Below are 144,179 nucleotides of genomic sequence, written 5' to 3'. Positions count from 1 at the left end.
CATAATGGATACAAGGCTATAGGAAAAAAAAAGAGAAAAGAAAAAAGTATAGAATCATATCACTCGAAACAATCAAAACATCCCAGAAATATTTGTCCATAAAACAGATCCAGCCATGACCTACTAAATTAAATCAAGTCAAAGTTATTAAGAAAATTATACATAAATTATAAAAATTCAGAAATGAAGTGAAAATTTAAGATGTAAACCTCATAAGTGTTTACCACTTTTACTACCACCTAAATACAATATGTTAATCCAATACAGAAAGTTAGATCAATGCTAGAAAATGAAGATTCACAGTTAACCGTCTCAGGTTCATTGCTAGTATTTCACACTTACGCTTTTAGCTCTCATTTGAATGTTTCACAGATGAATTCAAAGCTAAACGTACTTCCACTAAGCATAGTGTTAATTAGGTAGGTTTCCCAAGTCTATTTGTGATGTTTTAAGGTTTTAAAGCTTATATCCATTGTAAAGTCCATAGCTCAGGGTTGTGGAGAAAGGCTTCAGAGAAGACTATTTTGTTGTTGCTGCAATATTATTTAAGTAAACAACAACAAACCAACTACCTAAATATCACTAACTGCTAAGAATGAATGGTTAATATTTAAGATTCATGTCATATGTAAATGTGTTAAATGTTAACACTTACTTTTGAGCACAAGAAGATAAAGCACTATTGTGTTAACAAATTTAGATGTCAAGAATGTATACTCTGTGCAATGACCAAGCTGACATTTTTTCTTTCTAGGAGCCTACCTGCTATAGCAGTGCTGTGGTTATAGTGTGAGGCGCCTGGGCACTTTCCAGAAACATAATGTGGAGGTCATTTGCCTCATACTACTTTTTCTTTAAGTGCAGTACCAAGTTCATAATGATTTTGCTTATAAGTTAACAGACTCAAATTAGTTCATATATGGTTCAAACTTTTGGTCCTGTTGTTCTGCTTAGGCTTGTGTAACTTTAAATGAACTGAAGCTTGTGTCTACATACGGCAAGATGATATGCATTTAAAAAATACTGAAAAATACTACTATAAAAATTCAGGCTATTTTAAGGAGGGTGCTGTTTTCTAAGCTAATTTAATGAAATGGTTAACACACATACCAGAGGTTAGTCACTCTCTTAGGGCACAGGTACAGTAAATTACTTCAAATATCAGCTGACTAGATCAGTGAAGTCGTTTTCCCCTTTGCTATTCAAACTTCATTTTGTTTACTTTAAAGATAATATTTCAATTCATCAGTTGTAGAAGACAATTATACCACTGGGAAATTTTCTCTACACAGAACAAAAACAAAATTTGTCAATTAAGAAACCATTTCGGAATCGTTGGAAGGTAAGTTATTCTGTGGTAACTATGCTTTAACTGTCGTGCCGTCTGCCCAGAAATAATCCATTTCAACTTCTGGACATTTGGTTTAGAACACTCGTTTGATGAATAGTCAGTCAAACACTTGCATACACGCTCTTGCCAGAAGGTCAAATCTCTGCCATTTCTCTTGGACTGTTTCTGAAGACATTCTAGTCCTTCTGTTAATTCTGTGCACTTCTGCGCTTGGACCTCCAAAGCAATGGTGGACAATGCCAACACAGAAGGCTTTGCTTTAGAAAATATCCTGCAGTGGCATGCTTTAAGGTGAGCTTCTAGTCTTTCAAAATTCAGGCTATTTCTCCTTTCAAATGGCAAATTCTCTTGAATGAGTGAATAATAGAGCTGCAGAAATTGAAAGGCAGTAGTAGCTTTGACTTTCCAGCACACCTTCTCCAAGACAATTTTCTCCATTCTCATCAAGTCTGAAACCGTGAACCTGTACTGACTTACTTGGATCACGTCAGTTGCCAATGGGACATTCCTTTCCTCTTCTATTGACTTTACAGCCAAATAAAAGCAGGTCAGTCCAACACACCCAGGATGCTTGGGCTGCACCTTCATCTTACATAGGAATCTGTCCAATAAATTCACAGCTAGAGAAAATGTCTCCGTGTCAAAGCCAAAGAACTGAGTTAGACTAAGAAGATCCTTTCCTTCAAAGTCCCATAGTTTTGCAATCATCCTGAGGCCATTATCGTGTGCAGACTCAATTAGTCTCAAGCCAGACCTTTGGCTGACATCTAGACTCCTGTTCCAACAGGGTATTCAGTTGGTGTAGCAGTTTCTGAGAGTCAGTTGTCAGTACCTCTATCATCGTGACAGCGACTGACTGCAGCTCCCCCAGTGGTGACCTCCCCAGGCCTGACCCGGGGGCAGGCATGGGGAGGCCCGGGGAGGGGCAGCTGCCCGCTCACCACCCTCTTCAGGGTCAGTTCTATCTTAAAAAAAAATCACAAAAAAAGTACTGGTAGCATAGCTAAAGCAGTAAGCGCACCTGACTAGCAAGTGTAAGGCCCTGAGTTTTTTAAAAAAAAAAAAAGACGTTGAAGAAAAAGTCACATTAGAAATGACTAAACCAGAAGAAACACCAAGAGCATATAAATATAATACATAATACCTCAAGAACAGGAGGAAAAAAGATAACAACAAAAACTTAAGACAAGCAAAAGATCCAACAAAGAGATAATAGGATTCCTCAAACATTAAAACCAAACAAGGTAACAGAATGAATTCAAACTACCCAGCATAAGTGAGAATAATAAGAATGATGAGCTCAAAGATACATTCTTATGGAATAATAGCCAAACTATAAAGAAAAGATGTATTTGCCTATCTAGGTAAAGGAGAAAATAATTTGGAAGAAAAACTGTGGATTGTAATTAAATTTCCAACAGAAATGCTTTACATCAGAAGAAAAAGATGTTACTCAATAAGACATATGTGAGCCTAGGATATTACATCTAATAAACCTGACTTTCAAATACAAAGGACATATGCAAACTACTATGTTGAAGAAGAGGAACCTGGTCTCAAGGAATTTATTGTCTACCCAATCAGAGTGTGGGAAGTGCTGTGTCAAGATTTTTTTTTTTTTTTGGTGACCCTGGGGTTTGAATTCAGGGCCTCATGCTTGCTTAGGCAGGTATTCTTACCACTTTAGCCACTCTAGAAGCCCTTTTTTTATGATAGGGTTTTTCAAGATAGGGTCTCATGAACTATTTGCACAGGCTAGCTTCAAACTCCTATCCTCCTGATCTCTAGGATTACAGGTGAGCCACAGGTGCCTGGACCAAGATATTTTAAAGGAAGATGGAGTGGTAATAATTAATGATGGCTATGTCAGAGTGCATGGTAAGATTGTAGGGTTCACTGTTTATTTTTATCACTTCATCATGTCTAAGAGAAAAGCTATTCTGATCTAACACCATAGGTATATAGGAAAATATATGTTTCTGAAAATATGAGTCATTTTAAAAATTAATTGCACTATATTTTCACTGACTTATGCCTCTGCCCAACTCCAGAGCATGCCTTGTACTGATCTCCCTCGGCATGAGTCCTCAGAGAAGCTGTAAATTTGTTTACTTTTCTACTCCCTCTCAAATAATTAATGCTATTTAAACAGGCTCTTAAGAATCAGAATTTATAGCTTAAAAAATTTAAGATGTGTGCCATGTGTCTAAAATAATCACCTTTTTATTTATATGTCTTGTGAATACTGGTTTTAGATATAGCTAGGGTTTTTTTTTCCTTTCCTCATAAAAATAAAATAAAACTGAATTTGTTCTCTTAAGTCCTCAACAGATAGATCTAACCAAGATAAAAGAATACAACAAAAAACAAAAAGCCTTCATTACTACCAATTTCCACTTGCTGTCCTAAGTTGAGGGTTTACCTGGTAGCCTTCTAAATGTTTTTCTGTGTACATATAAGTACTTGTGAGAATATATGATACTTTAGGGGTCCCATATTGTATATATTATGCAGATGTGTGCACATAAAATGTATTTTTGGAAATGTGCATAAGTAAATAGTTCCATCTTATTCTCATAGACTGCATTATATCCATAAAGTGGTTATATAGTCACCAATGGAGGGCTATTTAGGTTGTACACTATTGTTCACCTTCTTAAACATTGTTTCTGGGATGTTCATACATGTATGTTGTGCATATCTCTGGAAAACTGGGTGCCTTGAAGTAGTCAAAGAAAACTTAAGTAGAACCCCACCACAGGCCTACAACAGAGGATGAAGCAAAGAGATGTTTGGAGAATCTGATCCTCCAAAACTAGGGAATCCTGTTTACCTGAAGAAGTCAGATGGCCCTGATGGTGGATGAGAAGGGTCCTGCAGTGGATAAGGAACACAGGCACAAGTGGCAGGTCATAGTATTGCTTTCAGGGGAACCAGCTCCCTCAGAAAGACTGACCACAAAGGTCAGACCTGAGAGAGAGACAAAAGCAACAATCAGAGAGACAATGCCTGCATCAAGGAACTGAAGGATGCAGGTTCCTTGCAGCGAGGCTCCCTAAGAACTGGCCAAATAGCCTGAGAGAAGAGCACTTGGGCAGCTGTTGTGCAAGGGCATACACCAGCTCTCCTGCGCTCTCTTCCTGAGAACCAGAACCCCTCAAAGACAGGAATGAAGAGATGAAGAATCCAGGAGGAATCATGAAAGAACAAACTATGCTTCCTTCCCTACTATGGGTATCCTTCCAAGCCTAAATCAGGACAGAGTTGGGAAAGAAAAAGAAATCCAATTGGGTAAGATATAGAGGTTGGTGCTTAGATAAGTCTGAAGTTTCTGACATCTGAAAATACCACTGTCTATAATTCTTGAATAGGATCAGAAAACTACAGAATCTTCCCAAAATAGTGGGGCAAAAAAGGGAGATCAGACAGAAAGGGCTCAAGAAAGAAAGACAAAAATAAATAATGAAATAAAGTTCCATCAAGCTGGCATCCTACCAAGAAAATAGTCACATGGTCACATCTAGATCCAACACAGAAAAGCTGTACCCTCTGGCTCCTGGGGGGAAGAGAATTAACACACCATGAGAAGAGACTCAGTCTATACCCAGTATGTGCTCTCTAGCCTTATTCCTTAACAACCATGAAGTAAGGACTTATATATTCTAAATCTTACAAAGGAGAAACCTGAGACTGTGAAAATTTATACAGGTTGCCCAGAGACATAGCAGATAATAACAATGGCCATAGCATTTGAGAATACCATGTTCAGATCTGTGCATTTCTCTCTTAATTCTGACAATAACCCTGGAAGGTAGGTTCCAGTGTTATTCCCAGCACAGGAAGTCAAACTCAGGTCTTTCCTGCCTCTTCCTACTTCCCCATTCTGGAGAGCCTAGTGCTCTGGGAAGCTAAGAAAACATAAATGCAAGAAATCTCCCCTCACCCTTCCATCTATCACTGGTGAGGAAAAGGCCTCCTTTCAGATTTAGTGCCCATTTTTCATGTCAGGAGCAGATAGTTACAACAAAATTACAGAATAGAGTAGATTTCACTCACTATCCTTTTCTAGCCCAAAACTATTTGATTCATACCAACAGTTACTGGGATGATTTAAAAATACTCATTTTCACTATTTAAAGCTGTCAGACACAATCTCTTGGTTTGCAGCATGATATAAAATTAACCACCAAGTACATTTCTACTGGCAAAAATAAAACATTAGAACCATAAAATATGGATGGTTCTATACTATAGTTAGCTTTATAGTTAGTTTCTTTCCTAAGTAGAGCACAATATTAGGATTAGGACATATTGCTCAGTGTCAGGCAGTCACAGAGAAATACATTTCCAGAATTCAATGGAAATGTTCTAGCTGGAGAAGAAAAGATAGTTGCAGTATTCATGTACACAAATTGTACAAGTAAGGAAGACAAGAAAGGAGACCAGAAGACAACCAGCCTACTTTTCTCAACATAGCATGGAATGTGATATTTGTAAATCTTAGTTATGATGGTACTGAAATCTACAAAGATACCTCTAGCCACCACCTCAGCCCTTTTTTCTATCTGCAAGGCAAGATTACCTACTGTTCTGTTTCAGTAAAGAAATGGAAATTTGTTTTCAACTTGGTAGGCTATGTAAAGAAAACCCTACATGGAGATTTCAGTTAAATTTTAGAAACCAATTTTATAATCAACTTTGTGTCCTCTCCACCTTTTGCTGAGTTTGTTTTCAGTAAAATGTACTACATAGTCAGTAATCCTTCATTCCCTGGCTGCATTAGGATTGTTTTCTGAGTTCATAGCCAATAAGACATATCATCAAACTTTTGCCACTATGGACCTGGGTTTCAAGGTGGACAATGAGGAAATTTAGGACTAGGAAATTGTTAGATTTCTTAACTTCTAACTTCTTAGAATTTCATCTTCTTATCCCTTTTAATCATTATTTTTTAAATCACTAAAGGGTGTAGGGGGTGTAGTTCAGTGATAGAACATTTGCCTAGTATGGGCGAGGCCCTTGGTTCAATCCCCAACACTGCCAAAAAATAAAAAAAGTAAATCACTAAAATAAGAAGATCCTGTATTCTGTCTATGGGTACAAAAAAAAGGAGGGAAGGAAGGAAAGACTTGCATCTGGGTCTTCAGCCAGGCTCATGTAAAGGGGAGACACCACTCCCTGCCATACACACAGGAAGTGAGTGGATCATCACCAAACCAGAAAAGATTCCATACTCAAAAGGAAAACATTCAAGGGAGAATGCCAGAGCCCTTTGGAATAGATCTGGGTCAGATTGAGGAGCATAGGAAGAAAGTCACATCACAGCAGTGACAAGTATACAATCCAAAGTTCTGCCCACTCTAGCTCGATTTCCCCTTTGGACATAGTATGGACAAATCTGTTTATAGGGAAAGCCCCAGGCCACACCAAGCATACATCAGACCAGCAGGGTCATGTTAAGCAAAAATGTTTTCAACTGACTGTGTGTCTTGAAAGAGTATGACCAGACAATTCTTCCTTAATCAGAGAATTAGGTGAAGAATATCCCAACACTTACTCTTTTCTTGTACTGTAGATCCGTTACACCAAACAAGAATAACAACAAAACACACAGCAGAAGTCATTCTCCAAAACTTGATATGTTGAAGTCTTAAAATCAAAAGAAAACAGGTACCAGAATTGAAAAATGGATAGAATTAAAAAATGACAACTGATAGTCATCACGTAGATGACTATCCTATAAAGTAGAAACGTGGGGTCAGGTGGGATCCAGGCAAAAGCAAAGTTATGTCCTCCATTCCCTTTGCTGGCATGTGCTGTGAAACTTCAGGTGGACAATTAAAGAAAGTGAAACTATTTTGGAGTAAGGGGAGTCTGTCATGGGGGCACAGGAAATCACAGCTGTCTTTAGTCTGAGGCTGACTAAAATTCGACTTTGTTTTCTTCTCTGGGTGAGGAATGATGGTAGGAGTTTCCAGCCCAGGAAAAGATCTTTAAAGTTAGACTTCACTTACTTCTTGGCATAGCAGCAACAGTCCTCAGCAACGACCCCAACAGGGAATTCCCAAACTCTAGAGGTTAGCCAGAGGCCTCATTTATAACTTAGAGTTGTGGTTTCATGCATGTACCTGCCTTCAAATCGCCATCTTGGTTCTGAATAAATTTTATTAGATAAACCACTCCCCATTCTTGGAAATGCCCTCCCATTTCTTTAAAAAGTCCACAATTACGTATTTATTCTTAGCATAATCATTAACCCTATCTATAAAAGTGTCCCAGACGTGGGGTTCAGGGCATATGACTGCCCACCCTCGGTATCTTTGGGAGTACTATCACTTTAAAATCACTTCTGCTTTAATAAAATCTAGCTTAAGTAAATCTGCTCTAATCAAAGACTCCAAAAAATAAAAACAAAAAAAAGTTTGACCTCACTTCCTTGATCTCAGGTGGGTAAGGGGCTCTTGGGGCCAGGTTTTAGTGAAATTTGTACCTTGTGTGACATCAGTCAACTTTGGGGAACACGTGGAAGTGTGTCTCGTGTCACAGTGACAAGAAGCTGAGGATTTACCAAAATGGAGGCCACTGCCATCCACCCAAAGGAGAGATGCTGTAATTTAACCTTAAAATGGAGTGCAGTCAGGGCTCCCTCATCTCCCAGTATTTTAATATGAAGTATCTGCCATGGTTAGAGAAAGCTCTCACTTTCCCTCTTGTTTTAAGGGCTGGCAGATGCCTTAAAGGTGTGTGTCTGATGGAGTTAGAAGGCTGTATACACAATCCTACAGCTATGGGACATCCTTTGCCCTTAAAACCACCTGCAGGTGCTTGGAGAACACAGCAGATACCTAGCTCTGAGTTCCTGCTTCTTGGTGTAACTATCATATATAAAGGAAGGATGGTTCTGGAAAGGGCTTCCTATTTCTGTGGGGGGGGGATGGGGGAGTACCACACTCCCAGCCAGGCAGACTTAGGTAAGAGGTAGTGTGACAAGCATTTGTCACTGTGTCTGGCACAGATTACATTGTTTTGTGTAGTTAATTGATTACTATGTTCCTGAGGCAGATGTTGGCCTCATTTTACAGGTAAGGGACACAAAACATGGAAAACTGAAGCTTCTTTTTTCAGAAAATGTCTCACCATATAGCCTGGAGTGGGCTCCAGAGATCCTATAGTCTCAGCCTTCAAGATGTTGGATTGCAGATCTCCACTACCACACCAGGCCTGAGAGTTGGAGATTTTTGGCCAAAGTCATACTGTCAGGAAGTCTGGACATAGCCTGTACCATTCTATAGTGCTTTCCAACAATCATAGTCATTATATACTGTGTTCCATTAATAGCTTATGTTATTCATTATTATATTATAATGATGAAGGCTTCTGTTCTCTGTTCTTTATAAGGAAGTTAAGAATCAGTGATTCAGCAGTTTACCAGTAGGGACTTCTGACTACTCTTCCTAAACTCATCCAGCCTGAAACTTGGTCTTGGTAGTTATGACATTCCTGTTAGTGCCAGACGTGGTGGCTTGTACTAGGGGCTCCAACTGCCAGGGAAGCTGAAGCAGGAGGATCGATCGAGCCCAGGAGTTTGAAGACAGCCTGGGCAACATGGTAAGACCCTGATGAAGAAGAAGGAAGAAGGAGGAGGAAGAGAAGGAAGAAGGAAGGAGGAAGAAGGAGAAAAAGGAAGAAAAAGGAGGAGGAAGAAGAAAGAGGAGGAGGAAAAGAAAAGGAAGAGGAGGAGAAAGGGGTAAAACGAAGGATTTGAGTACCTTGCTCGTAGTTGAATATTGATACGTGAAACATTACTTGACGCCTACAACAAAATGGCCACAGAAACCTAGATAAACACTGACAATTTTAAAAGTAATGACTGCTTCTTCCAAACCAATCTCAGAAGCAACAAGGAGTATAGCACTGCAGAGGGTAATTCTGCAGTCCATAAAAACAATTCTACTTTATGAAAATGAGTGATACAGAAACACACAAACATGCTCTATTTCTGAAGCCATAAATGGTTATGGTTCATGTGTTAGTATTTCTACTAACCTGGATTATTCCCTCTTTAATTTTAAGAAGCATGCTGTTAGCTAAATTTTGGTCTCTTTGTCACATTTTATATGTCACACTTGCATTTGGGTCAACATCAATGCCACAGTACTGAAATGCATGTGCTAATAATTATATTTTCCTTACTATGTATTTCTTCTCTGCTGTAGATTAATTCTTCTGATCTTTGTTATGAAAGCCAAGCAAATCAGATTTATGTTCATGGAATTATAACAAGAATTTTGGAAATGTTTATAATCAATCCCAGATGTTCTATTCACTTAGATTCATAAGACTGGAATAGAATTTCAAGAGATCATTTAGGGGATTTTAGAAATGGAATTTTATGTGATCTGATATCATTTCCTCATTTCCCAGAAGGACAGATTACCTGAGCAAACGAGTCATTTCTCTTAAGTCCTTAGGGTTCTCACTGATAAGATTGAATCACTTTTGTGTAAGACAGCACACTGTTTACAGATAAAGAAAATGTTGATATCCCCCTTGTGAGTGTATCAGAAAGCAAGTGACAGACCCTACAGAATACTTTAAACAATTCTGGTATCAAGAGAAATAGATAACACCAAAATTCCAGCCAATTAAAACATTTAAAAAATCTATGAAACATATAAAAAGAGTCATTATTGTTCCCTAAGTGTACTGGTGATCCAATACACAATATAGAATAAAATATGCTGAATGTCTTCTCTCTGCATGGTGCTTCTAATAAAGCATACTTCTTCTCAGTTACCATTCAATCAGGACATTATTATTTGTTCCCCCAAACACTACTTTCCTTGAGGAAACTGAGGAAGTATACAAACATTTGGTCCAGGCCCCTGCTGTTCAGATGTTCATATGTAAATTGCCCAAAAGAGTTGGTGGTTTATCTAATTCTTATACTCCTTCAGAAAAGGGACTCTGCAATCTCCTCATTATCCTAAAATGCTTCTTTCCTGTAAGTTTACTCTTTCTGATTACTATCGATTCCACTTTCATAAGAGGAGACCTTCTCATAGCAGCAGATACTTTGTTAGTTGGTAAAAAATTGACAATTAATACATGGTAAAGAGCAGAGAGAACTGTAGGAAATAAAGAGAAATGCTCTGGCTAGCACATGAATGCATAGTCTACAGCACTCATTCCCAAACTGCAGCCTCCATCAGAGTCACCTGGAGGGCATACTAAACAGACTGCTGCACCCCGCCCTAGAACTTTTAATTCAGTAAATCTGATGTAATGCCTGAAGGTTTGTACTTCTAAAAACTGATGCTCCAGGCCCAGGCACATCTTGCGAATCACTGGCCTATAGTATTTGATTTTGATAAAACTGTAGCCTCCAGAGTCAGAAAACATGCAATATAGAGATAGAAAACTCTTACATAAAATGCTTTTCATTTCTCCTAGAAACTTTTTTCTCTTACCATAATGATTGCATCATTTGTTTCTTTAATAGTAGAGCCAATTTCTCTCATCCAAGAGGACCACAATAGAGCCACAGAGCAATAACCATGGCAGGACCAAATTGTTGCTGTCCTAACTTTCAAGGTGGAATAAGCCTCAGAGCTTGAATACATCTCTTGGTGCAAAAAAAAAGACATATAGGGTATTCTGGCTCCTGGGGACAGTTTATTTAAAAATCAAATGATTAAAGCAATGATTCAGGTTCATTAGATTTACAAAGAGACACTTGTGGGAGAAAAGCACAGATGTCTTCTTTTCTATTACAAGTAGAGAAAAATCTTCTTCTTTGTCCCTTACTGATAGGGTGTCTAGCCACTCAGGTAGAACATTTGGCCTGGCTTTTATCAAGTCACCCCAGAGGTAAAGTCTGGGGCAAGGTGGTTGATGTGCTTAAGAAATCTCTCTCTGATCCAGAATACATTATGCATGCTTTCAGGATAAATTAATAAAAATTAATATTAAAAATTCAATAGCAGCCCAACCCTGTATCACCTTTACTGAAATAAGGATGTCTAGCCTCTCTGATAGGAGTAAGTACTACAACCAATTGATTCTGTAAAAAGAGTATTAGTAAATTTCATCCAAATGATTTTTATTAAGTAGGAAAAATAACTCTATATGTTATAGTCTATTGCCTTTTAGGCCATTAACCAGTTTCTCTTATTGAATTTCCTATAAATGCCCAGTTTCTCAAATGCCTTCCATCTTAGTGGTTCCTACATTAATTGAAGAGTTGAATGAAATCATTGACAGTGCCTATATTTGTATTGATTATGTTTTTAACTTTTTGAGAATAACATTTACTGGAGGGTCCAACAGAGTGTATAGTAGGGATATAGTAGGTGAGCCTCCACCTCTCTGTGCTGCTTTCGTGTCTCTACCACCTACTTATGTAATAGCTGCCTCTTTTCCTGATTGAAAAAGGGCTCAATTTACTTGAGACAGCACCATCATCCTCTCTCTCGAATCACAGTGCACTTTATCTTGCTAGAAATGGAGAAAATTAACACTTAAATCCACTTTTTGTCAAAACAATCCTCCTAGTAACTCTAGTAGCACAGTTCCAGACACCCTTGACATTCGCATAAAATTCCATTCAAACGACGTCTTCTGAAGTCTTGTAAAGCGGGTGGCTCTGAGTGCACCTCACTGTGTCTTAGAAGGACAGAGAGGATCATAAAAGCATATTTATGTTTTATCCAGACTCTATGAGTGTACTTACATAAAATACCCACTCATCTAGAGAATAAAGAACCTATGAAAGTCCACATGTGCAACTACGTGATGGCTAGAGAAAGAAGTAGTTATGAGCTGCTTAAATCTATATAATGAGCCTCAGGCTTTACCATTTCTCCTGCTTTTATGCAGAAAGCCACTTCCTTCTCTGTATAAGTAGCTGCAGTTAGTCACTTTTTGTCTCTCAACTTGCTCCTGTCCAGAGCACTTTTGCATCAGAAGCAAATTGAGGTCCCTCCATCCAGCTACATACCTGGTCCACAGTGTAACAGACCCTGGTTGGATGATTTTGCTAATTTGTTGTGTGTGAAGTTATCGACCTATGTTGAGGCTTACACAATCAGTAACCCTCAGAAACATATCTTTGAAACATAGAAGAGGTCTGATTCTATGTCTGTTAAGATTTCAGGAAACATCTCCCTGTCTCTAACCTCAAGGATAGTTCTGCATCCTTACAGCCACAATATGTTTGTGTGTTATATGTACCTCGTCCCCAACACCTCTTTTCTGAATGACTATGAGAACCTTAGACTCAAACCTGAGGCCCTCCTTTGGTCTTAGTTATTTAGTTTTTTTTTTAATTAATATTATCTCTTGCTCCCTCTTAGTATTCAAGTCTTTGTTTTGCATCCTTCTCTTTAGCATTATATTATTTGCTCTCTCTTACTTTCATTCTCTCTCTTCCCCCTCCCTCCTTCTGTCAACTTTAGAACTTTCTGGAAAAAGGAAGCTGGTAGAAGAAAGAAATTGTTAAATTTCTAATCCAGGATTTAGTGCACCAGACTTTGTTAACTTATGCCCTTATGACTCCACGTGCTACTTATCTATGATTCCCTCCTTCCTTTATTGCTCAGTATTTTCCCTTCTTTTATCATGAGCACTAATCCATGGTTTATCCAATATTCAGTGAATTTTCAAGAAATGCATTTCTTAATAGTAGGTAGACTTTACCATGTTATCAAGAAATTGCAAAGTATTGTTGAGGGAGATTGTTTGGGGGAAGTATTTTTTTAGTTATTGGGCAATAATTTATACATTCAAGTCTCTGCTCAGCAAAAGTAAATTTTATTATTGCAGAATATGTTTCTGATTGTGTTTTAAACTTTCACTGACCACCAGCACCATACAAAAAATCTTAACAGCATTAGACCTAATTACAGCCCAGTGGGCACGCTGCCTAAAATGGTCATTTTCTTGCTTCTGTCTAATATAATTCTGTTCATTTGGCCTATCCTGTCAATTTAGATTTTATTTGTCATCTCTTATTCTTCATTATTTTAAAAGACCCATATCTATTAGTAAAATATCCTAGTAATTGTATTCATGTGAAGAAAAGAAAAATCTAGTTTGTGGAAAATATCTGAATCCCAATTGCATCACAAATTCTGAGACTTATGTCGCCAATAATGCATCAATATGCTTTGAATAATAGTTCATCTTTGTAATGGTTTTAATATTGTGAATTCTGGATATCAAGTTTTCTGTTTTAATTCTTATTATTTCTGAGAATTCAGAAACTATTCTCTTCAGGCACAGACTTTGCTAAATGTATTTCAGCTTCCTTCCATTACTTGGAGCCATGGCCCGGCAGTGCCCGCCCTGTGCTGCTGCAGCTGGGCTCCAGCTTCCCCTGATCCATGTTTCCTTGTAGTTTTCCAAGAAAAACTGTGGTTCCCACACAGACAACCTAAGTGAAAGCATCATTAACATCAAACAAGGGAAAAGGTGGGGAAGCATCACGAGACAGTATGTAAACAGAAATCACACAGCTCAAACGGACAATTGTGTCAGCCTCAACACACTAGCACAGTAGAGCAAAATATGAAGTATAATTTCTCCCCTCTCCCGCAAATGGATGACATTCCAAATTCCTCCAAGTTCTAGGGCTAAATCAAAAATTCATCCTTATCATTGGCTAATTCTAAAATTCTCAGATAAGTGATAGTCATTTGGAAGAGACTCATCCCTTGAGAATACAAGTGACTAAAATGTTACCTGCCATCAATTAAGCCACTTAAAAGTATCAGAAGAAACTCATGGAAAACTTCTAGTTATACCTGGCATGTACAGCCCAAATGCATTTACCTAGTCTCTCTAGGCCTCATTAGATAACATAGAATGATTTACTTTTAGTTTCCTTTTTTATGAGTGTACATTAATTGTTCAAAATAATGGTTTGCAAAAACCCAAATTAGTAGAATTAGGAATGCAAAAGGGGAGATAACAACAAACACCATGGTAGTCCAGCAAATCATCAGAGACTACTTTGAGAAACTATATTCAGATAAATTTGAAAATCTTAAAGAAATGGACAGATTTCTAGACACATATGATCATCCAAAACTGAACCAAGAGGAAATTAATCATCTGAATAGACCTATAACACAAAATGAAATTGAGGCAGCAATCAAGAGTCTCCACAAAAAGAAAAGTCCAGGACCTGATGGATTCTCTGCTGAATTCTATCAGACCTTTAAAGAAGAACTGATACCAACCCTCCTTAAACTGTTCCATGAAATAGAAAGGGAAGGAAAACTGCCTAATATAGTATATGAAGCCAGTATTACACTTATCCCAAAACCAGGCAAAGACACCTCCAAAAAGGAGAACTATAGGCCAATATCCTTAATGAACATTGACGCAAAAATCCTCAACAAAATAATGGCAAACCGAATTCAACAACACATCAAAAAGATTATTCAGCACGACCAAGTAGGCTTCATCCCAGGGATGCAGGGGTGGTTTAACATATGAAAATCAATAAATGTAATAAACCATTAACAGAAGCAAAGACAAAAACCGCTTGGTCATCTCAATAGATGCAGAAAAAGACTTTGATAAGATCAAATATCATTTCATGATAAATGCTCTAAAAAAAACTAGGAATAGAAGGAAAGTACCTCAACATTATAAAAGCTATATATGACAAACCTATAGCCAGCATTATACTTAACAGAGAAAAACTGAAACCATTCCCTCTAAAATCAGGAACCAGACAAGGATGCCCACTATCTCCACTCCTATTCAACATAGCACTGGAACTAATAACCAGAGCAATTAGGCAAGAAGAAAGAATAAAAGGAATACAAATAGGTAAAGAAACTGTCAAAATATCCCTATTTGCAGATGACATGATCCTATATCTTAAAGACCCAAAACACTCTACTCAGAAGCTTCTAGACATCATCAATAGCTATAGCAAAGTAGCAGGATATAAAATCAACATAGAAAAATCATTAGCATTTCTACACACTAACAATGAGCAAACTGAAAAAGGATGTATGAAAACAATTCCATTTACAATAGCCTCAAAAAAAATCAAATACCTAGGTGTAAACCTAACAAAAGATGTGAAAGACCTCTACAAGGAAAACTATACACTTCTGAAGAAAGAGATTGAGGAAGACTATAGAAAGTGGAGAGATCTCCCATACTCATGGATTGGTAGAATCAACATAGTAAAAAATGTCGATACTCCCAAAAGTAATCTACATGTTTAATGCAATTCCCATCAAAATTCCAATGACATTCATTAAAGAGATCGAAAAATCTACCATGAAATTTATATGGAAACACAAGAGGCCACGAATAGCCAAGGCAATACTCAGTCAAAAGAACAATGCAGGAGGTATCACAACCTGACTTCAAACTATATTACAAAGCAATAACAATAAAAACAGCATGGTACTGGCACAAAAACAGACAAGAAGACCAGTGGAACAGAATAGAGGACCCAGATATGAAGCCACACAACTATAACCAACTTGTCTTTGACAAAGGAGCTAAAAATATATGATGGAGAAATAGCAGCCTCTTCAACAAAAACTGCTGGGGAAACTGGTTAGCAGTCTGCAAAAAACTGAAACCAGATCCATGTATTTCTCCCTATACCAATATTAACTCAAAATGGATCATGGATCTTAATATCAGACCACAAACTCTAAAGTTGATACAGGAAAGAGTAGGAAATACTCTGGAGTTAGTAGGTATAGGGAAGAACTTTCTCAACGAAACCCCAGCAGCACAGCAAATAAGAGATAGCATAGATAAATGGGACCTCATAAAGCTAAACAGCTTCTGTTCATCAAAAGAAATGGTCTCTAAACTGAAGAGAACACCCACAGAGTGGGAGAAAATATTTGCCAGCTACCCATCAGACAAAGAACTGATAACCAGAATATATAGGGAACTTAAAAAGCTAAATTCTCCCAAAATTAATGAACCAATAAAGAAATGGGCAAGTGAACTAAACAGAACTTTCTCAAAAGAAGAAATTCACATGGCCAAAAAACACATGAAAAAATGCTCACCATCTCTAGCAATAAAGGAAATGCAAATTAAAACCACACTAACATTCCACCTCACCCCTGTTAGAATAGCCATCATCAGCAACACCACCAACAGGTGTTGGCGAGGATGCGGGGAAAAAGGAACCCTTTTACACTGTTAGTGGGAATGTAGACTAGTACAACCACTCTGGAAAAAATTTGGAGGCTACTTAAAAAGCTAGACATTGATCTACCATTTGATCCAGCAATACCACTCTTGGGGATATACCCAAAAGACTGTGACACAGGTTACTCCAGAGGCACCTGCACACCCATGTTTATTGCACCACTATTCACAATAGCCAAGTTATGGAAACAGCCAAGATGCCCCACCACCGAAGAATGGATTAGAAAATGTGGTATCTATACACAATGGAATTTTATGCAGCCATGAAGAAGAACGAAATGTTATCATTCATTGGTAAATGGATGGAATTGGAGAACATCATTCTGAGTGAGGTTAGCCTGGCCCAAAAGACCAAAAATCGTATGTTCTCCCTCATATGTGGACATTAAATCAAGGGCAAACACAACAATGGGATTCGACTTTGAGCACATGATAAAAGCGAGAGCACACAAGGGAGGGGTGAGGATAGGTAAGACACCTAAAAAACTAGCTAGCATTTGTTGCCCTTAACGCAGAGAAACTAAAGCAGATACCTTAAAAGCAACTGAGGCCAATAGGAAATGGGGACCAGGAACTAGAGAAAAGGTTAGATCAAAAAGAATTAACCTAGAAGGTAACACACATGCACAGGAAATTAATGTGAGTCAACTCCCTGTATAGCTATCCTTATCTCAACCAGCAAAAACCCTTGTTCCTTCCTATTATTGCTTATACTCTCTCTACACAAAATTAGAAATAAGGGCAAAATAGTTTCTGCTGGGTATTGAGGGGGTTGGGGGGAGAGGGAGGGGGCGGAGTGGGTGGTAAGGGAGGGGGTAGGGGCAGGGGGGAGAAATGACCCAAGCCTTGTATGCACATATGAATAATAAAAAATATATATATTTATTAATTCATTTCAAAATAACAATAACAAACACAGTATATAACTTAATAAAATATTTTATGAAAAATAATTGTATTTCCATAACAGAAAAGATATAATGGAAGAGTGGTACTTTTTGTAATCTCTTTAATGTCTGTCTTAATAAAAGACAGCTGGATTCTCACATCTGCTTCTGTGTTCAACCCAGTGTGACATGTTGCTCTGGCTGAAGTTTATGGAGAAAATACATCCTCATAGCAGTTAATAGTTGCAAAAAGGAAAAGTATTTTAGTACCCTTTTCAGGTCATTGCAGACTGGAACTACACCATAAACTGAAAAGCAGTCATTTCTTAAAAATTAATTGCAATGCAGAATCTGACACCAGACCAATCAATGAGCTTTTATACTCTGTGACATTAAAGTCTGTTGCTCTGTCTCATACTTGGAATATATTCTTTAATCCATGCATGATGGTGTAACATCATCAATTTATCATTTGGAGAGACTTTGTTCAGAGTTATACAGATCTTCCAAGTGTTAACAAACTTCATTATATAATATCCAAAAAAATTAACTTGTTAATATTATCAGAAAATTCTGTGAGTATTGGGAAGCTATCAAGTTCCCATGGCCAATTCAAATTTTTCCAAACTACTGATTTTTGTTTAAAGCTTGAGTTACCTCAGTGGAAGTAAATATTATCAGTTGTTTTCCTTAAGTGACAGACTGTTCATTCATTTTCAAGAAAATTTCTTCCAAATACACAACTATAGTTTGTCTGTCAATCATGCTGAGACAGGCTAGAAGTAGGAAAAGTTTGGGGCTCATGTAGGTTGCCTTGGGGATGGCCCAGACCACCCTCACCTGGGCAGGAACCACCCACGCCCCTCCCCACTCACTGATTATTGAATGAGAATCAACTGGTCCACCCCTTCCCATAGGTTATCATAGATTTTAAAAGTGCCTAAAGGGCAAAAACACAGCTCTCTGGGTGGACGAACTCCACCTGGACCCCACCATGCTTCCCTTTGTATTTCCCTTTCCTAACTTTTAATAAACTCCCTTTACACTGACATGTCCTGCCATGAATTCTTTCTGGAGGGATATGAAGAATTTGGAATTCTTCTGATCACAGGCTGTACCAGTGCCATGAACAATGCTTTCACATAAAGATGGTTTCCATGAGAAAAAGTGATGACTCCAGTTCTCAACTCAAACAATCATACTTTTCCTTGAGATGGTCACTGTATGTCTGTATGCAAAGGAAATGCTATAAGCATCTTTCCCATTTTCTCACATAAAATATTAAAAGATGTGTACTTAATTCACAAGTTTTACAGCTTTATAAGTTCAGTCTCAAGGGAAACTAACTTCTTTTTTTAGAACAGTGCATGGTGATAAAGAATACTGGTATAGCTTAGGACATTTTCTTTATTCACATCAAAGGCCTCAGCAGTTTGACCCATCACTGTTTTGTACCATCAGTGCAAATGTTAATACAGTGAAAAGGACAAATAAAATCTTGAAATTAACATGAAAATCGTTTTGACTCATGAACTCCCTGTAAGGCTCTCGGAGGCCTCAGGAATCCTTGAACAGCACTTTGAGAAGCTCCATTCTGCTATGAAATGAACAATTTTGTCTTCATATTCTGTGAATCCAATATGCATTTAGTCCCTTACATAAAACATCAAGTGTCAGTTAGGAACACTTTCTGTGCTGGGGGTTCCCAAAATATCCTCAGGCTTGATGATTCACTAGCAGGACTCACAGGACTCAGAAAAACTCTCCATTATGTTTTATTACAATGAAAGGATACAAGTTACAATCAGCAAAGAGAAAAGAAACACGGAGCAAAGTCCAACAGAAATTAGACACAAGCTTCAGTGTCCCCTCCCAGTGCAGTCACATAGGGATGCCCTCAATTTCTTCAACCATGATAAGTGACACAATCAAAATGTTGCCAACCAAGAAAGCACCCCTGATAGGTAAGGTTCAGGGATCTTCCTGGAGAGTCAGTTATGCAGGCAAGTAGCACATACAAGAGGAACCTCAGCTACATAGACAGCATCCCCCTTCTCCAAAACAAAAACACATGGTTGGCTTAATCTGGTCAAACTGGTATAGTGTGACTCGAGGACTCACACATACCAAATTAATCTTATCAGGAAGAATAGCCCAAAAGCTCAGTTTATGATCTTCAAAATGTGCAGGTTTGGGGACCCAGACCTGCTGAGTTAATCCTTTCTTGCTCAACCTTCCTCCAACATCAAATAAAACCATAAAAAACAGGAAGCTGAAAAAAGAAAGATACAGAAAGCAACAGTTGAAACAGCTTCAAATAAAGTATAATCAATACCTTCATTAAGAAAAGATTACATTAGTAAAATAATAGTTCAGGTTATGCAATGGTCAGAAGACAAAAAAATCTGGGTGTGGTGGCCACACCAATAATCCCAGCACCCAGGAAGCTGAGCAGGAGGATTCCAAGCTCAAGGCCATCTGGACTACATAGAGAGAACCTGCCTCAAAAGTAGAAGCAGGCTGGGTGCCAGTGGCTCATGTCTGTAATCCTGGCTACTCAGGAGGCAGAGATCAGGGGGATCAGGGTTCAAAGCCAGCCTGGGCAAATAGTTTGCAAGACCCTATCTCAAAAAAACCCATCAAAAAAGGACTGATGGAGTGGCTGAAGGCATATGCCATGAGTTCAAGCCCAAGTTGCAAAAAATAAATAAATAATATATAGAAATTATCAAATAGTTGAGGGTTAAAACTGAAAAATTACCAAGAAAATAAAATAAAAAACAAAGGAAACAAAATATGAAAAGAAAGGTTTTAAAAGATCTCTCTAGAGAGCTGGTGGAGCAGCTCAAAGATAAGTGTCTACAGTTTGAAAGGGACAACCAAGGGACAAGAACAATAATGGAATCTGTATCAATACAAATACAAAATTTCAGAATGCCTCAGATAATAAGAGCTCCCAAAGAGAAAGAGAAAACGTCTGTCAATACAAAAGAATAGGAGATTCCAAGATGGTGGCTAGAGGGAGGAAGCAGAAAGTGAGCCTCCTATAGTGAAATCTTGGAGAGACGCTGCAGACACACTTTGCAGGCATAATCACTGAGAAAAGGCATAACTTTGACCCCTCCACACCTCCAGCCAAAGCAGAGAATCTCCACTTCACATTAAACAGAGAAACAAGGAGGACCCCGGGCTGCCAGTCACTGGCGCCAAGACAGCTTGGAAAGACCAGGTGAGCTTTGTGGTACTGTGGTACTCCCACAGAGAAGCCTGGGCCAGAGCAGCATAGCCCCCTGGACAGACTGACCTCCACCCGGGGAAAAAAGAGAAACTGAGTAATAAGCAATAAGAACAAATAAGACACGCAGGAAAGAGGGTGGGGCACCCTGAGCGCTGAAGACTGGGGGAAAGGAATCCTTCCCAGGACTGTAAATAAACAAGCCGGGCGGGCCGGAGAGCCTCTGGCTGGAGCGGGGGCAGGGCATGCGCCCAGCAACCAGGAGCAGGGAAGCTTGTGAGAGTGGCAGAGGGAGGAAAACTTCACAGGAGAGGAGGGAAGACCCACTTCCCACGTGAACTGCAAACAAACATGGTGGCTGTCAGGAGCAGCAGCACCGCCCAGTAATCAGGAGCAGGAAAGCTTATGAAAGTGGCAATGGGAGGTAAACACCACAGGAGAGTGGGGAAGACCCACCTCCCACATGAATGGTAAATAAACATGCAGGCCTGACAACGCGGGTGCAGTGTCACCTTTCCCAGTGCTTGGAAAGGGGAAAGACTGTAGCAGAGGCTCCTGCACAGGAGAACTCTGAACAAACAAAGCCTGCAGGGCCAGTTGAGTGCTAAGCTCACCCCAGAGATCTGCATAAATAACACCTCCAGCAACAGCAGGCTGACAGCAGTGGGCAGGCAAGCCACAGCTGCAGATACCATTCTCAGAACTGTCTCCAAACTCTTTTTTTCTTTTTCTCACTACCTTTGATGAGAGAACAACCGAATTACACCTGCAAGTGGAAAAACTGACTGAAACTGTATTGCATTTGAACTTGGGACACTAGGTGGGTTTTTTTTGTGTGTGTGTGTGTGTATTGTTTTGTTCTACTTATGCATCCCCTTTGATGAGACAACTACAGAACAACATCTGAGGCACCATCTCCAGGAATGGAGACTGAGATGGACACCCAAATTATTAAGATGGAAACTTCACTGCATTAGAACTTGGAGGGTTTTTTGGTTTTTTTTTTAATTTTCTATTTTCCATTTTATTTTAATTCATTTTTAATATATAGATATTTCTTTCATTTACTTACTTTTTTATTTTTATTCCTAACTTAATTTTTTTTTTATTTTTGATTTTCAATCCTATCTCTGTCCCTCTAATGTCTGTTCAGCTTACTGTCAATTAGTACACTAACGCTCCCTGTTTATACCTTTGAAACTTTCTTGTCTGAAACCTTATTCTGCTTTCTCCCTCTTATCTGTGTAGTTGTTTTCCCCTTTTCTTTAACTTCTTGCTTTCCATCTCAGCTCACCCTTCCATTCTAAATATTACCATTGCTATTATTACAAGCTAGAAAATCCTTAATTGCACACAGTACAGGGACAGTAACAACACCAAAGACAATGACGGGAAGACAGAAAAAACATGGAAACCAGTTTCCCCACAGCAAAAAATTAGTACAGGAACCAGAAGGGAATGAAGAAAACAGATACTCAGATCCAGACTCCAAAAAAATGAAGATAAACTATGCCAAAAGACCCAATGAAGCCCACAAGAATAATTTAAAAGAAGACATACTACAGGTACTCAATGAGAATTTTATAGAGATGATACTGGATAGGGTCAACCAAAATGCACAGGAGACACTCAAGAAATTCCAAAGAACAAAAATAGAGAATTTGAAAAAGCAAAAGAAGAAATAAAGGAAACCATAGAAGCACTGTATAAACACCAAAGTGAAAGAGAGAACACGATGAATAAACACATAAATGAACTCAGGACAAAAATAGACAACATTAAAGAGGAAACCAGCTAGGATATGGAAAACCTCAGAAAAAAGAACAAAACAGAACTGCAAAACAAAATGGAAGGCCAATCCAGCAGAACAGAACAAACAGAAGACAGAATCTCAGAACTTGAACATGAAATGGTAATTAAGGAAAAAATGAAGAACTATGAATTAAACAACACAAGACCTGTGAAAAGAAAATGCAAGCACTCACTGACTCCATCAAAAGACCAAACTTGAGAATCATGGGCATCGAAGAAGGAAGAGGTGCAAGTGAAGGGAATGCATAATATATTCAACAAAATAATAACGGAAAATTTCCCAAATCTAGAGACAGATATTCCCATACAGATGCAAGAGGCCTCCAGGACACCAAACAGACCAGATCAAAACAGAACTACCCCACGACATATCATCATTAAAACAACAAGTTCAGAAACTAAGGAAAGAATATTGAAGGCTGTAAGAGAGAAAAAACAAGTAACATACAAAGGTAAACCCATCAAAATCACAGCAGAATTCTCAACAGAAACATTAAAAGCAAGAAGAGCGTGGGGTGAGATCTTCTGGGCACTGAATGAAAATAACTTCAACCCCAGGATACTCTACCCAGCAAAACTATCATTCAAAATAGATGGAGCAATAAAAGTCTTCCATGATAAGCAGAAACTAAAACAATATGTGACCACAAAGCCACCACAACAAAAGATTCTGCAAGGGATTCTGCACACAGAAAGTGAAACCCAACTTAACCATGAAAAGGCAGGCAGCACCAAACCACAGGAAAAGAAAAAGCAAGACAGTAGAGAGTAACCTCAACTTAGGTACACACAATCAAACCTTCAAACAACTAAGACAACTAAATGACAGGAATCACCACATACCTATCAGTACTAACGCTTAATGTTAACGGACTTAGTTCACCCATCAAAAGGCACCGCTTGACGAAATAGATTAAAAAGGAATATCCAACAATTTGTTGCTTACAGGAGACCCATCTCACTGACAGAAATAAGCATAGGCTTAGGATGAAAGGCTGGAAGAAGATTTACCAAGCCAATGGCCCCCAAAAACAGGCAGGAGTAGCAATACTTATCTCTGACAAAGTAGACTTCAAACCTACATTGATCAAATGAGATAAAGAAGGACATTCCATACTAATAAAAGGGGAAATAGACCAAAAGGAAATAATAATCATTAACTGTATGCACCCAATGTCAATGCACCCAACTTCATCAAACATACCCTGAAATGTAAAAGCATATATAAACGCCAACACAGTGGTTGTGGGAGACTTTAACACCCCATTATCATCAATATATAGGTCATCCAAACAAAAAATCAATAAAGAAATCCAAGATCTAAAATATGCAATAGATCAAATGGACCTAGTTGATGTCTACAGAACATTTCATCCAACCTCTACACAATATACATTCTTCTCAGCAGCCCATGGAACCTTCTCCAAAATAGATCATATCCTAGGGCACAAAGCAAGTCTCAGAAAATATAAGAAAATAGAAATTATACCGTGCAAACTATCTGATCACAATGCAATAAAACTAGAACTCAACAACAAAAGTAGAGACAAAAAACATGCAAACAGCTGGAAACTAAATGACTCATTACTTAATGAAGAATGGATCATCAATGAAATAAAAGAGGAAATTAAAAAGTTCCTGGAAGTCAATGAAAATGAAAACACAACCTACCAGAATCTATGGGACACAGCAAAGGCAGTCCTGAGAGGAAAGTTTATAGCCATGAGTGCATATATCAAAAAGACTGAAAGATCCCAAATCAATGACCTAATGATACATCTCAAACTCCTAGAAAAACAAGAACAAGCAAATCCCAAAACAAATAGAAGGAGAGAAATAATAAAAATAAGAGCTGAAATCAATGAAATAGAAACCAAAAAAACCATACAAAGAATTAATGAAACAAAAAGTTGGTTCTTTGAAAAAATAAACCAGATCGATAGACCCCTGGCAAACCTGACTAAAATGAGGAGAGAAAAAACCCAAATTAGTAGAATCAGGAATGCAAAAGGGGAGATAACAACAAACACCATGGTAGTCCAGCAAATCATCAGAGACTACTTTGAGAACCTATATTCAAATAAATTTGAAAATCTTAAAGAAATGGACAGATTTCTAGATACATATGATCATCCAAAACTGAACCAAGAGGAAATTAATCATCTGAATAGACCTATAACACAAAATGAAATTGAAGCAGCAACCAAGAGTCTCCCCAAAAAGAAAAGTCCAGGACCTGATGGATTCTCTGCTAAATTCTATCAGACATTTAAAGAACTGATACCAACCCTCCTTAAACTGTTCCATGAAATAGAAAGGGAAGGAAAACTGCCAAACACATTTTATAAAGCCAGTATTACACTTATCCCAAAACCAGGCAAAGACACCTCCAAAAAGGAGAACTATAGGCCAATCTCCTTAATGAACATGACACAAAAATCCTCAACAAAATAGTGGCAAACCGAATTTAAGAACACATCAAAAAGATTATTCAGCATGACCAAGTAGGCTTCATCCCAGGAATGCAGGGGTGGTTCAACATACAAAAATCAATAAACGTAATAAACCACATTAACAGAAGCAAAGACAAAAACCACTTGATCATCTCAATAGATGCAGAAAAAGACTTTGATAAGATCCAACACCATTTCATGGTAAAAGCTCTAAGAAAACTAGGAATAGAAGGAAAGTTCCTCAACATTATAAAAGCTATGTATGACAAACCTACAGCCAACATTATACTTAATGGAGAAAAACTGAAACCACTCTCTCTAAAATCAGGAACCAGACAAGGATGCCCACTATCTCCACTCCTATTCAACATAGTACTGGAACTAATAGCCAGAGCAATTAGGCAAGAAGGAGGAATAAAAGGAATACAAATAGGTAAAGAAACTGTCAAAATATCCCTATTTGCAGATGACATGATCCTATATCTTAAAGCCCCAAAACACTCTACTCAGAATCTTCTAGACATCACCAATAGCTATAGCAAGGTAGCAGGATATAAAATCAACATAGAAAAATCATTAGCATTTCTATACACTAACAATGAGCAAACTGAAAAAGAATGTATGAAAACAATTCCATTTACAATAGCCTCAAAAAAAAATCAAATACCTAGGTGTAAACCTAACAAAAGATGTGAAAGACCTCTACAAGGAAAACTATACACTTCTGAAGAAAGAGATTGAGGAAGACTATAGAAAGTGGAGAGATCTCCCATGCTCATGGATTGGTAGAATCAACATAGTAAAAATGTCGATACTCCCTAAGTAATCTACATGTTTAATGCAATTCCCATCAAAATTCCAATGACATTCATTAAAGAGATCGAAAAATCTACCATGAAATTTATATGGAAACACAAGAGGCCACGAATAGCCAAGGCAATACTCAGTCAAAAGAACAATGCAGGAGGTATCACAATACCTGACTTCAAACTATATTACAAAGCAATAACAATAAAAACAGCATGGTACTGGCACAAAAACAGACATGAAGACCAGTGGAACAGTATAGAGGACCCAGATGTGAAGCCACATAACTATAACCAACTTGTCTTTGACAAAGGAGCTAAAAATATATGATGGAGAAATAGCAGCCTCTTCAACAAAAACTGCTGGGGAAACTGGTTAGCAGTCTGCAAAAAACTGAAACTAGATCCATGTATATCACCCTATACCAAGATTAACTCAAAATGGATCAAGGATCTTAATATCAGACCACAAACTCTAAAGTTGATACAGGAAAGAGTAGGAAATACTCTGGAGTTAGTAGGTATAGTTAAGAACTTTCTCAACGAAACCCCAGCAGCACAGCAACTAAGAGATAGCATAGATAAATGGGACCCCATAAAGCTAAACAGCTTCTGTTCATCAAAAGAAATGGTCTCTAAACTGAAGAGAACACCCACAGAGTGGGAGAAAATATTTGCCAACTATACATCAGACAAAGGACTGATAACCAGAATATATAGGGAACTTAAAAAACTAAAGTCTCCCAAAACTAATGAACCAATAAAGAAATGGGCAAGTGAACTAAACAGAACTTTCTCAAAAGAAGAAATTCAAATGGCCAAAAAACACATGAAAAAATGCTCACCATCTCTAGCAATAAAGGAAATGCAAATTAAAACCACACTAAGATTCCACCTCACCCCTGTTAGAATAGCCATCATCAGCAACACCACCACCAACAGGTGTTGGCGAGGATGCAAGCAAAAAGGATCCCTCTTACACTGTTGGTGGGAATGTAAACTAGTACAACAACTCTGAAAAAAAAAATTGGAGGCTACTTAAAAAGCTAGACATTGATCTACCATTTGATCCAGCAATACCACTCTTGGGGATATACCCAAAAGACTGTGACACAGGTTACTCCAGAGGCACCTGCACACCCATGTTTATTGCACCACTATTCACAATAGCCAAGTTATGGAAACAGCCAAGATGCCCCACCACCCAAGAATGGATTAAGAAAATGTGGTATCTATACACAACGGAATTTTATGCAGCCATGAAGAAGAACATAATTTTATCATTCCCTGGTAAATGGATGGAATTGGAGAACATCATTCTGAGTGAGGTTAGCCTGGCCCAAAAGACCAAAAATCGTATGTTCTCCCTCATATGTGGACATTAGATCAAGGGCAAACACAACAATGGGATTGGATTTTGAGCACCTGATAAAAGCGAGAGCACACAAGGGAGGGGTGAGAATAGGTAAGACACCTAAAAAATTAGCTAGCATTTGTTGCCCTTAACGCAGAGAAACTTAAGCAGATACCTTAAAAGCAACTGAGGCCAATAGGAAATGGGGACCAGGAACTATAGAAAAGGTTAGATCAAAAAGAATTAACCTAGAAGGTAACACACACGCACAGGAAATTAATGTGAGTCAACTCCCTGTATAGCTATCCTTATCTCAACTAGCAAAAACCCTTGTTCCTTCCTATTATGGCTTATACTCTCTGTACAACAAAGTTAGAAATAAGGGCAAAATAGTTTCTGCTGGGTATTGAGGGGGGGGAGCGGGAGGGGGTGGAGTGGGTGGTAAGGGAGGGGGTGGGGGCAGGGGGGAGAAATGACCCAAGCCTTGTATGCACATATGAATAATTTAAAAAAAAATAGAAAGTATTAGAAAACAAAATTAAAAAAAAAAAATTAACACTTTGCCCAAGTTCACATGATCAGTAACTGGTGGAGATAGGATATCAACACATGTAGACCCCAGTCCCTTGTCCTTGCTCTTACACTGCCCTGCCTACTGACAGCCGATGTGGAAAAGAACTAGTGATAGAATTATAGCAGTAGCAAATATATGCCAATCCAAAACTCAATTTGCAGGTAGTTCCCAAGACTCTATTTGGATACCTGTATTATTTTATGCTGAATATCCACCTTTCCTTTCAATCAGCCCCAGCTAGAACAACTGGCCAAATGGCTTGAAAACAGTAAGAACTTAATAAATACTAATTGGATGAGTTAACAATCTCAACAATGCACCTGTCTAAAATATCTTACAAGCGAAAATGTTTTCATAGTTAATAGAGCTAATATATCAGCTTGATTTATAGTCAACAATTCATTCCTTGTGATAAAAATCTTATCATAAAATAGATCTCATATACATAATTGCTCCAAATTGGTAACAGTATGAACTTTAAGCATAAGGATTGTGGGACAAAATAGTGTTACCTTCTTAATTGATAGAAAAGTGTCTATGTTAATGTCTGTTTTATTTTGTTTTGTGTTGTGTTGTTTTGTTTTGCTTTCAGACATGGTCTTACTATGTAGGTCAGACTGGCTTCAAACCAGTGGCCCTCCTCCCTCAGCCTCCCCAATGCTCCAGTGCTGTAATTACAGGTGTCACCACTATGCCAATTGAAAAATACCATCTCTTTTCAAGTTGTAAGTTGAAAACAAATTGTCTTGATTAGTAACTATATTTTGTAGAGTAAAACCTTTATTTATATTCATAATATATTATGAATAAGGAAGTAGACTTAGAGCATTTAAAATTATTTTTCAGCAGAAATAGTTCTGAGATTTGTATTTCAAATACTATATGTGCTCCAAATATGTAAAGCCACTTGTATTTATTCTATAAAGGCAAAAAGGTCAATTTCTAATTTCATGGAACATTAGTGTGTACTTTCAGGGTATTGATTTTGCCTCTGACAGAGTTATTTCATTCTCTTCAAAAATTACGGCTTGGAGGTTATCAGAAATATAGCAGAATATTACATGTGCACAATGACAATTTATTACTGAACTTTCTCAATTTCATTCCCTCATATTTCTCCTTTCTTTTTATGTAGACTGCTAGACATGGCATAGTACAAAGAAGTAATGATTAGAAATTTTAATTAGAAGAATTTTCAGAATCTTTATTCTGGTCATTGCTATAGTTCAAGCATTATTTAGAAACATAAACATAACTGAAATTTTTCAACTATCTTCATGAGCCTATACTTTGTGAGATTTTCATGAAAGTGTTCAAGTTAGACTTACATATTATAAAATTCTCTAAAAGTTTACCACAATTAGCAAGTATTGGTGTTCCTAAGTTGTTTTTATTGCCCCAGTTCAATGAAATACTAAAGATGGAAATTAACTTAATTTCAGAGGTGACAGTATCCTAGCACAAACATGTTGCATAGCATTTTTTTTAGAACAGGCAAAGTAGAATAATAAGCAGGAAAGGGGGAAAGTCAATTATTCTTGATCTTCTTAATCTAGCAAAAGCAAAAGTTCAGAGACACTAAAGACTTCAGATGAAGTCATTCATACACAAACACTTGTCAAAGTATAGCACAAAGGAAACCAAAGCTATTGTTGATATAAAAATATTGAGCATATTTTTCTCCTTGAATTGCTCAACATCAGAAAGATAGAACACACACAGATCCTTAGAATTTTGGAAATGAACAGGCTCTATTTTAGTCCTTCTAAAAAAGGTGATGTGGGCAATACAACTACTCGACGTCAGAAGTAAGTTACTATAATTTCATTCTGTTCTTGACATACTCGTTTTGATAATATTGCTTTGATATGGCTTGTACTAAATACACATATTTTCTTCATTGAACACCTAAGTCACCTCCTTGCTGATTTGAGGATTTTTATAAAAATGCAACAATATATCACTGAAGGGTTTTTAATAAGAAAATGGCATGAGCCAACTCATGTTTGAAAAGTCCTTGGCCCTGAGTAGAGAACGACACAGGAAGAAGCCAGTGCAGATAGCCAAAGATGCAAATTAATGAAATGATACAGCTAGGAGTAGAGTGAGGCTCTATAAGTGGAGAATTCACCAATGAATGACATATGTGAAGGTATAGACTTAGTGAACAAATTCACCCAACCAATATTACTTTTTCTTAACTGCCCTCCCTTCTTTTTAAGAGTTTTTAGTGGGTTACATTGTGCTATTTCATACATATACACATTTGTCACCTTCTCCTTTCCCCCTTTTCCTACCTACTGTTTCCCACCAAATAGTCCCATTTTATAGTTTCATCATATGTTTTAGATCCAGATTCTGTGTATAAGTAAATACATGTGATAGTTGGCAGTTTTCTAAAAGTCTTTTAAGTCAAATTTTAATAGCTTTGCTTATGAATATAACATAATTATACAATATCATATAAGTTTATTAAAAGTAAAATAAAAATCTGACACAGCTCAGTAAAAGCTCTACAGCATATAAGAAAGTAAGTGGTCTCCCCTTGTAAACAAAGCTAAAGAAAAAAAACAGGTGCAAGTAAAAACTCACTCTGTCATTAATTAGTATTTGTGTTTGAATTAGATCTAAGTTATTAAAATATTAAAGTTTAAATGTTACCTGAGGACTTCATGAAGATTCTAGTCTCATGAAAATGTGTTCATTGCTAATATATTGCCTGTGGATCAACTGAAAATCAAATTCCTAATGCTGCCTAAAATGAAACCAAAGGCTATCCTAGAATAGGAATTCAGGTTGATGGTATTATGAGTGATATTCATTTTTTTGTGGTTCTGGGGTTTGAGCTCAGGATCCTGTGCTGGTTAGGCAAGCACTGTATCACAATGCTGTTTGCTTTTTTCACTGTGCCCCCAGCCCTTTTTTATTTTAGTTACTTTTCAGATAGGGTCTCATGCTTTGTGCCTAAATCATCATCTTCCTATCTGCTAGGAAGCTGCAATTGCAGGTATGCACTACCACACCTGGACCTTGATATTCATTTTTTAATTTATTCATTACATTTTTTTAATTCTATGCTATCAATATGCAAAATTTTTAGCTCAATATTATCATATTTAGCCTATAAAATAAACATACATCCCAATTTCAAAAACTCTTATTACAAAACTACAGTAATCAAAATACTGTGGTACTGTATTGTACTGGTACAAGGACAGACAAATAGGTCAATGAAGTAGAACTCAGAGTCCAGAATAAACCCTTAAATTTATGGTCAATTGGTTTTCAACAATAATGCCAATGTCATACTCATAAGGGAAAGAGTAGTTTTCAACAATTAGCACTGGAGCAGCTGAATATCAATGTGAAAAATAATGAAGTTGAACCCATATTAGACACCAAACATAAAAATTGACTTACAACGTATCAAAGACCAAAATGTAAGAGTTAAAAACTGCCGAGTACCAGCAACTCACACCTATAATCCTAGCTACTCAGGATGCAGAAATCAAAAGGATTATAATTCACAGCCAGCCCAGACAAATAGTTCACAAGACCCTATCTTGAAAAAACCCATCATAAAAAAAGGGCTCGTGGAGTGGATCAAGGTGTGAACCCTCAGTTCAAACCACAGTACCATAAAAAAAAAGAAAAACTATAATGATGTAAAAAGAAAATCTAGGTATAAATTTTGGGGACTTTAAATTATGCAATATTTTCTTAGCTGCAACACTAAAAGCACAAGAAACAAAAGAAAGATAATAAATTACAATTTATTAAAATTAAAAATATTTTGTGCTTCTGAGGACATCATCAAAGAAGTGAAGAGATAAGCCATCAAAAGGAGAAAATATTTGCAAATCATAAACTAATAAGGGACTTGTAGCCAGAAAATACAAAAAAATCCTTCTTCTTACTCAATAATAAAAAGACAAATAATCAAACTTTTCAAAGTTGAAGGGTTTGAATGGACATTTCTCAAAGAAGATATATGAATGACCAATAAGAATATGAAAAGATACTCAATGTTGAACTACACCTTTACACACATTAGGGCCTTATTACCTTATAACCCCCACACCTCACACCTCTCTCCCTTGCCCCACTCCCCCTCACCACCCCTTCTTCTTGCACCATCTTTTTAATTACCTAAGTATTTATGTCTATCCAAACAACTGTTGTCTCCCCAATACTCACTGTTGATAGATAATATCGCAAAGGAGTTTCTTATATACCATGCAAATAACTAGTTTTGCATTGAATCTGTGAATTCCTTATTGCTAAGTTATACCTCCAGATCAAGGAACAGAAATATTACAACAACCTACCTAATAACTAAGCTAGTCAAAGCATAGAAATTAAGTCAAGGGAGAGATAACAGGTGATTAAAACCCCCAACTAACTAATCAATAACACGTAAGCAAAGAACAAAAATAGAAACAGGGAGAAAAAGAAGGCAGGGTAATATGATTCCTCAAAAAGACTAACAATAACATAATAGAGGATTTGGTGGAAAGTGAAGGGGATGAATCCCCAGTTGCTGACCTCAGAAGAAGGATGATAAGAATGTTCAATGAGCTTAAATAGAACATGCAAAGACAACTCAATGGATAGCAAGAGAACACAGGTAAAAAAAAAAACTCAAGAAGACACAGAAACAATAAGTGAACTCAGAGAGGATTTCAACAAACTCCAAAAAGAAACTAAGAAGACTATAAAAAGGAGTGAGAGAGATGTAATAAAGAAGACAACACAAGATATGAAAGAGGAATTTAACAAAGACATGGAAAGTCTCAGAAAAAAGACTTAAAGAGAAATCCTGGAAATAAAAACTCCCTTAAAACAAATTAAAAAATCCAGTTGAAAGCCACTCCAGCAGACTGAAACAAGTGGAAGTCAGAATTTCAGGGCCCAAAGACAAAATAGACATTAAAAAAAAAAACAGAAGAATTCTCAAACAAAAGACTCAAGAGCTGTGAAAGGAATATGCAATAATTCTGCAACTCCATCAAAAGACCAACTTGCAAATCATAGCCATCGAAGAAGGAGAAGAGATGCAAGCCAAAGGTATATGTAATATATTCAACAAAATAATATTTGAAAATTTCCCAAGTCTCAAGAAAGAGATGCCCATTCAAGTATAGGAAGCCTCCAGGACACCCAACAGACATGACCAAAATAGAACCTCTCCACAGCATAATACGGTTAAAACAATTAGCACAGAGAGCAAGGAAAGAATATTGAAGATTATAAGAGAGAAAAATAAAATAACATATAAAGGTAAACCCATCAAAATAGTAGCAAATTTCTCAATAGAAACCTTAAAACCAAGAGGATATGGAGTGAGGTATTTCAAGCACCTAAAGAGAACAATTTCAGTCCTAGGACACTCTACCCAGCAAAGCTATCATTCAAAATTGAAGGAGGAATAAAAATCTTCCATGACAAACAGAAACTAAAACAATTTATGACCACTAAACAACCACCACAGAACATTCTGAAAGGAATCCTACACACACAGAAGATGAAAACAAACATAGCCATAAAAGGATGGGAATTATATAAATTCCAAGAGAAGAGCAGACAAGTCATCAGAGAGTAGCATAGAAATAGTTGCACACACACAAACCTTACATAACAAAAATAACTAAATGGCAGGAACCACCACATTCTGAATGTTAATGGCCTCAACATACCCATCAAAAGACATCAATTGTTAAACTGGGTTAAAAAGGAAGACCTGACAATATGTTATTTACTAGAAACCCACCTTACAGACAATATTACCTTAGGGTAGAACACTTACTAAGCTAATGGTCCCTGAAAACAGGCAGGAGTAGCAATACTTATATCAGATAAAGCAGACTTCAAACCTAAATTAGTCAGAAAAGACAAAGAAGGTCACTTCATACTAATAAAAGGAGGAATATATCAAGAGGAAATCAATTGTTAACTTATATGCACCAATGTCAGTGCACCCAACTTTATTAAAAATACACTACCAGACTTAAAAACACAAATAGACTCCAACACAATGGTGGTGGGAGACTTCAATACTCCTCTGTCACCTATAGATAGGTCATCCAGACATTCTATTCTGCAACAGCACAGTATACATTTTTCTCAGCATCCCATGGAACTTTCTCCAAAATAAACCACACTTTAGGTCACAAGGCAAGTCTTAATAAAAAAAAAATAAAATTAAAATAATCCCCTGCCTACTGTCTTACCACAATGCAATAAAACTAGAACTCAATGACAAAAGAAATATCAGAAAACACTCAAACAATGGAGGTTGAACAACATGCTGCTCCACGATTGTCAAAGAAATGAGAGGAAATCAATAACTCCCTGGAATTTAATGAGAATGAAAGCAAAACCTATCAAAACTTATGGGATATAGCAAAGGCAGTCCTAAGGGAAAAGTTTATAGCCATGAGTGCTTAAATATACAGAATATCTCAAATAAATGACCCAATGCTGCATCTAAAACTCCTAAAAAAAACAAGAACAAGCTAAACCCAAAACTAGCAAAAGGAGAGAAATAATAAAAAGTAAAGACCAAAATCAATGAAATAGAGACCAAAAAAAAACATACAAAGAATCAATAAAACAAAAAGCTGTTTCTTTGAAAAGATAAGATCAACAAATTCCTGGCAAAACTGACTAAAATGGGAAGGAAAAAGACCCAAGTTAATAAAATTAGAAATGGAAAGGGGGAGATAAAACAAACACCAAGGAAATCCAGGGAATCATCAGGATCTATTTTGAAAAACTATATTCAAATAAATTGGAAATCTAGAAAAAATGGACAAATTTCTAGATACATATGACCATCCAAAATTGAACTAAGGATATTAATCACCTAAACAGATCTGTAACACATAATGAAATTGAATCAATAGTCTCCCCAAAAAGAAAAGTTCAGGACCTGATGGATTTGCCACTGAATTCTACCAGACCTTTTGAGAAGAACTAATACCAACATTCCTCAAACTTTTCCACAAAATAGAAAGGGAAGGAACATTGCCAAACTCATTCTATGAAGCCAATATTACAGTCATCCCAAAACCGGACAAGGATACAACAAAAAAAAGTGAATTACAGGCCAATTTCTTTAAAGAACATGATGCAAAAATCCTCAATAAAATATTAGCAAACCAAATTCAACAACATATCAAAAAAATCAAACACCATGATCATCCCAGGAATTGAGAGATGGTTCAAAATACTCAAATCAAATCATTAAATGTAATACAGCACATTCACAGAAGCAAAGACAAAAAATATATGATCATCCCAATAGATCCAGAAAAGCTTTCGATATGATTCAACATCTTTTCATGATAAAAGTTCTGGTGAAAGTAGAAATGGGAGGGATGTATCTCAACATAATAAAGACTATATATGACAAGCCTGTAGCCAACATCATACTAAATAGGGAAAAACTGAAACCATTTCCTCTAATCAGGAAAAAGACAAAAGTGCCCACACTCCCCACTCTTATTCAAAATAGTCTTGGAAATCCTAGCCAGAGCAGTAAGACAGGAAGAAGAAATAAAAGGAATACAAATTAGAAAGAAAGAAGTCAAACTATTCCTATTTGCAGACTACATGATCTTATACCTAAAAGACCTGAAAAATTCCTCCAAAAGACTCTTAGACACCATAAACAATTTTAGCAAAGTAGCAAGATACAAAATCAATTTACAAAAATCAGTAGCCTTTCTATACACCACCAATGAACAAGTTGAAAAAGAATATGGGAAAATACTTACATTTACAATTGCCACAAAAATAAATAAATAAATAAACTTAATGAAGGATGTAAAAGACCTCTACAAGGAAAACTATAAACCATTGAAGAAAGAAATTGAAGAAGACTACAGAAGATGGAAAGATTTCCTATGCTTATTGGTTGGTAGAATCAATATTGTGAAAATGGCTATACTACCAAAAGCAATCCATATGTTCAAATGCAATTCCCATCAAAATTCCAATGACATTCATCACAGAGATTGAAATGTCAACCCTAAAGTTCATTTGGAAGAACAAAAGACCATGAAAGCAAGGCAATATTGAGCAAAAAGAACAACACTGGAGGTATCACAATACATGACTTCAAGCTATGCTATGAAAACAGCATGGTACTGGCACAAAAACAGATATGAAGACCAGTGGAAAAGAATAGAAGACCCAGATAGGAATCCACACAGCTATGTTCACCTGATTTTTGACAATGGTGCCCAAAACATACAATGGAGAAAAGACAACTTCTTCAACAAAGGTTGCTGGGAAAAGTGGAAATCTGCATACAGAAAAAAAAAAAAAAAACTAGATCCTGGTCTTTCACCCTGTAGATGTATCAACTCAAATTGGGTTAAGGACTTTAGTATAGGACCTGAAACTTTGAAGTTAGTTCAGGAAAGAGCAGGGAATAAACTGGAATTAATAGGCACAGGCAATAACTTCAATAGAACTCAAAAAGACTCAGAAACTAAGAGAAAGGATTGACATGTGAAACTACATGAAATTAAAAAGCTTCTGTACAGCAAAAGAAGTGGTCTCTAAATTGAAGAGGCTGCCTATAGAATGAAAGAAAATCTTTGCCAGCTATACATCTGACAAGGAATTGCTAACCAGAATACACAGGGAACTCAAAACACTAAACTACCCAAAAATCAGCGACCCACTGAAGAAATGGGCAAATGAACTCAATAGAGCTTTTTCAAAGGAAGAAGTCCAAATGGCCAAAAAAACACATGAAGAAGTGCTCAACATCCCTGGCCATAAAAGAAATGCAAATCAAAACCATGTTAAGATTCTACCTCATTCCTGTTAGAATGGCTACCATCAAGAACACAAACAACAACAAATGTTGGCAAGGATGTGAGGAAAAAGAAACCCTCATATGCTGCTGGTGGGAGTGTAAATTAGCGCAGCCACTACGGAAAACAGTATGAAGCCTTCTCAAAACACGAAAAATAGAACTGCCATATGATCCAGCAATTCCCCCTCTAGGGATATACCTGAAGAAATGTAGTCAGTTTACCACAAAGGCACCTGCACACCCATGTTTATTGCAGCATTATTCACAATAACTAAGCTAGGAAACAGCCAAGATGCCCCATTACTGCTGAATAGATTAAGAAAATGTGGTAGTTATATACGATGGTATTTTATTCAGCTACAAAGAAGAATGAAATTTCATCATTTGCAGGTAAATGGATGGAACTGGAGAACATCACATGCGAAGTTAGCCAGGTTCAGAAGACCAAAAGTCGCATGTTTTCTCTTATATGTGAAATATAGACCTAATATAAGTACAGCAATATTATGAAAAACAAGTCATTTAAGGGGAGGTCACATACAAGAGGGGGAGGGTAAAAGAAGGAATTTAAGAAGGTGAATATGGTTGATGTACTCTCTTACAAGAATGAATTTTTAGACTGGTTGAAACCAACCACCATAAGAAAATGACTAAGATAGAAAGAAGAAAAACAGAGAAGATGTACCAAATCAGGCTATAATACATATACACAAGGAAACTCCCTCTATAACTATCTTAAACAAACAAAAATGTCATTTTTTTTCTTTTACAAAATTTGAGAACAGGAGGGTGCCACAGGTCCTGCCTGGGGAGGATGGTACCTGTGGGAAGTGGGGAGGATGTAAGGAATGGGTAGGAAGGTGAATATAGCACAAATACTGTGTACACATGTATGTAAATGAAAAATGAGACCTGTTGAAAGTATTCCAGAAGGGGAAATAAAGGAGAATGGTGTGGGGGTGAATTCAAATGTGATATATTTGATACATTGTAAGAACTCTTGTAAATGCCACAACGTATCCCTACCAGCACAACAAAAATGGAGAAAAAAAGATGTTCGATGTTATTAGTCATCAGAGAAATGCAAATCAAAATCATAGTGTGGTACCAGTTCAGACTATTAGGATGTCTGTTAGCAAAAAAAAAAAAAAAAAAAGGCACAATAACTGTGTTGGTGAGGATACAGAAAAAATGTAGATGTCATACTTTGCTAACAGGAATGTAAAATGGTACAGTCACTTTGTAAAACAGTTTGGAAGTTCCTCAAAATATATATATAAAGCTACCATAAGATTTGGCAATTTCCCTTTTAGTTGTTTATTACAAAACTTATGAAAAGTGTGAGCACACAAAAGCTTATATAGGATTAGCAGCATTATTCACAGTAGCCAAGAAGCAGAAGCAACCCAGATGTCCACTGCCTGATTAAACATAAACAATGTCACATATTCATACAAAAGAATATCATTGTCAATAAAAAAGATTGATGTACTGACATGTAACACAAGGACAGTACTTAAAAACATTATGCATTCTGTTTATATAAAAGCTCCTATCAGGCAAATAGATTCAGAGATGGAAAGTAGAACAGTGATTTCCAGCCACAGGAGACAGTCAAAGGGGAAGGGAAGGAGTGAATATTAATGAATACGGGGTGAGGAAATGTTCCAAAGTTTGATTATGGTGACAGTTACACTGCTTCATAAATACATTTAAAACCATTGAAATGCATATACAGTTTAAACGAGTGAGCTTTGTGGCACGTAAGTTATATATCAACAAAGGTTTTAAAAAGAACGTTGATTCCATAGCTTAACTATTGTGAAGAATGCTGCAATAAACAAGGGTGAAGATGCCTTTGTTGTAACCTGATTTACATTCCTTTAGGTATATCCCTAGAAGTGGTATCCCTGGATCATATGGCCGTTCTATTTTTAGTATTTTGAGGAGCCTCCATACTGTTTTCTATAGTGGTTGTACTAATTTACATTCCCATCAGTTCTGTACCAAGATGCCCCACTACTGATGAATGGATTAAGAAAATGTGGTATTTACTAAGATTCCACCTCACCCCTATTAGAATAGCTATCATCAAGAACACCACCAACAAATGCTGGTGAGGTTGCGGGGCGGGTGGAGGAGAAGGAACCCTCATACACTGCTGGTGGGAATGTAAATTAGTACAACTTTGGAAAATATTATGGAGGCTCCTTAAAAAACTAAACATAGATCCACCATATGACTCAGCAATACCACTCCTAGGGATACAGCTGAAGGAATGCAAGTCAAGTCATTACAAAGGCACCTGCACACCCATGTCTATTGCAGTGCTATTCACAATAGCCAAGCTATGGAAATAGCCAAGATGCCCCACAACCAATGAATGGATCAAGAAAATGTGGTATTTATACACAATGGAATTTTACTCAGCCACAAAGAAGAATGAAACTTTGTCATTCACAAGTAAATGGATGGAACTAGAGAACATTATCTTAAGTGAAGTTAGCCAGGCTCAGAAGGGCACAAGTCACATGTTCTCCCTCATATGCGGATTATAGACTCAAAACAAATGCAGTAATATTATTGGACATGGGTCACACACTAAAGGGAGAATGTGTACAGGAGAAATAGGGAAAGGGAAGGAAACCTAAAACTTGAATGTGGCTGATGTGCTCCCTGTTGAGAAGCGAATAAACTAATCTTAAACTGGCAGAGACCACTATGGGAAGGGGACCAGGAATTGGTGAAGAGGTCTGTTTGAAACGAACTTACGTGGGTTACAATGCACAAGTGCATAGAAGCAACACTAGGAATCTCTCTGTATACCTATCTTTATCTCAAAAGAGCAAAAACGATATGTCATTCTTATTATCTTCTATGTTTTCTCTTCAACGAAATCAGAGGAGAAGAGGGTAGAACAGGTTCTGCCTGGAATCGGGGAGTTGTGGGGGAGGGCGGAGGTGGCACAAACAATGTATACATATGTAAGTAAATGTAAAAACGATAAAATAAAAGGAAAAAAAGAACTACAGGCACAAGCCATCAAAAAAAAAAGAAAAGAAAATGTGGTATTTACATACAATGGAATTTTATTCAGTCATAAAGAAGAATGAAATTTTGTCTTTGCAGGTAAATGAATGGAACTGGAGAACATCATCTTAAGTGAAGTCAGCCAGGTTCAGAGGGCCAAAAGCCACATATATTCTCTCATATGTGGAAGATAGACCCAATACAAATGCAGCAATATTGTGAAAATAGGTCATGCTAAGGAGAGGTCACATACAAGAGGGGGAGGGTAAAAGAAGGAAGTTAAGAAGGTGAATATAGTTGATGTACTCTCTAAAAAAGAATGAACATAGAATTTTTTTTCTCTTTGAATTTAATCAATTTACATCAAAAAATTAGGTGGTCATTTTACATCTAAGGATAAAAATCTTTTAAAAAAATACAAAGAGTGAGAGGATTTTAACCCAGTTTACACTTCTTAGATTTGCTATGGTTTTTAACAATTCATCTTATCACATCATGATGAGCAAATAAATTTGCAGCACCTGTTACAATCATGAAACTAAGTTTAAGAAAGAATACACTATTAATAATGCCTCAGAGAAAACTAATTACCTTCTATGAGAAACTATAAGCATTAGATAATAATGCTACTTAACCACCTATTGTCTCAAGAATCAAAGTTTTCTAAAGATAAGTCCACATAAGAATTAAATATTTAAAATGTGAAATGTTCTTCATATTAATTTTAGCAAGATATTTTCTTTTTCATTGCTAAGAAACAGTTTAATAGTTTTAAAGCAAAAGCTATTAAGAATATAGACAGCTAAAACTGTACTCCTGAGTTCAAGCTTACAGATAAGTCTTTTCTAAGTAGTTTTCAATAAAATATCCTCCATCTCCATCCCCCTACCCCAAATCTTCTATTGTTTCTTAGAAAACTTTGGTCAAGAGTAGAAATATATCCAGGCAGATGTATATGCCATATAATAGCAAGAGCAGTAAAGCCCAACTAATGAACTTGGGTTTCAAAAACAGAAGTCAATTAAGTTGTACTCAAAGTTACATTACAAAAAGCTTTCACGGGATAATATTAAAATAGTCACAAAGGTTAAGAAAATACTAATATCAAAGTACAAATGACTACGATGTTAAAATAGACAAAAACTGCTATACAAGAGCTTCTTTTAAAATTAAAAATAAAGAATACAACACGAGTCAGGATGATTTTCCTGTTCTACTCATGAATTTTAGTCTTTGTATGCATAAGGTTGTTTATGTTCACATCCAGCTGAGTTTCTTATGACATCTGATGAAGTCTCACTCCAACTTCATAGGGTGGATCTTCCCCAAGGAGCCTCTTGATCCTGGTCACTTCTCAGTCATTGTACAATTTCAAAGTAGTGTAGTATGGCCATGATGTGCTGAGGCATGAAGACGTACCTGGTGTACAGTGCCATCCCCACTGTATACCGCTGTTTCTATGCCAAAACTAGCACAGAATTGAACACAGTCTGCTCCCAGGGTTCCAGCATGTAAAGCGCTGTGACCAGCAGGTACCAGTAGTAGAACCAGGACATCTGTCTCCAGGCCCATGCCAGCCAACACAGAATTTTTAATCCTGTTAAAAATCACCATAAGAAGGGGACTAAGATAGAAAAGAGAAAAATAGAGGCGATGAACCAATGTGGGTTATAATACATACACAAATGGAAATGTCACAATGAAAAACTCTGTATAGCTATCTTAAACAAACAAAAATGTCTTTTTTTTCCCAAAAACAGATAACAAGAAGGCAAAACAGGTCCAGTCTGGGGGATTGATACCCGTGGGATGTGGGAGGATATAAGGAAAGGATGCAGGAAGGTGAATGTGGTGTAAATATTATGTACTCATGTATGAAAATGGAAAAATGAGACCTGTTGAAACTATTCCAGGAATGGAGGGAGGGTGTATACAGGAGACCGGTGGAGGGGGTGAATTCAACTATGATATATTATAAGAACTTTTGTAAATATCACAATGTACCCACAACACAATAATGAAAAACAAATAAAAAATAAAAAGAGACAGAAAAAAAAAGTATACTAGATGTAAAAAAAAAACAAAAACTGGTGCCAGTGGCTCACGCCTATAATCCTAGTTACTTATGAGCAGCCCAGGTAAATAGTTTGAGACATCCTATCTCAAAAAAACCCATCACAAAAATGGGCTGGTGGAGTGGCTCAAGATGCAGACTCTGAGTTCAAACCCCAGCACCACAAAAAAAAAAAAAAAAAAAAAAGAATGTTGACAGCAACAGTGTTTGTAACCACAGAAGGTTGAAAATAACCTGTGTAACCATCAACAGTAGAACAGATAAACTTTCACATTTATGCTCCGAAATGTCCACAGCAATGAAAATGAATAAATTATATACAAAGAGCATGGTCAGAAGGGAATCTTAAAAACACCATTGAGCACTAGCAGGAGTTCACAGAAGTACACAATATGATTCCAGTTATGGAGCTTGAATAGGAAAAACTAAATGAAGCAATACTTCTCTGACTTGACTACTCACACAAAAGGAAAAAAAAATCATGGTTAACAATTTTCCCATATTGTAAAAGCCTTAATTTTTACTGTTGAAAACAATTTGCTACATTCTCCAGAAATAGATGTCATTAATATTTTTATCTTTATTCTGTATTTTACCCACATCTTATTCCAAAAAAAAGTTAATTAGGAAAAAAATCGCTTGACAAGCACAAACAGATGAATAACTTCTAAGAATCACAAAAATCCATTCAGTATCACAAGGGTGATCAAAGGATAAATCCATGTCCTACCCCACAGCAAGTAGCTGGCAGATAAGAGCATGGAATTGAAAACAGCTATATTTCTACTCCAATTAGTTATAAAAGACTTTGGTTTTTTTTCTTTTTATTTATTTAGCTATTTTTCTTAAGAGATGGGGGTCTTCCTATGTACCTGAACACTGGGCAACATAAACCAGGCTACCCCAACCTCCTGGGCTCAAGTGATCCTTCCACCTGAGCTCCCCCAGTGTAGGAACCACCTCCAGACCCATTATAAAAGACCTTATAGAGCCTCCAAAAATTCAAGACATTCTGTTCAAAACAGAAACAAATTATCAAATAGAAAACCTTTAAAACTTAACTATCTTTATTTGGGGGGCAGATTTCCCTTTTCAGAACTCTCTGATCAGACATTTCAAGTCTAAATGAAAGGAAAGGCATTACACCCCCCACAGTTCTCTGTGTATTAAGTGGTTTGTTGATGACTTAGGTGGAATCATTTCTGAGAAGAGGGGTGACTGACAAGATCAGACGAGTTCTGGTTCTACGAACAGGGGATTCCAATTCAACGAGGTTTAGACATTTGTCTGTGTCAAAAGGCACTTCAGGGAACTTTGAGAAATTATTGTATTGGAGCTGTCTGAAGTCCTAATTCCAGCTTTGCCTTGTAAAGTAGACTAACCATGTAAAAAGCAACATCACAATGGTGCTTGGTTGATGGAGTCATCAGATCACCGGTCTTGGAGGATAAACACGCCTGTCTTGTGATAGGCAGAGCAGCTGTGTATTATCTTGTAAGCAAAGCTGGGAGGAATCCAATCCTACTAGGAAGGTACAACAGGTGTTGACCACATCAGTAAACAAAATTCTTTCTTTAAATAGTGTACATCCTTCAAGATAAAATGAGAAATTATGGAATAGGAAGTTTTCATCCCTAAGTTAGGTAATATCTTCCTGTTAGATTCATGTTAACAATCTCTACACTTGGATTGGATTTCAGATTTTACCTAAAGATTTTCCTGCCTTTTTGTAAACATGGAAATTTCAAGAGAAAATTATTAAGCTACAGATTTCTCTATTTCTCCAACTTGGTAATGAAGCATTAAATTGATGGTATATCAACAACACTTAGAATTAAGGCATAGATTTAGCTCTTCATGTTTATCTATTTGTGGTTATTTAGATGATAGTTATCTTCTACAGATTTCACAGAATTGTTAGAAGTCACCTGTTTTGTTTTGTTTTTCATGTTTATATGATAGGTCCTTAAATTCCTTTGAAGGGTAGACTCCCTTTTGGGTTTCCCATAGATCTCATTTCCTGCAAATACATGTTGATGGAGGCCAGATGACTTACCCAAATAGGATTACAGAATTTTCACAAAGAACTTCCTTCTAGTTAGGACCTGTTGACTGGGACAGAGTGTTATCTTAGATTCCTAATAGCTTCTGAAAGGAGGCATAGTGTCCATTAAACACCAAACATCAATATACCATTTGGTTTTATTCTTTAAAGGAATGAAAATAATAAGAAGCTGAATAATTTATCAAATTATCAAAATATCAATATATGTTTTTTATTTTCCCCTCCATAGGTATTTCTCCCCTCCCAATTCCAAGGAAGTTTGTAAGCTTACATTTTCCCTTGCCTTGCTTCAAGTGCTGTTGTGTCAAAATATAAAACAGAAATTTTTATATGGAAAATTTATATGGAATGACACCTTCTCCTGGCTTTTATGTACAAAAACTTAAGGATCTGGAAGGGATCACTGGGTCCTCCCAGAGAAAGAGAGCAAGGCACTGGGGACTTGGGGAGGAGGAGTATGCTGCAAGCTTCCCTTGAAGAGTGGGAGGATCATAGCTCATCCCCAAAGAGACTTATCCACACAACCCCCTACCCAAAAGGTGAGCTAATCCTCTGATATATCTTAAAGACAATCTGTGGAGCAGAGATGAACACAGAATACTATGAGCACCTGCAGGTGCTTTGGGGAAAAACACTGTGATCTATCTTGGCACAGAAGTGGCAATGCTGCTGTGTGCGTTAGGAAATGAGGGGTGAAGATGGAAGACCAAAGGAACATAGAGTTCTGAACTATAGAGTTTGGGGTGATCAGAGTGACATGAAAAGAGCTTTAATAATGACTGTAATTGGACTTAATAAATTTGATGCATTTCTAAGCAGTCTTCTAGAAAGAGAGGTTGGAGAAAAATCTGACTTAGAAAAGCAAATAGGATTCAACAGTTTCTTATTTCCTTGTATTAAAGAATAAGTAAGAACTCTTCTACAGTAACAAACTTTGGTGTAAAATCCTCTGTAGATATGCCTTGCTTTCATAGAACTCTTCCTGATAACTACTAGTCAATCAATGTAGCCATAGAAAAAATATGACTTTCATATACAAAGAAAAGGAGAAAGTATAATAAACTACTCTGCATTACACATAAAAGTCAACCACTTTTCATGCACAGTGTAACCAAGCCAAAAAGAATGAAATACAAAATGCTAGACCTCCACTTCATTTGTGAATGGTACGTGGCAAAGATATAGTGTATACTTACTAGACAAAGAAAAGAAAATCATGCTAGATAAATTCAGTTAACCCACAATACAGTGCATAGCTGTGATTTTAAATTCCTTTTTTTTCTGACAGTACTGAAGATTGAACTCAGGGCCTTGCAATTGGTGGGCAGGCACTCTACCACTTGAGCCATGCTTCCAGCCTTCCTCTTTCTTTTGAATAAAGAATTTGAGAAAATTCTTCTGTTAATTTCACTGAAATATAATATTGAAAGTAAAGTATTTAAAAAGTGCTCAATGATTTTCACATTTACTTTTATAAAGAAAGCTACAAATAGCCACTCTTTTTATACCCTTTGGACTTCACTCCCAACGTTTTGCACCTTATTTTCTTCCTGCTTTTACTAAATTTTTCAGTTGAGTAAACCTGTGTGTCTAAATGTAATACTTTGAAAAATATTTCCGTTTTTCTACAATAAGACCAAAGCCAATCCACAGGAAGGGAAGAAATTCTCCCACAACTTTACCCTGAACCAATCTTTCTCTACCATCTCTGACTTCTACAGACACAAATGTCTGACTTCCTCATAAATTCCAACTTCACAGAGCATTTCCTGGGACTTGATACCAAGCACCATCTGTAGGTAAAAATCAGAATATACAACTATGAAAAACGAAGAAGTAACCAGTCTCTGGAAAGAAACCAAAGAAACATTCCTAATTTCATACAGAAGACTCGAGACCTAACAAATGTTGTGGAGATACATACCAGAAGGATACAAAAACCCCTAACTTTCAGGAGTAGATTTTTAAAACTACTTTATATAGTAAGTAGCCTTCAGTGACCACAGTGAGGTAGAATGCTTGACAGAACAATTGCAGCTACTAAAAGTAAGAGTGCAAAATGTGTTCACTGCTCAAAATAGCACGGTTGTCCTGGGCATTAATCACAAAGCAGTGGAGACCATAGAACACAAATTGAGCTAGATCAAAAAGCATGTCCTAGTTAGACTGTAACTAAAACCTGAAGGGAATTTTCTTATTTCCCATCTGTAAAATGGACATGCTAGCTCCAAATCTATTTTGCAGGTATATACCAAAACATAAAAGATGACTGATAGATGATGATGAAGAAGAGGATAGACAGATAGATAAATACACAGATTAACTTATGCAAGGCTTCATTCTTACTAGTTAACACTGAAGACCCAGTCCAACCCTTAGTTTTTTTTAGTGATCCCAGGTCACGAACAGACATTAAAGCACAGATAAATCATTCAAGGGACTCATATATTATGATTGGTCAAAGGCACCAGGCTAGAATCATAAGATCAACAAGCTGTCTTTCATTTTTAGTTACAATTAAATAGAAAATCTTTCCTGAAGCCTTTTCTTAGGATGAAATCAATCTGCTAAGAAATACTGTATGTCAGGACTGGAGGTGTGGCTCAAGTGGTCCTTGCAAGCACAAGGCCTTCAGTTCAATCTCCAATACGAAAGAAAGAGGGTGAGAGAGGGAAGAGGGAAGGAAGAAAGAAGGAAAGAAGGAAAGGAGAAAGGAGGAAGGGAGGGAAGGAAGGAAGGAAGGAAGGAAGGAAGGAAGGAAGGAAGGAAGGAAGGAAGGAAGGAAGGAAAAAAGGTTGGTTGTATGTGTGTGTTCCTTAATTTGCCTTCTAAAAGAGCCAAGGTTCAATGACACACCACTAGCAATTGACACCTCTGGCCACCCAAATCTTGATTTCTAAGTATGATTTTACACTCAGAAAAAAATAGGACTCCAATCGTCATACTCCCACCTAAGGTTCATATAGGAAAATAACTTTTAAAGACTAACTCAGATTAATAACTGACCAACATATGTAGCCCAGTAAGCAACTGTGTGAAAACAATATTAAATGGGGCTAGAAGTAAAAACTAACTGTACTTTCCTTCAAAAGACCTAAAATAGTGTTATAGAATAGAGATTCATAAAGGGCTCTATTTAGTGAAATACGTTAATTAAGCATATTGCATTTTTTAGAAAATGCTCACAAATTGTTTATGGATCACATTAACAAATTTGGAATTGCTGCATCTTAGAACAAATATGACCAAGGTGTTCCTTGCCCTAGGGAAGCCAAACAAATCTATCAGGAGAGAGCCATGGCCCCACAAGAGTGTGCCTCTCCACTATTCACAATAGCCAAGTTATGGAAACAGCCAAGATGCCCCACCACTGACGAATGGATTAAGAAAATGTGGTATCTATACACAACGGAATTTTATGCAGCCATGAAGAAGAACGAAATGTTATCATTCGTTGGTAAATGGATGGAATTGGAGAACATCATTCTGAGTGAGGTTAGCCTGGCCCAAAGACCAAAACTCGTATGTTCTCCCTCATATGCGGACATTAGATCAAGGGCAAACACAACAATGGGATTGGACTTTGAGCACATGATAAAAGCTTTAGCACACAAGGGAGGGGTGAGGATAGGTAAGACACCTAAAAAATTAGCTAGCATTTGTTGCCCTTAACGCAGAGAAACTAAAGCAGATACCTTAAAAGCAACTGAGGCCAATAGGAAAAGGGGACCAGGAACTAGAGAAAAGATTAGATCAAAAAGAATTAACCTAGAAGGTAACACACACGCACAGGAAATTAATGTGAGTCAACTCCCTATATAGCTATCCTTATCTCAACCAGCAATAACCCTTGTTCCTTCCTATTATGGCTTATACTCTCTCTTCAACAAAATTAGAGATAAGGGCAAAATAGTTTCTGCTGGGTATTGAGGGGGTGGGGGTGAGAGGGAGGGAGTGGAATGGGTGGAAAGGGAGGGGGTGGGGGCAGGGGGGAGAAATGACCCAAGCCTTGTATGCACATATGAATAATAAAATAAAATTAAAAAAAGAAGAGGACTAAGGTACAAAGGAGAAAAATGGAGGGGATGAACTAATTTGGCATACAATACATATATACCTGGAAATGTCATAAGGAAACCCTGTATAAATATCTTTTAAAAAACCAAAAAAAAAAAAAAAAGAGTGTGCCTCTCTAGATGATGAAATTTTATGTAAAAACTGCGGGTGAAATAGGAAGCTCTTTTTATTTCCCCTGAAGGAACACATCAGAGCCCAGGACTAATATATTCACCCAGTTTCTTACTTTAAGCCCCAGAAGGCACCGGCACTCTGTCTTCTTATCCCATAGACTCAAGTATATTTTCCCTTCTATGTAGACTTACAGCAAATACCTACCTAATACAGTACACTAGGGGAGCCATGAAAAATAACAAGAGATTTTTTAAGTCTTCTTCTGCTAAGAAAACAAGACAGAACCCTCTGAGCAGTAAATACATTTATTCAACAAGTATTTTCTAAGTACTTTTTGTGTGCTAGACACTACACTAGATCCTCAGGATACAGCTGATGGTAGGTAGCATCTCAGACAGCCCCAATTACCTCCATATCCATCCTGTGTAATTAACTCCCTCTCCTTGAGTGTGGGCTTGACCTAGTGACTTCCCTCTAATGAATAGAAATGGCAAAACATCACTCCCAAGATTAGATTATGAAAATGCCATGGCTTCTGTCTTGGATGCCCTCTCTTGCCTTGGACATAGCCAGCTGTGTATAAGGAGGCAGCCCTGACCCACATGAATTAGCTGGAAAGCAGATCATCTAGCCCTGCCAACAACCACAGGAGTGAGTGTGAGAACAAATCCTTCAGCCCAGCTTGACTGCAACCTCAGGAGAAATCTTGAGCCAGAGGCACTCAGCTAAGCTACACCCAGATTCCTGACCCACAGAACTGTAAGATAACAAATGTCTGCTTTTTTAAGCTGCTAAATTTACTTGCAATTTATTATGCAACAATAAAAAACTAATATTCAGTGGTTTATAAGACAAGTGAGGGCATTCGTTAAGTGGAGTTTACTATATAAGTAGACGGAAAGAAAAACCTCTTTGCAGAGACCTGAATGAAGTAGGCTTGAGCATCTAAGACAAAGGACATGTGGTATTATAATAAATTAAATTAAAGGCTAGATATAAGAATCCAATCATCTTCTATTCATCTAAACACTAAAGAAATTTGCAAAAAAAAAATGTAAAACAATGTACCTTTTGTTTTAAAATACATAGTCATGGGTTGGAGGCATGAGTTGAGTGGTGGAGCACCTGCCAGCAAGTGTGAGGCCCTGAGTTCAAACCCCCAGTACCAGAGAGATAGATGATAGATAGATAAATAGATAGATAGACAAGTAGAAGATAGATAGATAATGGATACATATTTTTCATTAAATGTTATTATACTGTTATTTTTAAATAAATTAACAACACATATTTTTAATTTCTGTTTAATTTTTAGTGTAATAAATATTGGCAGGTATAACTCACAGAAATCAAGTCTGTTGAAGAACGTCAAGGATGTTGAAGAGCATGAAGGGGTTCTGAGACCAGAATGAATGAGAATCGCAAGCACAGAATATTGTGGAGCACAGCATCGAATGTGAATGGGCCTTATTCTAAGTTGAATAGGACACAAATCCATTGCATGATTTTTAAGCAGAAAGATGGGATCTGGTATAAGTATTTTAAAAAGTTATTTTGGGTTCTGTAGGAAGAATGGACTGTGAAGGACAGAAATGAGGCAGTCTATCTGTACTTCTCAAATAATTACCTACATGGGTTGTTTGGGGTGTGTGTGTATGTGTGTGTGTGTGTGTGTGTGTGTGTGTGTGTGTGTTGCATGGGATTGAACCCAAAGCTTCACATATAGCAGACAAGTCATCCGTCATTGAGCTACGTCCCCATTCCTCCCATAAAGGTTTTCACGGGGACCTAAAGAGCATTAATTCTGAAACTTAGAGTTGAATTTTTTCACATTAGAAAAAAAATTCCATATGTAAACAAACTATCTTTCTATTATTCATCTGATCAATTGCTATTGTCATATTAAGAGATAGAACTAAATACATCTGGATAATTTACTATGCAACATTGAGTGTTCTTTAGGCTTGTTTTTTGAGGGCCTAGTAATTTATCTCAAGGCTAGATGTTGTACCATATGGCCATTACTCAGGTACACCATATAATTTCTAAGCAAAATAATACTTAGATGGCATTTTCTACAAGAGGAAATAGTCCAGTCACAGAACTGGCTCCTGGTTGTGTTAGCTTTGCTTTTGCCATTATGAAATTCACATTTCTATAAACTGGCAGTAATGGAATTTTATCTTCCTTATTAGTAGCACTTCTCAAGATGAATAAAATGTTATCTTTAACAGTGGCACAACACAAAAGTAGAAAACAAACAAAACAAAAAAAAACCCTCTAATTTTATTACACTTTCATATGAAATGTGGTGTTTTTTCTTGCCAAATACCCACCCATAGAAACAACAGGATCTCAATAAAACTGAATTGCTGTGAATATTTTAAATATCTTTACTAAATTTTTCTGCCAACTCTAACAAATACCTAGGTTGATTTAAAAGTTTTAGCTTGACTTTTCTGCCATAAGCAGTGTTTCAGAAAACATAGCTGAAATGCTAGGAAAACAAAAATTATGCATCTTTCTAAAGTATATGAATTTCTGACTGTATTCACATCCTTCTTTGTGAACTAATTACTCATTAAGGGAGTGCCTTTCTAATGTACCCTAAATACAAACACTCCATCTTTCTCACCACACTTAGTAATTTCCCTTACCTCTAGACATGCAAAAAAATGAAAAAAATAATAGAAAAAGAAAGAAAAAACTTACAATAATTTTATTTTCCTAAGTAGAGAAGAAGGTGGATAACAGTAAACAAAAAAATGTAATGGCACAAAGACAACTGAAAACCTACAAAGGATTAGATATATGACTGACATGGAACACAGTGTACTATGTAAACTTAAAATGGTCATCCCAGCTGTTAACACTGAGAAAAGTAAGCAGAAGAAAGGTCTGATTCTTAAAATTCTCTTTGAGTCAGCTTCAAGAAGCAGTTTTAATATAGCTATTGACCAGTGACAGAACAGAAATTATTTTCCTGGCTATGTGATTATGAAATCAAAGGTGGAGTAAATGCTGGAAAAAAATTTGGAGGCTACTTAAAAAGCTAGACATTGATCTACCATTTGATACAGCAATACCACTCTTGGGGATATACCCAAAAGATTGTGACACAGGTTACTCCAGAGGCACCTGCACACCCATGTTTATTGCGGCACCATTCACAATAGCCAAGTTATGGAAACAGCCAAGATGCCCCACCACTGACGAATGGATTAAGAAAATGTGGTATCTATACACAATGGAATTTTATGCAGCCATGAAGAAGAATGAAATGTTATCATTCGCTGGTAAATGGATGGAATTGGAGAACATCATTCTGAGTGAGGTTAGCCTGGCCCAAAAGACCAAAAATCATATGTTCTCCCTCATATGTGGACATGAGATCAAGGGCAAACACAACAATGGGATTGGACTTTGAGCACATGATAAAAGCGAGAGCACACAAGGGAGGGGTGAGGATAGGTAAGACACCTAAAAAATTAGCTAGCATTTGTTGCCCTTAACGCAGAGAAACTAAAGCAGATACCTTAAAAGCAACTGAGGCCAATAGGAAAAGGGGACCAGGAACTAGAGAAAAGGTGAGATCAAAAAGAATTAACTTAGAAGGTAACACACACGCACAGGAAATTAATGTGAGTCAACTCCCTGTATAGCTATCCTTATCTCAACCAGCAAAAACCCTTGTTCCTTCCTATTATTGCTTATACTCTCTCTACAACAAAATTAGAAATAAGGGCAAAATAGTTTCTGCTGGGTATTGAGGGGGTGGGGGGAGAGGGAGGGGGCGGAGTAGGTGGTAAGGGAGGGGGTGGGGGCAGGGGAGAGAAATGACCCAAGCCTTGTATGCACATATGAATAATAAAAGAAAAAAAAAGGTGGAGTAAATATAAACAGATCTGATATTAAAAGATACAGATAGCTTCTCTAAAATGAAAGTATGATGTTTTTAAAACACTTTTTGCAGCCTAATAGAAATTAAGCAGAGGAAAATTTAAATAGTATGTTTGAAGTAGAGTTTGATTTACAAAAATGCATTTCATGAAATTTTCAAAACTGTGTTTAAAGTAAATCATGCCAAGATGATTAAATTATTTGCACCATAGCTGGGATAAGGAGACCTTGGAACTCAGTTTAATTTCCTGCTTCTCTCCATCCCATATCCTTTCCCCTCACTCTTAATGACAAGCTCTGGAGATTCTACTGTTGCCACCTGTAGGGTGGTAATTGCCAAAAAGAAGCAGGAAAGTTTAAACAAAGTCATTCAGTACACAAGGGTCAAGCTTCAGTGTGGCTAGTACCAGCCTCATGTGATTTTGAAAATTTCCAAAGGTCCCCACGACACCTCTTCCAAGATTTTTGTTCACTAGTTTCTACCTCAGTCCCCATAATTTACATAGATTCCACCCTGACCCAAGATAGGAGATACTTTTGCCTAAACACCAATTACCTTGGAGCTGTAGTATAGCAAGGTTTAAGTGAAAGGTAAAAGAATGAGCAGTAAGAGCTATGAGGCCAGTGTATGGTTAGTGAGAGACTGCAAAATCCAGATTAACTGAAGTGGAAATTTCATTTGCAATAAACTTACCAGGGTCTAATGAGGCAGGTATAGGGTCAATGACTGAGTACTTCAATGGATAAGTACCATGGAGAGTAGTGGATGTTCACTAATGGGGTAAAATGAATCTTCCACTGGAGCAGAAATCCAAAGTCTTGAAACAAATATAAAATACAGGCAAAGCCAGGTACCAAAGACACAAATCAAATGTAAGTGAGGATTTTTGCTCTGGGAATCTTATCAGTTTTTTACTCAAATATTTTGAGATCATGGCACAGAAGCAACATAGAAATATTTGAGGGCACTAAGGGTCTGTAACAGAGAAAACGGGACTGGTGATTAAGATAATATAATCAACCACAATGAGTTTATGGTGAAGAGGTGACATCCCTAACAAAGTATAAGATATATTAAAGAAAGTGGGATGGGAGTTATGGTTATGTGGACCAGGAGTAAGACTGGAAAGAAGCTCTAAGAGAAGGATTTAGGGATAAAAAGGAATCTTAACCTTTCCCTAAACCCTTGGATGAGAAATACCATCTCCCTTTCAATTCTTCCACCTTGGCTCCGTTAGTCCTCCCAAAGGTCTACACAGCTCTGGTTGTGTGACTTGTCTCTCTCCCCAGTCCCATTTTTCTCTGCACTTTTTACTTGCTTACAATATCTCACTAGAATAGGAAGGCTGGTTTGACATGTAAGACCTGCAGTAAATTTTCATTGTTAAAGCAACATCTTGGATCCTTAGCTCACCTGAAGAAAAGTGACTTGTGTGCCCTAAATTATCAATAAATTTTTGATGGATTATACTAACTTTTCCTAGTTATTAAAAACCTCCCTTGAACCATTACTTATGTCCTTTACCTCATTCTTCTAAGGAAGTGGTTCTTTAACAATTAAGTCATTTTATACATACAACAATAGTAACTGACATAATTGACTTAGGAAAACCAGAAAGAACATTTAGAAGCTCTTGCTTCTAAATAGATTGTTCCTTTCTTCCCAGAAATAACTTTATATAAGTCTGGTATGGTAGCCCATGCCTGTAATCCCAGCACTCAGGAAACTGGGGTAGGAGGATCACAAGTTCACTAGCTTGGGCTACAAAAAGAGAGCTTGAGCTCTCAAAAAGAGAAAGAAGGCTGGACCCCAGTGGCTCACACCTGTAATCCAAGCTATATGGGAGGAATGGCTCAAGTGGTAGAGTTCCAGCATAACACGTGTGAGGCTCTGAATTCAAAACCCCAGTACAGAGAGAGAGAGAGAGAAGAAGAAGAAGAAAGAAGAAGAAGAAGAAGAAGAAGAAGAAGAAGAAGAAGAAGAAGAAGAAGAAAACGAAGAAGAAGAAGAAGAAGAAGAAGAAGAAGAAGAAGAAGAAGAAGAAGAAAACGAAGAAGAAGAAGAAGAAGAAGAAGAAGAAGAAGAAGAAGAAGAAGAAGAAGAAGAAGAAGAAGAAGAAGAAAACGAAGAAGAAGAAGAAGAAGAAGAAGAAGAAGAAGAAGAAGAAGAAGAAGAAGAAGAAGAAGAAGAAGAAGAAGAAGAAGAAGAAGGAAGAAGGAAGAAGGAAGAAGGAGAAGGAGAAAGAAGAAGAAGAAGAAGAAGAAGAAGAAGGAGGAGGAGGAGGAGGAGGAGGAGGAGGAGGAGGAGGAAGAAGAAGAAGAAGAAGAAGAAGAAGAAGAAGAAGAAGAAGAAGAAGAAGAAGAAGAAGAAGAAGAAGAAGAAGAAAGTGGGAAAAAGAAAGTAGGAAGAGAGGAAGGAAGGGGAAAAGGAAAAGAAATAGATTTACATATCTCTTTGGGATCTCTCTGCTTTTATAAATTAATTTTATTTTTCATGCATTTTTACATTTTTATAAGGTACAAAGTCTTCTTTTCATTCATGGCTACATTCAGTGATGATCAAATCAGAGTAGTTAGCACACCCATCACCTTAAACTGTTCATCATTTCTATTCAATGAGTACTTCAAATGGCTTAATTGGTTGAAATATAAAATGATATTGATTGGTTTAAATGAAGGAAAAATTAAGGTCTGTCTCTTTCATCTTTTTGTCACCTTGGAACATTGGTTACAGCTTATCCACAACAGTCTGTCCTCAGCAGTGCTCTTCGATTATCTCCTAGGTTAAAATGCCTGAAAATATCTTACTTTCAGCCCTCTACCCTGAAGTAATCATCAAGAGAAATAAAAACCCATTTTCTGGCCACTTTCTGATGACACATTTACTTCTTGCTCCAAAAAATAAGCAGACATTTCCCACAAGATTTCCATTTTAAAATTCTTTTAAATCCTATCAAGTCTTCTCTCAAACCATAGAGATTATCATTGCCCCTATATCTAGCATATCCTTAACTTGTCTTAAAAAGCAAGAAAGGAAGGAAGGGAGGGAGGAAGGAAGGGAGAGAAAAGAAGAAAAACAAAACCATCACCACAAGAGTCCAGAATATTCACCACTTGACAGAGGACTGACAGTCCAAACACACTCTTGAGCCCAGCTTCTCCTCTGAGCAAGACTCTTGAGATTCTGAGGCACATGCACATTAAATTGATCTGTTCATGCCATGGATGAAACTGACAAGAGACAGCCTTTTGATCACCCTGTGCCCTCACCTGCAAGATAAATTATCATTCATCACTGTAATCTTTTTTCCATTTCTGAAATGTCTCTTGCAGAAAATGTAATAAATAACAGTAACTATAACTCTTGGGTTGTATCCAAACTTTTTATTTAACTGGCTGAGGAAGCTTGGTTAAAATTCTGTTTAGTGTTATAATTTGAAAACAGTGAGATGACACCTCTAAGAATACATATGTATCCACCTTTTTGAGTCATTTGGAAAGATTGTATGAAATGTACAACAAGTAGAGGTGAGAATTGATCCCTGTTGGTGTGACGGGATTGAATGTAAGAGAGGAAGTAAAAAAATTGAGAGAGACGAACAGGATGCATCTTTCTTTGTGCCACAGAAAATAACACAGGAAATGGGGAAGAGGGTAGGAAGGGTTTTCCCTCCTACTTCTTGCCTCCCAAAGGAAATCACTAATACTTTCTGGGAAAAGAAATAAGCTGTCCAGTTTTTATCCATTAACGAAGTAGCAATTTGTAGACTTAAGCATATTAGTGAGCACTGTCCTTTATAATACCTCAAAAAATTCTAATTAGAAAGAAAGCACTTGACAGTAATCTCTGTTGTTTCTAATGAAGACTAACTCTATTTTAGTGTGACTTAAAAAGCATGACTTCTACAGCAAACATTCATATAGGAAATTCAAAGACCCTCCTAAAAACATTCCACTATGATTTAATCTTCCTTATTCATAACGAATTGAACCCAATGGGCAACATGAAGAAATGTATTATTTTCAAGGAGCATTTTGTTTGATTTTTTTGGGGGGGAGGTGGTACTGAGGTTTGAACTCAGGGCTTCACACTTGCTAGGCAGGCATTCTAGCACTTGAGCCACTCCACCAGCCCAAGGAGCATTTTGTTTGAATGTGTGGTATGCACATCTTTTTTGAAACCATTTGGAGCAACTGAGTGGAGGTATTTTTGCCCCAGTTCCTTCCTTGTGTTCATCTATGAGAGAAGCAGGTCCAACTCATAACAGATTTTGACTTGGCATCTTTTTTTTAATTTTTATTTTATTCATATGTGCATACAATGTTTGGGTCATTTCTCCCCCATTCCCCCTGCCCCCTCCCTTACCCTGCTTACCCCTCACTACCCAGCAGAAATTATTTTGCCCTTGTCTCTAATTTTGTTGAAGAGAGAGTATAAGCAATAATAGGAAGGACAAAGGGTTTTTGCTAGTTAAGATAAGGATAGCTATACAGAGTTGACTCGCATTGATTTCCTGTGCATGTGTGTTATCTTCTAAGTTAATTCTTCTTGAACTAACCTTTTCTCTAGTTCCTGGTCCCCTTCTCCTATTGGCCTCAGTTGCTTTAAAGTATCTGCTTTAGATTCTCTGCATTGAGGGCAACAAATGCTATCTAGTTTTTTAGGTGTCTTACCTATCCTCATACCTTCCTTGTGTGTTCTCGCTTTATCATGTGATCAAAGTCCAGTCCCCTTGTTGTGTTTGCCCTTGATCTAATGTCCACATATGAGGGAGAACATATGATTTTTGGTCTTTTGGGCCAGGCTAACCTCACTCAGAATGATGTTCTCCAATTCCATCCATTTACCTGCGAATGATAACATTTCGTTCTTCTTCATGGCTGCATAAAATTCCATTGCGTATAAACACCACATTTTCTTAAACCATTCGTCGGTGGTGGGGCATCTTGGCTGTTTCCATAACTTGGCTATTGTGAATGGTGCTGCAATAAACATGGGTGTGCAGGTGCCTCTGGAGTAATCTGTGTCACAGTCTTTTGGGTATATCCTCAAGAGTGGTATTGCTGGATCATATGGTAGATCAATGTTTAGATTGTTAAGAAGCCTCCAAATTTTTTTCCAGAGTGGTTGTACTAGTTTACATTCTCACCAGCAGTGTAAGAGGGTTCCTTTTTCCCCACATCCTCGCCAACACCTGTTGTTAGTGGTGTTGCTGATGATGGCTATTCTAACAGGGGTAAGGTGGAATCTTGGTGTGGTTTTTAACTTGCATTTCCTTTATTGCTAGAGATCTGACTTGGCATCTTTTACCCAGAGACATACTTTAAGAAGGCAGGTCAATTTCCACAGAGGAGGAAGCTGAGGATCCTCCCCCCACCTCCACTCCCCCCCACTCCTCCCCGCCCACTGCTGGTCCTTACTTCCTGACTGCCCTGGAAGGACAGTGATCAGAGAAGACAAACCTAATCCATTTACACTGGTATAAGTCCCCAGGATCAACTAGAATCAGTTATGAGCTGGGGCCTAGCTTCATTATAGTGGTCACATTCAGAATAGGGTACAAAAAAGGAAAAGGGGAAAAAATGCCTCTGCTGAGCTGCTTCTACGAAAGGGTGAAAGAGCCTCAAAGATAACCCTATGTATAACATTTAACATTCACCAGCCTCACCCTAAGTCATTCTCACTAGATAATGATGAAAAGAACATTTGGATCGCTATATAATTGCAACATCTGATTCAGAGAAGGATACAATGGCACTAAAAGTCAAAAGTTGTATACAGAGCTTCTAGAATCACCTTCTAGCAACACCTGATTTTTGATGTAATTGTGGTGTTTTTGTTTTGTTTTATTTTTTGTAATGACTACAGAAATAGGTTCTTTGGAATTGTTGCACAATCTTTTACAATTATTTAGGGAACTTTTCTTACACTTAAAGACAACGCAAAGATTATTGGTTTCCAAGAAACGGCATATATTTAATACAATACCATGCTGAAATTTTGGGACAGGTAAGTATTGGTTTGCATGTATGTACTGTAACCCAAATACAGCTATGTGATTTGAAAGAATACTACCATTTGATGTGCAAGGCTCTGAAAGACCTGTTGTCTCACTTCTGTTTTAGGCTTCACTCTCTACATTCTTGCTGCTATGGATTGAATATGGCTTGCCCCCTCTGAAACTCATGTTGGAGTTTAATCCCCAATGTGAGGTATTAAGTAAGTAGAAACTTAATCCAACTATGGTGTTATAGGTGGGACCTTTGGGAGGTTATCAGGATTAAATAAGGTTATCAGGGTGGAGTCCTCTTGATTGCATACTAATGACTTCATAAAATGAGAGGGAGAGAGGCCAGAGGACACATGCACGTACACACTCCCTCTCTTGCCAAGCGATGCCCTGCACACCTTAGAACACTGTTTGCAAAGAGACCATCAACAAATGTATCACCATCACCTTGGACCTCCAGAGCCATGAGTCAAAATATACCTCTCTTCCGTAAATTGTGTTATTAGCAACAGAAACAGACCAATACATGTAGTGTTTTCTTGTCATAGGATGGAAGGGAAAAGGACACACCCTCCAAGGTTAGCTTCTCAACTGCCAGAAGACCAGTATCACTATGCAACTGACTAGCCATATGTTTCTTGCCCAATAATTAACATCCATATTTTTATATAATCTCAATACCCTAGAAACACCTTGTGACATCAAATATTTCTGTAATATTCTTTCCTCCTGTTATGGGCTTAGTTGTGTGCCCACACTCCAAAATTTATTTTGAAATCCTAACTCCCAGAACCTCAGAAAATAACTGTATATGGAGATAAGGTCTTTACAGAGAGAATTAAGTTAGAATGAAGTCGTTAGGGTAGACCCTAATCTAATACGACAGGTGTCCTTTATAAGAAGAGGTCATGCCTATAGTCCCAGTTGGGAGATGGAAATCAGGAGGATTACAGTTCAAGGCCAGCCTGGGGAAAAAGATATCTAGACCCCATCTTAACAAAAGCCTGGTGCAGTGACAAGAGCTGTAATTCCAGACAAAAACTGGAAGCCCTAGCTAAAAAAAATAACTAAAGCACAAAAGGTCTGTGGGTGTGGATCAAATGGTAGAGTGCCCACCTAGTAAGCATGAGGCCCTGAGTTCAAACCCCAGTGCTGCCACAAAAAAAAGAGAGAGAGAGAGAGAGAGAGAGAGAGAGAAAATTCAGACACTGACATTTACACAGGGAAAATGACATGAAAACTCAAGGAGAGGCTGGGGATATAGCTCATGTAGCTCAGTGGTAGAGCACTTGCCCAGCACATGCAAAGCTCTGGTTCTGATCCCCAGCACTGCAAACATGCAATGGGGGGAGAAGGAACAGAGTGGGAAGGGAGGGTAAGGAGAGGTGGGGGAGGGAGAGAAGGGGGGAATGGAGAGAGAGATCAGTCACCTACAAGCTAAGGAGTGAGACCTGGAACTGATCCTTGCCTCGTGAGGGACCCAAGAAAGATCCACGAAGGGCCAATCATGCCAACACCTTGATCTCAGACTTCTGAACACCGAAACTGTGAGAAAAATCAATGTTGCTTCAGCCACCCGCTCTGTGGTTCTTGACTATGGCAGCCCTAGCAAACAAATGCACCCAGAAAGGTTTACAATGCCAAAAAACCCAGATTGTAAAACAGTGGGAAATGAGGAAGTTCATTAAGATGACAAGTGGGAGCCAAAAGGTTATCTAAGAGTACAACTGCTATGCACCCCATAAAGGAAAGGATTAACCTTAGGTCCTGCTGGACATAAAAGGTGCAAATTAAAGAAAATTACCTCACTAATCCTAGGTATAAAGAAAAAAATAACAGAACACTGAAATACAAAATAACAAAAAAGAAATCTGACACAATGAAAGTACATGAGGGTAGTGGATTAAAATAAATAGTCCTTACAGCACTTAAAAGTTGGATTCTCTTGTAATACTGAAAAAAGTGTCACTGTCATACTCTTTGAAAAACTGTGGTAAAAGCGCAGATAATTGTAACATCGTATAACTTAGGCTCATAAGAAAGAGTTCAAATAAATTTATTAATAACAGACTTTTTGATAGTTTTTAAATTATTTATTAAAGCCCTTCTATAAATGCTGATACATAAATAGCAACTAGAATAAGTCTTTGATGAAGTCTGACTCTGTTTCTTATTTATAAAGTAGAAAATATGACTATATAAATACCTGAGATACTCAGATTGAGCTTTGTATCTTCCTGGATAGGAGTCACCAGAGGTGGCACAAGAAAAGAGCATAAAATATGTAAGTAACTTTTATTTTTGCCCTGGCCATCCTTGTTGTACCATCCTGCTCTTCAGAGTGGTGAAACATAACTTCTAATGTCTCCTCACAAAAGAAAGCCCATATATCTGTCATTGACACACTAGAGAAAGTCCAATTCTCTTAATCATTCATTGTATTTCATTTTAAGCATCAATCCTCCCCTTGGTTTTATCCATGAGCCAGAATATTGGGTTAATTATTTTCCTCCAAGTGCATTCTTTGCCAAGGTTTACTATTATTTTTCATTAGCTTAAATCCTAAAGGAAAGGAGACAGAGCCTTTGTAGTGACAGAGAAGGTTAAAGGCCCAAGGACTGTCAGGATTGAATAAGAAGCTACTGCTGGGTGATACATGCACATATTGGAGTAATGCTTGCTAAAAGTGAGGAGGCATCATGGAGCAGTTAGCAGGACAACAGGCAGCCTAAGTTACATCATTCATTTGATAGGCCTAACATATGTCAACAATCAGAGCTCCAAAAACAAATGAAGACTAACCAGGGCTCTCGGAAAAGAAGCTTCCATTCTTAATTTTTCTAATAAAAGTCTTCAGTCCCAGCTGGTGTCAATTCCAACACAATAATAAAAATAACAACAATACAGATTTCTAAGTACAATAATAATTTGGACCTTGCTAAAAACTGATAGCTTCATCTAACAATAGATAGTTACATATTCTTGTTTTTATGCCTTTTGCAACTTTTTAAAGGAGTTCTGTAGAAACTCAATTAGGTAATTTAATGGTTTTAAGTAGCAGCAAATTCTGTAATACATAAATCAGCTCATAACTGTTTTCAGAATGAAGGATACAAATGTTCTATATTAAAGCTGGCCTTTGCTTAAAGCAAATAAGATATGTCTTCAATTCTGCCATTTTCCAATTAATCACATTTTTGTCAGGCAAAAAGCACTGGAGGAAGCTCCAGTGATCTTTTGGGGGACCTAATTTTTCTCTTGTTCTATATGGTTCTTAAGTAATTATCAGGAAAGAAAAAGAAAAAGATAAGGCAAAAGAAAGCCAGGTACAATATACTAGCTAGTAATAATCACTGAAAATTTGTTGTCATACTTAAAAAAAAAACACTCTTTCACTAGATGCTGACTCTTCTGGTGAGCTACCTGTCAAATCCCAGGTCCTCTGTGACTACTGCAGGAAAGTAAAGAGCCTCAGACTAATGGATAATAAAAAACATTTTTGCACCAAAATCAAACAGGGACTGTGTTCATCAGTTTCTTATTACTGTTAAAGAAAAAAAAAAACCTGAGACAATCAGCTCATAAGGGAGAAGTTTATTTTGGCTCACAGCTTTGGAGGTTTTGGTCAAATTTTTGCTGATTCCATTGCTTGTATACCTGTGGTAAAGCAGTACATCATGCATGGCAGAAGTGTGTGGAAGAGGAAGCCCTTTCACCTTATAGCCAAGAACAAAGAGAGTGGAGAAGAGGAGCTCCTAATATCCCCCTCAAGCTTGTGCTGCCAATGACTTAAATTCTTTCCACTAGAATCAATCTCGTAAAGGTTCTACCTCCCAATAGTGGCACAGGCTGGGGACCAGTCCTTCAACATATGGACCCTTGAGGGACATTCCAGATCCAAACTAATAAGAACCCAGAAGTTAGTAAATTCCTCATTGCCTACCTCTGAATCCATGCTTTATCCATGTCATTTCAGGCTATCCCAAGTATGACGTCCATCTGTCTCTTAGATTCAATCCCATCCAGTTTAACCCTTTGCTTCTCATACTGTAGGTGTTATATCATCTCACATCATCACGAGAAGAAGGATGAGTACAATGTAGTCAGCCTGTCATACTCAAGTTCCACATCTACAAACACAGCCAACCATGAACCAAAAACAAGATTTAATCTGTATTGAACCTGTTACAGACTCTTGTCATTATTCTCTAAACCACACAGTTCAACAACTATTGATGTTATATTAGATATTATACACAATCTAGAACTGCTTTAAAATACTGAAGGATGTGTATGGATGAGACACAAATATTTTGAACATTTATTGATTTGGATATCCTCAGGGAGTTCTGGAGCAAATCTCCCAAAGCAACCAAGGGATGACTGTACAATAATAAGAGACAACATTCACATAACTTTTATTTTAGTGTATTTTTATTCTAATATTTAGTTATTGCTATTAATCACTTACTGTACCTAGTTTATAAATTAAACTTTGTCATAGGTTGGCATGTATAGAAAAAAGCAGTATATAAAAACAGGATTTGATACTATTCAAGGTTTCAGGCACCCATTAGGATTCTTGAAATATAAAGCACTTTCTCCTCAATGTACATGTCATTAGTGTGAGCCTCTCGCTACCCTGGATGTGATTCTTAGCGTTAAAGAAGCATTTTTAGCACAACATTGTCCCTACACACATGCGCTTTTTTATATGCAGCTCAATTGAAGATTTAAGAGTTTTAGAGTAATTTTCACAGTGAATTTTTGCCTGACCTAACCTCTGAATGATATGAGGCTCACCTTGTGTGAAGGCTGGAGTAGACCATGGTCAGAAGAAGGAGAGGTTGAAGTGACTTGAAGGTCTGTATCACAAGCTTGATGTACATTTTTTTAAATTCTACTGTAAAAGAACTTGACCACATACCTCAGAATGTGAATTCTTTGTCTCTAGAAACACACTTAAAATGTCTGAAGTGCTGCTGTGAGGGAAAGGACTCCAGCTTACTTTTTAGCAACAGTAACCTGGGCTCTGACCATCACTGATTGCCACAGAGTCTATGGGGTTGCCCCACAGAGAATTCTCTGTACAAGAATGGAAATGTGTAAACTTCTGTGTTCTTATAAAAACTTTTTCCTCCTTTCAAGCAGGCCCTTGTATGTTTCTCTGAGTCTAATTATGGCTTCTACTGAGAGACTCGATAAGTAAGAACCCAAGAACCTGAAGGTTCCCATACCCAGCACAGAGTAAGACCCCACAGAGTCATTAGGGCCTCAGCAGATTAACGTTGAAGTACCTCAAGGCATATGCCACTCCGACAGCCTCACACACATGTCTTTGTCTTAGCATCAGGGCAAAAAGAGTCCTCCCTCTGCTAGTCTGGCATTGAAGAAGCAGCAGAGACAGCCACTGACCTGAAGGGACCATGTAGATCACTCACTGTAAAGAATGTGTCAGTGGAGACCTATGTGGACCAATGACCATAGTCCAGGTAGGACAAGGTATATGGGTCTAGAGATCACAGTGTAGAAAGCTTCCTGGTGCTTCAGGGCCCCCAGTGTATGGGAACATCTGAGAGTCATCCCTGATCCCACTGGGAAGGCATTCAATGGAGACATTGCTCTAGGATGACGCTCTAAGATGACTTGAGCTCCTGTCTGAGACTGACCAGTGGCTTGGCTAGTTTCCCATCTCACCTTCCAGGTTAGGAAAATTTTCTCTAATGTTAGGGGAAGCCCACTTCTCTTCCTCCAGTTTCTTCTAAATATTCTGTAAAACCCCCAAATACTCTTAGTTCTCTAAGGACTTAGAATTTTGGAACAGGATTCTGGAGAGACTCTTTCCTGCACTGCCACTTCCCTTCCCTGAGGCGATGAGCTCAGAGCTGCCCATCTGCTCAAATGGGGAAAGGAAAGATGTGCCAAAGGAAACAAAAAATAAACAAATCTTAACTAGATTATTTCATCACATTCTTCTGCTGAATTAAATATTTACATCCCATGAAGAATATTTACTGAGCATCCAGGTGCTAGTTCTCACCCTCACCAAACATCCCCCTCTAAACATGTACACACCCCATGCAGACCTGGGTCCAAACCCAGAAAGGATGAGAACTGCTTTGCACAAAGCAGCCCCTGATAACAGGAGTTCCCCAAAGATGAGATGATGAGCACAGGCCGTGGGAGAGCTTTGATGCCATGCAGCTCATCTGGGATGGCCCGTGAAATTCTCTCATCACCACCCACCCTCAGATTCACCCTCACCTTCTCTGAACTGAAAGGAGATCTTGAGGGACTTATTTTACCCAACAGGAAAAAACCTGCTGTTGACTTAAGTAAGGCAGAGTCTCTAGTCTGAATCTCCATCTAACTTCTTCATTTCTGAAATCTCTGTTACACTGAAACCAGGCTTCTGAGATCTGCAGAAAGAATGGGGGTTTACTATACCCTGGTTCTTAAACTTGTGTTTGTGTGTGGGTGTGGCTGTGTGTGTGCGCACGGATGTGTGCTGGGACGACTCAGAGCCTCACACATGCTAAGTTCATGCTCTACCACTGGGCCACACCCTTATTTCCCCCTCCCCAAGCCAAGTTCTTGAAGGTGTGCGTGCATGACTCTATTCTCTCTGGTCCTTCATTTTCTGAGATGTTCTGCTAACTTGACCAAGCAGACATTCCTCCAATGTTAGTGGCTGAGAACTTCTTTTAAGGCAAAGTTGCCTTAACATTTTAAACTGTTCTTTGTTTTTCTACACACACAATGAAATAGGGAATTGCTTGCGCTTGTCCAGAGTCTTAACACGTCACCTTCAGATGCAGGGCAGTGCTCTCTTGAGACTGAAGAGGTGTCTCATGTCCTTCCCAGAAAGAGTGTCTGACTGACTGTGGCCCAGGCTTACACATAGATTCAGAGCACATTAAGAGGCACCTATTTGGCAGGGCACCAGGATCCTTCTGCCTGGGAGCTGCCATAGAAACGGCCTAAGTCAGGGCATCTGAAAAGAACTGCTGTGGTTAGTGTCCAGCTGTGCAGCCTGAGCTGATGCTGGGATAACTTCTCCCTCTCCAGATGCAAAGTCCATTCTAAACATGGAGTCTGAAAAAGATACTTTAAAAGAATATCCCATGTACCTGCTTTTTCAACTGCTTTCCCAGTATGCACAGGACTCAAACCCAGTCACTGACTTTATTAAGGTTAAATTTGCCCTGCCTTCCTTCTGTCCACTCCTCTCAGGCGGCTTAAAAACCTTAATGCATTTTTGTGGTACTATTTCTAACTCAGCCTCACTATAGTCCACTGGTTTTCCTGAAATCATTGGTGCCTTGTGAGCACCTACCTTGTCCCTGAACACAAATATAAGTACTACTCCAACACCAGGCCCTGATTCTAGAGTGTGTCGGTAGTCTGTAGTTCGTACATGTGCTGCATGAGGCGTCTCAGAAATTCCAGACACCGGATGGACGATGTTCAGATGGAAAGGCTTAAATGCCTACAAGTGCACAGGTGCTATCTGTTTTTAAAAAAAATGTTCTCCAAAAATCTCAAGCAGGTCACATCTTGGGTCAGAAAAGTCACATTTGGCTTGGAAGCTACATGACATCTACTTAGAAGTAAGGTTGGGAGGGAGGGAGATGCAAATTACCAATAAGAAGAGTAAGAGGTAGACACCATGTAGTTAAGTGATAGGTCAAAAGTTATTGCAAGTGAAACACTTAGTCCATCAAAGGTTTGTTTACTGACATTTCCTACCTTTAGCTCCCTCTGCCCATTCTAATTAACTATAGAGTACAGCCTCTCAAATAGCCCTCCGTGATTCTGGCCTCCTCATATGCTGCCCTTTTATAATCTCTCCTTGAGGATGGGCTGGACTAGTGACTCATTTGTAACAAATATAAAGTGGCAAAAGTGATAGGATGACACTTCATGATTTGGTTTCCATTTTAGGAACCATCTTTCACTCTCACTCTGAGGGAAAACAGAGGCTATGTTGTGAAGACACTTGAACAACAAGAAACTTATGCATGCCCGGTGAGGACCTGAAGACTGCCCAACCATGTTCATGAGCCTGAAGCAGATCCTCGCCAGTAGAGGACTAAGATAATGACAGCTCCTACTCACACCCTGATGGCAGCTTTGTGAGGACCACAGGTGCCCAGTAAGCCACACCCAGATTCCAAGCCTATGGAAACTTTGAATCTGTGCTTGTTGTTATAAGCATAGTTTTGGCATAGTTTGTTTTGCAGAAATAGATAACTAATAGGCTGGGAACAAAAATAAGACTTAAACCAATACTATACAATGTAATAAAACAGTAAATGAAATAAAAGCTGCAACAATTTGAGCAACAAGATAAATAATATAGTATTAGATTGTGTTGAATTGGATAATAAAATAAATAGGCATGCATTGATACTGATATAAATAAATGAATAGAAGGGAACAAATGATGGAAGAATGGAAGGAAGGAAGGAAAGAAGGAAGGAGCAGAACAAACATATCTTTATTACAGAAAATTTTCAAATAATATGAATAGATAGTCTTCACACACACAGACACACCCTTGCCAAGAAGGTATAGTTTAATGTCTTATCCTCTTGACTATGGGCTGGACTTAAAACTTTACAGTGGAGAAACCTAAAAATTCTACCTTATCTAAGTGATCAATATTAACATCATCAGTGATAAATCACATGGATATTTGCCCTTTAGTCCGATGTGATGGTAAGAGCACATCGCCTCTGTGGTATCCTTCCCTAGAATGACAGATAAACTCACAGTGAGGGATACAAAATACCTGACTAATACTGCTCAAGACTATCAACGTCATGAAAAACAAAAAAGACTAGGAAACAGTCACAAACAGAGACCATGGGGACATGACAACCAAATGCAGTGCAGTATCCTGATTGGATCCCAGAAGAGAAAAAAATCTTCCCTCTCATCTTCTTCTTATGCCTCCTTCTCCCCCACATCTCTTAAATGAATACTTGTCATTAGATTTAAGGCCTTCTGGGATAATCCAGAACAATCTCATTCCAAGATTCTTAACCTGTTTATATCTAATCTACAAAGACACTTTTTCCAAATAAGGTCATATTCACAGACTCTTGAGGATTAGAATGTAGGCACATTTGGGAAGGAGGGCCACTGTTCAACCCACTACAGATGTTAATAGGAAGGAGTAATGAGCAAAGCATACATGGTAATTTTTCTATACTGTCTTTGAAATTCTTCTAACCATCTAAAATTATTCCAAAGTAAAAAGTTTTTTAAAAATCAATAACATATTTAAGCAAAGTTAGCCTGTGACAGAAAAATTCAGAGACTCAAATAGCAAAAAGAACCAGCCACAGTCAGATATCCCTTTAGAATAGCAAAAGTGGTGGCAGCTGTTATGTCTAAGAATAACACTCTAGAAAACATTCAGATTGCATTTGGTTTTGTAAACATGTCTAAGCCACTGTAATGGTTTGGATTAGTGTCCCCCAAAGACCCATGTGTTAAAAACTTGGTGGCAAGGCATTGTATTACTAAGACGGGGTGGAACCTTCAAGAGTTCAGCCTCCTTGGAGGTCTTCTGGTCATTGCTGGTGTGCCCTTCAAGGGAATATTAGGACCCCAGCCTCTTCCTTCTTCTTTCACATCCCACCATGAGGTGAATGATTTTGCCACACGCTGCCATGATGCCCCAAAACCACAGGACCAGCCAATCAGGGACTGAGATCTCCAAACTGTGAGCCAATATAACCTTTTCTCTTTATAAGATGATGATCTCAGGTGTTTGTTATAGTGATAGAGTAGTAACTACACAGCCACCAAAGAGAGAAAAACTTTTAAAATCTTCAGCTAGAACTTGAAGACAAAAATGTGACACTGTTGTAGTATTTGGTTATTTTTCTTCCCCTTTATAATTACATATTTAAAAGGGGTTGGTTAATCACTGCAAAAAAAATTATTTGCACCTTCAACAACTCTTTGATTATCTTTGAATACTTGTCACATCATAATAAAATCCTAACCATTACACAATTTTCTCAATTTATTTAGCACTTTGAACAAATGTTAAGTTAAATCATTCCAGCTACTGCTACTTCCTCTATATTTATCAACAAAGGCATTCCTACAGCTCAAATCTGTGATTTAAAAGCTTAGTCTGATTGAGTGGGGTTGCTCTACCTGAACTTTTTTTGACCCCTTTTCAAAAATACATTTCTATCTAATGGGATCTGGTTTCTTTTAATTTCCTCAGAGTTTTTTCTTCGAGATTATAAAATCAGATCTATTATTTCAAGTAGCCCAACTGATAAGTGATTTCAGGTTTTTACTCTTGTGGTTAGAATTCCATAACTCCTTGACAGAGGGGAAAGGATCTGTGGTTCAATGACAATCAAACACAGATAAAATCTCATAGCCATAGAGTCTAGGAATGTCAGGTACTGCAGTCCTGGGATCCAGACTTCTCTAACCCAGGCTGAATGGCTTCCCTCTCTTTCCAGAGTCCAGGGCCAGAATGCAGATGGAAGTTGGCAGAAAATAGAAAAAAACTGATTCTCAAAATCCAAGGTACTCTGTGCCTCTGAAAACACAACCCTTCTTAAAGTAAATCACTCAGGAAATTATCTAGGAATGCCATCTTAAATGGGTCCTCACTGTGGGAACATATTGCAATTCTTCCCATCCCCCACTTTTCAGTAAGTACCAGATTCTGAAATCAGAACCTTCTTCAAGGTATTTAAAATGGCATATTTGCCAATATCATGAAAAAGGTATGAAAATATAAGACACAAAGATGTTTCAGAACTATATAAGGGCTGGAGGTGTGGTTCAGTTGTAGAGCACATATTCAGGACATACAAGGCCCTGGAATCAATTCCCACACCAAAAACAAAAAAAACCTATACATACCACCTTTTCACCTAGTAGGCAAATTGAAACTCACAGAACAATCTGCTTTCCTTAGCAACCAAAGATGCCCTCCTACATCTCTTCCTGTCTCATTTAGGCGCCCTCTTTCTCCTGCCTATATCCCAGGTGAGTTTCCAGACTTCAAACAGATGATCTTTGTGAGGCCCCAAGTGTTAGTTCCACTTGCCAAATGTTACATTCTTGGAGAAGACCCTACTTTATTGGAAAGAGAAAGTTCCTAGAAGTTGCCTGTTTGTTTCCCACTGTTGCTCTCTATGTCCTGTTGATTCTTCTTCCTTCCCAGCAATCTGTAAATTTTGGTTTCTGGTGGTTGAATTTTCTGAGATAAAGCTGCCCATATTACCACCACCACCACCAGAAACACCCTGAGAACTATTCTAGAGGAAGACCTATTGCATTTACAGTGTTAAGTGAGGTATGGCAGGAGGGTTTGTGCTCAGTTATGTTGATAGAGGTACAATACAATGTGGGAGGGACATTTGGACCTCTCAATGTAATGCCAGGTTCTGTGTGCATTGTCTCTGTTCCCTATATTCCACTCCTTTGAAGTTATTTAGAGAAGGCTCACTCTGGAATATGCCTGGAGCCTTACACAAAGGTTGTAAGATTCCTCAGCTTAAATGATAGCCACTAGCCACTATTCCTTTCCTTAGAACCTCACAGGATTGAGATCCACTGTCCTACAACAATTTCTTCCATTTGTCTTCCTAGTCTACAGATCTTTCCCCCCACCAGCCTAACGTTTTCCAGTTGCTGAACTCATTGTTTCCTTACCTCATGTAAGTATCAATTTACTAGGTACTAGGTACTAAGTTATAACATCTGGTATTGCACGTCATAGCTGGGGTACAAGATGAAAATACGAATCTCACTTTGTTGTAGATATGAATATGAGTCAAAATGTTTATAAAGTGTGTTCCAAGAACAGCCTATTTGTGGAAAGTTAGTATCTTTATTACGACAAAGAACTCTTCATAATTTTGAAATCATTCAAAAGCGATCTAAGAATAGGACTTTAGAAACTAATGACATGTGGACCACATAGATCAATCAGCAAGACAAAAAGAAATGTTGAAAGAGAATGAGATTTTCAGTCAGAAGATTAAGGCTCAAATCTTGTCTCTGCTGTTAACTTTATGACCTTATTAAATAAATTTCTTAATTTTTGAAGCGTATGCACACACACCTTTTGTAATAGATTCTCTTTGCTGCCATTTTTCCCATGCTTTTCCTCCAGCTCATCCCATTGAGAACAGAGATTACTTTCTGTGATTCCAGCACTTGGAGGCAGCAGCAGGAGGATCGTGAATTCAATGCCAGTCTTGAAAAAAAAAACAATTAAATAAATAAACCTACAAATTCCCATTCCTTAAATCTAGACCAACGGAATGCCACAGAGGTAGTGATGTGTCAGAGCCAAGTGTGAGGCTCATCACTTACTGTCATGGAACCCTGAAGACCAGCAGACTTCAGATCCATGAGTGATGCCACCTTAGACCAGTCAGCATCTAGAAATCCAACAATGTACTACAAACTCATGAGCAAGCCCACTGAAGATCAGCTGAGCCTGGTCCAGACCAGAAGAGCTACCCATCAGACTTGTGAATTAAATAAATTCTTCTTTTCTTCAAGCCTCTAGGTTTTGAGGCAGATAGTTATCCAGAAAGAGCTGATACAGGTGCTACCTAGGTTATTATGAAATTCACTGAAAAATGCATAAAACACCTATTGCAGTTGCACATAGCAAATGCTTAATAGCTATTTTTTATGGTTGTGAAATCATATTTTATACCAGAGGTTTTTTTCTAATATTTCTGTTTGAGATTGGGATACAAATGATGGAAATACAAATTAAACAAACAAAAAAGTAGTGGCATATCGAGCCAAAGCCAGACAAATCTGTATCCAGATCTCAAACAATTTTTCTTCTCTCCTCTGTCTCCCTTTGTATTGGCCTCATTCAGGCTTTCTTCAGAGGATGACTGTCAGCCATCCTCAGCTATCTTCCTTTCCCAGAAACACAGAAGAAATAAGATTCTAATAGAGACTTATGACGCCAGTAGAGAAAAGTCCTTTTAGCTCAGGGTGGGTCACATGTCATGTCCGAACCAATCACAGTCTCCAGATGTGAGTCTCTGCCCACATTAGGGCGTGTGCTGACCTCTCTAAGAAGAGAGAAATCAAAGTCTGCACTAAAGTAGTAGGAAATCATGGTAAATGTGCTGTGTTGCCAAAAATAACACTACCAGAAGCCTAGAATAATAAATTATGCTCTTGCCACCCTCCAACTCATTATAGAAACAACCATTCCTCATTACCGCTGGGCTGGATCTGTGCACTTGGAGCCCATACCCCAGCAAGGCAGAAAATGAACTTCTCCAGAGACAGAAATCAGGGCCATTTTTCTCTAACTGCTCCTTAAAATTATTTTAACCACCATATATTTGAATTCATATAAATTAATAATACAAAGGGATTTTATTGTGATAATTCCATATATGTGTACAGTGTATTTCAAACAAGAACATTGTATTCCCATTTTTCCCTTTATCCTCCCCCTTTCCCATACAGTGTTTGGTGGGTCTCATTTCGCCATATTCATACAAAGTTTTATGGGAAGGCATTTTATTGACTTGATTTCCCATCTCCTCGCCAACATACAAATATTCTCATTGTCTTCTAAAAGTATTTTTGATGTTCTGGATACTGAGATTTTAGTTGGCTGAATTTATTCTTAAGCTTTAAAGATTATCTCTCTTATGAGTGAGTTGAATCATACATAGGACTGTAGAGACAGAAGAAAATGTAGAGATTATTTAAATCTAAATTGGATGGAAATAACAAAGATATTTTAGGTTATAGGAATTGGGGCCATGGGTGTTGTTCTAGTTCAAGATGTGACAGGTGCCATGGGTAATTCATGTTCACTGCTAAACTGAAAATACTTTATTTAATATTGAAGCAAAGACTGACTATCTCATAAAATTTAAAACTAATGAATAAATACACAGCTAGTACAATCCATAGCAAACTTTTGCTGTTGCAAAACTCCAGAAGTTAGGAATTCTTGCAAAGAACTGAGCAGATTAAGATGTATGTTGCCCACTCATTCTGTCTACTTTATGATGATCTAATCAGTGTCTCGTTTTCACTTGAACTTAAATGAACACCCTACTGTATCATTTTTAAATAGCTTAACTACTTAAATTATTTGGCTGTGCCAACTCTTTCGGGGGCATGTTAGAGACTGATAGGAATTTATAGATAATTATGTTACCTTAGGCAGCAGCTGTGTTATGAAGAGTCTTAAAATTCAAAAACAAACTGTATCAATTTTTGTTACAGATAAAAGGAAAATGCAGAATTCTAAGAAGTTTGGGGAATTCTTTGCCGTTTTATTGTATTTAACTGACTATTCCTTTTACCTTCTTGAATTTAGTTTGCCTGTGATTTTTCATCTAGAAAATGTAAACACCACATGTAGACTGAATCAGCAGAATTTATATGGGGAAGAGTCTTAAAATACATGTGCACAAAGTGCTGGATCTTACTAAGCTTATCTATATAAAGTTCAGCAGAGAGGAAAACTACTGGAGAAGCACAAATTTTGAAAATCTATACTTAGGCACAAAACACAATCAGTATGCCAATAGAAAAAAAAGCATAGAAGATCAGTTAATTCAATCTTTTCTGGGAAAAAAGTCTAGGTATAAATAAGTAGTTGTAAATATGAAATAGCATATACATATCAACTTGATATGATGGGAAATAAAAACACAGAACTACAAAGTTAGAAGTACCCAGTAAGTAAGTCTTCTATAGGTGAAGAAGTTTAAGACCCACACAGGTAAATGATGTCCTGTTGACACCGCTATTTGTAAATAAACCATGTCTATAGTCCATCCACAGCTCCTGGCAGACCCACTCCCAGCTGTAGCGGGGTTGTATTTATTGAGCTGCTCCACACAGGATGCTAGCGCAAGGCTCCCATTCCCTGTGCCTTCAAACCCACCTGCCAGATTCCTTTTCCACCCTTGAATGAAAAATGGGAAAGTGTCATGGCTCTCTGTGTCCCTTTAAGTTGTAAGAATTGTTTTACTTCTTAGTTTTAAAAGTCTCTTTTGTCTAATTTAAACTGGCTCCCCTTAAGACACCTCCTTAAAATTCAGGTAGGGGTTGAGTTTAGTTTCTTCTTGTACATCTCCCCATGATCACACACTGACTAAACATCTGAGCTGGGATTTGAACTCAGATAGACTAGAAGCAGGTGCCTTAATCTCTTCACATGGGCCTACTTATGGTCTCCCTCATCAGTCCCTGATTGCTGTCAGTCCACCACTCTAGGCAAACCTGGTGAGCAAGGTCCCCTTTAAAAGTATCCCTGCTTCTCATCAGGCATGGTGGTATATGCCTATAATCCCAGCAGTTGGGAGGCTAAGACAAGAAGATCATGAATTCAAGGCCAACCTGGTCTACACAGTGAGTTCAATGCCAACCTGAGATACAGAGTGAGACACTGCCAGACACGGGTAGCTCCAGCTACAGTCTCACCTAGTGCATGTCACTGTCCTGGAGTCAACCAAACTCCAGGGTATACATATTTATCAACTTGTCCCAGAGCTCCTTGCAGCAGACCAATGACTGATTCTCTCTGGAAATCAGTCCTCATTACCAACTCTTCAATCCTACCACTCTAGGGGACCCATGGGCCTCACACAGTACAGAACTAATTGCACAACCCCATAACATAACCTGCCTAACCAGCTCCTTTAGGATTTGAAAATACTTGGCACCTGTTGTGTTTATCTTGACATTTGGAGCTTTGGTCACATCTCTGAAAGAACAAGAATAAAGGTCACATTTAAAACCCTAACACTGCCTCTGCTGACTAAAGACATTTTAACAAAAACCAACACATATTAGGATTATTGGGATAAATTAATACTAAGAAATTTTCCATCATGCCTTCTTTTGAAGATTCATATTAGCTTAACAATGGCTTAAGAAAAAAATCTTAGGTCTTCCCAACTGAAGGATAACTTTAAATACTTTCAAATATTTATCAGTTGCTAAAATATTTCTAAGTTCTTACCAGTCAAAGCTTGCAGTCTCTAAAGTGGGGAAATCACTAGCTCACAAAATCATTTGTTCCTACTTAGGATTGCTCCTAACCATCACAAAGTCATTATATGACTTTAACCTGTCTCTTTAAAGTTTCCACCCCCTTGATCTTCATTTGATCCCTTGAGATCACAAATATGTGAAATCATTGTCACCCCATCTTTTTATACTGCATGTTCTAATACTCAGTTTCTTCCTTCAGCCACTCCATTTATAACAGCTTCTGCGGCTCTTGCTTGACTCTTGCTGAAACAGTCTGTAGCCTGTCAGTGCCCCACTTGAGGAATAGCATCTAGAGGTGAAGAGAGGAAGGTCAGTGGGGGAGGAGGGACTTTCTCCTTCACCATGCCACACTTTGTAATCAGTGAAATCTAAGTTAATGCTTACTGTGTGACAGCTGTGGTGCAAACCTAGTTTATACAATATTCACTGCCAACTGCATTACCCAAGTCTCTTCCAGATGTGCTATAGTTAAGCGGTGACTTACCTTGTGTGTATCCTATTATTTTAGGACACAAGGATGGCCTCTCCATGTAATCTCTTTGAAATCATTCTCATTGTATTTACCTACCTGAACCAACCTAAGACTTTCAGATCCTGATTTAGCCATTTAATATGTGTGTCTTAGTTTCACCTCACACCAAATTTCAGGAGTGTCCATAGCATCTTCAGTCAGAGCACCAGTAAGAAGTTCTTTAAAAGGCCAAGGACATCACTAGCAATGCACCTACATTTAATACCAATCTATTCAATAGTTACTCAATCAATTATTGATATGCATAGCTACATTACAACAAAGTCCTTATTTCACTTCATCTAGAGTACATTTATGAGAAACCTTGACAAGCATCTTATTCAAATACAGATTTCCAAGTTTTCCATCCTTCCCTGCTCTGGAGATAGACACCATGTCAAAGAAGAAAGTGTTCTGTGATGGGTGTTGACCTCTTCTGGCTTCTCATGAATAAGTGCTGATGCCTGTAGGGAGTCAACAATTGTCTATTTGACAGAATATTATGGAGTTAAGACCAGTTATTATTATGGACCAGAATTTGCTGAAATTTCTGCTCTCCCTTTTTAGAAGTTCGAAGTATCAGAAGAATCCTCAAACTTCTGTCTTTCAGCCCTTTTGTGCTCTCCATCATTTCTGGAGAGACTGTTCTCAATTCCAAGTTTTCTCCATCTGAGAGACTTCAACTCTAATGGTGCACCGAAGAATGCTCTTTCATTGACTAAAAATAAATGCTAACGTTAATAAAATTAAAGGCCCTAGTTAGGAACCCAGGTTTTGTGTTTTGAGCTGCTTGAGGAATTCCATGCCCCAGAGGACTAGCTACCTCACTGAGCATTCTCCGATGTTATCTGGTCCTCAAATAAAGACTCTTGCACCACCAAAAAGCAAAGCTACTGACATGGAAACAGAGTTTTCTAAAAACATCCTTGGAAATATGTGGACATGAAACACATGCCACATATATTTAGTCATAAAAATTTTTTAAAAACACATATATTTTTGTCTAGCAACTATTTATTTTCAGATGTGTGACTAAGTACGGCAATCAAGTCATGTCTGACTAACAAAAAATAAAAAAAGACAGAATGAGCTGCCGAGCCCACAGAAAGAAGCCTATTAATAATTCAGTCCCATTGCTATGTCGCTCTCCTGGCAGGCCGGCTACTGGCTAAAGCTTTATTTTCCTGCTTGGCTCAGGACATGTGCTTGTGTGGTACACAGAATGTTACCACGGAGAGATGTTCAGTCCTGTCTGGACTAGAATACATAAGATGTTCTTCTGTGTTACTCAGAGTAACACTAAAACAAGTCTTGTCTATGTAACTATACCAGATTTTAACCAAAAAAAATTTTTAATCAATTTCTTATTTATGAAAAGCTAGTATTGAAACCAGGCTTAGGAAATTCCTGGAAGATGGGATGGTTATACTGAAATACAAATATTTGGTTGTAATTTTATCCCAACTGAAGTGTAATTAGCACAGGAACCAGAGGGGAATGAAGAGAACAGAAACTCAGATCCAGACTCCAACAAAATGAAGATAAACTATGCCAAAGGACCCAATGAAGCCCACAAGAATAATTTAAAAGAAGACATACTACAAGTACTCACTGAGAATTTTATAGAGATGATACTGGATAGGTCAACCAAAATGTACAGGAGACACTCAAGAAATTCCAAGACAATAAAAATAGAGAATTTGAAAAAGCAAAAGAAGAAATAAAGGAAACCATAGAAGCACTGTATAAACACCAAAGTGAAAGAGACAACACAATGAATAAATGGATAAATGAACTCAGGACAAAAATAGACAACAATAAAGAAGAAAACTGCCAGGATATGGAAAACCTCAGAAAAAAGAACGAAACAGAACTGCAAAACAAAACGGAAGGCCAATCCAGCAGAATAGAACAAACAGAAGACAGAATCTCAGAACTTGAAGATGAAATGGTAATTAAAGGAAAAACCAAAGAACTATTAATTAAACAACTCAAGACCTGTGAAAAGAAAATGCAAGAACTCACTGACTCCATCAAAAGACCAAACTTGAGAATCATGGGCATCTAAGAAGGAGAAGAGGTGCAAGCGAAGGGAATGCGTAATATATTCAACAAAATAATAACGGAAAATTTCCCAAATCTAGAGAAAGATAATCCCATACAAATGCAAGAGGCCTCCACGACACCAAACAGACCAGATCAAAATAGAACTACTCCACGACATATCATCATTAAAACAACAAGTTCAGAAACTAAGGAAAGAATATTGAAGGCTGTAAGAGAGAAAAAACAAGTAACATACAAAGGTAAACCCATCAAAATCACAACAGACTTCTCAACAGAAACATTAAAAGCAAGAAGAGCGTGGGGTGAGATCTTCCGGGCACTGAATGAAAATAACTTCAACCCCAGGATACTCTACCCAGCAAAGCTATCATTCAAAATAGATGGAGCAATAAAAGTCTTCCATGATAAGCAGAAACTAAAACAATATGTGACCACAAAGCCACCATTACAAAAGATTCTGCAAGGGATCCTGCACACAGAAAGTGACACCCAACTTAACCATGAAAAGGCAGGCAGCACCAAACCACAGGAAAAGAAAAAGCAAGACAGTAGAGAGTAACATCAAGTTAGGTACACACAATCAAACCTTCAAACAACTAAGACAACTAAATGACAGGAATCACCACATACCTATCAGTACTAACGCTTAATGTTAATGGACTTAATTCACCCATCAAAAGACACCGTTTGACAAAATGGATTAAAAAAGAAGATCCAACAATTTGTTGCTTACAGGAGACTCATCTCACCAACAGAAATAAGCATATGCTTAGTATGAAAGGCTGGAAGAAGATTTACCAAGCCAATGGCCCCCAAAAACAGGCAGGAGTAGCAATACTTATCTCTGACAAAGTAGACTTCAAACCTACATTGATCAAATGAGATAAAGAAGGACATTCCATACTAATAAAAGGGGAAATAGACCAAAAGGAAATAATAATCATCAATCTGTACGCACCCAATGTCAACGCACCCAATTTCATCAAACATACCCTAGAAGACCTAAAAGCATATATAAACGCCAACACAGTGGTTGTGGGAGACTTTCACACCCCATTATCATCAATAGATAGGTCATCCAAACAAAAAATCAATAAAGAAATCCAAGATCTAAAATATGCAATAGATCAAGTGGACCTAGTTGATGTCTACAGAACATTTCATCCAACCTCTACACAATATACATTCTTCTCAGCAGCCCATGGAACCTTCTCCAAAATAGATCATATCCTAGGGCGCAAAGCAAGCCTCAGCAAATATAAGAAAATAGAAATAATACCGTGCATACTATCTGACCACAATGCAGTAAAAGTAGAACTCAACAACCAAAGTAAAGACAAAAAACATGCAAACAGCTGGAAACTAAATAACTCATTACTTAATGAAGAATGGATCATCGATGCAATAAAAGAGGAAATTTAAAAGTTCCTGGAAGTCAATGAAAATGAAAACACAACCTACCGGAACCTATGGGACACAACTAAGGCAGTCTTGAGAGGAAAGTTTATAGCCATGAGTGCATATATTAAAAAGATTGAAAGATCCCAAATCAATGACCTAATGATACATCTCAAACTCCTAGAAAAACAAGAACAAGCAAATCCCAAAGCAAATAGAAAGAGAGAAATAATAAAAATAAGAGCTGAAATCAACGAAATAGAAACCAAAAAAACCATACAAAGAATTAATGAAACAAAAAGTTGGTTCTTTGAAAAAATAAACAAGATCGATAGACCCCTGGCAAACCTGACTAAAATGAGGAGAGAAAAAAACCCAAATTAGTAGAATTAGGAATGCAAAAGGGGAGATAACAACAAACACCATGGAAGTACAGGAAATCATCAGAGACTACTTTGAGAACCTATATTCAAATAAATTTGAAAATCTTAAAGAAGTGGACAGATTTCTAGATACATATGATCATCCAAAACTGAACCAAGAGGAAATTAATCACCTGAATAGACCTATAACACAAAATGAAATTGAAGCAGCAATCAAGAGTCTCCCAAAAAGAAAAGTCCAGGACCTGATGGATTCTCTGCTGAATTCTATCAGACCTTTAAAGAAGAACTGATACCAACTCTCCTTAAACTGTTCCACGAAATAGAAAGGAAAGGAAAACTGCCTAACACATTTTATGAAGCCAGTATTACACTTATCCCAAAACCAGGCAAAGACACCTCCAAAAAGGAGAACTATAGGCCAATCTCCTTAATGAACATTGATGCAAAAATCCTCAACAAAATAATGGCAAACCGAATTCAGCAACACATCAAAAAGATTATTCACCACGACCAAGTAGGCTTCATCCCAGGGATGCAGGGGTGCTTCAACATACGAAAATCAATAAACGTAATAAACCACATTAACAGAAGCAAAGACAAAAACCACTTGATCATCTCAATAGATGCAGAAAAAGCCTTTGAGAAGATCCAACATCATTTCATGGTAAAAGCTCTAAGAAAACTAGGAATAGAAGGAAAGTTCCTCAACATTATAAAAGCTATATATGACAAACCTACAGCCAGCATTATACTTAACAGAGAAAAATTAAAACCATTCCCTCTAAAATCAGGAACCAGACAAGGATGCCCACTATCTCCACTCCTATTCAACATAGTACTGGAATTCCCAGCCAGAGCAATTAGGCAAGAAGAAGGAATAAAAGGAATACAAATAGGTAAAGAAGCTGTCAAAATATCCCTATTTGCAGACGACATGATCCTATACCTTAAAGACCAAAAAAACTCTACTCAGAAGCTTCTAGACATCATCAATAGCTATAGCAAGGTAGCAGGATATAAAATCAACATAGAAAAATCATTAGCATTTCTATACACTAACAATGAGCAAACTGAAAAAGAATGTATGAAAACAATTCCATTTACAATAGCCTCAAAGAAAATCAAATACCTAGGTATAAACCTAACAAAAGATGTGAAAGACCTCTACAAGGAAAACTATACACTTCTGAAGAAAGAGATTGAGGAAGACTATAGAAAGTGGAGAGATCTCCCATGCTCATGGATTGGTAGAATCAACATAGTAAAAATGTCGATACTCCCCAAAATAATCTACATGTTTAATGCAATTCCCATCAAAATTCCAATGACATTCATTAAAGAGATTGAAAAATCTACTGTGAAATTTATATGGAAACACAAGAGGCCACGAATAGCCAAGGCAATACTCAGTCAAAAGAACAATGCAGGAGATATCACAATACCTGACTTCAAACTATATTACAAAGCAAGAACAATAAAAACAGCATGGTACTGGCACAAAAACAGACATGAAGACCAGTGGAACAGAATAGAGGACCCAGATGTGAAGCCACACAACTATAAGCAACTTATCTTTGACAAAGGAGCTAAAAATATACGATGGAGAAATAGCAGCCTCTTCAACAAAAACTGCTAGGAAAACTGGTTAGCAGTCTGCAAAAAACTGAAACTAGATCCATGTATATCACCCTATACCAAGATTAACTCAAAATGGATCAAGGATCTTAATATCAGACCACAAACTCTAAAGTTGATACAAGAAAGAGTAGGAAATACTCTGGAGTTAGTTGGTATAGGTAAGAACTTTCTCAATGAAACCCCAGCAGCACAGCAACTAAGAGATAGCATAGATAAATGGGACCTCATAAAACTAAAAAGCTTCTGTTCATCAAAAGAAATGGTCTCTAAACTGAAGAGAACATCCACAGAGTGGGAGAAAATATTTGCCAACTATACATCAGACAAAGGACTGATAACCAGAATATACAGGGAACTTAAAAAACTAAATTCTCCCAAAACTAATGAACCAATAAAGAAATGGGCACGTGAACTAAACAGAACTTTCTCAAAAGAAGAAATTCAAATGGCCAGAAAACACATGAAAAAATGCTCACCATCTCTAGCAATAAAGGAAATGCAAATTAAAACCACACTAAGATTCCACCTCACCCCTGTTAGAATAGCCATCATCAGCAACACCACCACCAACAGGTGTTGGCGAGGATGCGGGGAAAAAGGAACCCTCTTACACTGTTGGTGGGAATGTAGACTAGTACAACCACTCTGGAAAAAAATTTGGAGGCTACTTAAAAAGCTGGACATCAATCTACCATTTGATCCAGCAATACCACTCTTGGGGATATACCCAAAAGACTGTTACTCCAGAGGCACCTGCACATCCATGTTTATTGCGGCACTATTCACAATAGCCAAGTTATGGAAACAGCCAAGATGCCCCAGCACTGACGAATGGATTAAGAAAATGTGGTATCTATACACAATGGAATTTTATGCAGCCATGAAGAAGAATGAAATGTTATCATTCGCTGGTAAATGGATGGAATTGGAGAACATCATTCTGAGTGAGGTTAGCCTGGCTCAAAAAACCAAAAATCGTATGTTCTCCCTCATATGTGGACATTAGATCAAGGGCAAACACAACAAGGGGATTGGACTATGAGCACATGATAAAAGCGAGAGCACACAAGGAAGGGGTGAGGATAGGTAAGACACCTAAAAAACTAGCTAGCATTTGTTGCCCTTAACGCAGAGAAACTAAAGCAGATACCTTAAAGCAACTGAGGCCAATAGGAAAAGGGGAACAGGTACTAGAGAAAAGGTGAGATCAAAAAGAATTAACCTAGAAGGTAACACCCACGCACAGGAAATCAATGTGAGTCAATGCCCTGTATAGCTATCCTTATCTCAACCAGCAAAAACCCTTGTTCCTTCCTGTTATTGCTTATACTCTCTCTACAACAAAATTAGAGATAAGGGCAAAATAGTTTCTGCTGGGTATTGGGGGGGGAGATGGAGGGGGCGGAGTGGTTGGTAAGGGAGGGGGTGGGGGCAGGGGGGAGAATTGAACCAAGCCTTGTATGCACATATGAATAATAAAAGAAAAATGAGAAAAAAAAAAAAAAAGGAATGTGCCTCTGTAAGGTAGTATGGGTTTTGTGCTTGGCTTGTACTGCCACCTGGTGTTTACTGTGTGTACTAACAGCTGACTTGTAAATTGCTTGAATTGGACTTCATCTAGCAGTCCCTTTGCAGTGTCACTGCCACAGACAAGTCAGTTCCTCCTGTGAGATCTCTACACTGATATGCAGAAGAGATTTCACAGAACCTTTGTTAATCAAATTAAGATGAACTGCCAATGAGCAAAGTTACAAAAAATATTTTCCATAGGATTCCTTGCTGTTTTATAATCCATGTTTCTCTTTTGTGAAATGTCTCATATCTTTAGCTCTGTTTCTCAGAGTTCCTATGGATAAGCACAAATATTTCATTATTGAGGATTAGTATAATTACATTTGTTAGAAGAATTTGGCCAATTAATACATGGAACTTCTCTTTAATTATTAGTTGGACACAGCAGCAGTTTTAGATTTTTATCAAATCAACTATCAATTATTTCCTTACTCCTTTCATTTATTTATTTGCTAAATAAATTTTGTTTATTTTTCTTTAAGGTAACATTTTCTCATGGTTCAAAAGGGAAGAAGCTCTTTTATCCCATCATTCACTGTAACCAATGTCTTACCACTTTACAAAAAAATAGCTGTTGATTTTTAAGCTTAGTGTTTTACACTATCAAACAAAAATTTTTACTTAGCCTTCCTATCATTCCATTTTTCCATTTAGTTTTTTAAATTACACGATCTCATTTTGCTTCATGGTATCAAGTAGATAGGTTTTTTTTTCTTTTTTCTGAATGGCAACTCACTCATGTGATGGCCACGTGTTGGATGAACTCTCCCTCTCTTTTGGATATGGGACATTTGCTTTAAGGCACATTAAGATCCAACATATATTAAATACTGTTTCTGAGTTATCTCTGCCATTCCAGTTGATGAAGAATACCTGTGCCTTGCCATCACCATGGTAATTTACTTGCCCGGCAAAATTTAGAATATGTTTTAGCACTTTATATTAGAATGCTATTAATAGTATTTGAGAAGGAATTAGTCTTTTTTATTACTCTTTTTCTAAATTATTATTTCCATCAGTTTATTATTCCAAATGAACTTTAGAATAATTTTGTCAGGTTTACAGGGAATTTGACTGAGTGTATGCATGTAAGGAATTATTATAATGAAATATCCTTGTATTATTAATGTATGATAATTTAAAAATAAAATTAGAAAAAATAATTTTTAATAAAAAAAGACTTTTTGAAAATTGCTCTAAATTATAAATTATTTAAGAAAGAATTATCACCTTTACTTCTAGCTTGTTAGTATCAAAAACAGGATTAGTAATAAGCCTTCTAATGTCATTAAGCTGGAGAATTTTTCAAAGAACAAATTAATAAAGAAATTCAAAGGGTGCTTTGTGCCTGCAATATGGCAGAAGAGATAGGCAGAACAAATTCGGCGCAAATAAATAAATGGTGCACAAATAATTTTAAAATGTTGTTCTAAATGCACGCTGGATTGCTTGAAACATAAGAGAAGTCCACAAAGGCCACAATTAAAAGGTAACACAAGGGCTGGGTACAATGGCACACATGTGACATCCCAGTTACTAAGCAGGCAGAGATCGGGAGAGTTACAGTTCAAAGCCAGCCCAGGCAAAAAGCCAGTGAGACCCCATGTCAAGCAACAAGTTGGGCATACTGGTGTGAATCTGGGCAGGAGGCCCCGCAACAAGGCAGGGGGACTAGGTGGAGAGTAGATCGGGGTCTAAGGCTGGCCCCAGGCAAAGACTCAAGACCCTATCCAAAAAATAACTGAAGAAATAAAGGGCTGGAGCATGGCTGAAGTGGTAGAGCAACTGTCTAGCAAGCAAAAGGCCCTGAGTTCAAACCCCAGTACCACCAAGAAAAGGGTAGAAAAAAGATGATATGAATTCAAAGCAAGATCTAAGCCTGGCATTTTCCTAGGACATTTGCCTATTCCTGGTAGTTTAGTGTTTAGGCTCCATAGACCCACTTGGAATCAAGAGATAAGACAAGAGGCCTGAGCCAAGAGGGAGGACTAATGACTCACACACTCAGTGGCATATCCCCTCCAAGTTAACACCCTCAGTAAGTAAATGGGGAAGGAAAATCTATCTATAGAGAATGATAGGCAGTAGGGATTACTAGCCTAGGAACTGTGAAGAAGTATAAAATAGGGGTGGTATCCTTGAGATAACTAACACCAGCCCTCCCTAACATAGACAGGTTAAGAATTCACACTGTCTTTGGTCTGAGTGCTCCCAGGTCAGTGGTGCCCTAAGTACTCAACAAAAACAAATATCAATCCTTCCTAGAGGAACAGACACAAAGGGTTATACAAATTAATTTCCAAACAACATGGGTTCACAATGGAAAAGAAATCACAAACCCATGAGGTAACAGGCAACAATGTTAAGAGTTAGTGGAAACAGAGTAAGACTGCCTATCAGGTGCAAATCAAATGATAGGCACACACTCATTTGATTTGAGTGTGTTTAACACATTTTAAGAAGTAAAAAGATAAATGACAAAGAGGCACAAGCTATCACAAATTATCTACCTCTAAGGGAATCAAAGAGAATTCCTAGAAAAAATAACATATAAAAGTTCACATTAGAAACTCAGCATTTAGCAGTTGGAAAAGAATTAGTGAGTTGGAAGACAGAACTGAGGAAGTCACAGATTCTAGAATCCCATTTTTCACAGCTGAAATAAAATGTTAAAAACACCTATTTGCATTTTTAAAAAAATTCAGATCATCCAAGAAGAACAGAAAAGATGAATGACTTGTCAAGAAATCACCATTAGACTGACCTATGACTTTTCCAATAAAATGGAAGACAAAGTACAGGGAATAATAGCTTCTAAGTGCTAAGAGAAAGTAACCATCAATTTAGAATTGTGTAGCCAAGATATGAAACCAGCCTCGGTGTCCAACAACCAATGATTGGATAAAGAAACTGTTATATATATATATATATATATATATATATACAATGGAATACTATTCAGCCATAAAGAAGAATGAAATTATGTCATTTGTAGGAAAATGAATGGAACTGGAGATTATGTTAAGTGAGATAAGCCAAGCTCAGAAAGACAAACATCACATGTTTTCACTCATATGTGGAATCTAGACCTAATAATAGTAATTATTATTATGATGATATGACATGATTGTAAAAAGGGAAATGTTTGGTGGAAGGAACCAGCAGATGGGAGAGGGAAAGAGAGGGTGATGAGGAGGTGAATATTATAGAAGTATATTATACATATGTATGAAAATATCATAATGAAACTCAGCAAAACTTCAAAAAGGAGAGAGGGTAGTTAAGAAAGAATAATATAGATTAATATAGAAAGAGTAATATAGACCACAGTACACTATATGTGTGTTGAAGAATATCACAATAAAACCCCTCTCTACAATTAATATAAATTAATTTTACTGGGATAAGCTGTTAAATCTTTTAAAATTTAGAATCATGTACCCAGTAAAGTCCCTTAAAACTATAAGTAAAACAGACATTTTCAGACAAATAAAGGTTGAGAGCATTAATTATGAATAAACCATCACTAACTGAGCCTCCAAACCACCTGGAAAGCCTGTTAAAATAGAAATTGTAGGTCATTATGTCCGGGAGGGCCCTGACTTTCTGCATTTCTAACAAGTTCCCAAGTGATGCTGATGCTGATGCCCCAAAATCTCAACAAGAGGAGAAAGGCTCCTGGAAGTGTATTCACAGCAAAGAAAATGCAAGGCCTTGGATGGTCCAAGATGCCAGAGGACATGATGATCAAAAACATGACAACATGTAAGAGAAGTTATTCAATTATTGTGTAAGCCTTAAATAAATATCAAAATTTTCAGTGAAAATATAAAAAATATATTAAAATTTAAAAATATACAATAATAGAATGAAAATACTGGACAACAGCACATAGGAGAAGTGCAGGGTAACTAGAACAGTGCATTCTAAGGTCTATGTTTTTGGTCAAGAAGAGAATAAGTGTATTTTTATACATTTACATATATTATTTGATATATTTAGTCTTTGTTAAGTTAGATATGCAAGTTAAAATTCATGAATAACCCCTCAAAGTCTATAAATTGAGTACATAGTTTCCATATTATAAAGTGAGAACATATTAAATGAAAACCATTTTCAACAAATGTAAGAAGAAAAAAAATATTAAAAAATGAAGCACACATCCATAATCCCAGCACTCAGGAGACTGAGGCAGGAGGATTGTGAGTGAGTCCAGCCTGGTTTACATAGTAAGATTCTGTTGGGGTTGTAGGGGAAAGAGCCCATGTGCAGTGGCTCACACCTGTAATCCCAGCTACTCAGGAGGTGGAGATCAGGAAGATTGGATTTGAGGCCAGCCCTGGCAAAAAGTTCGAGAGGCCCCATCTCAACAATAGCTGGACATGGTGATGTGCCACTCATCTCAGTTGCACAGGAAGCATAAATAGGAAAACTACAGTCCAACAAGACCCTGTCTCTCTCAAAAATAACCAATGCAAAAAGGCCTGGCAAAGTGGCTCAAGTGGTAGAGAACCTGCCTAGAAAGTACAAGGCCTTGAGTTCAAATCCCAGTACTGGAGGGAGGGAGAGAGAGAAAGAGAGAGAGAGAACTCCATTCTATTTACATGGCTGCTACAGTCTGAACATGTGTGTCCTTCCAAAATTCATAGGCTGAAACCTGATCTCCAAGATGCTGGTATTAAGAGGTTGCATTTGGGGGGCTTCATCCTCATGAAATGGCTTGAGGAAGCCTGTTAGCTCATTCTGCATGTGAAGATGCAGCAAGAAGTCCACATCTATGAGGAACAGGTCTTCACCAGACACTGCATCTGCTGGTGCCCCAATCTTGGTCTTCTCAGCCTCCAGAACTACAAGAAACAAATTGCTGCTGTTTATAAACTATGCAGTCTAGGGTACTTTTTAAAGTAGCTAGAATGGACTAAGACAATGACAGATCTGTACTATAAAGGCACAAAAGTTGAAAGTAGTAGAATGGAAAAAGATAAGCCACACAGAGCCAACCAATAAAATTTCATGTGAGGGTTGGGGACATGACTCATGTGGCAGGGTGCCTGCCTAGCAGCTGGAGGCCCTGAATTCAACCTCCCAGTACCACCAAAAAAATAATAAAATAAAGTTCATGTGAAACTATGAAAAAAAATTTCTTAAGGAAAATATAGCAGATTCAAATATTACATATCAATAGAAAATTTAATTAATTAAGATGCTATACCAATTGTACAAATATGGATGCAACTAATAACATAGTTTCAAGAAATATAAAACAAAACAGAAATACAAACTGAAATACACAAGGTCGTTATCATAATGGAAGACATTAAAGTGTACAATAACTGCTAGATCAAGCAGATTATAAATTAGATCAACCAGATTATAAGCTAGTAAGTACATAAAAGATTGAATTAATATACTTGATAAGCTAAATCCAAAGTACATATTATGAAACATAGTATGCAACAAGGAGAGAACAGAACATTCATAAAAACTAGCTACCAGTAGAACTACAAAAAATGAATTTCAAGTTGTCACAAGCCTATAGTTTTATTACTTATTATATAGTATTAAAAAGAACACAAAAAGTACCTTACATTCAAAAAGTTCCCATATATTTAAAATTAAAACTGTATTTCTAAATAGCTAATAAGTCAAAGAAGAAATCACAAAAAATTCTTGGAACCAGACAGTTAAGCTGGCACATACCAGTATGGCCAAATATGATTGCTAAAACACTGAGAAACATTTGAGTTTGTTGGGAAATACTGCAATAAGTATTGTGAAAGGTACAACTAACTAGTAATATAAGTGTGAATATAAAATGGCTAATTTGAACTACTTACACAATGTTATAATGCCCTCTGATATCTTCTGCTATTATGGGTCTGAAAACACAATCCTATCACCTTGACTCAAAGTAAGCTTCATATCCCACTGAACATTTTCTGTTGTTTTGTTGTGTTTTGTTTTTGAGACAGGGCCTTGCTATGTAGCCCAGGCTGGCCTCAAACTCAAGATCCTCCTGCCTCAGCCTCTCAAGTGCTCTGGAGACACTTGTGCTCCTCCACACCCAAATCTCCATTGGACATTCCTGTTTTTAAATTGGCATATTAAATTGTAGTAAGGAATTTCAACGCAACATTTCCATAGGTGCATATTCTTCATTGAACATTGTTTACAGAGGGAACTTGCTGAGACGCTGAAGACATGGTTGGCTGAGGTAAAGTACCAGGGAGAGCTGAACCTTCAACACCCTGAACCCCTAGCCCATGGAAGTCTTCTCCACACCATGATACACTGAAAGAACAGGCAAACTGGCCACCAGCTCCAAACATGTTTGGGAGACCTTCAGCAGACCAAACAGAATACTTTCCTGCTGGAGCCACACTTGGCAAAAAAAAAAAAAAGAAGAAACAAAACTCCAAAACCCTGAACCCCCAGCCCGTAAAAAGCTTCTCCATGCCACATTACACCGAGAAAACAGGAGGGCTCTAGCACTGCCAGATGCCAGCTCCAACCTGCCTAGGAGATGCAGACAAACAGGACTGGATGCTAAAGGAGTAACACTAGAACTACTAAGACTGAAATTCTACTGCTCCTGAACCAGGAATTTTTTTTTCTTTTCTTTTCTTTAAGTGTTTGTTTATCTTGTTCATTGTTTGATTGTCCACGAACTCTCCCTGTTGATTTCTTTGGTTTTGGTTAGTTTTACTATTGTAAGTTTTGTCAGTTTTACTATTGTAAGTTAGCTAATACTAAATTACACAACAGTACCAACTGGAATGATGGGAAGATGAAAAAGGGATGGAAACCATTCTCCCCCCAAAAATAAATTGGTACAGGATTCAGAGGGAAAGGAAGAAAACAGATACCCAGATCCATACTCCAACAAAACAAAGATAAACTACACCAAGGAACCCAACAAAGACCACAAGAATACCCTGAAAGAAGAAATTTTGCAAGGAATCAATGAGAACTTCATAGAGATATTACTAGACATGGTCAACCAAAACCTACAGGAGGCACTCAAGAAATTCCAAGACAACAAAAATAAAGAATATGAGAAAACACAAAAACAAATAAATGAACTCATAGGAGTCCTAAATAACCACCAAAGTGAAACAGAGAACACCATAAACAGAGAGATAGATGAATTAAGGATGAAAATTGACAATATTAAAGAGGAAGTGACCCATGATGTGGAAAACCTCAGAAAAAAGAATGAAACAGAAATACAAAACAAAATGAAAGGCCACTCCAGCAGACTAGAACAAGCAGAAGACAGAATCTCAGAACTTGAAAATGAAATGGAAATTAAAGGAAAAACTGAAGAACTATTAGGCAGACAACTCAAGACCTATGAAAGGAATATGCAAGAACTCACCAACTCCATCAAAAGACCAAACCTGAGAATCATGGGCATTGAAGAGAAGAGGTGCAAGCAAAAGGAATTCATAATACATTCAATAAAATAATAACAGAAAATTTCCCAAATCCAGAGAAAACTATGCCCATTCAGGTACAGGAACCCTCCAGGACACCAAACAGACTTGACCAAAATAGAACTACCCCATGACATATTATCATTAAAACAACAAATACAGAGAATAGAGAAAAAATATTGAAGGCTGTAAGAGAGAAAAAACAAATAACATACAAAGGTAAAACCATCAAAATCACAGCAGACTTCTCAACAGAAACCTTAAAAGCAAGAAGAGCATGGAGTGAGGTCTTCTTAGCACTGAATGAAAATAACTTCAATCTAGGATACTCTACTCAGCAAAACTATCATTCACAATAGATGGAGCAATAAAAGTCTTCCATGATAAGCAGAAAATAAAACAATACATGACCACCAAGCCACCACTACAAAAGATTCTTCAAGGAATTCTGCACACAGAAAGTGAAAGCAAACAAAACCATGAAAGGACAGGCAGTACCAAATCACAGGAGAAGAAAAGGCAAAAAAGTAGAGGGCAATATTGATTCAGCTGCACACAATCAAACCCTTAAACAAACAAAGACAACTAAATGACAGGAATCACCACATATCTATCAATACTAACACTAAATGTTAACAGACTAAATTCCCCCATCAAAAGACATCAATTGGCAAAATGGATTAAAAAGGAAGATCCAACAATCTGCTGCCTACAGGAGACCCACCTCATCAATAGAAACAAGCATTGGCTGAGGGTGAAAGGCTGGAAGAAAATTTACCAAGCCAATGGCCCCCAAAAACAGGCAGGGGTAGCAATACTTACCTCGTACAAAGTAGACATCAAACTTACATTGATCAAACGAAATAAAGAAGGACACGCCACACTAATAAAAGGGGAAATACACCAAAAGGAAATAACAATTATCAACCTATATGCACCCAACATCAATGCACCCAATTTCATCAAACATACTGTGAAGGATATAAAAATGTATATAGATTCCAACAGAGTGGTAGTGGGGGACTTTAATACTTCCCATCACCAATATATAGGTCATCCAAAAAACAATCAATAAAGAAATTCTAGAACTAAATCACATCATAGATCAAATGGACCTAGCTGATGTCTACAGAATATTTCATCCAACTGCTGCACAGTATACATTCTTCTCAGCAGCTCCCAGAACCTTCTCCAAAACTGATCATAATCTTAGAGCACAAAGCAAGCCTCAGCATATATAAAAAAACAGAAATAATACCGTGCATTCTATCTGATCACAATGCATTAAAACTAGAAATCAACAACAAAAACAACAGTAAAAAACATGCAAACAATTGGAAGCTGAACAACACATTGCTCAACGATCAATGGGTCATTGGTGAAATAAAAGAGGAAATTAAAAGGTTCCTGTAAGTTAATGAACATGAAAACATGACCTACCAGTACCTATGGGTCACAGCAAAGGCAGTCCTGAGAGGAAAGTTTATAGCCATGAGTGCATATATTAAAAGGTCAGAAAGATCTCAAATCAATGACCTAATGCTACATCTCCAACTCCTGGAAAAATAAGAACAAGCAAATAAGGGCTGAAATCAATGAAACAGAAACAACAACAAAAAAAAACATACAAAGAATCAATGAAACAAAAAAAGCTGGTTCTTTGAAAAAATAAATAAGATTATCAGACCCTTGGCAAACCTGACTAAAATGAGGAGACAAAAAAAACCCAAATCAGTAAAATCAGAAATGCAAAAGGGGAGATAACAACAAACACCATGGAAATCTAGGAAATCATCAGAGACTAATTTGAGAACCTATATTCTAATAAATTTGAAAATCTTGAAAAAACGGACAGATTTCTAGATACTTATGATCATACAAAACTGAACCAAGAGGACATTAATCACCTGAATAGATCTATAACACAAAATGAAATTGAAGCAGCAATCAAGAGTCTCCCAAAAAAGAAAAGTCCAGGACCTGATAGATTCTCTGCTGAATTCTATCAGACCTTTAAAGAAGAACTGATACCAACACTCCTTAAACTGTTCCATGAAATAAAAAGGGAAGGAACACTGCCTGACTCATTTTATGAAACCAATATTACTCTACTCTCATCCCAAAACCAAAGACACCTCCAAAAAGGAGAACTATAAGCCAATTTCCTTAATGAACATTGATGCAAAAATCCAATAAAATAATGGCAAATGAATCCAACAACACATCAAAAAGATCATTCACCACGACCAAGTAGGCTTCATCCCAGGAATGCAGGGGTGGTTCAACATATGCAAATCTATAAATATAATACAGTGCACTAATAGAAGCAAAAACAAAAACCACTTGATATCTCAATAGATGCAGTAAAAGCCTTTGAAAAGCTCCAACACCACTTCATGATAAAAGCTCTAAGAAAACTAGGATTAGAAGGAAAGTACCTCAACATTGTAAAGGCTATATATGACAAACCTACAGTCAACATCATACTTAATGGTGAAAAAACAGAACTTTCTCAAAAGAAGAAACTGAAATGGCCAAAAAACACATGAAAAAATGTTCACCATCTCTAGCATAAAGGAAATGCAAATCAAAACCACACTAAGATTCCACCTCACCCCTGTTAGAATAGCCATTATCAAAAACACCACCAAGAACAGGTGTTGGTGAGGATGTGGGGAAAAGAACTCTCATACACTGCTGGTGGGAATGCAAGCTGGTGCAACCACTCTGGAAAAAAATTTGGAAGCTTCTTAAAAATCTAAACATAGATCTGCCATATGGTCCAGCAATACCACTCCTGGGGATATACCCAAAGGAATGCAACACAGGTTACTCCAGAGGCACCTGCACACCCATGTTTATTGCAGTGCTATTCACAATAGCCAAGTTATGGAAACAGCCAAGATGCCCCACTACTAACAAATGGATTAAGAAAATGTGGTATTTATACACAGTGGAATTTTACTTAGCCATGGAAAATGAAATCTGATCATTCGCAAGTAAATGGATAGAACTGGAGAACATCTTTCTGAGTGAGGTTATCCAGGCTCAGAAGACCAAAAATCGTATGTTCTCCCTCGTTATTCAGACTGTAGATCTAGGGCAAATACAGCAATGTGGTTGGACGTGGATCACATGACAAGGAGAGAGCACATACAGGAGGTATGGAGATAGGTAGAAAACCCAAAACATGAAAGCTTTGATGTCCCCACTCCAGAGGAACTAATACAGAAACCTGAAAGCGACAGAAGTCAACATGAGAAGGGGATCAGGAACCAGTGTAAAGATCAGTTAGAGATGAATCAACTTGGGTTGTAACACATTTGTACATGGAAGCAATGCTAGGAATCTCTCTGTATAGCTGTGCTTAACTCAACTAGCAAAAACGCTTTGTCTTTCTTATTATGCTTATGTCTTCTCTTCAACAAAATTAGTGATAAGGGCAGAACAGGTTCTGCCTGGAAGTGAGGGGTGTGGGGGGTCGGGGGGAGAAATGACCCAAACAATGTGCACATGTGAATAAATGAATTTTAAAAATTGTTTACAAAGTACTCAGGGCTTTAGGATAATTAGCTTTTTTCTTCTGCTTGAATTACATAATTGCTGCTTCTAAATACTTTGTTTCTACCTTGGGAGTATTGTGTGTGCACTATAGTTCTTGAGTAAGCAGCAATTCTTCAGTATTTTCATATTTTTACACTCAAAAATATGTGACCTATTTTTATTATTGTCATACTGGGGGTACATTGTGACATTCTCCTTTATCTCTTCCTCCCCCCATTCCTAGAATAATTTCAACAGGTCTCATTTTTCAATTTTCATATATGAGTAGTTAATATTTCCACTATATTCAGCCTCTTTCACCTTTTTCTTATATCCTCCCCCCTTCCCACTGGTATCAAGCTCCAGACAGGACCTACTGAGCCTTCCTTGTTACCAGCGTGCCTCAGAACTGTGATCCTCCTGATCTCTGCCCCTGAACAGCCAGGATTATAGGCATGAGCCACCAGCACCCAGCTCTATTTTTCTCCTTTCTATCTTAGTCCCCTTCTTATGGTGATTTCAACAGGTTTAAAACTCTATATTCATTCTTGCATAGAAAGTACATCCACCATATTCACTTCTTATCTTCCTTCTTTTACCTTCTTTTTCCCATTAGTCCTCTCCTTAGTGTTACGTGCTGGCGTCGAGGGTCCTTGCCTTCATAGGCCACAGAACTGGCTCGTGAGGCAGCTTGTGAGCCAAAGCTGGTGTATGAGGTAGGATTTATTAGAGAGAAAGGAAAGGCTACAGCTACAGCAGTGCAGTGGAGCCCGGAAACTGGTAGCTCACTGCACGGGTGAGGGTGGGGGCTTTTATAGGCATCTCAGCTCTGAGTTAGGTGGGTTTTTTTCTATTGGCCATGTATTTGCATGTGGGCTTTCTGAAATGAGCTGGTCTGTTTGCCCCTTATTGGGGGGAGAGGGGGTAACAACCTTGAGAGCATTTTGTTTATCAGCCCCATGGCAGATTTATGAGACCCTGTATCTTGTGCTCAGAGTGCAGGAATGCAGATTTATAACTTCTTCTCAGGGTGCAGGAATGAGGCCTTTAACTCCTCAGGATGCAGGAATCATAGTGCTCTCCATGGGGGATGGGATGCTTACTCATCTGCCTTAGGTCTCCAGACCCAACATTAGCATATCCTGTTTTTCATAATATTGATTATATTTGTATTGTGTCTGTCTCCCACATATGAGAGAAAACATGCAACATTTGTCTTTCTAAGTCTGACTTACTTAACATCATGTCCTCCAATTGCATCCATTTACCATCAAACCATATGGTTTCATTCTTCCTTATGGCTGAATAAAACTCACATATAAATAAAACTCATACATAACATAAAATATATATAATTTTATATATAATTTATATATAATATATAAAAGAAAAATATATTTTATATATAATATAGAGATATAGAAGTATATATAGATATTATATACATAAAGATTTTATATATAAACATATATTTTTTATATATATAAAATTTTCTTATATATATACTCCATTCATCAGTGGTGGGGCATCTGGGCTATTTCCACAGCTTGGCTATTGCGAACAGTGCTGTGATAAACGTCGGTGTGCAAGTGTCTCTTCTGTGTCCTGACTCACATTCCTTCAGGTGTAATCCTAGGAGTGATATTGCTGGATCATATGGCAGTTCTATTTTTAGTTTTTTGAGGAGTCTCCATATTTTAAAATCAAATGCTCTCAGTAAAGAGAAAGTTTTCCTCTATGTACTTTTTACACATTATTCATATGATTCTTTTGGTCTGAGGGGCATTAAAAAGGCATGATGGTAATAATGACTAAGACAGTATGGAAAGACTAACACCAGGCAAGACGTCCCCTGCCTTCCTCTCATGTCCTTTCTCCTCAGCTGGACTGAATTACTGAATATGTGAGTTGAGGCAGACAGGAAAATGCAGAATTAGAATTGATTTCCTGAGCCCAGCACTAATCTCAGATGGGAACAAATGCTTTACCTCTACTCTTGTACTGTCCAAGTTTAGGGAAGAAAAATAGAGAAGAAAAGAGTACAGCGCAAAATAAGGAGCAAAAATCAAAAGTCATTGAAAGAGCAGTTGCATCCCCTCTGCCTTCCTTAAGAACTTCATCCAAGAAGGTTCCATGCTCAGAGTGCAGCAAGCGAGACTCTAGCTCATTTGTGTCACTTACAATGTCACTATGCACTGGGCACAGCTCTGGACGACTCCACACAGCTTTCTTCATTCTTTAAGCTAACCTCTGTAGTACATGATTATATATATTTCCTGTAAATGGGGAAATTCGGGCTCAGTGTGGTTGTCATTGGCCCAGGCAGCAAGTGTCAGAGGTAGATGTCAACCTAGACCTGCTGGCTGCAGCAGCCCAAGGACTTTTCCTCACCCTGACTTTCTCTAGCAAGAAGGCAAGACTATAAAGCTTGTTAGAATCCCTGATGACAGTCCTGTGGCAAGGGGTGTTTTCCATATCCAACCTTTCTCTTGTCCTAGATGTTACCGTGACCTCCTAAAGCAGGTCTGGAGTTATTTACCTTCTTTTGATCATTACACCTTTATTTCTTCTATACAGTCATTGCCCCAAGTTTATGTTCTTATCCTCCAGACTAGTTCTTGCATAACATCCACCAGACTGTGGGCCTATAATTTCTTTTTCGTTCTTTTTAATTATTGTTGTACTAGGGGTACAATGTGACATTGATAAAAGTTTATTTTTTTGAGCTTCCTGTATATTCTGGTTATTAATCCGTTGTCAGATGTATAGCTGGAAAAGATTTTCTCCCTTTCTGTGGACAGCCTCTTTAATCTGGTGGCCATTTATTTTGTTGTGCAGAAGCTTTTAAATTTCATGTAGTCCCATTTTTTCAAACCACCTGTTGAGGGATGAGTGACATGTAAGAAGTTGTAAGTACTTAACGTATGCAACATGAGTTGAGAGATTTTTTTTTCCTTTTCTTTCTTTCTCACTCTCTTTTTCTTTTTCAAACAACAGTATGTTTCGAAGAAACAAAGGTGCCATGACTCTGGTCTTGGATGAGACTCTCACAGGATTCATAGGGACAAGTAGATCTTGTTGTTACTATGCAGCTTGTCTTACTACCTTTCCTGTCTTCAAAGAATTGTGGTTATCAGAAAAAAAGGCAACAACAACATCAGCATTATCTCTGTGTCCATAATTAACTCTAAAATTTCAGCATAAAGTCTGAAATCCTTGCCACTCTACATGAAGTGCTTCTGTCCCCTTAATGCATGTTATCACCACACTCCTCTCTCCGCTTCAGCCAACTGACCACAGCTTGCTGTCTGCAGATCTTGCATGAACATCTGCACACACTTCACTCAAAGTTCACCTCCACACTTTCTTTCACTAGCCCCCATCTGCTACCAAGCACTTGAAATGAGCTTAGTCTGAATTGAAATATGCTGGGAGTATAAGATGTTCATCAAAGGTTTAGAAGGAATTTAAAAATGCAAAGCATCTTATCAATAACTTTATGTTGGTTACATGTTAGAATAATATGCAGCATATGTTGGTTGGGTTATTACTAAAACCACTTTAACCCGTTTGTATGTTTTATAATGTAGCAAATTACAATCCTGGTCCTCAGTGTATTTCTATTGGACGAATGCTTTTCAGCCTTTGGTTATGATCAAGTGCAGTGTTTCTATTGGACAATGCTGCTCCACCGTGTTACCCTCTTTTGGATTCTTCTTGCGTATTAACAGCTGTGTGAAATTACACTATCCATTTGCTAGTTTTGTCAAACCAGAAGGTAAGACCGGTAATTTACACCGACTCCTGGGCATTTAGGACACAGCCTGGAGCATTGTAAGTTTTCAATAATTTTTTATTAAGTATTTTTATTTTTTAATTATTTTTGTACTTGGGGGTACATTGTGACATTTGCAAAACTTCTTACAATATACCATAATTGAATTCATCCGCTCCATCTTTCTCCTTTATCCCTTCTCGCCCAATTCCTGGAATAATTTTAACAGATCTCATTTTTTGCTTTCTTTTTTCTTCTTCTTCTTTTTTTTTTTTTTAATGAATGACCTTACTCTTCTCTACTGGAGAAAGTCCCAAAACACTGAGTCTGAGGTCGTTTGACCTGCTCCCACTATCAACACTGACCATATGCTATTGACCCTAGGAGGAGAAGTGTTGGAGAGTCACACAGATTTTTGTTTTTTTAAAAAAAAGACTCCTCTGCAGAAATCGCTGGTTACACAACCGCGAAGGGGACTCCGCGAGCCTTGCGCGCCTTACTATCTAGCTGAGCGCTTCCGCCTCCGGCCACACAGCGGCAAGCGAGAGTGCGGAGGCGATGGTACAGTCCGCCCTCCCCGCGCCCCTCAGACAGTGGGTTCTTCCGCTCGTAGAAAAGCATTGTGGGACGGCGGCTTGGCCTTTCTCCCCACTCTGCGCCTGGGTGGTTTTGCAGGCGGCTCCTGCATGGCGGGCGACCCGCGCCGGGGGCTCTTCCACCACGGGCACCCGAGGCAGGAGAACGCGACCGCCCGGGGCCTAGCGATGCGCCCCGGCAACTGCTGTGAATGCGGAGGGCAGCGGCCCAAGCCCGGCCTCGCTCCCCGAGGCGGCCTTTGGCCTGTAATGCCTTCCCGGGAAATGGGAGACGAAGTGGATTTGCTTTTATTGATGGTTAGGGATCCTTAAATACCAGCGGATATGTTTGTCCTGTGAGCAGGACAGGCCCCGGTGTCACAGCCTCTCCGCCCGCCCCACCGCGGTGTGAAGACAGACGCTAAGGGCCGCTGGAGACGCGCGCGATTGCAGCCGTTTCCACGTGCGGAGCTGCGGGAACCGAATGCGGTCTCCAGCCGTGGGTAAGCTTTCATGGTTGTGCATGGTGCCTCGTGGATTAAAGAATTCTATGCATTTGTTTAAAAGACAAGGCTGGTTTTGAATCCTAAGAGGAAATCAAGAGCTGGGATTAGTTCCCTTTCAACAACTGCACTGAGCCAGTCAGCCTTAGGGCGTGGAGAGACCGTGGGCAGTTTTTATGTAGCCTTTGTGTTGCCCGTTCACTTTTGGAAACTTCTGTCTGAAAACTTTGGAATGGGGGTCCGGTGGGCGTGTCCCTCATCCGGGGGATTCTCCGGGCGGAACCCAGGTTGGAGACCCTCGGATCAATGGGACTGGAGAGGGGAGGAAGACAGGACCGTGACCTGACGTGGCAGCGGGGAGATGGGGGCCTGGGAGGGCCGGGGATAGAGGTCATCTTGCTGCCCACCCTGCCCCTGCAAGGACGGGGCTGTAGGATAGTGCTGGTTTGTAGGGGGTTCGGGTCAGGTCACCCAAGCCCTAGAATCCCGGATCGCACCCGCCATCCGCAGGGCTGGGGGGGCTTGGGTCTTTGAGTTTGTTGACGCAGTTCGTGCTGCTTTGAGAGGCAAATGATTTCTTAAACTTCGAGGGCCTTCATCTATCTAATAACGGGTTCTGCTAAATCTGCGGCTCTGGGTACCCTTGAGGTCCCATGTGGTCCCACGCGGTTCCTGGCTCCACGTCACCAGTGAGTTGGCCTGGTCCCTCCGCACAGGACATGCTCATTTCATGCAAGTCTTGCTGGGAGCCAGTGCAACAAACCTCTCCCAGATAATGGAGTTGTATATTTCATTAAGGAAGGCACATTTTAAATAGTTTCGTCAAATGCAAAGCCTTCCTTAAACTTATAACTTTGAAGAACTCCAGAACTTAATTTTTTCAGGCAGCGAAGGATGGGAATCCTAAAGGACCTGGGTGGCAGATTCCATTTATCTGGTTGATTTATAAAAATCTTCACTTCTAAAGTAACACTGTGTCTTTGATTCTGCTGTCTGCAGGCCTCACCTGTCTCCCAGGAACATAGCTGAGATCCAGGAAGTAAGGAAAACCAAAAAAAGAACTTTGAGCACTCAACATAGATGTTACAAAGTCCATGTACTATGTACTGAAGCCAGTGTGTGTTACATGGAGGTGACGTACACTGAAAGGCTCAGTTGCATGATTTCCAGTGACAGCCAAGCAATTGTGATAGCTAACTTTAAGCACTTTCTGTGTATTGAGTAGTCAACTAAGTGCTTTCCATGACTTACTCGAGACATCCTTAAAACAACGTAGGGGTAGTTGCCATTGTCCCTGTTCTGAGAGAGAGGAATCTCAGAAGGTAATCGTAGTGACAGAGCCAGGGTAGAAACACAATCAGTAATTCACAGTTAAGGATTTTGACTAAATCTGTCTGCTTTGGCCTAAGGAGTTAGTTTAAATGTTTGATGCTAGTGGATTAGGTCTTTTTGTTCTTGTACTAAGATGTTACTTTCAATCTTTAGTTTTACTTCAAAATCTTTGTATGAGTGTGGGTCCTAGAATCTCCTTTTCTGGCAGGTAGTTAATTTGTATCCACACTAAAATGTTGGGGAGAATTCCTAATTCTTAAGAGGATGGTGAGTTGCAAGGAGAGGGTCTGCTGTTTTGTTTTTTACATATTCATTGTTTTCATTTGGGAGGTTGAGAGCATTAAGGAAAATGGAAAGTACTTCAGCTACAATGCCAACAAAGGGCCGGGCATTGGTGGCTTACACCTGTAATGCCAGCTACTCAGGAGGCAGAGATCAGTAGGATTGTGGTTAAAAGCCAGCCCCAGGCAAGTAATTCTGGAGACCCTATCTTGAAAAAAAAAACCCATCACAAAAAAGGGCTGGGGGGGATGGCTCCGGTGGTAGAATGCCTGCCTAGCAAGAGTGAGGTCCTGAGTTCAAACCCTAATGCCACAAAGGAAGATAGTGTGTGTTCCCAAGTATTTCTGGCCGGTGGATTTCCTTCTGGTGTGACTTTTCGAAACCAGCCTCTTAAAAAATGAAATCTCCAAGATCTTTGTCAGAAATCACCAAGATCATTGCTTCAGAATTAAGTGCTGGGCTTCACTAACTGTGTTGCTTTTCCATCCTAAATTATAAAAGTTGTTGAAAGAATAAGAACTTGATAGAATTTCTCATATAACAGGAATAGGAGACAATATAGAACCAGCTTGTGTTTCTCACCTCAAAAATACTGGGATGGGGCTTATTTTAGGATTTTGGCACTTTTGAACAGGCCTGCAGCCTCCAAACCACAGGCCCTTTTTCCTAAGGGTGAAGGACAGGGTGGGCTTGGGAGGAAGCTGGGATTCAGTTTCCTGCAATCTCATTCCAGAACAGCTCCTATTAAGGATCTGTTTTTAAAAAAGTGGGACAGTGAGTTGATCTTGTTTGAATCTGCATTCTTTTATGACTGCATCTGCCATGGTCATTACAGAGGGCTCCCCAAAATGAAGGGTGAGTGTCATATTTCTGAACTATCATGGCAGTCTGATCCTCGGTATGCTCAAATCATCGCTCTCTTTCTGTCCTAAACGCTGCCTAGATAACCTGGGAGAACAAGCATGGCGTTTAGATGAAGGGGCTTCTATCTCTGTTTCCCTGTAGGCGGTTAAGTGCTCTATCTACAGAGTTTGAGTGACAGGGGAGTCCCGAGAGCCATGACCCCCAGCCCTCCTCCCCTGCCTGGTCTCTCTCCTTCCCTCCTAGATGTTGTTATGCAGGCTACAAACTTGTCAACCTCCCAAACAGTGTCTCTGCATATCACATATTTGGGTTTATATTTTTAAGTAAGTGGAAAATACCTCCTTTTATTGCTGACACTGAGTACTTCGGGAAGCTTTTGCATCATATTCCCAACTCCCTCTTGGTGCTGTTATTGAGTGCTAGTCTCTGGAGTGATCATTGCTCTGAAGCATTTATTAACCACCTGCTGTGTGCAAGGCACCCAGGCAATTCACAGCAACCGCTGGCAACAATCAAAGTTTTTGCTCTGGAAGCTGCAGTAGACTGCTTGCTTAGCAGGCTGGAGGTTCAATCCCCAGCGTTGAAGGGGGGAAAAAAAGGCACCAGCAGTTCAGATGAGATGGTAAGACACACGTATGAAAAGATAAAAATGTGGATATGTGGATGTCAAACCAGATGGGCAATAAATAGTATGGGTGTGAAGCAACAAAAAAGATGCCAGAGATGCCTCTGGCTTCCCAACAAGGAGTGTAAAGAACTCCGCAGAAAAGAATAAAAGTTTGCCGATGGACACAGGTGACCTGAATGTGTATTCGTACCATGGTCCTGGGTAGGACCGGGCAGACTGAGGAAGAGACAAGGTGACACATGCCTCTAAGTTAACTTGTTATTTCAAAATATAATCAAAGACAAGAAACCAAGAGAAATAATCTGTAGTATAGGTGACAGTAGGTTAAGAACCATCAAAATTGACCAAGTTGGCAGTTCACAGAAAATAAGACCAATTGGCATGCAGAAATCCCCGGCCTCACTAGTTCTGAACTTGGGTGTGCAAATGGCAGCACACACCATTATCTACCCACTAGGTGGAGAAAGTGGAAGTGTTACGCTGAGGAAAAGGGCGTTCCCTGCAGGTGTTAATGGCCTGGTCGCTGCCTCCCTAGGACAGGTTTGGCCGTGCTAGGTGACAGTGTTCATGTTTATTGTACCAGTAGTTTTAAGGAATCTGGGCTATAGAAATTGTCATATGTGAACAAATGACATAAAAGTATAAAATGTTCATTGTACCTAAGTAAGTGCAAAACACCATCTATAGGTACAAAGATGTTTGTGCAAGATTTATAACAAAAATTGTAAACAACGCAAAGAACTGAGCTAGAGTGAGACATACTCATAGCAGGGAATGATGAATCTGAGACATAGCTTCAAAAAGCACGCTTAAAGCCACCATGAGCCATGCTTTGAGGGGTAAATGTATACAGTACCTATACACAAACACATAGAGAAGGGGCTTTTGAAAAGCTTGGGAAGTTACACTTGGAAGTGGCAGGGGTGTTGAAAAAGACCTAATCACTTTTGGGATGAGCAGTACTTAGGGGGCGGTACCGCTCTAGCCGTGCCTCCAGCCCTTTTTGCTTTAGCTGTGTTCCAGAAAGGGTCTCCAAGAATCCTACAGGCGTGCACCACCATGCCTGATCCTTTGTTGAGATGAGTCTCACTTTTTGCCCAGGCTAGTCTCAAAGCACAGTCCTTTCAGTCTCTACCTCCCTAGTAGTTGGGATGAGCTACTATGTCCCTGATCTAAAAATGCAACTTTTAACTACATCAGACTTTAAAGTAGCTACACTGAAGTATATAGTAGCTCAGCTTTGTGAGTAAAGACAGGAGAGATGTTAAGTTTAATGAGTGACTTCCATTTGACAAGTGATGCTACTTACTATGGATGTTTGGTGCACTTGGTACTAGGACATCAGTGTCTGAAGTGCTTACAGTGCATATTCTGTGAGTGCTTGTTACCTGAGAGCTTTGGTGTATGTTGTTCTAAAACCAGGTTGTTGGTGTTGGCTCGGGTGTGGCTCAGTGGTAGAGCACTTGCCTAGTATGCATGAGCCCTGGGTTCAATCCTGGCACAGCAAATCAATAAATTAAAATGGAGATAGGGCTAGAGGTAAGGCTCAAGTGGTAGAGCATTTGCCCAACAAGCAGTTACTAGCAAACACTCCACAGCATCCCCCGAGGTGATTCCTGGGCCCCTCACATCCTCAGCTGGGATTCCTGCCTTCCTGTGGAGACTGACATTTCTACAGTGCAAAGGGAAAGGCTGCTAATTGCCAATCAGGATCCAAGCCAGGGAGCACAGTGTAGAATCATGTAAGCATCTGGGGATTCCCAGCATGCTGGTCCCTGCCTGGATTCTGCACCATGGTGCCAGTGCTGTCTGTCCTCCTCTCTACCCTGTGCTCACCCAGGGAGCTCTCCATGCTCTAGCTGGTAGTGAATTGGGACAGAGCACATTAACTGTTCAGGCGAAAGACACAGCTGGACTTGGAAATGCTTTAGAAGTGTATTCCCCAAATACCACACAATGAAAATTTGCCCAGTGACACGAAAAGGTGACTGCCTTTTTCTTTTCTCCATGTGTCCATTCATTCAGCAAGTATCTTGTGGAGCCTGCTGTGTGTCAGGCCCAGGGTCCCACATAAGGAATACAAAACGGAATAAGGCACGACCCCTGCCTATCTCAGCTTTGTGGTGAGTGGAGGTTTGGGGAGAGAGGAGGCAGGAACCCAATCATAGTGTGTCTTTTTAAGTCTGTAAGAAAAACGAGGGCAGCAGCTGGATGAATCAACAGCACAAGGGAGGATGTCCCAGAGGAGGTGACAGGTGAGGTGAATCTCAAAGAGGAGTGATTAGAGCTATATTATTGTCCTTGGTGTTTAGTACAGGAATGCTGAAAATGAGGACAGAAGTACTCTGCCTGGTTTCCAAAGCTGCTTTAGAATAAACCCTTTTTATAATTTTTCTTTCCTTTTTTTTTTTTTTTTGGTAGTACTGGGATTTGAACTCAGGACTACACACTTGCTAAACAGGCAAATGCTACCACTTGAGCTGTACCTCCAACCCCCCCTCCTCCTTTTTTTTTTTTTTTTTAAAGAATCAACCCTTTATGGAAAAATTTGCCCATCTGTATCCTGTAAGGTTTTTGGTAGAAGTGGGATTTGAACTCAATGCTTCACACTTGCAAGGCAGGCACTCTACCACTTGAGCCACACGTCCAGTCCATTTTGCTATGGTTTTCTTGGAGAGGGAGTTTCACAAACTATTTGCCTGGACTGGCCTTGAACTGCATTCCTTCCAGTCTTAGACCCCACAGTAACTAAGAGTATAGGTGCTCAGCTTGTATCCTATAAGTTTGAAACATTAGGTGGAACCGTACAGCAAGCAGACTGGAAACTTATCTTTGAAGGCTTCAACAAACATCCAGTGTGAGTTGTCTGCTTCCAGTTTCTTTTCCCATCTCGGGTCTAGTTTTTACCATCAGCTTCATGGCTTCTCCTTTGAACACCGATCTCTCGTGGAAAAAAGTCCTCGTTGCTGAGGAAAAGACTTAACAGCACATGTGCTGCCTGAATCTCTTCCTTTGGCTCTTGAAATTGGTTTCTGTTGATGGGTTTGGAAAGAGTCAACTTTTCTTGGTTTCTCTTTAGATGTTACTGTGAATAAGCTGGAACTGTAATTACTCATACTTAGAAAATAACATTCTTGCATCCAGGTTCTTAGTTTCAGCAAACTATGAAGTGTCATTGAAAAACAATGTGATTTATTTTATGTCCCGGGGTGTTATGAATGTCACTTGGTTGTAGTGACTCTTCTGTTAAATACATGCTTACTAAAATGCATAATGGTGCTGGGCATGGTGGTGCACACCTTGATCTCAGCACCCAGGAGGCTGAGGCAGGAGGATATAAAGTTCAAGACCAGCCTGGGAGAGAGAGAGAGAGAGAGATCCTGCCTCAAAACAAAAACCAAAATGATGTATGATGAATCTAAAAGATGGAGTTTAATTTTTTTTTATTTGTAACTTTGTTGTTGTTGTTTGCTATAGTGGGGTTTGAACTCAGGGCCTCTTGCTTGCTAGACAGGCGCTCTGCCATTTGAGCCACTCCACCAGCCCTTTGTTTTTGTTATTCTTTTGGATAGGGTCTCGTTTTTGCCCAGGGCCAGCCTAGGACACAGCCCTCCTACCTGTGCTTCCTCCATTGCTGGAGTCACAGGTGCATGCCACCACACCCAGCTTGTTGGTTGAGATGGGAGTCTTTCAAACTTTTTTGTCGAGGCTCACCTCAAACTTTGATCCTCCTCATCTCCACCTCCTACCAAGTAGGTGTGCACTGTTGTGTCATTATTCCAGGGGACGAGAGGCTCCTGCTTGGAGACCTAAACCAGTCTCCTCAGCTGATTCCTTGTCCCCTTAATCAGAGTAGCTTCCAACTCCACCCTCCAAAGATTTGTCACCATGGAGAAACTGGGTTTGGGCTCTGGTTTGTTGTGATGGCACTGGGGATTGAACCCACGGCCTCAGCATGCTAGGCAAGCATGCTTCTACTGCGTCATATGCCCCTAGCCATGGAGACCGTATTTTAAAATGGAAAGATCCAGAGGTAAAGACAGTTACAATGCTAATAATAGCCCAGCTGTTGAAAGAAATGTACTCCTGCCTGAGGTGACAGAATGAGAAGCGCAGTGCTCCTTGGAGGACACCCGTCCTGGTGTGCTGGTGGTACAATGAAGTCACTTTCCTAGACTCACCTATCACAGGAAGACAAAAGCTGGCAGGGCCTTCAAGAGTAGTGCACACTGGGATGCTAAAGGAAAGAAAAACTGGAAGTACTCTTGGTTACTCACAGTTGTCCTAGACCCGGGCCTCCGACGCCAGCCCTTGCCCCACACACACTTCCCGTGTCGCTCTCCAGGACTTTTCTCATGCTTTCTTTCTGTTTGTTCAGGTATTTCCGGGAAAAGCCAGCTTCTGTTTGCACTGGTATTCACAACTCGCTACCTGGATCTTTTTACTTCATTTATTTCATTGTATAACACGTCTATGAAGGTATGGTATGGTATCTGACAGAGTGCATTTTATCCATAATGCACAGACCTGTGGGACATTGTTCCTTTATGTCATCTGTGTCTTGGTTAAAAATCATATCTAAAGACGCTGGCTTTGTTTTGTTTTGGTTTGTTTGGTTGTTTGTTTGTGGTATTGGGGTTTGACTCAGGGCCTCACGCTCACTAGGCAGGCGCTCTGCCACTTGAGCCACTCCGCCAGGCCTAAATGTGTTGTTCCTGTCTTTAAAACTTTCGCCACCTTGACAGCCTTGTATATGTGACTGCGAATAATTGTTTTGTTCCAAAACAGCATCTGTTTAATTGGAGCCCTGGGCCCTAGAGGCTTTAAAATGTAAGTTCCTCAAGCATGAGGAAGCTTCCAAAGCTCTTGCTAGCCCTGCCTGCTCTGTTGTCAAGCAGTGGGAATTACTGATTGCCCCAAGAAGTCAGAACACAAGCAGGAGTCCAGCTAGGAGAACTTACTGGTCACAGCGTCTCGTGTCACCACCCTGTGAGGCACCGTGTGGAGGCTGCTGCTTGTTTGCTTCTCTCCACTGAGTCCATTTTTCTTAGACTTCTGCTGCACTTAAACAGCACCTGTACCAAAAATTACTTTTTTATACATATATATTGCTGCTGCTGCTGCTGGTGGTACTGGGATTTGAACTCAGAGGTTTACACTTGCTAGGCAGGCATTCTACACAGCCCTTTTTGGAGATAGTCTGGTTATTTTGCAGATAGATTATTGGTTTTGCCTAGGCTGGCCTGGACCGTAATCTGTCTATTTTATGCTTTCTGCCATAGCTGGGATGAGATGTGTGTGCCACCACACACAGCTTTTTCCATTGAGATGGGGGTCTCAATAACTTTTGCCCAAGTTGGCCTGAACTGTGATCCTCCCAGTCTCAGCCTCCCAAGTAGCTAGGATTGCAGGTGTAAGCCACTGGCACCAGGCTCAGAAGCATTTTTATGAGCAGAGATTAAAGTAGATAAAGCAGTATTTGGATCTGTTGTCTTTACCAAATAGCAAATTTGAGCCAGGCACTGGTGTCCATGCCTGCAATCCTACCTACTTACGAGGCTGACATGGGAGGATCGTGGTTCAAAGGCAGCCCGGCAAACAGTTTGCAAGACCCCATCTCAAACATAACCGGAGCAAAAATGAACTGGAGGCATGCCTTAGCTCTAGAGTGCCTACTTTCTAAGGGTGAAGCCCTGAGTTCAAACTCTGGTCCCACCAAAAAGAAAAAAAATTGCAGTCACCTGTCATGGCTCCATTATTTATTACCAAGTGATAGGAGTCTAATTACTTGTCTTCAAAATGACTAGGTTTCTGCTCGTTGTCTAGCCAGTTTAAACTGCAGGCAATAGAGGTGTATGAGCCAAAGCCCCCCACTTCAGGCAGAAATCCTGCTTGCGTGGTGGGAGGTTATTTTTTATTCGGATTTTTGGTTTGTTTTGGCAGTACTAGTGTTTGAACTTGGGGCCTTGTATTTCCTAGGTAAACACTCTACCAACACTTTGTGCTGTGGTCTGTTTTGCAGGTAGGGCCTCACACTTTTTGCCCCCTACCATCCTTCTCCTACCTCTGCCTTCTGCCTAGCTTGGATTATAGACATATACCACTATGCCCAGCTTGTTTTGTGACATGGGATCTTGCTAACTTTTTTGTTGGGGTTGGCCTCAAACCATGATCCTCTGATTTCCCCATTGCCCATGTAGCTGGGATTACAGACATATGCCACCACGCCCACCTGCTTGGTTGTGGTTTCTAAGCATCATGTCCTGAAAGTCGGTGGAGTGAGAGCCAAGCTATATGTACTTGCCTTTAACTGCTGTGTGCTGGCGACAGGAGAGCTCTTCTTTCCCAGCAGCTGCTGAGGCCCGATAGGCTAAAGCTCCATGGGCACAGGCCACCATTCTTGAAGCACTCAGCTAAGTTCTGTTCATTTTAAAAGTGTTTTTATTGTTGTGTTGTATCAATGAAGTAATCAGTAATGGCATTTGGCTTGAATCTTCCCTTCATTCATTCACTCACTTGTTCCCTCATTCATTCATTCATTCAAGAAAACCTTTGGCCCAGCAACCTCTGCACCAGGGCACATGGGTGGATGGAAAGAGAGGTCTGAGAAAAGGTGGTGGAATTAACACATCTCATGAGCCAAATTCTCCATCAACCACTTGATTGGGCAGGGATAAATGGAGAAATGGACAGGGTTAGGCCACACCCATGGGTCATTACTCTGTAGTGGGGACACAGGTGTGCACACAGCCCAAGTAGAGCAAAGGGAGTGAGGAGGGAGATGGGGAGCCATGATGCCAGCTGCAGGGCATGATAGTGGCAGGGGACAGCCTCAGGATCTCCAGATGGGCTTTTCTCCATCATCACAGTGTGAGAGGCCCCTTGGGAGACCTCTGTCCCACAGTGGGCTCTACAGTCCTCTTTGTACAGAGCAGGGGTGATGTGTCCCTGGGCTGAGAGGGTCAGCCTGCTCTTCTTCCTGGCACTTGACTGCAGGTGCAGGTGCTCCCTGGCTGTCCCTCTGACGAGGGCTCTGATTTCTTTCCCCAGATATCTGGCCAATGACATGGAAGAGGACAACCAGGCTCCTAAGCAAGACATATTTTACTTTCTTTACGGAAAGAACTACTTCCAGCACCCTCTGTTCCACAAGTTACGGTACCAGATGATGCGATCCATGGGCTGGAGGATGCGGGTGTCCCGAGAGGAGTGTGAAGAGGTGAGGGTCCGGGCTGCGAAGGACTTGGGGGGAAGGCTCTGGATTGGAGAGCGAAGGAAGGAATGGGTTTGGGAACTAGAAAGAAGTGGAGGCCGGACATGGGGAGAGGTCTCCCTGGGGAGCAGCACTGTTCATGAAGCTGTTTTTCTTTACAGATCCAGGCCTATAACCCGGACCTCTGGGTGTGGGGGCGAGACCGCACCCACCTGCCTTAGAACTCTGTTCCATCATCGGCTTCAGTAAAGGTGTGTCTGTGTCCTTGTAGTGTGCCCAGGGCGATTTGATGTCTGCTTAGGAAATCCTGAAACCCCCTTGCCTGACCACTCCGTGCCACACCTGGTGCCACACCATAAAGCAGCCCAACCATCCCAGGCTGTAAGACACTCCCGGTCACTGCACAGCCATAGAAATGACAACCAGAGAGAAGTGACCCTGAGAGACGTGCTGGGGGCCAGGGGCCGGCCATATAGCCAGGCCTCAGAGACACCCAAGTGTCGCTAGGGCTCGGATGAGGTAGAAATCCTTTAACCCAAAGCCATTGGGTCCGAATGGCAGCTGTGAGCAAGTGCTGATTTCTGTCAGCCGCGAGTATCCGCTAGCTGTAACCTCCATATGCCCATCATCCGAGCTTTTGCCGTCACTTCTTAATTCAGTCTTGACCTAGGGTCCCATGCGGTACCAACTCTGGGGACTCACTGATAACACAGTGATGTGGGAAGTAAAAATAGGAGGGTCAGGATCTAGGCAGGCATGGGTACAAAACAAGACCCCATAGGAAAATAACTAAAGCAAAATAGGACTGCAGCCATGGCTCAAGTATAGTAGAGCACCTGTCCAGCAAGTCAAGGCCCTGAGTTCAAACCCAAGTGCCATAAAAAAAAAGAAAGAAAGGGAAGGAGGGAAGGAAGGAAGGAAGGAAGGAGGGAAGGAAGGAAGAATGGAGAAATGGAGGGAAGGAAGGAAGGAAGAATGGAGGAATGGAGGGAAGGAAGGAAGGAAGGAAGGAAGGAAGGAAAATGGGAGGAAGGAAGGGGGAGGACAGAGGGAGGGAGGGAGAAAGGAAGGACGGAAGGAAGGAAGGAAGAAGAAAATGTGGGAGGTCTGAATATTATCAATGACAGATGGCCACTAACTAGTTTAGTCCTAATTTGACTTGAAACAAATTTCCTATGGCCAGAATTCTCTTTGAAATTTCTTGTTTTCCTTACCCTACCACTGTTGGACCAAGTTCCCCTCTTCTCCCTTTCCCCTCAAGTTTATGGTCAAGAACGTTGGTCGGAACTGTGCGCAGCTTGCGGTGGCTGCACACAAGCCACACCTTAACAGTGATGGATGTGAGCAGAGCATTGAGCAAAGGTTTGATTTTTGTAGAGCACAGCTAGCCCAGTTCACGCGAGGATGAAACATGGGGAGTTTGGTTTGGGATTCGGGTTCTGGTGTCCTGGTTCATGACATCCTGACGTCAGGAATGCTGTCGCACGGTTAGAGGTTCACATTTTCAGTAAGTGGAGAGGACCACGGTCTGAGTTTAGTCCACAGTCGCATTGTGAGTTCACACCTAGGGAACTGTGTCTGACATCGCTTTTTTCTTCCTTCCTTGAGCAGAATCACCTCATGTTCTGCTCTACAGAAGACTGTTGGGCCTGACCTCAGGGCTTAAGTGATTGTTGGAGTCATGGAAAGAAAAGCCCAAGAGTCATCACAATTCTTGGTGATGCTTCAGAGCTGGGCATGGTTGTGTATACCTGTAATCCAGCTAACTGGGAGATAGAGACAGGACGTCAGGAGTCGGAGGCCAGCTTAGGCAAAGCTAAGGAGAACCTAGCTTAAAACAATAAAATAAAGGGCTGGAGTCATAGCTCAAGGGATAGAGTACCTCCCTGGCAAGCACGAAGCCTGCTTTCAATCCCCAAGACTGGATGAAGGGCTAGAGGTGAATTAGGATCTGTAAGTGGTTCCAAACCCTTGTTGGGACTGACTTAGCCTGTCGATCACCTTCCTCCTGGAGCATTGCCTCTTGACATCATTTCTCTCTGCCTTCCAGATCGCTGTGCCCAGGGAGATGGGAATGTTCATCAGGAAGTCTAAACCAACACTGAAGCCAGCTGGAGCAAGGAAGAGCGAGGAGTTTCCCAAACCTAGAAGAACCCAGATTCTTCCAGAACAAGCCTAATAAAACTACCCCACTCCTCGGTGTGGGGGCACACCTGGGAGTCCATGAAGGAATGAAGGGAAATCAGGCCTTGCTGGGTCCCTTCTTTCCTGAGGCACCTGTAGTCTCACCAAAATTCACGTTGCGGTCATATGCTCACGTATATTTGGTTTGCCAGATTTGATGACTGTTTTTAATATGTAAACTTAGACACGTGGGATCATAATAGAGTTAGTGTAAATATAGTTAATATAAATCATAAGTTATATTGAATTATTTTGAATAAGTTGGTCATAAAATGTTTACGATATTTATTTGCAATGTTTTGAGATGGTTGTAGATTTGAAAACATGCTGTTCTTTATATTTTCATTATTCAGATTATAACTTACACATTCATAAATGTTTTTACTCTTACAATAAGTTCTTTTTATCCATTCTACTTATATATTATAGCTATGTAAGAATACTCAAATTGTTGGGAATATACATTTTTATTTGATGTTTTAGCCTTTGTTGTTGAACTGTGAACATCGACTTGCACTGACAGGTTGGTTTGCCATTTTATAAAGGGTATGTGTTTTGTAAGAGCGCCCATGTTTTGTGTGTTCAAAGAGGACAGGGCCACTCTTCCCTTGGGGAAATACAATAAAGATGAAATGTCCTTTAATCTTCACGAAGCGTGTGTGGTTTTTTCCTTTGTCAAATATTACTGTTGTGTGCATCAGTTATGCATGTTTGACCAAGGTCTTAGCTCTGAAAAAGAATCCTGGATGATTTTTCATGTGTGAAAAATAGAAGACGCCGCAGATCCTAAGCTGGAATTGGATGCCAGACACGAGGGGAAGCTGTTGAGGGGGACATCAGGAAGAGTAGAAAGAATGCGGAAACTTCCATGGGTGCCTGGAAAAGAATCCCAACTCAGATATAAAGGAACGGTGGACCCCAGAGAGGCCTCCCTGGAAATGGTCCCGGGAGAGGGATGACACAGCGAAAGGTGCACTTGCTCTTTGAGTCATCCTGGGGCACTTTTATCACCACCTCTGGTCCAGTCTTACAAAAGCCAAGGAGAATGGAGAGGGGAGATGAAATAGAAAGAGCTGGAAATAAAGGAGGGTGTAGAATGGAGCCGTTTGTGAGGAAATAAGTTGCAGGAAGAGGTAAGGCTGTTCCAGAGATGAGCACAGAGAGGTTGAGTGACTGCAGGAAAACATGGTGGGAAATGGGGGTGTGGCACAACACAGGAGCAGGTGGGGAAGAAGCAGCTGGACGCCATGTGTCAGCCAGAAGCAAATAAAACCCAAGAGGCAGACAACAGGGTGACAATATTCTGAGGCAAGAGAGCCATCGATGAGATGCGAATGGGCTTCTAGACAAAGGGGGGCACAGCGTAAAGGGTGGAGGGCTGAACCAGATGAGCTTAGACGAGGCTGCATGTTTTCTCCTACATGGAAGACAGATCCAAAGATAGACACACACACAGAACAAGCGTGATCGCACACACGCTCAGATGTAGAACACATTTGTAAACGTGGAGCTGCTCTAGGGCCTCGGGGGAGGAGGGAGAGGAGGAGAGAAGGCTGGAGCGTCAGTAATGTCGTAAAACATATGCCTGTGAAGGAAGAGGACACAGGGTGTGCACTGAACGCTGCCGAAAATGGGGGTGGGAGGTAAAGGGGTAAGGGGGAGAAATGGGAGGGGTTGAACAAACCAAAGTAAAGTTTACCCACAGTGGGGTTTGAACATGAACTTAAATATTCACAATGAAAGACAGGACTGTAAAATGTGTACAGCGTGTGGGGTGCTAGTGGGAGAGGAGCTGAATGAGGGAGATGAAGGGGAGGGAATATGGAGGATGGACTTCACATATGCTATGAACTAGAGCAAAAAAATCTCTTGCGATTGCTGTAAGTGGGGTGGGGAGGGGTCGAGGGAGAGATGGTGGGTGATCTAATCTATGTGCAATACAAGCCCATCTGGAATTGTCACAATGCAGCCCCTCTACAATGAACAGATCCTAATTTTGAAAAGAGTAATGGATGCTGGCCAGGCACGGCGGCACAGGCTTATGATCCCAGCTACGTCGGAGGCATAGGTAGGAGGATGACTATCTGAAGCCGGCCCAGGCAAAAAGTTTGCGAGACCCTATCTCAATACTGAAGCCAGGTATAATGATGCATGCCTATCATCCCAGTATCTGGGAGGTGTAGATAAGAGGAACTTGGTTGAAACAGCTCTGGGCAAAAATATGAGACGTTATCTGAAAAATAACTAAAGCAAAAATGGGCTGGGAGTATGTCTCAAGTGGTAAGGCCCTGAGTTCAAATTCCAACACCATTTAAAAAAAAAAAGCTCACAAAGCCTACTGTAAACACATACTGCATCCAAACTGCAGGGAGAGACGAAGAAAGTAGTTTGTTTCAAAGTACTCGATATTTTCAGTGTCTAACTTTGCATCACCCTGACAGAAGCTCACTTTACACATCTATTTCTCAGTGGTCACGCACTGTGACTCTTTTTCATTTATAGGAAAAAGGAAGGAATGTCAGGACCCCTGGCCCACTGCTGAAACGCACAAGTACACACTGTGTGCAAATATTTATACAAGCGGCAAGACCTTAGCATATAAATCATTTTGTTTTACAATGTCCTATTGCCAGTGAGCGCCCCCAAATATTAAGACTGGTGTATGGATCCAGCCTGACACAACTGCAGCCATCTTTCTTGAAAATGGTCGTGATCGCCCCTGAGAAACTGAGGCTGGTTTTTCCTGGGGAGTTTCCCAGCAAACCGTGAGGACCCTGGCACCAGGGCTGTGCCTTATTCTTCTAGATTATCATAAGATAAGCCTGGTCCGTCTCAGCCAGGATGAAATCACTTTTGTTCTGAGTCATACATACGCCCCTCTTTCTGACCCAAATTGAGGGGATCCAATGGTCTTGCTGGTTCCCAGCACCATGCTTCCACAGAAAGTTCCCAATAACTCGAGAGGCAGAGACAGCAGGGTGGAGGTTCAAGGCCAACCTAGGACTTTATCTCAAACACACCCTGGGTGTGATGACCCTCCCATCTACTCAGGAGGTGGAGGCAGGAAGATCTGGGTCCAAGGCATACAAGTTCAAGTCCGTGAGTTCAATCCCCAGTACCACTCCCCCAAAAAAGTCCCCCAGTGAATTTCACTGTGTGATCCATCCTGGGTCTGCCTGCCTCTTCCTTTGGTCTCACAGTACCTTGGGACAGGCTCTCGCACACTAGGACCAGGTTGTGGGTTGTTCTGAAAAATTGGTCTCAGATTTTTACACTTACCTATTGGTAGACTTGTTTGAAACGCACAATACTTGCAGAGAACACATGACTTAGTTGTCAAAAACCATCCAAGGGTCCCAAAAATAGGAATAAGATTTTACACCTGTGTGAAGAACATAGAGTCGATGCGGACTTGGCTGTGGTGGTACAGTTTGTGAGACCCTATCTCAACACAGAAGCCAGGTGTGCTGATGCATATCTATGCTTCCAGTACCTGGGAGTGTGGATAAGAGGATCTCGGTTGAAACAGCACTGGGCAAACATTTGAGATCCTATCTGAAAAATATCTAAAATATCTGAAAAATAAGTAAAGCAAAAAAGGGTTGGGAGTGTCTCAAGTGGTGAGCAGGTGGCCCTGAGTTCAAACCTCAACACTGTTCAAAGCCTTCTGTTTACACATACTGCATCCAAAAAGGGATGCCTAGCAAGCGCAATACCCCGAGTGCAAACCCCAGCACTGCCAAAATGTCTTTCCACTTCACACTCTCGAGGCTATCTGCTTCCAGTCTACTGAAAGTATATTTTTTTTCCTAATAAATTTTACTATTACTGTCACTTAAAAATAGTATGGAGTCATTTCTTATTTGCTCAAGAAATTTATCCCGAACCTTTGAATGGCCTTTCCTTATGCTGAGTATGGGTTGATATTTCTGAAAAATCTTTGTAACGGACACTAACAAGTCTAACCCAGGAGGATAATTTCTGAGTCATAAAGGAGGTCGTGGTGTGCGACATGGTTTAATTCTGTCAGTTCCTCCTAAGGAGTGGTGAAAACTCCATCCTGGGAAGTGATCAGGCTCAGAGTTTCTGCTTCCGCCAAGTAAAAAGGCCAAGTAAAAAGCCACGCGCTGGACCAGGGGTGTGGCTCAAGTGACTGAGTGCTTCCAGAAGGTGAGGCTGTGCATTCAATCCCCGGTACTGCCATTTCCCCCAACCCCCCAGTGAAAACCACAGGCCATCCTCAATCTCTCTCTCTCCCACTCTCTCTCTCTTCTGTTTTGCTATATAGCCCAGACTGGCCTTGAACTTGCAATCTTCCTGCCCTTGAATCCTGAGTTCTGGGATTACAGGTGTGCACCTCATCCCCGCCCCCAACCTTTTGTTTTTTCTTTTTAAAAGGATCCTAGTCATTGAATCAGGGCCCACTCCGACTTAGAACGACCTCATCTTAAATAATTCCATCTGCAAGACCCTATTTCCAAAGGTCACAGTTGCAAGTCCCAACGCATTTGTCAGGGGCAGGCTACACACGTCTCTCTGCCTTCCCTGGGAGTGAAATCAAGGTGCACAGCCAGGGGACCAAACACTGCTCCTCCACTGTGGCTTCTTCTGCTACCCAGAGTTTCTGGATCTCCAGCCAAGAGGAAATAGGAATTGATGTGCATTTCTGCCTAAAATCATAGGAAGGCAAGTGGGGGAGGTCCCATGCAGATCCACGGCCGTGGAGAGCCCACCCTCCATGCACCTGAAAATGTCCAAATCAGGTCTAGGAGAGCACTGGATGACCAGGCTGTCCAGCAGGATGGATGGAAAAGGGGGGTGGGGAATGGGGTGGGAACTGCTTTTTCCTGCACTCCCTTTGCTGTGTTACCTGGGATTTTTTTTCTGCCCTCTCTGGGCCTATTTTCTGTCGTGTGAATCAAGTGTGTAGACACTTTACTTGTGAGTATTCACCAGTGAGTCTTTTGCCTGGCCCCATGCCCGTACTCAGTAGGCGCTCACTAGCTACTTGCTGAGTGGAGGATGGGGTGGGTGCCAACCAAGCTGCTCAGTGGGACACATCTGTCAGGCCATTTTCAAAGGGTGAAAGGACCCAGGTCAGCTGTCCTGAGCAGGAGCTGGAGATGGTGTTGAGGTGGGGATGAGAGACTGGAGGAGGAGGGTGAGAGACTGCAGGGTGAGGGGGAGAGACGGGAGGGGGAGGGGTGAGAGACTGGAGGGGGAGGATGAGAGACTGGAGGATGGGGGTGAGAGACTGGAGGGGGAGGATGAGAGACTGGAGGTGGGGGTGAGAGACTGGAGGGGGAGTGGGAGAGACTGGAGGGGGAGGATGAGAGACTGGAGGATGGGGGTGAGAGACTGGAGGGGGAGGATGAGAGACTGGAGGGTGGGGGTGAGAGACTGGTAGGTGGGTGTGAAAGACTGGAGGGAGAGGGTGAGAGACTGCAGGGGGAGGGGGAGGGGGAGAGACTGGAGGGGGGATGAGAGACTGGAGGGGGAGGTGAGAGACTGCAGGGGGAGGGGGAGAGACTGGAGAGTGGGGATGAGAGACTGGAGGGGGAGGTGAGAGACTGCAGGGGGAGGGGGAGAGACTGGAGAGTGGGGATGAGAGACCGGAGAGGGAGGGGGAGAGACTGCAGGGGAAGGGTGGGGGTGAGAGATTGGAGGGGGAGTTGGAGAGACTGGAGGGGGAGGATGAGAGACTGGAGGGGGAGGGGGTGAGACTGGAGCGGGAGGGGGAGAGACTGGAATAGGGGAGAGACTGGAGGGGAGGTGAGAGACTGGAGGGGGAGGGGGAGAGACTGAGGGAGAGGGGGAGGATGAGAGACTGGAGGGGGAGGATGAGAGACTGGAGGGGGGAATGAGAGACTGGAGGGAGAGGGGGAGAGACTGCAGGGGGAGGATGAGAGACTGGAGGGGGAGGGGGAGAGACTGCAGGGGGAGGATGAGAGACTGGAGGGGGAGGGGGAGAGACTGGAGCGGGAGGGGGAGAGACTGGAATAGGGGAGAGACTGGAGGGGGAGCACGGGCTGTCCTGGACATGGAGCCCCGGGAAGCTACAGCCCACACTGTGCAAACGCAGTGATTCTGTCCCTGCCTCTGACAGGGCATTTGTGTGTCAACAGGTTCCAGAGGTTTGAGCACTAAGGTGGGGGTGAGAACAAAGCCCCCTCCAGGCCCGGGGTCAGCAGGGGTAGGCTTTGCAAAAAAGCCTTCCTTGGGCTGATGTGAGCAGGGACACTGAGGACCCCATCCGTCACCTTCCCGTCCCTGATACAGGACAGAGGGCCACAGTGCCTCTGACAATGTCAAGGTCCCAGACAAGATGCCTGAGCCCAACCCCCAATACAGAAGGAGCCTCGGTTTGTTTCTTAATGAACTACATCCCCCCCTTATCTCCAGGCCACCCAAACTCTGGCTGTACAAGGAGTGGCTGCCCAGGGTGAGGACGCCAGCCTTGTCCCAAGCAGCACCTAGGCAGGCAGGGAATGGTTGCTTCCCTCAGTCATTTCCCGAAGACATCCTGGGAGCCCTGGCACCTGGTCCTGACCCTGCTGACACCTGTGCCTTGCTCAACACCCCCTTCCCACTGTCCCAGCCAGTCCCCATGGGTGGCCCAGGGCACTGAGCTCAGGGTCTGCAGATTGTGACCCCTGCTGCAGGGTCTGCTCCACCTGGGTGTCTGCACTGCCAACCTGGCCAAGAGGAAGAACAGTCACCTTCTGACACCTCAGTGAATTTGAGGGGCAGAAGAGGAGGCCAGGGCTGGTCGCCAATGGGGAGAGGTGGGCAGCCTCACCTAGCATTGATGTTTTCTGCAGGACATAGCACCCCTACTTCATCTGAGCCACAGGAACTTGAAAACAGTTGTTGTTAGGACCAATGTCCTAAACCTTGGACCTTGCTAATGGGTGCGTCACAGCTCTCTGCCTTAGGATGTTGGGGTTCTCAGGTGTTAGACACTGGCTAGAGGTACAACTGTCTGGTGGGCAGTTCCGAGGAGCCTTGTCAGAGGCACAGCCAGGGAGCATCTGTGCCTGGGGACAGCAGAGAAGCATGGGGTTGGGGTTTCTCACAGAGTAAGGCCAGGTCGGAGGACAGAGGGCCAGGCGGAGCAGACCCTGTGAGCAGAGTTTCACAGTGGTCAGGCCCTCGGCTCAGTGCTGGCAGGACTCCATGGCAGGACAGGGTGACATGACTCACAGGATATCTTCAGCAAGCATCTTTGGGGGGCAGCTTTTCCAGGCCAGTGTGGGTGCTGCCCAGAAGTGGGCGGGCGTCCTCACCCAGGACACTCAGCAGGCCACCTGGGGGAACAGGTGGTTTTAGTTTGTTGAGAAACTGCAGTGAGGCTCCTTTTGTTTTGGCTGTGGCTCAAGCCTCTCCTCTAGACTTCCAGCATGCTTAGAGAGCTGGCTGTGAAATGTCACAGGATCGGGGACAGGGCAATGATGGCAGCTGTCCCCCTCAGCATCCCTGCCTGAAACCCTGTGATGAAGGCTTTCCTTCAACCGAGCCTGCTGACCCGACGCTGCGAGGGGGCTTCCCTGTCACCCCCACCTTAGTGCTCACTTCTCTGGAACCTGTGGACACACAGCTGCCCCGTCAGTGGCAAGTAGATGGAATGGTTCCGTTGTCACAGTGTGAGCTGTGACCTCCCAGGGTCCACGTCTGGGACAACCCACCTTCCCCACCCAAGTCTCTCATCTGCACAGCAATACCGCCTCAGCTCCTGCTCCAGGACGGCCGAACTCAGCGTTCAGCCTTTAAAGTCCTGAGAGACATGGCACACTGACCAGCTGGGCTGGCACCGTCTCTATTCAGGAGGTAGCTAGTGGGCACCTATGGAATATGAGGCATGGGGCAGGCAGCGGGCTCAGGGTGAATCCTCGGGAGGGAAGTGGTCAGTGCCCTTGATTCACATAAGGAAATTGAGGCAAAGGAGACATGACAGAAGGGTCTCCCCACCCCCACACCTCCTATTTCTCTCATCCTGCTGCAGAGGCAGGACCCCATGACGCCTGCTTGGGAAATTTGCAGGTGCACAGAAGGGGGTCTTCATGTCTATGGGTCTGTGTGGGACCCCCTCCCACTTACCTTCCTATGACTGTCGGTGGAAATGCACGCTGATTCCATTCCCTGTTGGGGGCTGGAGATCCAGAAGTCCTGGGCAGAGGCAGCCACAGAACAGAAACCGCACTCAAGTCCTCAGACATGCAGGCCGAGTTGCACCCTGGGAAGGCAGAGAGATGCACACAGCCCACCCAGAGCAGGAGCTGGGTTTCCCGCTTGCCCGTGTCTCTGAGTTGAACGTGGAAGTGGCTCCACCACGGTTAGGGCCATGAGGCAGGTGGGCAGGCTGCTTGTCCATGAATGAGTTTTACTTGGGGCCCTTACAGAGCAGTGGGGACCGGCACATGCTGGCCTGCCTAGGCCACCACCCATTGGTTATGTGTCCGTATACTTACAGGCAGCAAGGAGGAATCTGTGCAGGGGGGCACTTGTTTTAGAAACTGTGCCCCACTTCCCAGGAGGAAACTAACAGTGGCAGTAGGCTTTCTGCCATCAGATGAAGAACTGGTGTCTTACTCTCACTTCAGCTCGGGCGGTGCCTCTGGTCAGTCATGTTGACAGCTCTCACACCGAGAAGGCGGTGCTCACATGTAATCCAGAAGACCCCTTCTCCCACACTTGGGCGACCTGGGAGAGAGAAGAGAAGACCCAGAAGGACGTCCACGAAGCGACGGCCACGAGATTCTTGACAGAGGAGCCGAAGACATACTTTGGAAGAAAGATGGCCCTTCACACATGGTGCTGGCAAAACTCGACATCCACACTGGGGCTGCAAGCAGGTCCCCATCTCTCACCCTGTGCAGAAAGAACTCAAAATGGACCAGAGACCTTAGTTAAGACAGAAACTTGGGAACAGCTGGAGGAAAATGTGGGTCGAAGCTTTGCCATGAATTTCCAAATAGGCATCCAGTGGCAGAGCCCCAGGCGAAGGGGTAAGCACCCAGTACTTACATGACTTAGAACCATGGTCCTCCTTATCTCGGCCTCTCAGTAGCTAGGATTATAAGCATCAGCCACCAGCACTTGGCTTCATTTATTTTTATGTGGATCCATTGGTGTCCAAAGGACAATCACATCTCACTGCATTGTGATTCGCTAAGAAACCTCTATTCCCTAAGACACCAGTTACTAACTAGGATACTCTTTGTCCTTTCACTTTGGAGCTTTTTCTGCTATTAGAGCATGCTATTAACATTCATGCACCTGACAGGAAGAGAGATTTCATCCTAAAAGCCCCATAAGATCCCCATCAGGTCCCTCATCAGACACTCTGGTCCCCAGAAGCCAGTGGGTAGCTACATTCAGAGTGATGAAGGAAACAACTGTCACCGAAGAGCCCTACAGACAGGAAGAGTGGATTGAGTAATGGAGGCATTCCAGGGGTCTCTGTCCCTTCATCCTGCTCTAACAAAATACCTTAGAATCAACAGGAATGGATTTCTCACACTTCTGCATGTTGGCGAGTCAGGGTCAAGGTGCCAGGGAAGTTCATTGTGTGGAGAGTTCAAGCTCTCCCCTGTGACGTGGCATCTTGTTGTGTGTCCTCCCAGGATGAGTGGGTGGAAGGGTTGAACCCAGCCCCTCAAGCTTGTCTCTAAAGGCACACACACTGCCCATGTGTCAGGAACCTCATGGCCTAATTATTTCCCATGACAAATATAACAGCTAGTACTAGCTGGTTGTGGCAGTTCATGCCTGTAATCCCAGCACTGGGGAGTCTGAAGCAGGAGGGTTGTGAGTTTGACACATTGAACGACCATATTTCAAAAATAAGTAAACTGTTATCATTGTGGATCAATCTCTAAAGTGCCTGCCTACCAAATGAGAAGCCCTGAGTTCAAACCCCGGTATCACCAAAAAAGGGAAATACATATATAAATGAAATTTAAATGCTAGTACATTTTTGTTTCTCTATGGTTAGGACTGATAAAAAAGTATCAGTCTGTGCCAGTTAACACACAATACATGAACATATAATTATGACATCAGCCACTGAGGGAGTGGGACTGGAGCAGCCTTTTTTATGTTACTGATTGATTTGCACTGCTATAGGTTCACATCAGAGGGGTATCACTTTTTCCTGTTAAATGGAACCCCCGTGAGTCCCTATAGAACATACACAAAAGAAAATGGGTGGAAATAAATTATTCAGTACACAAATCCACAAAAGAGGTAGAAGAACAGAAAATGAGGGACACAAAGGCCATAGGCATATGGAAAAAAACAACAAAAGGACTGAAGTCCTTCCTTAGCAGGAATTGCTTTCAATAGAAATGGAACAGACTCTACAATCAAAGGATAGAGCATGCCAACATGAACAGAACACACCTCCCTGCTTGCTATCTGCAAGAAACTTACCTCATTTTCTTTTTCTTTTTCTTTCTTCCTTCCTTCCATCCCTCCTTCCTTCCTCCCTTCTTTCTTATATATATATATATATATATATATATATAAAACAATTATGTTTGTATATAAAATAATTATATACATACAATTGTTGAATTCTAGGGATTATACCTATGCAGGTTAGGCAAGTGCTCCACTCCTAGAGGCACACACGCCGAGCCCAAGAGACTCACATTAGATCAAAGACACAAAAAGCTCCTAAGTGAAAGGACAAAGAAATTCCATGCAAGTCATGACCCCATGTGAGCAGGGCTGGTTGAACTCATTTCACCCAAAATACACATTCAATCAAAAAAGTTTACAGGAATCAAGAAAGACACTGACTATTCACAAAAGATTCAATACAAAAAGAAGGGGAAACTTTTATACACATTACCTCACTGAAGAGTGGGCAATCCTAAATTCATGCCTGTGCAGTGCAGCGTCCTCCCTTGGCTAGGCAGAATTTAGGGTAGCCAATGGAGCAAAGTGGTTTAGACCGCCAAAGCAAAAAAAGGAGGACGAAGGAAATAGAAAACAATGAAGTCTAGGTGGGTTTGTTCGTGCTCACTCATGCTGTTGTCCCAGGTACTGGAGAGGCTGAGGCAGGAGGAATATGAGTTCAAGGCCAGCCTGAACACAATTAGCATGAGACCTTTTCTGAGAAAACTAAAAGCAAAAGTACTTGAAGTGTCGCACCAGTGGGGGAGCATTTGTCCATTAAGCACAAGGCTGAGCTCAATCCCCAGTACTGCAAAAAAACAAAAACAAAATACTATGTGTCTAAGTGCATATGATGTCAGGTATGGCTGTACCGGGGTGCTGAGTGTCCATGTCAGGAATCGGGTGTCCTGACCTCATGGCCCTGCTTCACCCCTCTCTGCGCCTAGCATTCTAGTGTGCTCTCTGCCTTTAAGAGGACAAGATGACAGCAACTGTCTAAGCATCTCCCTCCCCTATGGTCCCACCACTGCAGTCTGACTTATGGAACCTGATTGGTCACCTGCCTGGATCTTAGCCAATGACAGAACAGAGAGGATGGTCTCTGCTGGTCTGTCAGGTGCCAGTCATGTGACCTCTCTCTCCAAGATCCCCTTGGTGCTCCTTCCAGGTGAGGAATCTTGTGATACCTGAGAGAGCAGAGTTAGGGATGGAGCCTCTGCCTCCTCTAAGCCTAATTTTGGGGCTATGCCTGTCCCTCCTTGTACCTTTTGTTCACAGAATTCATGGCAGCAACTCTTCCCTTCCAAGCCCTATTTTGCTGTCTGAAGGTTTGATATGGGGTTTGCTCCCAGCTTCTAGGCCAGCTACTTGTGTGATGCTCAATCTACAAACTTTAACTGTTGACTTGCTATGTGCCAGTGTGTCAGGACCTTACAAGCTGCTGGACACAGGCATCAACAAGACTGAAGATGTTCCTGTCTCCAAGGCACTGACACTCGGGCAGCTTACAGAGAAATTGGGAAGACAAAGGCAGATGGAGTAAGTTCACATGAAAAAAAAATCATGGCAGCCAGTGGGATTGTACACACTTGCAATCTCAGCACTTGGGAGGCTAAGCCAGGAGAATCGTGAGCTCAAGACCAGCCTGGGCTACATTACAAGACCCTATCTCAAAAAGGAAAAAACCATGGCTTGGCATATCTGCTTTTTTGTCCCCAATATCCCAAAATTCAAAATTATTGTCACTGTTTTCCCATTCCTTTCACTGTGTATGTGATGGGTCACTTTATTTCAGAAATTTCTATTTCTCAGTCTTAGAAACTATCCCCAAATTATTCCATTGGCGATTTTCTGTTCCTGTTCCCACCTGCTGTTCTTTTTGGAAATAATTTTATTCACTTATTGAATTGGTCCTCAAATATTCTGAAAGATTGACTCAATTTTGCTTCCAAACCATCAACTTATATTTTCCTTTATTATCTTGACTTTCTTATTAAATAATTTGTCTGAATGTTCCTTTTTTTTTTATAGTGCCCTGTTCTTGTTTCATGGATACAGGATCTCCTCTTACCTCTCTGAGAACATGATGAGAATTTTTTTTTTGAAGTACTGGGCTTTGAGCAAGGCAAGCTCTGTACCATATGAGCCACATCTCCAGACCAGAAAACAAATTCTATGTCATAAAAACTTAAAATATAATAAACATTTGGCTAGGAACTGTAGGTCAGTGGTAGAGCACTTGCCTAGGATGCATAAGGCTCTGAGTTTAAGCCCCAGCACTTCAAAAAAAAGTTGATAAAAATGAATGCAAAAACAATAATGAATTGCTTTACTGTTGTGGGAAATTACGAGCTGAGATAGGGGACTCTGAGGCAGATTAGCACAAAGCAATGTTTATTGTGCTGATGACACAGACCCAGCGGACTCATGTCCAAAGGCTGAACCCCGGGAACAAAGGGGTCTCACCTTATATTCCCTTCCAAGCAGGTTAAAAAAGCAAAAAGCAAAGCCCAACCCACGTATGGCTGCATGTGACTCCATTGGCTATTTCATTCCCCCAGTGCTATGTGACCTTCATGTTTTAATTCTTTAAGTTTTATCTCTCTGCTTTGCCATCCTCTCCCCCTGTCTCCTTAGAACACAGCCTGTCTGTTTCTCTTCTGGCCCTCCTCCCTGCCACATTACAACTTTGGGTGAGACATTTGCAAGAAGGATGCAAAATTGATGAAGGAATGTCAAACAAAATCACAATGTGGTAGCACTTCATACCTAAGAGGGAGCTATAATAAAACAAAATAATAACTGCTAGCAAGGATGTAGAGAAAGTGAAGTCCATTAGCATTGCTGCTGGGAATGTGACATGGTGCAGCCTCTTTTTGGTTCCTCAAAAAGTTAAACACAGGGCTGGAGGCATGGCTCAAGCAGTAGAGCGCCCACCTAGCAAGTGTGAAGCCCTGAGTTCAAACCTCAGTACCACCAAAAAAACAAAAGTTGAACATAGAGTAAACATATAATGCAGCAATTTACTCCTGGCTGTGTACCCAGCAGTACTGAAAACAGATTCTCAAACAAGCTCTTGATGCAAATGTTCACAACACCCTTATTCACCACGGCCAAAAGGTAAAAACACAAATGCCCATGGATGGAGTGTATAGACAAAACTGATTTCAACATACAGTGGAATATTAATCAGTCTTAAGAAAGAACGAAGCTCTGCGTTGGTGGCTCACGCCTGTAATACTAGCCACTTGGGAGGCTGAGATAGGGAGGACAATGATTCCAGGCCAGCCTGGCCAAAAAAGTTTCCAAGACCCCATCTCAATGGAAAAAAGCAAAAGGTGGATGTGGTGGCAGGAGCCTGTCATTCCAGCGACAGCAGGAGACTTAGAACACTCATGGTCCTAAGCCAAAAGGAAGAACCCTGTCACCGGAGCAAAAAGTGAAAGGAAAGTGAAGAAGTGGAAAAGAATCACATCTGCGACCTTCGTAAGCAGCAGGCCTTTATTAGGGAGAGGAGACCTGAGAGGGACCCTCAGCCAGCAGAGTAACACTCAGAGAGGGGCGAGAGCACGCCTTTCTTACAGGCTGGGGATTTTAAACATTCCGTGGTGGGAAGAGGGAGGCTGGAGGGGGATGGGTTGGGGTGGTTGGGAAAGAGGATGGGGGAGGCGTTGGACATTAGCGGGGAGGCCATTAGGGTTGAGCAGGTATGCGTGTTGTTATCTCGACATTCCAGCAGTTCCAGCATTTGCATTGTTTCAGTGTTTCCTAGCAAGTGGGAAGTCCTGAGTTCAAACCCCGGTACTGCCAAAAAGAAAAAACAAAAAAGAAGAAGAAGAAGAAGCGTTGCTACATTGTGTGCTTATAAATGTACATATTTATATACGCAAATACACTTACTGCCTCCCAGATTTTTGGTCGTTGCTTGCTCTGTGATCACAGAGTTGGTTCTTTTAAATCTTTCTCTTTTTCCAGGCGCAACAAGGTTATACCTTGTCAGGAAGGGATGCTGGGACGATATAAGAGGACGATTTTACCCTTAGTTCCCCCCTCTTCTTAGATAAGGAAACTGAGGCCCAGGAAGTTTTCCCAGTCACCCAGCAATAAGTGCCATCTGGCGCTGAAGCCTGCGTCTCCCTTAGGGCCCCAGGCCACCCACTCTCCGTACCCTTCCTAGAAGGTCTAGCTCCATCTCAGAGCCCTCGGTGTGCCCTCGTACGTGTGAAACATCGAGTATTTTAGTGAAGAGAACACAACACACTCTTTCCTTTCCTACGATATGTCAAATCTCGGTTCTAACCAAAGGGTCTTAATCTATCAGAGGACTTGGGACCAGCACGCAAACAGGCTGCTAGTTCTTGGAGCTTAAGGGAGCGAAACCAAGTGTAAAAGTGAGTGTGAGGGGCTTCCGGAGGCCATTGCTTCTAAAACAGTGCCTCTGAGCGGCTAGACGAAGTGGAGATTTCTACCACGCTCCCTAAACCTAGTGTCGCATAGCCTTTTGGGAAATAGAGTCCTCGTACTCTCCCTGGGATCAGCAGGGAGCCCGGGGACGGGACTTCCGGCGCCCTGCTGCGCATGCGCGCCTCTCTCTGCGTGAGCGTTCACGCATGCGCACGGCTGCTGCACTGCCCTCGCTTCCTGTCTGTCCCAGTTTACTTGCAGCCTTCGCTCCCAGACTTGGTCCTCTGGTCTGTGAGAACAGCGTTGCTAGCGGGGTTGAGGGCCGAGCGACCGGGCGGGCACTAAGCGGGTGCTACTGTGCGCGTCAAGGTCCGCGTGGGCCGGCGGAGGCGCGAAGGGGAAGCGAAGAGCCCGCGGCGGAGGACCCGGCGGGCGGCGGCGGCTGGACCGGGCCCGGCGCGCGGCATCCTCGGCGGACGCAGCCGGACGGTGAGTGCCGAGGACGGCAGAACTGGGCCCCGGGAGGGACGTTCGGCCTGAAGTTGTCCCGAAGGCCCTGGGAGCCCCAGGGCGGTGGGGAGGTCGGGACCTGCGGGCCGGGTGAGCGCGGCCTGCTGCAGCAACCGCGCGGGCACAGCGAGGGGGCAGCGCAGGTTCCGCGGCCCCGGGGACGGAGGCCCGGCGGGCTGCACGGGTCACGGCGCTCCGTGAGGGGCTGTGAGGACCGGGAATGACGTCCTGACTCCGCACCCCCACACCCCTTCCCCCAGCTGTCCCCGCTCCAGGATCCCCGGGTCTAAACGTCATGGGCACCTCTGTTCTTTGTCTGCTGACCCCCCACTCCCCCAGCTCTGTCCTGTAGAGTCACCCGGTGTAGTGCAGGAAAAGTCTCTTTTGCCTGGATCGATGGAGGAGGAAGACACTGGGCTGGGGAAGATGGGTGACTTGACCAAGGTTAAGGTCACAGGTTTGTTGGTCGCAGTGCTAACGGGACTGCAGTGTTCTGTCCGCTGTGGTCCGGTTTAGTTAAGTACAGCATCAGCCAAGTTTAGGCGGGTACTTTAAAAACCAAACCATTCTTTATGCCCATTAACACCCCTACCCCCTTTTTTGTGATAGGATCTTGTTGTGTGACTGGTACTGGCCTTGAACTCATGATCTTCCAGCATCAGCTTTCCAAGTGCTGGGATTACGGTGTACACCACAATGCCCAGGCATTCATTCCATTTTTGAGAGCTCAAATTCTCAATTCCTGTGGCTTCTTTGATTTTAAGCAATTTGAAGAGCCAGTAAGCTGGGATGTGGCTCGCAGGTAAGAGTTTGAGCTGGGCATGTACAAGGCCGTGTTTCGATTCTCAACACCACAACCCAAACCAAACAATAATAAAATGAATGCACATCCCAAGAAAACTTTCGGTTTTTGTGCCTTGTGTTTAATAGTGGCAGAGCATTTGAGAAAGGGAGTCAAGGCTTATATTCAACTTTGAGTGTCTAAGCCATCCTGTATCACCTGATGATTTAGAATTTAAAAAGTGTGTGTTTCCTGACTGTCACTGGTTTTTTTCCCCTCTTGAGTTTTCAGTAGGTATACTCCGTTTGATGGTTCAGCTAGATAATTCCTGACTGAAGTGACCTGCTTCTCCTCCCTTAGGTCCACCCTCAATAGACTACAGTTTCCCAAGAGCAGCAGAAAATGAACAGATTGAAGGTGAGTGTTCCTGTTTGTGTATATTTTCTTTCCCTCTTCTTCGTAATACATTTGAGGAGGTTTATAAGGATCTGTTCTTTAAATGACAATGTAGAAATGGATAAAAGATATTATCAAGTGAAATGCAGTCAGAGAAGCAAATCAGCACTGAGAGCCTTTTGTAAGGTGTTTGGTGCAGGTGAGTGATAGTTTAGGGCTAATGAAGCTATTGCCAAGTAGCACTTTTTTTTTTTCCTTTTTTGTGGAACTGGAGTTTGAACTTAGGGCTTCAAGATTGCTAAGCAGCTCTCTACCTCTGGAGCCTCACCTCCAGCCCTTTTTTGCACTGGTTATTTTGGAAATAAAGTCTTGCTTTTTGCCAGAGTGAATACTGAGATCCTCCTCTTTTAAGCTCTCTGCTGTTTTTTTTTTTTTTTTTTCCAAACTCCCCCATCTCTACCCAGCTGACCTTGAACTACAATTTTTCCAATCTTAGCTTCCGGAGTAGCTAGGATTACAGGTGTGCATCCCCAATGCCTGGCTTGATAGGCTAGATAGTCATAGAAAAAGGAAAGTAACATCCATTACATCATCAGTGAAAATGAAGACATTACAAGACACCATTGTTGTTACCTGTGAGTTTTAAAGATTTTTCTTTGTTAAAGTAGGTATAATTGCAGATAGCTTTCCTAATAAACTATTGTGGTGCATGACTTCTCTTTGTCTTTGTTTTTTGTTTGTTTTGTGGACCAAATTGTTTAATCCAGGGATGAAATCAGGATCATGGGGGCATGACCTGATCATCCTTTACTGACCTGCTTCTCCTCCCCTGGGTCCATATTTCTGTCTGTTTGGGTTGGACAGCAAACAATGCAAGAATATTCACTAACAAAGATTTTTTCACTTCCTATTCACATTCATTTCTCAGTATTTTGGTTACATCTTTACCACTTTCCTGAATCTGTAGGTAAAGAATACCAATGACTTAATAACAGGCAAATCCAGTGTACATTTTCCAGTCCTTGCCTCATACGGCCCTTCATCTGCTTTGACATTTGTTGCTCCCAAAGTCGTACTTCCTTCATGGCATCTCTCCTTTTACTCTGGGCATCTCTCCTTTTACTCCGGGGGTAGGGGTGGGGAGCTTAAAAAACTCATCTGGGGACTGGGGATATAGCTTAGTGTTAGAGAGCACTTGCCTACCCTGTCTGCACGTCTGAGTTCATCCTCAGTACTGGGGGGAAAAAAAAAGACAGACACAAAAAAATATGTATTTCTGTATTTGTCTGTAAGTGATAGCCAGTCTTTCTTTAACAGAGTGGAGACTACCCACAATGCCATTCTTTTTGAATATATAATGTCTGGTGTTTCGGTTTTCTAGAAAAGTTTTGGTATGTTTTCTCTCAGTATACGGTGACATCCACACGCTGCAGTTGGAAGATAAATGTTTTATTGATAGTTCCCCTAATATGTCTCTTTCTGCTGTTTATTGTTTGAAGAAACTAATTTGTTTATCCTCAGTTTCTCAGTTTGGAATGTGTTGTCATAGTGTTACCTTTAGCGAATTTTTTTAATTCCTTTTATGCCTTGAACACTTGGTAGCTTGATCTGGAAGTCTGATCAGGTCGATTAAGTTCACTTCTTTTGTCAGGACTGTTTTTCATGGCATTGCTTCCTTTCTTGCGGGGTCTCTGTCACCCTCCTGGCTCTGCTTTTGTGAGGTGAGCGTCTTCTGCTTGATGATCATTGCCACAGTCTATGGATTCCCTTGGGAGGCAGAATGGCAGTCCACTAATTCTACCCTTTCTTCCTCATTTACAAGCTAGAGTACTTATCTGAAACTCAGCTTCACTTCATTTTTGTTGTATATTGGAAGACAGGAAGATAGTTTTCAAAATTTTGAGTAGCATTTTTGGTTTTTTGGCTGGTTATCATGAGGCCATGGGTTTAAAAATGTTTCATGTTGGCTGGACACAGTGACTCATTTCTGTAATCCCAGCTACTCCAGAGGCAGAGTGGAGTATCCCAGGCCAAAAAAAAAAAAAAGTTACTGCAACCCCACCTCAACGTCAAGCCAGGCATGGTGGTGGTACACACCTTAGATCTCAGCTACCAACAGGCAGAAGTAGGAGGACTGGTCCAAGGCTGCCCCAGTCAAAAACGAGACTCTATCCAAAAAATAACTCAAGCCAAACAGGGCAGGGAGTGTGCCTCAGGTGGTACAGAGCCCCTGCCTGGCAAGTGTGAGGCTCTCACATGCTAGGCAAGTGCTCCACCAAATTTCAAGTAGCTCAGGTGACGTGAAGTTGCAGATCACTTGGATATTTAAGTGGTTCCATCTGCGGGCAGGGAAGACCCCTTTAAGTTGATTTCCAAGTCCTTTTGAAATACCTCATATATTTGATAGCATTTGTTTGTAATCAGTATTTTATGTAGAAATAATTTGAGATTTACAGAAGAGTTGCAAAGAAATCACATTCTTTTTGCTCAGAAACTTCAGTTCTTAACATTTTACCACATTTGCCTCTGTGTGTGTGTCCATACACATTTATGCATGCACATATTTCCTGTACCATTTGAAAGAGGGTGCCACGTGTCGTGCCTCTTTGCCATGTAATGCTTCAGATTATCCCTCCTATAGGCAAGGACATTCCCTTACGTATCAATGGCACAATTAGAGAATTCTAATTGTACTTCATTTAAAGTACAGTTCATTTTCCAATTTTGCTAGTTTCCCAGTATTTTCCTTTATGGCAGTCATTATTTCTGGTAGAAGAGTCAGTCCAGGATTATGAACTGCACTTAGCTTTCATGCTTTTTTAAGGCTATTTAATGTGGAGTAGTTTCTCAGTGTCATTATACTATTGGAAGAATTATAGGCCAGTTATTTTATTAAAAAGTCTTTGAGATTAGGTTTCCCTGATGTTTGCTCACGCTTTGCATTTAGATTGTGAATTTCTGGCTGAACACTACATGAAAACTTAGATTTCTGGCTTAGAGTAGGATCTGCACACTAGAGAAGACGAATGTCCTGCTCCTGTGGGGTGGAGTGTGTGTGAGCGCTGATGACATCAGATTGATGAAATCGGCTGCATTGTCCATGTGTTCTCTGTCTTTGCTGACTTTCTGCTACTTGTGAAGGGCAGATGAAATCTTCTGCAGTTACTTTGTTGCTTTCTTTGGAATTCTGTCAGTTTTTGCTTCCTATATTTATTACTTGGATAAACCTTCAAGATTATGTCTGCCTAGAGTGCACAAGGCCCAGGGTTTAATGTCCAGCACTGCATTTAAAGAAAAAAGATTTTAATGTTTTTCTCAATTACCACTTTGCTGTTGAAAAAAGCCACTGAGTCCTTTTTGAGTGATGTGGGCATAGTACATCTTACTTTACCTTCTGCTGTTAGTGTGTTTGCGTCTTTGCATTGAGCACGCTTTTCTTATAGGTAATGTACAGCTGGGCCTTGCGCTTTGTTTTTATCTACTCTGACAATTTCTGCCTTTTGGTTGGGGATGCTTAGACCACTGCTGTACAATGTGTTTGTTACTGTATCTGGTGAGGTTAGAGTCTGTTCTGTTTCTATTTGTCCCATATTTCTTCTAAGTCTTCCTTCCTTTTGTTTTTTGTGTTTTGTCTTGCTGCAGGTGCTGGGGATTGAAGCCAGGGCTTCATACATGCTAGGCAAGCCCTCTACCACTGACCAAACTCCCAGACCCTTGATTTATGTTTCTTATTATGCCATCTTACGTCCTCTGTTGGGCCTTTAACTATAACACTACTTTGTTACTCTGCTAGGTGTTTGGGATTTATAGTATGCAACTTTAATGTATCATAGTTTACCTTCCAGAAATACACTGCTTTACATAAGAGCTCACAACAGGTACTTCCATGTCTCCTCCCTTTGGTCATTACACTATTGCTGAATAATGATCTTTTAAGGAGTTTTACCTAATGAGAGAATTCACAGCTACCATTTCTAGTCCTCTTTGTTCCTTTGTATAGAACCAGGTTTAATTTGCTATCATTCACTCCTCTCTGAAGACTTTTAACATTTCTAATTGGTGAGGAAATCTTTCAGCTCCTCTGTCAGAAATATCCTCATTTTTCCTTTGCTTTAGTGGGGATTTTTGCTGGAGTTTTTCCCCAAATGCTTTAAATGTATTCCTCCCCCGCTTCTCAGTTGTAGTGTTTCCAAAAGAAATCTGATCTCACCTGTCTTTGTTCCTCTGTATATAATATGTTCCCTCTTTTTTCATTGCTGTTTTTCAACTTTTCTGTTTCTCACTGGTTTGGAACAGTTTTCTTGTGATGTGTCGTAGTGTCACCTTCTTCAATTTTCTTTGTTTGGGGAGTGTTGAACTTCTTGGATTTTTGCATTTGTGGTTTTCATCAATATTGGGGGAATTCTCCTCCTCATTACTTCCCCACCTTCCTTTGCTGGTTGAAATTGTCCCACAAACCCCCTCTCCCCCCAAATATTCTTGATTTCAATTTTCCTGTCGGTTTCATTTTATACAGCCTCAATAACTCTGTTTTCATGTTTTGTTTTATTTATCCCTGAAATGCCATTGATCTTGTCCAGTGTAATTTTCACCTCAGATTTTATACTTTTCACCAGTAACAGTTCTGTTTGGGTCTCTACTCAAGTTTTTGAACATGTGGAATACAATTATAAACTGTTCTGATGTTCTCTACTAGTTATAACATCTCAGCCATTTCTGAGCTAGTCTTTATTCACTGGTTTCTTCCTCATAGCTTATATTTTTCCTGCCTATTTCTCCCACTCTCACCTCCTTCTCCTAAGCTCTGCCCCTTCTCCCCTGTTCCACAGTCTGGAGAGGTCCTTGTTTCCACCTCTGATGGGTCACCGTCCTTCACTGCATAGGGACCAGTGTCTTGAGAACCATTGCTTCTGTGTGTGGGAGGGTTGCAGGAGGAGGGTAAATCCAGTCCATTAGTTCATCACCACTAAAAGCACATGTCTTAATGTTTGAGTCATAGTTAGAAAGCCTTACCCCACATGGAGGTTACAGAGAAATCCACCTGGTTCCTTCTTTTCTTGTAAGGTTTCATTTTGACATTTAGATCACTGACCCAGTCGGAGTTGGAGTTTATTCTTCTATGGTGTGAGGTATGGATGCAGTTTGATCCATGTCCAAGTGGTTAGCATTTGCTTTAACAAATTTGTATTAATCAGTCTTGTGTGACTGCAATGAAACGCCAGAGGCAGCTCACTTGTAAAGAAAAAAGGTTGCTTATCTCACCAGTTTGAAGGTTCATGGGTGTGATGAGGCTACAGCTCCATTTTGGGCTGTGTCACATCACAGTTGAGCTATATGTTTAGGAGCTCACATTACCAAATAGGAAAGTCAGAGTCTGGTGTCCCTCAGTCCCTTCTGAGGGCACAGCCTCTGAGCTAAGGACCTCTCATTAGGTCCCACCTCCCCAAAGTTCTACCACCCCCTAACAGTGCCACCTGGGGATCAAGCGTTTAATCACAGTGCACTCTTGGGGGACACTTAGGCCACACCCAAACCATAGCACAAATGATTGGGACATTCCTGTTATCACCTAATCAGAAAAGTCTTTCTAGATTCACTTTTCTTTTTCTGCTCTTTCGGGTTTTTTTGTTGTTTGTTTGTTTTCATTGGTTTGGTGGGGGAAGTTGGGGTGTTTTTGTTTTGGTTTTGGTGCTGGATTTTGAATCTAGGGCTTTGTGCATGTTAAGCATGTGCTCTGCCCCTGAGCTACACTTCCAGCCCTACCAAGCTGTTTTAATCATAGAGGCCATGTTTAAAACCTAGTACTGTTAGGCCCCTTTCATAGCTTGTTTTCCATTTACAATTTTCCTGGCTGTTCTCCATTCCTCCCTTCCCAGTATGGACTTCTGTGTCATCTGGAACAAATTCTGGACCTTGTGTCTTTGCAGGAGTAAGCTTGTTGTTTTTGTTAGGATCATATTTCCATAAAGTAACTTAGGGTAACTGACACCTTTATGTTATTAAGTTGACCTGTCCAAGAGTAAGGAATATTCCATTTGTTCCTCTCTGCCTGCATACCTTTCAGGAGTAAAGATATCCTAGTAGAAACACCCTGTGTGCATTTGGGTTGCATCTTCTTACTCTATGAGAGCAGGGCTGTTGATTTCCATGTTACCTGCACTGTGACATGACAGTTGTTTTATGGATTTGGTCTCATCGTCAGTTCTCTGAGTTTTAATGTCATCTGCAAATGAGAGTCATTTCTCCTTGGTTTCATTCCTTTAGCTGTTTCCTCCCGTTGGAGGAAATGAGTGTTTTACCTCGCTCCTGATTTTAGTGAGAGTGTGCGTCTTTTCTCCACTGAGGAAAATCCCGACTTCAGTATTCATTTCCATTTCTTATTTTCTGAGAAAGTTCCTGAGTTACTATTCTGTGTCCCCTTTGTTAAACAAGATTCTTATGTGAGGATTTTTTTTTTTTAAACAATCCAGTCTCTAAGTTCTAAGCATTCTTTGCCCAATGCTCTTGTTTTAATTATTTAAAAATATGGGTCAGGAGACATAATTTGAGTTCTGCTTCCTGTATGAATTTGGTTCCACTGGTGTTGATCACTCATATTGATGCTGCTCTTTCATTCATGCTCTTTTCCTCAGTTCGCCAGTGAGTCTTGCTTTTCTTTTGCCGTTTGTAGCGAAGAGCAGCCAGTGTGAATGTGCTCCAGTGATTACCCCAACTGATGCCTGGTTCATTTCTGGAGACCATGGCTGCGGAGTATGAGAGCTGTCTGGGAGGCCACCTTGTTAGATGGCCATCACTTCATTTTCCTAGAAGAGGAAAAGCAGCAGCCAAGTCAATCTGTTCAAATTGCTTTCCGTTAACAAGGGTTTTCTACATTTGCTGTATGGGAAGATCCACGTACAGTGTGGCTAGGGATAAATAAATACTCTGGTTTGCTGAGACAGCCCTGGACTGCACCTGCATTCCTGGTGTCCCACCCAGAGGTTTCTCTTTGGACAGTGCATACATGGTCGCCCTGATAATGGACTCTATGACATCTGGCTGCCAGAGGTTTCTCTTGCAGACTCAGCACTTGTCCTGCTGCTCTGTAAACTGACCCCAGGTACCAAGCAAACTGCTCGGGTCCTGTGGCTCATTTTCCTGTCATCAATCTCTGTTCCTACTGGAGCCCCAGCCTGTTAATTGGCCTCAAGTCTTCAAGGGCTCTACTGGAGACTGCCCACTTTGCTACAGGCAGCCTGGATACAGTGTGTGTCCCAAGGCTCTGATTTCTTGGGTCTCCTTCTTGTCTCTGTACATCAAGGATATGCATGAGACACTGCTGGTGGAAGAACTTCTGTGTTCCGGTACTCTTAGTAGAATGGAACTAATTTTTTTTGTTGAGTTGGACTTATTTTCAAGGCGGGAAAATAATTGTGTATGTTTGATTTACTCTCTTGAGTTAGAATTAATTGTTATTACTGTTATTGTCAGAAGCTGACTTTGGGAATGTGCCTTCTTGGCATCTTTTGACCTGTTCTTCTTCGCTAAACACTTAAATATTGATGCTACTTCACTGGTACTTTTTATACCTCATCATCACCTTTCTTCCTTAATCCTGTAGAATACACAGTTCACCTTTCGGGACTTTAAATTAATTGGATCTGTGAAGCCTAATTGGAACATAGAGTTGAAGTAGTTTGGGTTGTGTTTGTTAATCTTCTTCGTATATCACGCTAATAACAACTTCAGGTGTTCATTCAAACTATATATTGCTGCAAGAATAAAATGTTTGAGATATGATGCTTGAGCTGGGCTGGGGGGGTGGCTCAAGTGGAAGAGCACCTGCCTCCAAGCACAAAGCACTGATGTCTTCAACCCCCAGTACCCCCTCAAAAAGAAGATGTTGCCAGGTGCCAGTTGCTCACACCTGTAATCCTAGCTACTCAGGAGGCAGAGATCAGAAGGATTGTGGTTTGAAACCAGCCTGGGCAAGTAGTTCATGAGACCCTATCTCAAAAAACCTTATCACAGAAAAAATAGGTTTGTTGGAGTGCTCAGTGTGTAGGCCCTGAATTCAAATCCCAATACCACAAAAAATAAATAAATAAAGATGTTAAGCTGAAACTCTAAGTAAAAAAAAAAAAAAAAAACTTAGCAATGCGGTTAACCAGAGGTAACTGGCTATGCAAATAAAAGAGGCAAAAAGGATCTGAGAGCTGAAACTGGGTGAGAGCACCAGGATAGTGATGAGAAGGAAAGAGACAAAGCCTTAGTCGAGTGCTGAGGACCATGAAGGGATCTGAAAGGGGAGGGAATGGCCAGCAAAGAAGACCCAAGAAAGTGACAAGGAGTAAAACACATGTATTTGTTTATATGTGTCTCCTCGTTAGGCTGTCACTGTCTTGAGAATGGGAGTGGGGTTTTACTTGTATCCCCAAAACTCACATAGTCTAGTTGCAAAATGGGAACTCAGTTGTGTTTTGATTTTAATTTTTGTTTCTTACATATTGAAAACCTCAAAGGTAGTCAAGCTCCAATATCGTTTGTTAAGTTGTTCAGTGTTCACAGTTAACTGTACCAGTGAACTTGAGAAAATCTTGTCTCCAGTGCCTTTTTCATGTCACTCAACTCTGTGCTGCCGTTGCAGGAACCGGTGTCCTTCAAGGACGTGGCTGTGGACTTCACCCAGGAGGAGTGGCAGCAGCTGGACGCTGACGAGAAGACCACGTACAGGGACGTGATGCTGGAGAACTACAGCAACCTCGTCTCCGTGGGTGAGGCCGCTTGCTATCTAAACACTTGAAATTTAGACTCTTCTTGAGTTTGAGGAAACAAATGGTAAGCTCTTTTTAGTTCCTTTTGGGCAGAGGTCAAGTTTTGTATTTTTACCTCTCCATTGGAAGGTTCTGATTTTGATAAGTAAAAAATGGGGTCTTTATTGTATAGCATGGGTGGCAGCATCTTCTGCAGTCGATTTCTGAAGTCAGCCAGCTAGTCCAAGTACCTCTGCATTTCTTGTTAACAGGGTACGATGTTACCAAACCAAATGTGATCATTAGGTTGGAGCAGGGAGAAGAGCCATGGATGATAGAAGGTGACTTGTCCTCTCACAGTTGTCCAGGTGAGTGAGTAGAATGTCAAATTTTAGAAAATGGTCATCCCAGTTGTAGGGCAGCTTTAGGAACTTGATGCTTAAGGCTTTACACCAGATGCAACATAGGAGTATGGAAACTCTTGTTTGTCTTCAGAAAAAGTATTGTGATAGGGACGTGACCAGTTGGGGAAATTGTAGTCATCACATTGAAAGGAAATTTATAATTAAACATAATGAGCATTCACTTTGTATCATAAACTCTTCTAAGCCCTGGTTGTGAGGTCTCTCTAAATGGTAGGAAATTTACAGCAGTGTAGAGAGACAAAGATGTGGGAAGAATCTAGGGTGGTCATCTTGGTATGCAGTGATGTCTTGCCATTTAATATAAATTTTGATGCATTTCTCCCAGACGTAGTCCATACTTAATATTAAGTTACCTTTGCACATGTGCCCAGTAATTATTCTCCCACTGACCCTTTTCCTCCAAATCATCCCACTTCTTCCTGGATCAGCACCCTTTCAATGACTTTACACTCTGCTCATAATTTCTTGGGTTTTTTTTCACCTTTCCTACCAAAGATTGACTATTTGTAAAGTAACAAAGGTGCTTATGTTCAGTGTGGATTTACTCACTTTTTCCACTACTACTGAGTTCCTGCCCACCCTCCTCCTTCCACACATCTCCCCACCCATGTATGTGTGCATGTGTGCAAAAAAAAAATCAAAGGAAAGCAAGCCCTATACACTCATAATTAGTTTTATTTGTGGACAGTGGTCCTAAGTGAGAATCAGTCCCACAAATGAAATATGTAGATACCACTCCCATTCGGTAGCTTGTGTGTTCAAATTGACAAGGTTTATTTAATTGTGCTTCTTTTCAGGAGAAGTCTGCAAAGCTGGTGACCTAGTAGAGGACATTGAAGGCAAGCATTTGAGGCAAGCTGTCGACATCAACAACCAAGACCTGCTGGAAGACAGAGGGTGTGCATTTGAAAAAATGTGCAATGTAGAATCTCTCCTTGTTTCACCAAGCATGATAGCTCACAGTTGTGTCTCCTGTGGAAAGAATTTAGAATCTATTTCAGAATTAATTAGTAGTGATGGAAGCTATGCAACAAAGAGATTTGGAGAGTGCATTGAATGTGGAAAAACATACGGAGAGACACCCTATGAGTTTAATCAAAATAGGGATGTCTGTTCTCAAAGTGAGGAAAGTGTTCTCCGGGAAAGAGCATCTGGGATTTCATAAGAAAAGAAATCTGTCGGAAGGCTAAGAGGGATGAAGAGGAGTCAGTGGCATGGAGTGGTCAGGCAAGGGGGTTTCAGGATTTCCTAAGCAGACATCAAATCGCCCTGGGCACACTGCAAGGACACAGAGGTACCTTTACTCAGCCCAAGGACATTAGGATGCTTGCTCTGCAGACTGCTAGGGCAGGTGGGTGCAGTCTCCCCCCATATCCTCAGCTCTGGTACATAACACTGGATCTGGAAAGAAAAAGGCTCCCTGAACCAGTGCTGCTCCCCATGGAGACCTCTCCCCATGTCCAGCTTCCGCTTTTTTCTACTCCCCACACCCCTCCTTTCCACACCCCTTCCCTTCTCTCTCTAATCCAGCCCCATGTACCCAAGATCCCCACCTGCTGCCGTTCCTCTGGGGAAACTGAGTCTTTCAGCCCATGGACCTGGATCAACTCAACTACCAATTTGTGGAACAGGGGCCCAACCCATACCTGTTAGCATACACGAAGGAAATCGTGTCTGGTTTGCACCTGGTTGTCCTCCTCCATGACATTGGCCGGGGAGCTGGGGAGATAAATCAGGGCAGTTGTCAGAGGAACAGCCAGGGAGCAGCTGCACCCGGGGACAGGGATGGTGCAGCAGAAAAGCCCCGGGGATCTTCATAGAGAAGGCTGGGTGGTAGAGAGGCCCGGGGGTATCAGAACATGTGAGCAGAGAGGGTCACAGAGTGCAGGCCCTGGACTCAGCGCCCAGTCCATCCATGAGAACTGTGTGGACTGGGGTCATCCAGCAGAGCCTGTCGGCAGAACGCCATGCCAGGATAGGGTGCCATGTCAGGAACAGACTCGGGGCAGCAACCTTTCCAAGCTCAGCTGAGTGCTGCCTAGGACAGGCTGGGGTCCTCACCCTGGGCTGACAGTCGGAAGGCCACCTGGAGGTGAGGGGTGGGAACTAGTTTACTGAGAAACTGAAATGGGGCTCGTTTTCCTTGGCATGGGGCTGAAGACTCTCCTGTAGGAATTCAGACATTGTCAGAGGGATACTGCCTTTCTGTCCCAGAGTTGGCGACGGGACGGTGATGGAAGGAGTCCTTGCCAGCACCTGCCGGAGGAAGGCTCTCCTAAAACTAAAATTTGCTTGGCACCCCCCAGCTCTACAAAGTAAGAAGTCGTGAAAGCTTTTGGACCTTGGATAATATCACAGCGCTGGCCCCTAGGGTGACGACGCCATCGGTCTCCACAACACGGTCTGTGTTAGAGCTCTTTGGCCAACCGCACCCAGAGTCACAGGTGACACCATGAGTGTTAAAACTCCAGGGCCTTGTATGTGCAGCCCCTCCCCGCTGATGCTGACTCAGTTACAGCTGTCAGTCCTAAGGGGTGGTGACCTGCTGTGACAGCTCGAGGGCCTAGGTCTTTGGAACCACCAGACTTGACAGCAACCTGTGACACAGCTGTGGGGCCTACGGGGTCAGGACCACTGGTGCTTGAAAACAGTTGTTAGGACCAATGTCCTAAAGCTCGGACCTTGCTAATGGGTGCGTCACAGCTCTCTGCCTTAGGATGTTGGGGTTCTCAGGTGTTTGACACTGGCTAGAGGTACAACTGTCTGGTGGGCAGTTCCGAGGAGCCTTGTCAGAGGCACAGCCAGGGAGCATCTGTGCCTGGGGACAGCAGAGAAGCGTGGGGTTGGGGTTTCTCACAGAGCAAGGCCAGGTCGGAGGACAGAGGGCCAGGCGGAGCAGACCCTGTGAGCAGAGTTTCACAGTGGTCAGGCCCTCGGCTCAGTGCTGGCAGGACTCCATGGCAGGACAGGGTGACATGACTCACAGGATATCTTCAGCAAGCATCTTTGGGGGGCAGCTTTTCCAGGCCAGTGTGGGTGCTGCCCAGAAGTGGGCGGGCGTCCTCACCCAGGACACTCAGCAGGCCACCTGGGGGAACAGGTGGTTTTAGTTTGTTGAGAAACTGCAGTGAGGCTCCTTTTGTTTTGGCTGTGGCTCAAGCCTCTCCTCTAGACTTTCAGCATGCTTAGAGAGCTGGCTGTGAAATGTCACAGGATCGGGGACAGGGCAATGATGGCAGCTGTCCCCCTCAGCGTCCCTGCCTGAAACCCTGTGATGAAGGCTTTCCTTCAACCGAGCCTGCTGACCCGACGCTGCGAGGGGGCTTCCCTGTCACCCCCACCTTAGTGCTCACTTCTCTGGAACCTGTGGACACACAGCTGCCCCGTCAGTGGCAAGTAGATGGAATGGTTCCGTTGTCACAGTGTGAGCTGTGACCTCCCAGGGTCCACGTCTGGGACAACCCACCTTCCCCACCCAAGTCTCTCATCTGCACAGCAATACCGCCTCAGCTCCTGCTCCAGGACGGCCGAACTCAGCGTTCAGCCTTTAAAGTCCTGAGAGACATGGCACACTGACCAGCTGGGCTGGCACCATCTCTATTCAGGAGGTAGCTAGTGGGCACCTATGGAATATGAGGCATGGGGCAGGCAGCGGGCTCAGGGTGAATCCTCGGGAGGGAAGTGGTCAGTGCCCTTGATTCACATAAGGAAATTGAGGCAAAGGAGACATGACAGAAGGGTCTCCCCACCCCCACACCTCCTATTTCTCTCATCCTGCTGCAGAGGCAGGACCCCATGACGCCTGCTTGGGAAATTTGCAGGTGCACAGAAGGGGGTCTTCATGTCTATGGGTCTGTGTGGGACCCCCTCCCACTTACCTTCCTATGACTGTCGGTGGAAATGCACGCTGATTCCATTCCCTGTTGGGGGCTGGAGATCCAGAAGTCCTGGGCAGAGGCAGCCACAGAACAGAAACCGCACTCAAGTCCTCAGACATGCAGGCCGAGTTGCACCCTGGGAAGGCAGAGAGATGCACACAGCCCACCCAGAGCAGGAGCTGGGTTTCCCGCTTGCCCGTGTCTCTGAGTTGAACGTGGAAGTGGCTCCACCACGGTTAGGGCCATGAGGCAGGTGGGCAGGCTGCTTGTCCATGAATGAGTTTTACTTGGGGCCCTTACAGAGCAGTGGGGACCGGCACATGCTGGCCTGCCTAGGCCACCACCCATTGGTTATGTGTCCATATACTTACAGGCAGCAAGGAGGAATCTGTGCAGGGGGGCACTTGTTTTAGAAACTGTGCCCCACTTCCCAGGAGGAAACTAACAGTGGCAGTAGGCTTTCTGCCATCAGATGAAGAACTGGTGTCTTACTCTCACTTCAGCTCGGGCGGTGCCTCTGGTCAGTCATGTTGACAGCTCTCGCACCGAGACGGCGGTGCTCACATGTAATCCAGAAGACCCCTTCTCCCACACTTGGGCGAGCAACTGTGAGGCCCTTGGTCTGTCCCTCGCAATGAAAATGAAAGCTCCCTTGCTAGAGGGTGAGAGGTTCCGGGGCAGTTGTTACATTTTGTGTCTTTTTGGCAGCTTCTCACATCCTTTGAAAAGTAAATGTAGCTCTGGGTACAGGTGGTGTAGCTAAGGTGGAGCAATTTCCTAGAACGGGCAAAGGGCCCACCTGAGAAAATGTGTGACCCAGCAGCACACAGTAAGTCAGTCAGTGTGAAGGTCTGGGGTGCTGTGGTAGTGAAACTCCAGCTTCATTCCCAAGTTTGACAAGTTCTTGTCAAGAGAAGAGGAAAGTCAAATCCCCCCAAGCTCATCCTTACTTAGCCAGTCAGGGGGCATGAACTCATCCGTGAGCAGCCCCATCCATTGTGACCTTGGAACACCCAGCTCTGGAACCCACCCTGAGCTTGGTGTGGGCTGGGAGAGGCAGGCAATGAGGCCATCAGGCCAACCTGCATAGGAATGGAACGTCCTGACGCTGTTTGCCTTTCCATCAGGACATCACCACCTGTCCGCTGAGGTCCTAAATGACAAGTCTCGTGGGAGACCTTTCGGCAGCCATGTTTGCAGCTGCGGCCCTGGGGCACGCTGCCAGGCGCCACTCGCTGAACTTACATGGCACTTCACGCCAGACATCTGTGTGCTGGGTGACGGGAGGAGCTCACGCCCTCCGGCCCTGGCGTCCACCACCTGTATTCAGCCTCCTTCCTGGGCTCCCTGGACGAGTCCCTGCTTGGATCTTGAGTTGGCCGAGATGTTGAAAGGCCATCGGTTTTCTCAGTCAGAGTCATCTGAAAGGTGTAGCAGAAAGAAAGCTGATCGGCACCCACAGTTCTACAAAGGAACAGCTCTCTGTCTCTGCATTGAATCAGTTCTGTTTTGGTCATTTGTAAAAAGGGCTGAAGATGGATGCCAGCCAGACATTCAACTGCTGCGGGGAGGCTCCATCTTTTTCCAGGTCTCACAACATTCAGACTTGCCTTCCTTGAAGTCCACTCCACCCACCTCCCCACCAACTGGGATTACAAATCTGTGCCACATGTTTCACATTGTAATTTTGAATTGTAAGAACTTGTCACCTTTCTACTTATTTGAATTAGCAAATGTGTTCATGGAGATGGGTTGAAAAATGAAGGTACAGATTTAAAAATCTATTTACTAGGAACAGAAGACTTTTAAAAATCTTCTGTCTACTGGGAACAGACTGAATAAAGGCAGAAAATTCACCAAATACTTAGGTACAGTAACCGTCTTTTAGGTACAGTAACCATCTTTGTGATAACCACGTGACCGACCGTTCAAAGTGTAAACACACAGATCCTAACAGCTACGGAGGGTGCTGCTCGTCTGTGAGCTGGCCTACTTGTAGTAGCCCTGTGAGTAACGAGGGTGGACCATCTTCCTGCAAAGATTTTTGTACCTGTGGAAGTTACTTCTGTGGGCCAGGCGCTAAGGCATGCCTGTAGTCTCAGGTACTGGGGAGCGGGATCAAGGGAGGTACAGAGTTCAAGTTCAGCCAGGACAAATTTAGCAAGACCCCATCTCAAGCAAGAACCCAGGCATGGTGTTTCACCTGTTGTCTCACTGTGATGAAAGGCACAGCTAGTCCAACAGCAGCCCAAGGAAATCCTGGACCCACTACCTGCAGAATAGCTTAAGCACAAAAGGGCCGTGGGTGTGGCTCCAGTGGCAGAGCGACAACCGAGCAAGGACCAGCCAGGCCTTTAGTTCAAACCCCAGTGTGACAAAAAGAAAAGCAAGGACTGTGGTATTTGTGAAAATAATTTTTGTTCAAGGCTTTGCAGAAGGGTTCTTTGCAAATCATACACTCCTCCTTTTTTCTCGTGTCGGGGTGGGACCAGGGCCTCCCACAAACTCGGCTAGTGCCGAACCACCACACCTGAGGCTGTTGCCTGTTTTCGTGCAGTTACTTTTAGCATATTCACAGAGTTGTGTAACCATCAGCACAGCCTCCGTTTAGAACATCTCACCCATCCTGCACACGAAGGATTTCACACACCCCAACGCCAGGATCTACTCTGTGCTCTCGAGAGGCAGGGAGACGTGTGCAATGGACTCTCGGTGACTTTGACATGAATACACAGGACCTTCTTCACGACTACAGTCACCCCGCTGTGCGACACCTCTCCGACCTGACCCCTCCTGTGGGAAAACTCTGTCCCCTTTGGTCCACAGATTCCCTCCCCTCCCTGCCACCCTCTCCACCCCAGCCTCAGGTAACCTCTGTCCTACTGCCTAGACTCCACAGAATGGGACCCAGCAGGACTTTGTGCGGTGACAGACGACTGAGTACAGTGACTCCCTCAGCCCACAGCGTGCAGGTATACCTCACCTTTGCATTGCACCCCACAAATGTATACACCTGGGGTTTTCAATGCAAACTGACATTACTAACGGCAGACAGAATAAAATGCAGGAGCCCTGCTCACCCGCCACACTTACTTGACCCTTGGCCCGTCTCTCCAAAAGCATGAAGTTGACTTTTTCTCTTGCTGACCAGCACACAACAACAACAGAGGCCCCTGACGAATTTGGCAAGGCCACGGGCAGCTCTCCTCCACTTCTTCCTGAAGGTCGTGGTCCCTCCATGGTCATCATCTCCCTGAGTGGGCCTGATCGTGCCACTCTGGGGTTGCCCACTGGTGATGGGACTTTCTGCGCCCAGGGTGGGGGGGCGGGGGGGCAGCCCACTGGACACGCTGCCTCGCTCTCCCTTCTGACCATCGCTGGTATCATGCCGGGCATCCTGAATGCCGCAGTGGGAGGCTCTGATGTTTCTGGCCTTCGTGGGTCCCCTGCAGGTGGCTACAGCAGGCCACGAGGCTGGTCTGCGGCCCTTCTGCCTATCGCCACCTTTTTGGTGTTCCGGGGCTACCGATTTGATGACGGAGTGAAGGGCAGTTGCACTGAGTCGCCTCTGGAAGGAGTTGACAGGGTCTGTCAGGGGCAGGCAAGGAGGATCGTCACAGTCCTTGACCTCTTCCTCTTGTCTGCTGGAACTGTCCCCCTGTGGTGTCTGATGCTGGAGGAGGAGGAAGGTAGCCATAATATGATTGTAGGACTTTTTCATTAGAGAGTCCCTGATCTCCTGGGAATGATACCCCAGTCCACGCATCGTTCCCAAGACGTTGCGATAGGATTGGGTGGGGGGTATCTCCTGCCTCTGTTCTTGGTCTGCCTTTAACCAGGGGTGCTGGATGATATCAGCCACAGTGGGCCTCCCTCTGGGGTCGGCAGTCAGGATGTAGTGGGTCAGTTGTTGCACCTCTGCAGACAGGCATGCTGGAAACTGGAACGTCAGATGCCTGATCTGCTGCTCCAGCTCACAGGTGGTGTCTTCGCTAAAGGGGAGCGAGCCCGTCAGGATGTAATATAAAGTCATTCCTAGACTCCACACGTCCACGGGAGGCCCCTCGTAGGCCTTCCCATCAAAAAGTTCAGGCGCCCAGAAAACATCAGTGCCACAAAACATGAGCAATTTTTCCCCGGCTTGGACAATGGCACTGAGGCCAAAGTCACTGAGTTTCACTGAGCCACTGCCATCCACCAAGATGTTCTCTGGCTTGAGGTCGTGATGCACAATGCCCTTGCTGTGACAGTAGCTCAGTGCACAGGTGATCTGATAGAACAATTTGCGAGCCTCCCCCTCCTCCACCTGGCCTTTCTCCAAGACGTAGTCATGGAGGTCTCCCCCAGAGGCAAACTCCATCACCATATACACCGATTTTTTTGATTCGATCACATGAAATAAACGCACGATGTTTGGGTGCTCTATAGACTTCATTATAGCCACCTCCGAGGATATGGAGGTGAAGCTCTGCTCCCCTTTGGAAACAATTTTGATGGCCACCTGGGCTCCTGTAACTCTGTGCTGGGCCAGTTTTACCTCACCAAACCCGCCTTGGCCAAGGGTGTGCAGAATTGTGTAATGCTTGGTGACGATGTTCTCACCAAAAAAGCTGTTCTTCACCTTCCGCTCCATCCCGTGTCCTTCTCGTCACCAGAACTCTTCAGTGGAAACACCAAACAACACCGCATATGAATTAAAAGTGGCTCACTGGGGACGTGTATCACTAGAAACACCTCCCTCAAAAGCCAGAGATCCCTGAACAAAGAACCCAAGAGGTGCTACAAGGTCCTAGGAAAATAAGAACAAATTAAACCCAAAAGCCAAAGGAAAGGATAATGAAGACCAGAGCTGAAATAAAGGAAAGGCAAACTATCCCACCACAGAGAAGTCAATGGTCCCGAGAGCTGAGCTCTGCAAGGA

The 144,179-nt window shown here is 40.9% G+C and overlaps 2 protein-coding genes, 2 long non-coding RNA genes and 2 pseudogenes across 6 annotated transcripts; 2 read left to right on the top strand and 4 right to left on the bottom strand.

Annotated features, from left to right (window-relative positions):
* Positions 1-1,309: 1,309 nt before the first annotated feature.
* Positions 1,310-2,192, bottom strand: LOC141424297 (cyclin-G1 pseudogene; annotated as a pseudogene).
* Positions 2,193-40,891: 38,699 nt separating this feature from the next.
* Positions 40,892-96,771, bottom strand: LOC141424296 (serine palmitoyltransferase small subunit A pseudogene; annotated as a pseudogene).
* An 11-nt stretch (positions 96,772-96,782) lies between these two features.
* LOC141424153 (uncharacterized) lies at positions 96,783-110,380 on the top strand. Of its 3 annotated transcripts, XR_012449067.1 has the most exons (3): positions 96,783-97,228; positions 104,713-107,553; positions 107,709-110,380. It is a non-coding gene; the product is annotated as an uncharacterized lncRNA (long non-coding RNA). The 3 variants fall into 3 exon arrangements; XR_012449068.1 differs by lacking the exon at positions 96,783-97,228 and having other exon boundaries at positions 97,235-107,553; positions 107,715-110,380; XR_012449066.1 differs by lacking the exon at positions 96,783-97,228 and having other exon boundaries at positions 97,235-107,553.
* Positions 110,381-123,619: 13,239 nt separating this feature from the next.
* LOC141424152 (uncharacterized) lies at positions 123,620-124,689 on the bottom strand. The gene is made up of 2 exons (XR_012449065.1): positions 124,033-124,689; positions 123,620-123,936 (listed from the first exon to the last, which is right to left on the bottom strand). It is a non-coding gene; the product is annotated as an uncharacterized lncRNA (long non-coding RNA).
* Positions 124,690-124,776: 87 nt separating this feature from the next.
* Positions 124,777-141,119, top strand: LOC141424151 (RB-associated KRAB zinc finger protein-like). Its single transcript, XM_074076966.1, has 5 exons — positions 124,777-125,025; positions 126,188-126,244; positions 134,850-134,976; positions 135,228-135,323; positions 136,178-141,119. Exons 2-5 carry the CDS (start codon positions 126,230-126,232, stop codon positions 136,543-136,545), a joined length of 606 nt encoding a protein of 201 aa, XP_073933067.1. The 5' UTR covers positions 124,777-125,025; positions 126,188-126,229; the 3' UTR covers positions 136,546-141,119.
* A 1,215-nt stretch (positions 141,120-142,334) lies between these two features.
* On the bottom strand, positions 142,335-143,891 carry LOC109685319 (sperm motility kinase 2B-like). Its single transcript, XM_020162107.2, has one exon. It carries the CDS (start codon positions 143,889-143,891, stop codon positions 142,335-142,337), a length of 1,557 nt encoding a protein of 518 aa, XP_020017696.2.
* Positions 143,892-144,179: the final 288 nt, after the last annotated feature.

Source organism: Castor canadensis, chromosome 6, assembly GCF_047511655.1.
Source record: "Castor canadensis chromosome 6, mCasCan1.hap1v2, whole genome shotgun sequence".
Classification (NCBI taxonomy): domain Eukaryota; kingdom Metazoa; phylum Chordata; class Mammalia; order Rodentia; family Castoridae; genus Castor; species Castor canadensis.
The sequence above is the reverse complement of the archived record's forward strand: the minus strand, read 5'-3'. Positions and strand labels throughout refer to the sequence as shown.

What these genes read in the sequence shown, in the direction of transcription:
- LOC109685319 (XM_020162107.2), bottom strand. Translation starts at nt 143,891, where the DNA reads ATGGAGCGGAAGGTGAAGAACAGCTTTTTTGGTGAGAACATCGTCACC.
- LOC141424151 (XM_074076966.1), top strand. An exon ending in CAGCAACCTCGTCTCCGTGG is followed by an intron (nt 134,977 to 135,227) that starts GTGAGGCCGCTT and finishes TCTTGTTAACAG; the next exon opens with GGTACGATGTTACCAAACCA. An exon ending in GTCCTCTCACAGTTGTCCAG is followed by an intron (nt 135,324 to 136,177) that starts GTGAGTGAGTAG and finishes GCTTCTTTTCAG; the next exon opens with GAGAAGTCTGCAAAGCTGGT.